This window comes from Lactuca serriola, chromosome 3, assembly GCF_051521515.1.
Source record: "Lactuca serriola cultivar US96UC23 chromosome 3, Lser_US96UC23_V15, whole genome shotgun sequence".
In the NCBI taxonomy this organism is placed as follows: Eukaryota; Viridiplantae; Streptophyta; class Magnoliopsida; order Asterales; family Asteraceae; genus Lactuca; species Lactuca serriola.
Genome location: NC_136410.1, coordinates 15,078,194 through 15,222,372, shown reverse-complemented (window position 1 = coordinate 15,222,372; position 144,179 = coordinate 15,078,194). Strand labels below are relative to the sequence as shown.

General features: G+C 38.0%; 1 protein-coding gene across 1 annotated transcript; it reads left to right on the top strand.

Moving 5' to 3' along the window:
- Positions 1–76,712: 76,712 nt before the first annotated feature.
- LOC145095047 (uncharacterized) lies at positions 76,713–77,645 on the top strand. Its single transcript, XM_079032989.1, has 2 exons — positions 76,713–77,304; positions 77,413–77,645. The coding sequence occupies exons 1-2, from the start codon at positions 76,713–76,715 to the stop codon at positions 77,643–77,645; spliced, it is 825 nt and encodes a 274-aa protein (XP_078889115.1).
- The last annotated feature ends 66,534 nt before the right edge of the window (positions 77,646–144,179 follow it).

Sequence of the window (144,179 nt, the reverse complement as noted above, 5' to 3'; positions counted from 1 at the left end):
AATATAGGTAGAGAAAACCTGTGTTTAAAATACTGCTGTAACTAGCTTCGAAATAAAACATACAACACGAGAGATAATTTGAGAAAAGATTTAAACAAGTAAAAATGTTTTGTAAAACCATTTATAGTATTATCCTTGGTAAAACAGCGGACAGTGTAATAAATCCTTGTGCATGCGGGTTATCAATCACATATGATTGATATGATAATTGGCATGTTTTAACTTGTATTCCCCCCATAAAAGCATGTAAAAACATTTAAAAGGTTAATTTAAGGGTATGAACTCACCTGTTGTAAGTGGATCGGGTGGAGGTGACGGTTGGGTGATCGATGTCAAATAAAGACTTGAACACACTTAGTTACCTATTAACATATGATGACATATGTTTACATACAATTAGTAAATATAATACTAATTAAACACCTATACGCATCTTAAAGTGCGGAAAACACTTTGCTCAAGTGTTAGGAGTGTCCCGGGTAACATCTAAGGGAGTGTATGGCTTAGATAGGGAGTTTACTCTTCAAGAGTAAACTCTTTATAGAGTTCACAGCCCTAAGACCAACTCCCCATGAGTTTACGGCGGTAAACTCATGGGTGGTGTGTTCTTGGATGCTAAAAGGTCTTATATCACTTGTGGAATTATGCTAGGCTCAAATCTAGGACTTATAAAGGGTTTAAGGCCTTAAATGCACCATTTTAGGGAGTTTACGGCCCTAAACAAGGATTTTATGGCCATAAGCTCCTATATGCTCATTCCTTTTGTGTTTTGAGGTCTTAAATGGTAGGAAATAAAGTTCTATGCATTTTTCCAAGTGAAATGAAGAAGTTAGGGCATCATTTGGGCACTCTTTGGGAGTTTACGGCCCATGGACCAATCCTAGGGGGGTTTACGGCCGTAAAATCCTAAGTCCAATCTTTCCTTAATGTTTAAAGCCCCAACTTCAATTGTGGTTAATTCTAGACATTTTTCCAGGCCATAGGGGGTGTTTGAGGGCATTTCTAACACCTTTATAGGTGTTCACGGCCTATGAAGAGGGATTTACGGTCCAAGAGTGTTCTTGGTCCGTAAACTAATGTTTACTCTCCGAAATGCAAGGTCTTAGTGTTCTAAGCTCGAAGGTGGAAGTCCACAAGTCATATCTAAGCCCTAGGGGTAGTTTAGAGGGGTTTTGGGGCTTAAAAACCCCACTTAAGGGTGTTCACGGTCCAAGTGTGTTCTTGGGCCATAAACACATAATTTTTCCCATATTTGATGTCTTAAACACGAATTTGCATGTTAACTAAACTACACAACAAGTTAGGATAGATTACTTACAAGTTTGGGGCTCGAAACGGGCGTTTTGGATCGAAAACGGGTTGTAGAGAGAGTGAAAAGAGTGTGAATGGAGTCCACTCCCCCTTATATAGGGTTTGAGCTTGGGGCTCAGTGGAAATCTACCCGATACTGCCGTTAAACGGGGCTTTTGGTCGCACCCGATTAAATGGTCGTATTTTGACTTGGTTGAAATTAAAACTTTTCAAGGGATTAATGAGGGTGTTTCTAATTTGTTTCAACCCTTAATAATTCATTTAAAAAGTCCCAAATTAATTAACCAGTCCAAAGGTTAACAGACAGTTTAATAAAGCGAGGCTTATTAACGGAAGGAGGGGTCAAAAATGACGGGATAAATTTTGGGTTGTCACACTTCACTACTGTGGAGCTTACTACGATGACCTGGGAGAGGTTCACCATGATGTTTCAAGATGAGTATGTTTCCCCTGTGATAGACACACGAGTGGTTGTGGAGAGGCCGATTTCAGTTGATGATGTACCGATAGTGTGAGAGTTCCCGTACGCTTTCCCCTCGGAGTTGTCGGGTGTGCCTCCCGAGAGGCAGGTGGAGTTTCGTATCGGTTTAGTCCCGGGAGCGGAGCCTATTGCCAAGGCGCCTTATCGCCTTGCGTCGCCAGAGATGCAGGAGTTATCCTCGCAGCTTCAGGAGCTACTAGGGAAGCGGTTGATTTGACCGAGTAGCTCGTCGTGGGGAGCGCCGATCCTTTTTTTCAAGAAAAATGATGGTTCATACCGGATGTGCATTGATTACCAGGAGTTGAACAAGTTGACGGTCAAGAACCGTTATCCATTATCGAGGATCGATGATCTGTTCGATCAGTTGCAGGGAGCGTCTTGGTTCTCCAAGATAGATTTGAGATCTGGATATCATCAGATGAGGGTGCGGGATGAAGATATCCAGAAGACGACATTCAGGACTCGTTATGGGCATTACGAGTTTGTGGTGATGCCTTTCGGGCTCACCAGTGCACTGGTAGTGTTCATGGATCTCATGAACAGGGTGTGCATGCCGATTTTGGATCGGTCGGTGATCGTTTTCATCGACGATATTCTAGTATATTCGAGATCTGATGAGTTTTATACAAACAATCCTATGTGTGCATGCAACCCTAATTGGATCTATGTTCTCACTATTAGACATACAACTTTATGAACAAAAAAGACACCTGGGATACTCCTATGATTTTTTGAAATTCACAAAGGAGAATAGAATACATACCTTTTGTTGTTATATAGCAATAACAACTAGTTCCTTGAATTTCCTTAGCTCTTGCAAGAAAGTACCACAAGTGTAGTACCTCTAATGGCTCACAAACACACTTTGGGTGAGAGGATGAATATGAGAGAGAGGAAGGGAGGCAAGAGGCTCTAAAATTCGACCCTAATAGGGTTTCTCCAAGGGGTTAGCCGAATTTAGTGCCTTAGGGTGCTATTTATACTTAAGCCTAACTAGGGTTTCAAGGTGGAAACCCTAATCCCTTAGCTTAGGGCCTAAGCAAGTCCATGAACTCCTTTCCTTAAGCCTTTGGACGAAAATCCTAGATCCTTCTAGGATTTTCGTTCAAGCCTTAACAAAGGTTATCCAATAGCCCAAACTCTCAACTATCAAATAATTACAAAACAGCCCCTGTACTTTTAATTAATTCCTATAATCACGAAATTAATTCCTAATTAATTTCTGATTAAATACTAATTAATAATATGATTCCAAATTAATATATTATTCATATAATATATTAACAAATCATATTTATACTCCAATTTACTATTCTTAACAATAAACTAGCCTCTCTCCTCAACAATCATCCTGTCTAGTCACTAGTGTAAAGGCAACCCAAAAGGACCATGCTCACAATCGGGTCAAGTACATACGAAAATAGTTATGGACTTAGACACTAATCCAACGGTCTCCCACTTGGATAAGTCTAATAACTATTCTGTGTAAGACTTCAGAACCAGATAAGCAATCGTAGCTTTCAACAGCCGCTGTCAACTCTGATCGTATCAGAAGCGTGTCCTTCAGATAAGGGATCATATATTCCTCCATTCTTGATATCTCATAGACGTGAGACATGGATTCAAATCATTCTCTCAGTCTATGTGTTGTTTCCCGATTTCCGATTTATGACGACTGACAACAGACTACAATTGAACACATCAAATTAGTCCCGACTTGGCCAAGCGCTTAGGGTGTCATCACTAAATCATCAAGGGGCCCACAAATATCTCTTTTATCCCACTTTGGAAAAAGGAACGGATAAACTTCGACTCAATGTTTGCTTGTACTCACTCATCGAATCACACACAACAATAAGTTTTATAACACCAAGTTACTGGTGCGTTTACTTATCATCAATGTGCAACTGACCAGCAAATAACAACTCACACGTCTCGGTTTCAAGAATATACAATATTATCGACTCACAATCACTCGTGATAAATCCATGAAGCGATTTTGTGAACATGGGTTTAATCCAATACTCTAATCTTATTAAAGCACTCATGAACTCTGCAGCAAACTTGTGCTATGTCTAAACTCTTCAAACAATCTACAGACTCTTCATGACAGTCTTCCTTTGTACCTAATTCCAACGTATGACCGACTGTGGAAGTTCAAATAACCCAGTTATTCTGGAAGTCAAAACATGCAAAGAGAAACACAATGATAATACTTAATCCTATATGACCCCAAACTTGTGGGTATAAATAAAACGCTTTTATTTAATCACCATATTGATTACTCATTATTCATTGTTTAATGTTTCAGATAATCAACTTTGTAACTCGAATTATAACCATAATTGTCCCATGCTCCAAGCATGCACACTTTGGTTTCCTATGGTCCATACTTTGTGAAATAGATCAATTGAAAAACTTTTCCAATGAAAATCATTTCACAATCCCCAATCCTTATAATTAGTGTAAGAATACCAAATTCTTGCCACTTTTAGAATATGTCAGATTCTAATATTTTATGCAATGATCTTTTCGTGAAGTCATGGCACAAAAGTCACAATCACTCGGCCAATGAAATCACAAGGTACTCTATCAGAAATTGTTACAAAACAATCCTATAGATGTGAAGTCTCTCACTCAAAGTACATTCCTTTGAACATCCTTTTGCATAAAATTTTCTAATCTAGACATAAATTTTTAATTTCCAATTCCTAATTATGGAAACATTTCCATATTTTCCATATGACAACTCATTCTAAATAGAATCTTATCTATTCATAATAATGTTGATATGGTCCATCCAATACTATACTTCCAACTACTCACAAGCAACCAATCCTCAGCGAACATTGGATCGTCCTTTGATAGCTGTTTAATTATTTTAGTCAAAACCGGTTCTAGTCCCTTTTCCCTCTTAATGCCCTTGGCATTTGGAAAAATTTTAGAACGATCAAATATTATAACATATGCAATTGTTCCTATATCCGAAGCATATGGGACATGATGCATAATGTCTCTCATAAAGACATGATATTTTATCAGTCTTCTACCATAATATTTTATTTTATATGTCATGTTCTCACAATTCAAACTATGAAGAGGGATACCGTAATCATAATCAAAATTTTAGAATGCACTATGTATCCCTGGCTAAATTTCTTAACATTCCATAATCTAAGCCTTTAGATTTGAAATGAAGCATAATATTCTCTCCCTTAATTATAGCAAAACAACTTTTCAACCCTTACGACTTTGCAAAGTATAACTCTTGTTTTCTATAATTAGTATTGTTAACTTGCAATACTTACCATGATAATCATGCTCCCACTAACATGATGATTATTTCCTTATTGGCATAACTCTTATGCTCCCACTAGCTTTGACATGTATTTAGAAAACAACTGAACTTCTAGAAAACAATGCTTATTGAATTCCTTAAGTTCATATTTCTAATACCAGATGCTTTGATAATCCTTTATCTAAGCTTCTTAAACTCATACACCTTTTCTTAGAAAGCTTACATGTGTGTCTAAACAAATTCAGAACTTATGTTACTAAGTCCCAAATGTTCAGACTAATTGTCAAATCTCACAATTCGAACTAGGATGCCGTAATCATAATCGAATTTGAGAATACAATTTACACAACTGCTATCTCCTTAAAATCTCTCTTAGTGAAAGCATTTCCTTACAATCATTTTAATGAAGGAGGGAAACCTTATGACACTTAGATTTTATGATGTAGGCATTCCTATCCATGTAAATTTGTCATAACAACAATCATAAGACAATGTTTGTGACAAATCCATCTCATATGGACAGAACTTGTTCAATCTCAATTTCCTGCCTCATGACAGCACGAGTGCCCACCATTGCTTCCAGGTTGTTAAGCATCTCACCCTTACTTATCAATGTACTTTCCATTGATCAAGGTGCTTGCCTTTATGCGTTCAAATGAGAACTCATAGAACTCACACACATAGTTAACTCAAATGGAATGGCACAGAAACTAGAGTATGTCAGTCACGATAGGTTATAAACCTCATGTCGTACGCTAGTGATGATCAACTAGGTTTATTCTTGAATTTGTTCCTGAAACTTTTCAAGACATTTAAGACTCCCACTGACTCCTTGACATATAAGGCTCTCTTGTCAAGAAAATTTTATTGATAAACAAATATTCAAGAGTTAGTGTAGCTTTTATCAAGACATCACAACCTACCAATTTCAAATGTGCAAGAATAAGAAAACTTTTTCAAATTCCACATTTGATGAGTGTTATAAACCTACTTAAAGACTTTTCACTCAAGTCACAATCTTGACTCTAAGACTTGATATTGGAACAAATTACGATTGACTTCTTGATTTAACCATTTCTACAATTCTCGATTCCTCTTCTTAGACATACATATGTACTAAGACTCACTTAGAGGACCAATTGAGAAATAGTTCTTAATCATTAAGACTTATCATAAAACATAATAAAAGGTACTCTCCCTTCTTCTTAGAATAGAGAAACTTTTATCTTTCTGCCTACTTGATTCTTCTTTATTCGTACTGCTATTTATTGAAACTCTTTCAATCAACTCATAATCACACTTAATCTTATAAGTAGAATCATATTTACTAAACCTTAGTAAATCATGATGAATATCTTTGTTACTCTTGTGGTGGACTTAATCAACACACAACCTTGTGTACTCGATCTCCTAGTCCTTCACATGACACTTTGTCAACGAATTTGTCTAATTTCCAAACATGAAATTTCTCATTCATCATGCAACCAAGTTGTATGATTCCAAGTTTCTGTCCAATTGAAATTTGGGCGATGAGAAACTCTCCCTATTTGGTAAATTCTCGATATTTCCACAAATAACATAATTAAGAATCAAATCCAGTATTGCTAATAATAGAAACATTCAAACATCAATTCTTCATACATGCCATTGCAAGGATAAATAAATAATATAAAATCAAAATTTATTTTATTGCGGAAAAATTTATCCTTACAATGCAATTCAATTGAAAAACTACGTTATTACATTTTCCTTAGCAATCTATTCTAACTTCAAGTAGTGGCTCAAGAATCTATCTTAGAGCAATGCGATCGAAATCCATTTCTTCACGATTAGATTCAACTCACTTCTTCCCTTAAGCTTCCTCTCTTTTCTTCGATCCTACAAAACATCAAAATGTAATCTTATCACATCATGTATTAAGAATCTAGAATAGGACCTTAAAAGAGTTAGTTAATGGATTTTACCTGAAGTAGAGTCATATGTCTTGACTCTCCCATCTCTTAGATCTCTCAGGTAAATAGAGCAGCTTCGTCTCCAATGCCCCTTCTTTTGGCAATAAAAGCAAATGGACTCTTTTGGAATGGCACATGGAACTATCTCAAAGTTTACCTTTTTCTGGATTTCCAATGTCACCATTTTTAATTTCCATTGTAGTTTCGGAGTTTGATTCACCAGACAAATTTGCTTGACTAGCACACCAAATCATTGCTGATTCAGCAGCTATAAGCAAATAGGTGAGATCAATTAGGGTCACGTCATGATCCATCATATAGTACTCTCTAACGCACTCACTATATGATTCAGGAAGCGACAGAAGAACCCAATCAACAGCCAACTCATCTGAAATCTCGACACCCAACATCCTTAACCTATCAATGTGTGACTTCATCTCTAAGACATGTGTACACACAAGTTTCCCATCTTCGTGTTTACTTGCCAAAAGGGCTTGAGTGATCTTGATCTTTTCAAGCCTTCGTACTTGTGGGTTAGGGAGAATAATTGGAGGAGGTGGAGGTAGTGAAGCATGATCTCTTGTTCCTCGATCATATCGTGGAATATCATCTTCATGTGGAAAGCTTGTTCCACGGGATTTGGGAAGACCATAGTTGTCATACTTTGACATCTACAAAACGGGAGAAAAAAAAAATTCAAGTTAGTTGATTGATTGAGTCCTTAATAAATCACCCAAATGAGATATTAAGGCTAAGACCCAACACAATATTCCACAACTTGGGAGAGGGATGCCGTAACCCAAATTGTAGAACATTTGAAGGTAAGTGAATGATGATTCACTAATTTTCCACCGTGAAAAACGAAAAAAAGTTAGGTTTTAAATGTATTGAAAAATTCCTAGATCCTTTGAGATTCATTGAACTTTGCAAAGGCATGTTTAAATCTCGATATGCCCCTCGATTTGTGACTGGGATGCCGAGGATCACAAAACAGGGTGTGAATAACCATGCAAACTTACATGGTGCCCACAATGTTACAGCAACTTATTCGATGTGCCGGTTAGCCACTCACGCTCCACCGAACTATGAAAAACATTGAGTCACCCTTTGCTACCTTTGCTTAGAACCATTTAGTGTGTCTGTTAACCACACACGCTCCACTAACGTCTTCGCAAGGGCACAAAGTGTAATTTCATGGAATTGCATCAATTCACTTTTGCCTAAAGTAACTAAGATTGAGAATTTTCAAAAAACATTTAGTTACTTTATACTTCATTATACTTTTTGTAACGACCGAAAAATACAACCAATTCAAAAAGGTTTTCAATATAAAACATTTAACGTGTTCCTAGAATCACAGCACTATAAAATCATGAGGAGCGCTACGATCACGCCTTCGCCTAGCCACGATCTCCTAAAGAACCTGAAAACATAAAACCACAACTGTAAGCCCGAAAGCTTAGTGAGATACCCAAAATACCAACCACATATACGCCCTTCCAGGCCACGACCTTCCGGTCTAAAACATATTGCCTTCCGGCCCATGACATATTGCCTTCCGGCCCATAACGTATTGCCTTCCGACCCATAACATAACAGCATACATAGCATAACAGAACATAGAACAACCACGCATATCGGGTCAAACTCCAGTCCAAGCAACCGAGTGCACATAACATATAATCATATAACCGTTCACAGTCAGCAAATCGATCAAACAGATCACATAACATATGAACACCCTAACCAGGATACCGACCTAGCCGATCACTAGCATAACATAACCCTACGACTCAGCCAACATACTAATTACGCACATACGCCTTTCCAGGCCATGACCTTCCGGTCTGCATCACAATGCCTTCCGGCCCACAAGATATAATGCCTTCCGGCCAACAACATATAATGCCTTCCGGCCCACAACATCTAATGCCTTCCGGCCTATATCCCGCAATATCATAACAACAGACAACTACCCGGATTTCCATCCGATAAAGGGTCGGCCTTGGTGCCTTAAACCCGTTGATATATTGAGGATAACTCACCTCGAAACCGCCGACTGAACAGATAACCCAAGCTGCTCCGATCACTGATACGATCTCCACCACTGGACAACCACCGATGCACTGAACTCAAGACAATAATCAACAATTACCACAATGCCCCTGGAAACCACTGGTCAACCCTTGGTCAAAGACAAGGTCAAAGTCAACCCCTGACTGACTCTACTCGCCGAGTCAACCCGATGACTCGCCGAGTCCCCATACTCAGAACTTCCTTCAATCCGCGACCTAACTCGCCGAGTCACCCCGAGACTCGTCGAGATCAACAATTCTGAGTCCACTCGCACACAACTCACCGAGTCATCCCTTGACTCACCGATTCTCGACTCGACCAGAACATATTGGGACTCTTCGACAAGACTCGCCGCGTCCAAGAACAGACTCGCCGAGTTCTAGGCTATCTTCAACCTACTCGCCGAGTTGTTTATACAACTCGTCGAGTTCCAGGCCATCTTCATCCAACTCGCCGAGTTGTTCTTCCAACTCGTCGAGTTCCAGCTCATCTTCAAGCAACTCGTCGAGTACACCCATGTGACTCGCCGAGTACCATCGGTCTGAATCCATACAGAAGCATTCCAGACCATGCAATTGATCCAAAACATAGATCTAACCTCCTACAACTCATCCATCACGTAAAGTGGCAAAATTTACGTGAATCCAAGGAGATCTATGCATTTTGCACATTAGGGCTAAGGTTTGGGACATGATAGCTTCATCCAACACTCAACACAGGGACTTTCATGCATTCCAACTCTTCTCCATTCCAGATCTGAGGTAGCAACCTCAGATCTAACCTCTAAACTCCAATACATCCAAAGATGTGATCTCTAATATTCCCAAAAATGATGCATCTAAGAAATAACAGCTCAAAAACAAGATATTACCTCAAAAGAACGCCCCAACTGCAATGAAACTTGAATCCAAGCAAAGCCCCTTGCTCCAAGCCTCTCCTTCTCTAAGATCTCTTCAACAATCACCTCCCCAAGCTCTAATTTGCTCAACAATGGTGCTTCTCCATGATTTTAGGGTTTCTGAGACTCAAAGGGGGAATAAAGAGGCTGGTAGGAAAACATAATGTCCCTTATATAGGGCTCAACCTCGAGAATTAGGGTTTTCTCCACTCAGCGCCTACTCGTCGAGTCCACCTTATTGACTCACCGAGTCGGCTACTTAACACGCGACCAAATCGCGACTCTACTCGCCGAGTCCATCCATGGACTCGCCGAGTCACTCTTTCCCAATTTACTCTTTTAGCCATTCCACTCTATTCTTGATATTTCAGGATGTTACAATTCTCCCCCACTTAAATTAGGCTTCGTCCTCGAAGCAATTCAATTCCAAAGATACTCCCACAACGCGCCACCTGGCCTTAACCGGGCCAAGTCCCTCAAGGCATACCCATCGAAACTCAAACACACTTCCTCTTTCCTTACGGTGTCCTGACCACCGTCTCGAGCCGGGCACCGACTGTACCCTCTGATAATCACACTCAACAACCGAGAATTACCCATGAAGCATCACTGTCCCAAATCTCAACAATCACTCGTCCCATAAGGGCTAGAAAGCCATGAACCATCGGATCCCCGATCCGAATCCCACTCTATCCATTCCGTGACGACGGAAAGACCCATTCTCGATCTCAGAGCAACTCCCACGAGTTCTCCTCTTGCAATCACATACATATGCTGAACTTGCGCCAACACCCTCATGTTGGGAAAACCGATATACTGATGATATCCTCCAACATACCCCAGGATGAATCACTAATACATATCCAATACCATGATCAGAATCACACTGAGAGCCCAAGACTCTCTCCCTGCATCCCTTCCGATTCTCTTGGCTCTTCATTTGCGGAAATCCCTCTCGCGCTGTCAGCAGACATCTCATCACGCTGTCATTCCATACCCCCATCGCAATCTCGCTGCTCAAGGATCACCGTCAGACCACTCCGACCATAACTCTACACTGCCGCTTTCACTTCCGTGAATGTGATCTTCCTCTCGGAGCTACACTCCTCTCCCTCTTTCCTTACCAAGGAAATCCACTTGGCTGCCTTGTCACCACTACAAGTGCCACAGTGCTCACCTAACGCTGCACCACCCCTTTATAGCGTAACCGCCATCCATGCAACACATATGCCCTGAATCTGCTCGCAAGGACTCTCGAGTCCATGCACCATCTCTACCAATCAAGATCAATACCCGGGGCCAGACCTTCTCGTGCTAACACATCACAACATAACCAATCCATTTCCTCGGACCGATCCGATAATACCTGCAGAGTCTTCAGCATGACTAGACCATCTCACCAGGTCTTCAGTCTGGCTGAACCGGCCTCCCGAGCCTCTGGTCTGACTGATTCGCCTTCCGGCCGCCAGTCTCTCCGGACCGCTCAAACAGCACTCATCATTCCGAGCCATCACTCCAGGAATCCTCCCATGCATACTGTTCTTGCCCCTAAGGGTTCCGAACTCTATCTCCAACATGCATACTCAATCCCGGCCCGATCCCAGGCCCTCTACACTTAAATGCCCCAGGTCTGTAATCCGCCCCGAATGCCTGCTACTCACCCATACCAGCCCGCTCTCGGCTGAATGAAATACCTCCGAAATCCCGAGCAGCTAAACAGCCTCTCAAGTCCATCGATCATCCGGAGAATTCTCCGATTCTCCCCCACTTGGGCACTAACTATCAACCACCGGTCGCCATCACCGACCTCCCATAACAACTCTTTCACAAAGAAACACTTACACGCGGACTGCTTCCCACAAGCATAAAGAACCTCAACGAGATCTCACATCAACACCGATCAACCTGCTCGAAGGAAACTCAATCTGCATCTAACCACTCCTCAGAAAGCAGATGCTACCCGGCCTGAACCCCAATGCCGGGTTGCCACTAATAACCCTCATGAATGATAACCAACGGAATTCTCAAAACAATAACCCATAACCAAAACCACAACCCGCCAAAATGACGAATACCGCATCGAAAACCACACAAAGATACCAACACAAAACAATACACCACAATAATCACAAGATAACAAGACATCAAGAAAGAAACATACTCGCAGCTTCATCCGGCACTGCCCTGACCTCCTCTGCTACAAGCTGAAAAGCACGACCCTGAGCCCTTGGGGGCTCTGCTCCGCCCTAACTTCCACCTATGATCCTCAAAGTGGCCGGTGCTGGAGCCTGCACCGGTCCCGCAGCAAGCTGTGGACAGTTGACCCTCAAATGTCCCGCCTGATGACAATGATGACAAATCCTCAAATCCCGAATTGGCGCTGACTGCCGACAATCCCTCGCATAGTGCCCCTCCTTTCCGCACTTGCACCACCGGACCAACAAACTCCGGCGTGACCCTTTCCACACTTCCCACAAGTGTGATTACCCTGCTCTCCTACCCTGGAATTGACGGTCTTGGACCGTTTCGGCGCCGGCTGCAACTGCACCGGAGCCTGCCTCAACTAACGCAATCGCAATTCAATCTCTAACTCACGCCGCCTGGCGGCCTCCTGCAATTCCAACAAGGTCTCGCACCTCTACGTGGACACCCACTGCCTGATATCCCTCTAGAGCATACTTAGATATCGGGACATCTGAGCCTGCTCCGAAGCATACTCAGGGCAAAACATCGCCCTCTCAGTGAACATTCTGGTGATCTCCGTCACCGACTCTGAACCCTGCTTCAGCTCAAGGAACTCCTGAGCCAATCTCTCCCTCTCAACTTGCGGAACATAACGAGTGCTGAACATTTCTCTAAACTGATCCTACGAAACCGCATCCCTCTGGGCATCCGAATATGACCCCGTGGTCAATCTCCACCAATCCTTCGCCCCAAGCCTCAACAGGTTCAGAGCACACCTCACCCTCTGATCAGCAGGGCATGAACACGTGGAGAAACACCCCTCCACATCTGATAACCACCTCATAGCAACAATCAGGTCCTGACTCCATCGAATGTGGGAGGCTTCGCATTATCGAAGTCCCGATACTGAAAACCCCGACTAGCTCCTCCCCCTGCCGCTGCTACAGCCGCTATAGCCGCCGCGACAGCCGTCTCTGCGAGAGCCGCATAGCGCTCATCAAAATACTCAACCATGGCAGTCTTGATCGACCCAAACAACTCCGGCAACTTAGCCCGGAACAAATCAGCAATCTCGTCACGCAGGATCTCACGAATCCTCGCATCCAACTCACTCGTGCTCATCTGACCGATAACCTCGGGCGGCACCGATCCGCCCGGAACTCCCTCTCCAGCTCCCGATCCTGATCCGGATCCACTCTCATCATGCCTCGGAATCTCCATACTGAAAAACACCACACAAAATCTCAGACTCTTCCCACCACCCTGGGATCCAACTCTCTCAACCCAACCCTAGAGATCATGGTTTCCCTGATACGTGTATGGGTCCTGTGCTTTCAGTAGTACGGGCCCATACTACCTTCCACATCTACCCATATTTGTATAAAGTACTACCACAACGCCCTAGAGAACATGCATAACAACGCTCAACCCTCACCACTAGAGGAACACTAAAAATCTCCCATAAGGAACCCTAGGCTACAGGCATCACAAATCAGGCAACATATCATGAAATCCTGAAGATCCCTGGCCTAACTCTAGCATGCTGTTCTATCAAAGCTCAATAAAACAAACGTCATGAATGGTAATTTGGGGTTACTTACTGGCTCCGGCTGATCGTACCTCCGCATCCTCCTTTTACTTAATTTAAAAACCATTTTAATTTCTCTTTTAAAACCTTCCTCAATTTGAGACTGGAGTCACACGAGTGTTCCTCCACTTCACTCAAACCAAGGCTCTGATACCAACTTGTAACGACCGAAAAATACAACCAATTTTAAATTTTTCAAAACATCTCGATTTCATTAAAATCTTTACAAAAAGGTTTTCAATATAAAACATTTAACGTGTTCCCAGAATCACAGCACTATAAAATCATGAGGAGCGGTACGATCACGCCTTCGCCTAGCCACGATCTTCTGAAGAACCTGAAAATATAAAACCACAACTGTAAGCCCGAAAGCTTAGTGAGATACCCAAAATACCAACCACATATACGCCCTTCCAGGCCACGACCTTCCGGTCCAAAACATATTGCCTTCCGGCCCATGACATATTGCCTTCCGGCCCATAACGTATTGCCTTCCGGCCCATAACATAACAACATACGTAGCATAACAGAACATAGAACAGCCATGCATATCGGGTCAAACTCCAGTCCAAGCAACCGAGTGCACATAACATATAATCATATAACCGTTCACAGTCAGCAAATCGATCAAACAGATCACATAACATATGAACACCCTAACCAGGATACCGACCTAGCCGATCACTAGCATAACATCACACTACGACTCAGCCAACATACTAATTACGCACATACGCCTTTCCAGACCATGACCTTCCGGTCCACATCACAATGCCTTCCGGCCCACAACATATAATGCCTTCCGGCCAACAACATATAATGCCTTCCGGCCCACAACATCTAATGCCTTCCGGCCCATAACATAATGCCTTCCGGCCCATATCCCGCAATATCATAACAACAGACAACTACCCGGATTTCCATCCGATAAAGGGTTGGCCTTGGTGCCTTAAACCCGTTGATATAGTGAGGATAACTCACCTCGAAACCGCCGACTGAACAGATAACCCAAGCTGCTCCGATCACTGATACGATCTCCACCACTGGACAACCACCGATGCACTGAACTCAAAACAATAATCAACAATTACCACAATGCCCCTGGAAACCACTGGTCAACCCTTGGTCAAAGACAAGGTCAAAGTCAACCCCTGACTGACTCTACTCGCCGAGTCAACCCGATGACTCGCCGAGTCCCCATACTCAGAACTTCCTTCAATCCGCGACCTAACTCGCCGAGTCACCCCGAGACTCGTCGAGATCAACAATTCTGAGTCCACTCGCACACAACTCACCGAGTCATCCCTTGACTCATCGATTCTGAACTCGACCAGAACATATTGGGAATCTTCGACAAGACTCGTCGCGTCCAAGAACAGACTCGCCGAGTTCAAGGCTATCTTCAACCTACTCGCCGAGTTGTTCATACAACTCGTCGAGTTCCAGGCCATCTTCATCCAACTCGCCGAGTTGTTCTTCCAACTCGTCGAGTTCCAGCTCATCTTCAAGCAACTCGTCGAGTACACCCATGTGACTCGCCGAGTACCACTGGTCTGAATCCATACAGAAGCATTCCAGACCATGCAATTGATCCAAAACATAGATCTAGCCTCCTACAACTCATCCATCACGTAAAGTGGCAAACTTTACGTGAATCCAAGGAGATCTATGCATTTTGCACATTAGGGCTAAGGTTTGGGACATGATAGCTTCATCCAACGCTCAACACAGGGACTTTCATGCATTCCAACTCTTCTCTATTCTAGATCTGAGGTAGCAACCTCAGATCTAACCTCTAAACTCCAATACATCCAAAGATGTGATCTCTAATATTCCCAAAAATGATGCATCTAAGAAAAAGAAGCTCAAAAACGAGATATTACCTCAAAAGAACACCCCAACTGCAATGAAACTTGAATCCAAGCAAAGCCCCTTGCTCCAAGCCTCTCCTTCTCTAAGATCTCTTCAACAATCACCTCCCCAAGCTCTAATTTGCTCAACAATGGTGCTTCTCCATGATTTTAGGGTTTCTGAGACTCAAGGGGGGAATAAAGAGGTTGGTAGGAAAACATAATGTCCCTTATATAGGGCTCAACCCCGAGAATTAGGGTTTTCTCCACTCAGCGCCTACTCGTCGAGTCCACCTCATTGACTCGCCGAGTCGGCTACTTAACACGCGACCAAATCGCGACTCTACTCGCCGAGTCCATCCATGGACTCGCCGAGTCACTCTTTCCCAATTTACTCTTTTAGCCCTTCCACTCTACTCTTGATATTTCGGGATATTACACTTTTAATGGAAAGGGTTTGCCCTATCCTACCCGTTCGGCTAACAACCCTCCACCAATCAAGGAAGCGGTGGGTGATAGTGGACACCCATTAAACGACCATTTTATAGGCCATAACCTTATACCCCCTTATAGATCGACTTCGTGAATGAGGCCTACCAACGGTAAGACTAGCAGTTTAAGATATACATATATAATATTAGACTTTTAATGTTATATATAGTATAAGGGTGTATTTTACGCTTTTAAAATACTAGGTGATTTAATTTAATAAATTACACTTTTAATTTGATTAGATATAAACCATATGATTATGGATTTATTAACTCCCTTTTAATTAACTTAACAAAACCATAAGGGTGTAATTTGAACTTTTTCCAAAACTACGGGTTTTAGAATTTAGACTTTCAAAATTAAACCTTTTAATCAAACAATTTAAATTCCAAAACTTGAGGGCAAGTTTTGAAACATTTCAAAACAAATTAGGTTTTAATTTTATTCAAAATTTTCGAAAATCCAACCCTTAAATTTTAAAATTTTAAATATTAAAACATTGATTTAATAATTATCCAAAAGTAAACAATTAATTTTAATTATTAAATCTTGTAGGATTATCTATTAAATTAAACAATTAATTTAATCTAATCCCATATCCCCTAAGATTTGAAAATTTATGGAATGAGATAATACATAAGATCTTTAATTATCTATATAAGGAATCAAGGATAATAACAAGATATGACATTATCCAAATCCCTAAAATTTGGGAATCCTATCTAGGGACAAGGCAAATTTCGGAATTCTAGGGTTAGACAACCCTAAAATCAAAATCTTGGGGCCTAAGGAAAAGGTTTAGGAAACCCTACCAAAAATTTCGAAATCTAGGGATTAGAAACCCTAATTTCGAAAATCAAGCCTCCATGGTTTATTAGCCATAAACCCTAATTGTCATATTCATACACTTGTATCAAATCTAATTGAAAACAAAAACCAATGGATCTGATACCACTGATGGGTTTTATACAAACAATCCTATGTGTGCATGGGACCCTAACTGGATCTATGTTCTCACTATTAGGCATACAACTTTATGAACACAAAAGAATCCTGGGATACTCCTATGATTTTTCAAAATCCACAAGGGAGAATAGAATACATACCTTTTTTTTGTTATATAGCAATAACAACTAGTTCCATGAATTTCCTTAGCTCTTGAAAGCAAGTACCACAAGTGTAGTACCTCTAATGGCTCACAAACACACTTTGGGTGAGAGGATGAATATGAGAGAGAGAGAGGAAGGGAGGTAAGTGGCTCTAAAATTCGACCCTAATAGGGTTTCTCCAAGGGGTTAACCGAATTTAGTGCCTTAGGGTGCTATTTATACTTAAGGCTAACTAGGGTTTCAAGGTGGAAACCCTAATCCCTTAGCTTAGGGCCTAAGCAAGTCCATGAACTCCTTTCCTTAAGCCCTTGGACGAAAACTCCTAGATCTTTCTAGGATTTTCGTTCAAGCCTTAATAAAGGTGATCCAATAGCCCAAAGTCTCAACTATCAAATAATTACAAAACAGCCCCTATACTTTTAATTAATTCCTTTAATCCCGAAATTAATTCCTAATTAATTTATGATTAAATAATAATTAATAATATGATTCCAAATTAATATATTATTCATATAATAGATTAACAAATCATATTTATACTCCAATTTATTATTTTTAACAATAAACCAGCCTCTCGCCTCAACAATTATCTGGTCTAGTTACCAGTGTGAAGGCAACCCAAAAGGACCATGATCACAATCGGGTCAAGTACATACCAAAATAGTTATGGACTTAGACACTAATCCAAAATTCTAGAGAGCAACATGAGGAACATATGAGAGAGATTCTCGGAGTATTGAGGTCGGAGAGGCTTTTCACCAAATTCTCCAAGTGTGATTTCTGGTTAAGAGAGGTCTAGTTCTTGGGACACCTCATTAACCAGAATAGGATCTTGGTCGATCCGACCAAGATTGAGGCGGTTATGAGATGGGAGGTGCCGAAATCCCCCACCGAGATCAGGAGTTTTCTGGGATTGGCCGGCTACTATCGGAGATTTATCATAGATTTCTCCAAGATTGTCGTTCCTCTCACTAGGTTGACCTGGAAGGGCGTGACTTTTAGTTGGGGTCCAGAGTAGCAGGCCTCCTTTGAGACACTTCGCCAAAGATTATGCGAAGCCCTGGTGTTAGCACTTCCGGAGGGGATGGAGGATTTTGTGGTGTATTGTGACGCATCAATATCGGGGTTGGGTGTGGTGCTGATGCAGAGAAGGCACGTGATAGCGTATGCATCGAGGAAGCCGAAGCCTCATGAGATGAGGTATCCCACCCACGATCTGGAGTTGGGGAAAGTGGTGTTCGCCCTCAAGATTTGGCGTCACTATTTGTATGGGGTTCAGTCTACCATATACACGGACCACAAGAGCTTTAAGTATTTGATGGATCAGCCCAACCTGAATATGTGCCAGAGGAGATGGTTGGATGTGGTAAAGGATTACGATTGTGAGATCCAGTACCACTCTGGAAAGGCTAACGTTTTAGCCGATGCCTTGAGCCGTACGGCGGAGAGTGCCTCGATACGAGACGTTTGTATGAGGTTGACAATGATGACTCTGGTGTTGGACACCATTCGGGAGGCCCAGGCAGAGGCTGTGAGGTCGGAGAACCGCAAGAGAGAGCGGGTTATCGGGCAAGTATCTGAGTTCGTTACCGATAGCCGAGGGCTTGTGAGCTTTCAGGGTCGGGTTTGGGTTCCGTTTACGGGTGGGGCATGTACCATTCTGATGGAGGAGGCACACAGGTCGAGGTTCTCGATCCATCCCGGGGCCACTAAGATGTATTTGGACCTGAAAAGAGACTATTGGTGGCCCTGTATGAAGAGGGATGTTGCGTGGTTCGTTGAGAGGTGCTTGACCTGTTGTAGGGTCAAGGCCGAGCACCAACGTCCGCACAGCAAGTTGCAGCCACTTGAGGTTCCCAGTGGAAGTGCGAACTGATTTCTATGGACTTTATCATCAAATTGCCAATGACCGCGAGGGGTGTCGATACAATTTGGGTGATCGTTGACCGTGTGACGAAGAGCGCTCATTTCCTTGTTACCAATGAGAGCTCTTCTGCAGAGAGGTTGGCAGAGTTGTATGTGTGGGAGTGGTATCACGAAATGGAGTACCGATCTCGATTGTGTCAGATCAAGATGTACGTTTCACTTCCGGATTCTGGAAGAAATTTCATGAGGAGTTGGGTACGAGGTTGCATTTCAGCACCGCATACTATCCACAAACGGACGGACGGAGTGAGCGGGCGATTCAGACGCTCGAGGACATGCTTTGAGCATGTGTGTTGGACTTTAGAGGAAGTTGGGACATGTACCTACCATTAGTTGAGTTTTCCTATAACAATAGCCACCATTCGAGTATTGGTATACCTCCCTTCGAGTTGTTGTATGGGAGGAGGTGTCGGACTCCCATCTACTGGGGAGAGGTAGGGCAGCTAGTGATGGGTAGCACTGAGATAGTGCTTCAGATGACTGAGCAGATACAGCAGGTCAGACAGAGGTTGTTAACAGCTTAGAGTCGCCAGAAGAGTTATGCGGATAGGCGACGGTCCGAGCTCGAGTTCCAGATGGGAGACATCGTACTCTTGAAGGTATCTCCTTGGAAAGGAGTGATCCGATTCTGGAAGAGGGGCAAGTTGGGACCCCGGTATATTGGTCCTTTCAGGGTGACCGCTAGAGTGAGCAAGGTAGCGCACCGTTTGGATCTACCTGCGGAGTTGAGCCAGATACATGATACCTTCCACGTGTCTCAGTTGAGGAAGTGCATTGCCGACGAGACAACAGTGGTACCGCTAGAGGACATTCAGGTGGATGCGAGCGTGAATTATCTTGAGAGGCCAATCGCGATTGTGGATCGAAAGATCAAGGTTCTGAGGAACAAGGAGGTGCCCCTAGTTCAGGTCTAGTGGCAACATGGGAGAGGATGCGAGCTAACTTGGGAGCCGGAGTCAAAGATGCGGGAGCAGCATCCAGAGTTGTTTACGACACGAGACTTCGAGGGCGAAGTCTGGTTCTAGTGGGGGAGAATTGTAACATCCCGAAATTCAGGTTTATCTATTTAACCCTTCTTCCTTTCCAAGTTGTCAAGTTTACCCCAAAAGGAAAATTGTGTCTTTGAGTACACCGGGCGTACTGAAGAGTACACTACGTGTACTCATGCGCTTACAATGGACGCGGACCCGGTTGGGTACGCTGGGCGTACCCAAGGTTACGCCGGGCGTAACCGGCCCAGATGCAAACCCTTAATTATGGCTTGTGCACTATAAAAGGAATGATAAGGCCTTTACCCCAGCCACCATACTTCACTGAGTGAAATCCTAACAGAGCAAAACCCCGTTATAAGCTTGTGTGTGTGTTCTTAAGCTTGAAAGTTCCATTTCAGGGTGGTGAAGGAGAAGAGGAGGCCATTTTAGGAGCTAGAAGTTAATTGACAAGAGTAGATCCGAGTTCTTCAGAGGTTGGAGCTTCTTTTAGAGGTGAAAAGATCAAAGCTTTCCTTTTCATTTTTGATTTGTGCTTCATGGACCAATTTTTAGGGTTTTTAGTCCCAAGGTGGAGACTTTATGAGCAAATGGTCTCCATAAGCTTAGATCTGCCATCTTTCATAGTAATATGAGTTGTACGTTCATAAAAATCAAATATTGGACATGAATATTAAGTCATGCATGAGTTATTGGCTTAATGAGGAAAGAGGAAAGGTGTTTGGAGTGATTGGTGCCTTTACATCCATGCAAAGGCTTAAAGGTTTCAACTTTATGGATTAGGTGACCTTAGAAAAGTCAGATCTGGAGTTTGAGTATATGTCTTAACCGTTTATGACCAAAAATCCATGAATGCATGAAACTGAGACTTACGTTGGGTGTAAATCTTAGTACGTGCAGCGTAAGGGTCTGACATCCCAATTCTGGATCGTCGGAGTACGTCTCGCGTACAAGGGCTGGTACGCACCGCGTACTGGCCCTGTTGACTTTCTTTGACTTTTAGGGTTTTAGTCAACATTTAGACTTTTGGGTCAAGGAGGGGTAAAATGGCCTTTTACCCTTCTGTGGGATTGTAGAAAGGGATTTCATCTAGCCTTTGAGAGCCATTATTTAGTTAAGAATTTTGTGTATGTGATTAGGCGGGGGCTAGATCAGTATATTCGTGTGTGAGATTATCCGAGTTACCCGAGGTGAGTCTTCTCTTTATACTTTACCTAGAGTGGTAATTACGTGTGACCGGAAGGTCTTATGTACTATGAGTAGAATGCGATATATGTTGTTATATGATATGTATGTGCTATGTTATATTACGAGTATTGTATGGACCGGAAGGTCATTATGATATGGACCGGAAGGTCAATAGTGTATGGACCGGAAGGTTAAGATGATGAGGACCGGAAGGTCATTACGGGTAGAGTTGGAAGGTCTACCAGGGTTGGGACCGAAGTCCTCTGAAACACTTGGACCGGAAGGTCCCATAGAGTTATGGCCTTGTGTGGCGTATGTGTTGTATGTGGTATTTTGGGGGAACTCGGTAAGCATTTATTCTTATAGTGTGATGTGTTATGTGTTTCAGGTACTAGCGAGGACCGTGGGAAGGCGCCGGCATGATCCGTACACACTGGCAGAGGATTTTATCTTATGATCTTGGGATATGTGTTATTATGATGACAATTGTTGAATATGAGATTTGTGAACATTGAATGAGTTTTGTGTTGTTTGAAGAATTTTAAAAGAAAATTTGTTTTAAGTTTTTACGCTGTTACATAATCCTCTGTTTAAACTATGTTTGCATCAAATGATTTCATTTTTGAATTGTTTTCTGCTTTAATTATGGGCTAAAAAATCATAACTTCTGTTTAGGATAGATGACTTTATGAATATGGTTTGATTTTATGACTGGATTAATTTAATTTGGTACTTCTATTTTATTAATCTTGTTAAAGAACCTTATGTATTAATTGCAACTATTTTCTGTTAATTAAGCAGCATATTAAGTTGCATGAACATCTCTTAATTGCTAATCTCATATGATTTGTGTGAAAACATTGTTATATGCCTAGGAATAGCGAACATGAAACTAGGGTTAATTAGAAAATAGGTAAATTAATGTGTGAGCTTGTGTGATGAACCATCAACAAGAGGTTAGTTGAATTAGTAATTTCATTAGCTACTACAAGTCTTACTTAACCCGAATCAATAAACGAGAAAATCTACTAGTTTAATCACTTGATCACTGCTTAAATTGATTTGTTTTCTTAGGATTAGTAATAGCGAACGTGAACCTAATCACACTAATTGGTAGCCAATGCTAATTAATCCATTGCACTTTTAATAAAATCAACATTAGGAATAAATGATTCAAAACCTAAACATAAGTCTTTTCCATTATTGAATTTAGTTGATTTTTGTTTGCTTAATTGTTAGTTGCTTAGTTGAGTATTAGTTAAGTACTTAAGTTTCTAGTCTTGCAAAACTAGAGAAACCCCTTTCTTTTATTGCTTGTTTTTAAATAATATTAGTAATTACCTTAATTGTCGTTCCCTGTGTTCGATACCCTGCTTGCTAAACTATACCACTAATCGACATGTACACTGCCTTTTGTGTGTCTAGTATATAATAAAAAGTAGGATTAAAACTAGTGTATTCCAGACACATCAGGCGACGCTACTGATATTATTGATGAGAGGCTGCACGAGCTCATTGCAGTCGAGGTTACCAAGGGTATCCTTGACGCTACCCCAGTCATTTTTGGGACGGTAAAGGAGGGCATTATGGAGATCATGGAGGAGAGGCTTAGATCATTCAGGGCGGAGATTGATGCGGGCCAGATTGGGGCCTGAAGTCCCTCATTCCGGGAGTTCAAGGCATGTGGGGCGCCAGAGATTTCGGGGTCAAGGACCTCATTGTTAGCCGACGCTGGGTGGTGGATATCAAGAATACCCAATGCACGAGTTCTTGCCCTGATGCGGCAAAGGTTGGGTTTGCTTCTTGCATGCTGAGAGATAGGGCCCGAGATTGGTGGGTCGAGGTTAAAAGCCATGTGGGACCAGCCGGGGTGGCTGATATGACATGGGCCGAGTTTGTTCGGTGATTTGATTCGGAGTTTGCACCACCTATTAAGGTGCAACAACTAGTAAGGGAGTTTCATGACTTGCATCAGACCACCGAGACTGTAGCGGAGATTATCGCCAAGTTTCGTGAACGAGCTTTGTTGATCCTGCAGTATGCTACCGATGAGGAGATGAGGCGGGCCCAATATCATTCCATTCTGAGGGATGATATTCGGGAGTTTGTGATCTTTACGGAGTGCAAAACCCTGAATGAGATGGTGGAGAAGGCCCGTGAGCGGGAGATGGAGTTAGACTTCCGCACGAAGTAAAAGCCTAAGCAGGCCCAGGCAACCGTAGGTTAGGCTAAAAAGCCAAAGACCTCAGATTCATCTAGTCGAGGCCAGTAGGTCCGGTGTGCCAAGTGTGGGAGGTCACAGGGAGGAGCATGTAGGGGACATGGAACGATATGTTATACCTGTGGTCAGTCGGGCCACGTTATCACAGAGTGACCTAAGAAGGGCTTGATATGTTCTCACTACAACCAGACCGGCCACAAGCGCGCCGATTGTCCGAAGTTGCAGGGAGGGGGAGGATCAGTGGTGGTGCCTCGACAGTGAAGAGCCGCACATTTCAGCTGACTATTGAGGAGGCTCGGGCAGCGCCAGACATCGTGGCTGGTACGTGTCTACTATTCTCTGTTCTTAATATTCTTATGACTTATGTATATTTATGCTTGTATAGGGATATTTTTAGTCAATAGTATGTCTGCTCATGTCTTGTTTCATTCGGGTGCCACCTGATCGTTTGTGTCACTTGCGCTTAGCAAGAAGTTCCAGGACGCACCGGGAACTTTGGATTCCCCGCTCGAGGTGGATATTGCAAACGAACGCACCGTTAGTGATGCGAGGGTATATCAGGGTTGTGTCTTCAATGTGTTGTGTGAGAGGTTCCGTGTTGATCTAATTCCGATACCGTTGCGAGGGTTGAAAGTGATTGTTGGGATGGACTGTTTGGGGGCCAACGGGGCCATGATTGATTGTGAGCGCCAGTTGGTAAGGGTTCGAACCCCAAGTGGGGGAGAAGTGGTTATTCATGGTGAGAAGGCCTCACAACGACCGACCCTCTGTTCGGCTCCGATTCTAGTATTACCTGAGGGATTGGATGATTTAGTGGTGTACTGTGACATATAGATTTCAGAGTTAGGTGTGGTACTGATGCAGAGGGGGCACATGATTGCTTACGCCTTGAGGCAATTGAAGCTTCACGAGGTGAATTACCCCACTCATGACCTGGAACTGGGGGCAGTGATGTTTGCCCTCAAGATTTGGAGGCACTATTTGTATGGAGTGCGGTTCACCATTTGTACTGATCACAAGAGTTTAAAGTATTTGATGGATCAGAAGAACCTCAACAAGCGATAGAGGAGGTGGTTGGATGTGCTGAAGGATTATGATTGTGAGATCCTATACCATCTAGGGAAGGCCAATGTGGTGGCCGATGCATTGAGTCGCAAGGCGGCAGGGTCCCCGATTAGGGATATTTGTATGAGGATGACGGTGATTTCCCCTTTGCTGGATATGATTAAAGAGGCCCAGGTCGAGGGAGCAAAGAAAGAGATTTGGAAGATAGAGAAAATATGGGGACAGTATCCTTTTTTTGTTAAGGATAGTCGCGCCCTTTTGATGCAGTGTGGCCAAGTATGGGTACTAGTGACAAGGGGAGTGAGGCAGAGGCTATTACAGGAGGCGCACAAGTCCAAGTTCTCTATACACCCATGGGCTACGAAAATGTATAAGGATTTGAGACTGAGTTATTGGTGGCCCTGCATGAAGCGAGAGATCGTCTGGTTCGTGGAACGCTGCTTGACCTACAGGAAGGTCAAGGCCGAGCATCAACGATTGTTACAAAGGGTATCTAAACGGAATGAAATAGCTTATACATTTATATACATAAGCAATTATATATAAGTAAAATTTAAACGACATTCAGACAAATAACCGATACTATAGGCCCACATGATTAGTTGTTATGCACACTAATTATACACATATATGTGTCATTATATGCTTAATAGGATCCATTTGTGTTCAAGACGTCACTTGGCATTCTCAACATCCTATATCAATTCATCAGTTGAATCACCCTCCAAAAGGTGAGTTCATACCCCCCGTATTTTCATAGTTTTTACTGTTTTAAGGGGGTATATATATATATATATATATATATATATATATATATATATATATATGATTTCTGGGGAAAAATATAAGTTTATAAAATCATTTAATATTTTGAAATACATTTGGTGGCTTGATGTCATTTTAACATAATCTTTGAAACTAATTGATTTGATGATAACTGAAATTCATTTTGATAAGATATTTTGAAAATATTTATTTATAACACAAAATCTTTGTGTTAAACTTGTATCCCCCCCCTTAAAACAGTAAAAACTATGAAAATACGGGGGTATGAACTCACCTTTTGGAGGGTGATTCAACTGATGAACTGATCATGTAAGGTAAATAACCTTAGGTGTTAGGAAACACTTGAGATGAAGTGTTACAATCACATGTGATTGAAAGAAAGGAGTTCACAGCCACACTATAAGTGTTTACGGCCATAGAGGTGTCTATGCCCACACACATGAAGTGTTTACGGCCGAGACTTTTTCTCATGAAGGGTTTACGGCCACCTCAAGATCTTATGAAGGATTCACGTCCATGGGTAAAGGATTCACAACCGTGAACTCTTGAATATCCTGCATTCGGGTGTTTGTTTATTGGTTGGAATCAAGTGTTTCCAATGTATAACAAGATGATAGAAGAGTTACTCACATTTTAGAAGTCTTTAGGGAGTTTATGGCCCAAGAACAAGTGTGTGTTCTTGGTGTTCTTAGTGTAAAGGATGATGATTTGAAGATCTAAACCAAAAGTGTTGAATTCATGGATGAAATCAAAGAGTTTCTTGTAAATAAGAAGGATATCAAGTGAATACGGTAGAATCACTTACGATTTTGAAGAGAAAGGAGAGTGTTATTGATGATACATGAGAGATTTTTGAGAGTTCTAGACTTGAAGATGTGAGAAATGAAGAATAATGAAGGAACACCATACTTATGAAGAGGAGTTCACAGCCATCATGTGTTCACGACCGTAAACTCTTTGTGAAGGTGTTTCCGACTCAATTGAAACTCAATGATCTCAAGTTAATACTTCCTAACACACAATCCTTGAGTGTACTAGGCTTAGCACTCTCAAACAGACCCTTAACAAAGCTATAATTTACCATAAATAAGTCTGACTTTTGATTGAATTGATTGGCTTTACAAGATAGAAAAATAACGGGATGTTACATTATCCCTCCGTTAGATAGACTTTCGTCTCGAAATTTGGATTAAAGAAATACATAAAGACTAGGGAAAAAGATGTGGATACTTCTGTTGCATTTGATCCTCCCGCTCCCAGGTGAATTCAGGTCCCCATTTTGCATTCCAATGAACCTTCACTATCGGCATACGGCTTTGTTTGGTTCTCTTTAGTTCCCTGTCTAAAATCTCTACCGGTTCTTCCTAGAAGTTAAGATTCTCGTTTATCTCGATTTCATCGAGTGGGAGAATAAGAGTCTTGTCCGATAAGTACTTTTTCAAGTTAGAGACGTGGAAGACGGGATGTATGTTACTTAGTTCTTGGGGTGGTCGGAATTTGTAAGCTACTGGACCGATTCTAGAAAGAATCTCGAATGGTCCTATGTACCTTGGATTCAGCTTGCCACACTTTCCAAAGCGTATCATGCCCTTACAGGGTGAGACCTTCAACAAGACGCGGTGACTAACCTGGAATTCCAAAGGTTTTCTCCTTTTGTCAGCGTAGCTTTTTTGTCTATCTCTGGAAGCTTTAAGTCGCTCCCGAATTTGTACAATTTTCTCCGTAGTTTCACGAATGATTTCTGGACCAGTGAGAGTACTTTTAGGAATTTGACCTCTAGCTAGCTACGTGTCTCCCACTTCAGCCCAGCATAGATGTGATCTACACTTGCTGCCATAGAGGACAAGGAGCAACCTTTATGCTAGTGTGATAACTATTGCTGTAAGAGAATTCGACTAAGGGTAAATTCATATCCCATGCCTTTCCAAAGTCTATCACGCAAGCTCGTAACATATATTCTAGAGTTTAAATCATCCTCTCACTTTGTCCGTCCGTTTGTGGATGGTAAGCTGTGCTCATGTCCATCCTAGTTCCCAGAGAGTTTTGTAAGGACTGCCAGAAACGAGAGGTGAATCTACTATTTCGGTCTAAAATAATAGATATTGGCACACCATGCAGTTTAACAATCTCCTTGAGGTATGTTCTTGTTAGTTTCTCCATCTTGTCGGTTTCTTTTATTGGTAAGAAGTGTGCGGATTTGGTTAATTTATCGACGATTACCCAAATAGTATCATAACCACCCTGTGTCTTGGGTAACTTAGTTATAAAATCCATCACAATTCGCTCCCACTTCCATTCAGGGATTTCAGGTTGTTGCAATAAACCTGAAGGTTTCTGGCACTCTACCTTAACTTTGGCACAAGTAAGGCACTTTCCCACAAAAGTAGCGATTTCGGCCTTCATGTTAGGTCACCAGTAAAGTTTCTTGAGGTCCAGATACATCTTGTATGAACCTGGATGAATGGAGTATTGAGTTTTGTGTGCTTTGTTCATATCCACGTCTCTGTAACCACCGAACTTTGATGTCCAGATCTGGTTCATGAATCAATAGACTCCATCATCCCTGACTTCGAAGTTCTTATCCATTCCTCTCAGGGTTTCACCAGCTCCATTTTTGGGTTTTAAGGCCTCCAGTTGAGCCTCTATGATATGTGTGTATAGATGTGAATGTATTGTTATGGTCAACGACTTTACTCGACGTCCCGAGGATTCTTTTCTGCTAAGGGTGTCAGCTACTATGTTAGCTTTACCACGGTGATAAAGAATCTCACATTCGTAGTCGTTCAGTAGCTGCACCCACCAACATTGTCTCATGTTCAGCTCTTTTTAATCGAATATATGCTGGAGACTTTTATGGTCCATGAATATTGTGCATTCCGTGCCATATAAATAATATCTCAAGATCTTCAGAGCAAATACCACTGCTCCTAGATCAAGGTCATGTGTTGTATAGTTGACCTCATGTGTCTTAATCTGTCTTGAGGCATAGGATATAACCTTTCCTCTTTGCATAAGAACACACCCAAGCCCTTGATTAGAAGCATCACAGTATACTACAAAATCCTTTGTCAATTCAGGAAGAAATAGGATCGGTGCATAGAATAGAGCTCGCTTCAGTGTTTGGAACATTGTTTCTTGTTTCTCTCCCCAGCTAAAGGTTACACCCTTTTTGCGTCAGGGTGGTAAGAGGTTTAGCAATTCGGGAGAAATTCTGGATGAATCTGCGATAGTAGCCCGCAAGACCTAAGAATTGACGGATTTCTGTAGGTGTTTTAGGAGCAGACCAATTCTCAATTACCTTTATTTTGGAAGGGTCCACGTGTATTCCGTATGAAATGACCACGTGACCTAGGAAATCAACCTTCCTGATCCAAAAATCGCACTTTGAGAACTTCGCATAGAGTTTCTATATTGTCAGTATTTGAAGACTTGACGAAGATGTTGGCCATGCTCCTCTTCACTTCTTGAGTAGATAAGGATGTCGTCAATGAACACTACGACGAATTTGTCCAGGAATGGATGACACACTTTGTTCATTAGGTCCATGAACACTGTTGGTGCATTCGTCAATCTGAATGGCATCACTACAAACTCGTAATGACCATAACGAGTTCTGAACGCGGGTTTGGGAATGTCCTCCTCCAAAATCCGTAACTGGTGATACTCGGATCTTATGTCTATTTTCAAGAAGTAGCTCGCACCTTCAATTTGGTCGAACAGATCATCAATGCGAGGCAGAGGATAACGATTCTTGATGGTAATTTTATTCAGTTCGCGGTAGTCTATGCACATACAGAATGATCCGTCCTTCTTCTTCGCGAACAAAATTGGTGCTCCCCACGGTGAGAAGCTTGGTCTTATGAAACCCTTGATAAGGAGTTTGTTCAGCTAGCTGGATAATTCCTGCATTTCAGAAGGTGCAAGACGATAAGGGGATTTGGCTACAGGGGTAGCCACAGGGATTAAGTCGATTCTGAATTCGACTTGTCGTTCGGGAGGCACTCCTGGAAGGTCTTCGGGAAAGATGTCGGGAAAGTTGTAGACCTCATGAATGCTCACGATGTCTTTCACTTCTTTCTCTTTGTCTACCACATGAGCTAATAAAGCACAATACTCCTTGCGAAGGTACTTTTGTGCCTTGATGCAAGAAATGATATGAAGGTTCATTCCGGGTTTATCGCCGTAGATAATAAGAATTTCGTTCGTTGGCAAGTTCGGGCGAATAGCTCTTTCATAGCATAGGATATCAGCAAGGTTAGGGAACAACCAATCCATACATATTATGACGTCGAAGCTTTTAATAGAGACCGACATAAGGTCTATTGGGAAAGAAAACTTATTCAAGGTAAGGGCACATCCTATGAGTATATCGTTAGTGGATTCGGATTTCCCGTTAACCATCTCGAGTGTGAAAGTTTCATTTTGTGGTTGAGATTTTTGATTTAGCAGGTTTTTGAAATTATGGCTCACAAAGCTCCTCTCAGCACCACAATCAAATAAAATGCATGCATAAGTATTCTTGAGAAGAAACGTACCCGTGACCACCGCATGATCTGCCACGGCTTCTTCGTGACCCATTGCTAGAATTCTCCCAACTCCACCGCCATTTCCAGCTTTCGGACAATCACTTTTGAAATGCCAAACGTCACTGCATCCATAGCACGCTTGACCTACTCCAGCAGCAGGTACTTTGTTGGTCGGTTGGGGTGGTGATTTACAGAATCAAGCAGTATTCCCTTTTCTGTTGCAGTTACGACACTGCATTTCCCGACAATTTCCATTGTGGTGAAAATTGTACTTGTTGGATTTGGGGGAAATTACCAGCATAAGGTGTAGCTGGTGCAGGGTTAGCAGGAACACCAACAGGTATAGTAGTAGCATTGACCGCCACTAATTGTTGCTTCTTTGAGGGTTCCTAAGAAGATTTTCCCTTCCTCTTATTCCAACCTTTGTTGTTGTTGTTGTTGTTGTTGTTGTTGTTGTTGTTTCCCTTGAGTTGTTCTGGGGTAGAAACCATAGAGTTTTGACGAGCTCCATGGTCAATGAGAGACTGTGCCAGTTCTTTGGCACTGTCAAAGGTAACAGGCCTGGAAGCTATGTCACCTACCTGAATCTGGGGTGACAACCCCCAAATATACCTCTCTATCTTTTTGCTCTCTAAAGCAACCATTTCTGGAAAAAGTATCGCTAAGTCACATAATCGATTTGTATAGGTTGTTATGTCCAAACCAACCATAGTAAGACCCCATAGCTCTTGCTTGAGCTTCTGAATTTCCCCTCGCGGTCAGTATTTCCGCATCAGCATGGTCTTTAAGTTCTCCCAACTTATAGAATTTTCCACTAGTAGAGTCAGTGACTTAACATGGTTGTTCCACCATGTTAGGGTTCTATCAGCAAAGGTAAGAGCAGCGAATTTGACATTGATGCTCTCCGGACAGGAGCAGATTTCGAAAATTGCCTCTGTCTTCTCAATCCATTGTCTTAACGACATCACTCCTCCAATCCCATTAAAGGTCCTGGGTTTGGCATTCGAGAATTTCGTATAGTTACACTCTCGTGAGTGCCCGTGACTCTCTCCATGGTTAGATGGATGCACAACAACTCCTGATACACTTGCACCAGGGTGTTTATATGAGACATAGCAGCTGCAACAGTTGTCGTGACCGCCGCCTGAAACATGGCAACGTCAAATTGAGGAGGTGGTGGAGGTGGTTTTGGCATTTCATTAACAGGGTTACGCCTTCAGTTTCTCCGAGGAGGCATCTTTCACCTTAAGAATTATAAGATGAAAAGAAAATAAGATATCAAGAATGAACATGCACATGATATCTCTGAACTAAAACACTTAGTTCTATATGAATCTTGTAGGGAATTGGAAATAGAAGTCTACTGCAAGTACAACTTGCGACAGTATAATATGAAATTGAGTGGTTATTTTCAAAGAGTATGAAAATGCATGTCGATTATAATGGTATATTGAGTACATAGAGTTTGGAAAACATGACCTTATACAGGTCTACGATACACCACATTACTGGAAAAACATCGACATCAAAACGACCTACCGAAAATGAAATTTTCGCGGTCGTACTGAAAGACACAAAAAATAACGCTAAAACATATCTGCAGACTTAACTATAATCAAAAGAATAAACAGAGCGTGAGTATAGTATAATCTATTTCTTAAACCAAAAGAATGGATGAGAAGAGCATCTCCTACTGGCGACGAAAACCACTAGGACGAACCCTTAATTCGGCCAGCTGACGCTCCACATCAAGAAGGTGTCATTCATACACTGCCTAGTGTGCTCTGAGCTCTATGACTTCAGCTTGAGTTACAGCTAGCTCTTGCTGCACAGCCTCATTGTCTCTCATAGCTCTCCCATGAGCAAAATCAAGATTGTGAATACGATCTGTATTGGCGTTCATGTCCGCATCAAGCCCCACGGTTTGTTGAATGTCTATCATTCCTAGTTCAATATTTTGAGCCACTCGACGAATCAATATGGGAAGAATTCTATATACAGTGCCTCCCTCACTTAGGTTGTAGAAGCTTCGGTCTCTGTTGTAGGTTAAGGGTTGACCCTGCTCTCATCTCCAACTACCCAAGTTCTCAACCCACGAAGTCGTCGGGCCTTGGAAGTTTTGTCGTGGATTAGGATTCTGGGCAACCGGTGGTGGATTGTAGGCTTTTGATTCGGAATCAGAATTTTTAGGAATTTTTTTTGCAAAATCATCATATAAGGGAATTTCATGATTCTCTTCTAGCTCATCCTCGAGCCATCCTCCATTTTCCTACTTGGGAAAGTATGGGTCTCTGGGTAGATGAAATCCAGCCATTGATATCTAATCGAGAATAGGTATAAGAGATATAGAATATAATTAGTAACGATAGATCGCAAATACAAGTTTCTACGAGAGAAACTTACAGTTAACAAGTAATGTATTCTATATGACTTGTTCTAGATATTACTATAACTACAAAGTGTATACTAATTATATATAACTTGGGTATAATCGACCTTTGATTAAATGATCTTGCTCTAAACCCATAACAAAAAAAGGAACATGAAATGAAGCTGGATCACATATTCTAAGTCTATATAACTTTAATTATATATAATTGTAATATACCCTTAATATTTATAGTTTTACCCACAATGGTTCGTTTGTTTTCATATATTCGATACTAGTATATAGTGCCTAAAATACTCTTTATAATATTTTAAATTTTATGTTATTTTCTTGAGTTCTACTGTATATGTATAGTTGGTAAGTTTTAGACATGTCCCAACACTACCGTCATTCCCAAACACATATTGTTCATATCTCAAACCAATATAGTTGATCAGGCTATATTGATCACAGATATGATTACATAACTGTCTAGGTTTGATTGCGGTGTCCAACATCCAAATACTTTTAAGTTGTTATGACTGTGATATTGTACTTGTAAGTATGAGTGTTAGTATACTTCTTGTAAAAATACTAAAATTTTAAAAAGTATACTTGTAATCATAGCTCTCTGCCCCAATGTATTTATAGTTTGTATATCTTTTATGGATTGATATATTGAGTTCATTACAAACAATGCTCTGATACCAATCTGTCACACCCCCAAACCAGACGACGGAAATGTCCGGGGTAGATGACTTCATTTGTAGTAGCACAACACATGCATCATAGTAATCAAAGTACAAACAACCATTGTATTTAAAAAGTATAAGTATTTACATGTGTTCAGTCACTGTATATTGAAACCAAAATAGTTATACAAAAGAAGAAGACATGACTCAAAATAGCTCCATCTTCTCAAAAGCCCAGGGAGTACCTGTCTACTGATTCCCTGAGAATACAAGTAATTTGAAAAGAGAATATCAACATAAAGTTGAGTGAGTGCATAAGTATTTATGTTTGAAAGTATGTTTTGAGTTTCTTGAATATGTAAACTGTTCCAGAAAATCCTATATTTTCTGTTGTATATGAAAAGTAATTTTAATCTCATAAAACCATACTATTTGCAAAACAATGTTCTGTATTTGTATTCCTTTATGTAAAACTTGTAACTGTGAGTATGCCTGGTTCCCCTAGCTGTTATTGTAAACTGTAACGTAATACTATAATTCTATCTTGTAAACTAGTACTTTGAAAATGTACTTGTGTTTAGTTAATTATGCACTAACGTACTGTTAATATCTTTTTAATGAGTTGTTATAACCATACCGAGACTAGATGGCCTGACCCAACGCTTTGAAGGCGTAAAAAATTGTTGGTAACAACTGTCATTCGTAGGCGTGTATACATGACTGTATCTAGCAGTCTGGGCGCGGGGTTGTCAATCCCAATATATATCTATACACACATTGTTTCGATCCCCCAACTGGAGATTCTAGTTATAATGTCAGGACTTTAACTATGTTGTTTAAATGAATTAAACAACTTGAATCAAATGACTCATAAAAAGGATATAGACATTACATGTATAATAGTTATGAAAGCCCACTCATTCTAAAATGAATGATTGATAATAAGCCCCTGAATTAGTATATGAAAGATGTATACTCTTGTTTTAGTTTTGAATCAAACCCTTTTTCTTGTAAAACAGTGTACTTTAGTATACTTGAATCGTGAATTAATGTTCTATGAATTATAAATTATACCTATTATAATTTATATGTATTTTCTGAATTCATACTAAGTGTTCATGAATGCAACCCTTCGCTCAACATGTTACAAAGGGTATCTAAACTGAATGAAATAGCTTATATATTTATATACATATGCAATTATATATAAGTAAAATATAAACGAAATTCAGACAAATAACAGATACTATAGGCCCACATCCAAACAAGGAAAAGGAACCAAAGTGAGTTATCAGTCCTAAGCCTCTTAAACCTTATTCATATATATATATATATATATATATATATATATATATATATATATATATATATATATATATGATTTATGGGGAAAATATAAGTTTATAAAATCATCTAAAAGAGTTTAATATTTTGAAATACATTTGGTGACTTGATGTCATTTTAACATAATCTTTGAAACTAATTGATTTGATGATAACTGAAATTCATTTCGATAAGATATTTTGAAACCATTTGTTTATAACACAAAATCCTTGTGTTAAACTTGTATCCCCCCCCCCCCCCCCCCTAAAATAGTAAAAACCAATGTTGTAAAAATCCCGATTAGGTCCCGATTAATCTCTGATTAATCGCTAGGCGCTACTCGACCAATTAGACAGCGCCTAGCGATTAATCCATGCATACAAAAAGACTGAAACAGTAGAACCTGATGAAATGTTAACACTTTGAAGAAGTTATATCTCAATAGAAACTATTTGAGGTATGATTAATGTTGTATTTATCATATTAACCTATTTCGTTATGATATTAGTGGTATTTATGAACTTTTATATGATATTAGTCCTATTTAATTTTTTTAAAATCTAACAAATTAACAATTAATGGTCCCCGATTAATATCCGCCTAACCGATTAATCCCTTAACCCCAGTCCACCGACTAGCTAACGTCGAGCGATTTTTACAACCTTGGTAAAAACTATGAAAATATGGGGGTATGAACTCACCTTTTGGAGGGTGATTCAATTGATGAATTGATATAGGATGTTAAGAATGCCAAGTGACGTCTTGAACACAAATGGATCCTATTAAGCATATAATGACACACACACACACATATATATATATATATATATATATATATATATATATGTATGTATAATTAGTGTGTATAACAACTAATCATGTGAGGTAAACAACCTTAGGTGTTAGGAAACACTTGAGATGAAGTGTTACAATCACATGTGATTGAAAGAATGGAGTTCATAGCCACACTATAAGTGTTTATGACCATAGAGGTGTTTCCGGCCACACACATGATGTGTTTACGGCCAAGACTTGTTCTCATGAAGGGTTTACGGCCACCTCAACATCTTATGAAGGGTTCACGACCGTGAACTCTTGAAGATCATGCATTTGGGTGTTTTTTTGTTGGTTGGAATCAAGTGTTTCTAATGTATAACAGGATGATAGAATAGTTACTCACGTTTAGGAAGTCTTCAGGGAGTTTACGGCCGAAGAACAAGGGTGTGTTCTTGGTGTTCTTGGTGTAAAGGATGATGATTTGAATATCTAAACCAAAATTGTTGAATTCATGGATAAAATCAAAGAGTTTCTTGTAAATAAGAAGGATATCAAGTGAATATGGTAAAATCACTTACGGTCTTGAAGAGAAAGGAGAGTGTTCTTGATGATACTTGAGAGATTTTTGAGAGTTCTAGACTTAAAGATGTGAGAAATGAAGAATAATGAAGGAACACCACACTTATGAAGAGGAGTTCACGGCCATCATGGGTTCACGGCCGTAAACCCTAGCTTGCGGCCATGAACTCTTTGTGAAGATGTTTCCGGCTCAATTTCAACTCAATGATCTCAAGTTAATACTTCCTAACACACAATCCTTGAGTGTACTAGGCTTATAACTCTCAAACAGACCCTTAACAAAGCTATAAGTTAACAGAAACAAGTCTGACTTTTGATTGAATTGATTGGCTTTACAAGATAGAAAAATAATGGGATGTTACAGAGGGTGACTGCTTACGACCCCCTTTTTATAGTTTTTATATATTTATGGGTGAATACATGTGCTCACTATTTCATTTTGTGCAAAAGAAAACCATTTCGTTTATATATACTAGTTGTTTTAACAAAACTATGATATAAAGAAACTAGTTATAAACTTGATATATGCATATGTTATGTTGTTAAAATGAAACAACTAGTCAGAATAACTGTAAGTCCCACAATAAAGAACCAACTAGTGATCAAACAACATGAACAAGCTAAATGATAAATCAAGAAAGAGAATAGGCTAGATCAATCCAAATGCACATGATTTTCTATTGAATCAATCGTCAGGTACAAAGGATATTACACATAGCTATGACCGAAAACAGCTAACCCAAAATCGGTCTTCTAAGTCTCCTATTTATAGGGAGCACAAACAACAAACTAATTTACAACCGAAAACACCAAGGGATCGAAAACATAACGTTTTTGGTCTACCCCACCGAAAACTCAATTAAATCCCTAAAGACAAGAGGAAATGCCTATAAAACATATATGCCTAGCACAAACCAACAAATTAGGTCCTAACAATCTCCCCCTTGGTTTGATGCTAGCATGAATTCAAGGATTGTTAACGATCAGCACATCAGATTTCCCCATGGCGCTTGTCCACATCCTCTTGTTGATTATCTCAGTGACCATACTGATGAAATCTTTGGCATCAGTCTCAAAAGATCATCCTTGACCATGATTTGATGTTTTGCCAAAGTACGGATGTCACGTTCACTGAACTGTAAGAGATCCTACGCTTCAACAAGATGAAAGACACCAGTAGGGAGTTTGATAACTGCATTGGCTGTGACCTCATCATAAACCTAATATTGCATATTGTGCAAAGACCCATCAAGAAACTACTGAACAATAGGAATTTTTTGCATTTTCTTGGTAGGAGGCCACATCACATTTTTATGGTTCGGTTGGTTTTGGGATCATTTACACCTTTGAATCTCTTCAAAAAACAATCTACGGTCTTCATCCTCTTTACTTGGTTCTCCAAAAAAATCTTGAAATCAGTCCCTCGAGGGTTATTCGATGGGTTATGGAAAGGAGCCTCAACAAGTTCAGTAAGATCTACTTTCATCCAAGAAGAAATATCATTCTTGTGCTCATAGATAGTACTTTAAATCGTGAAATCCCCACATCGTAATTCCCGACCGGTCTCCATACTTGTCTTTGAACTACTTTTTCCCAAGCTCAGTCACACTCAATTGGGGCTGATCTCCACAAAACTTTTTATCAGAATTTTTCATGAAGATCAATTTCCCTTTTCTTTGAGTAGAGGCTTCCTTCTGATCTCGCTTCAATATGACTCTGGGATCAGAATTGAAAGGTTCATTTTCAGATCGGTCAACGATTCGTTTTGTACTGGTATGGCGCGAAACATCTTATGGAACTTGGGCAGAAATGCTAGGGGAAGCATCTTCTTTATTAGGCTCACTGACGGATGTTTTGAATTTGTCACCAAATTCACTAATTAGCTTATTCTTCAAATCAAAGTATTCGGCAGTGAGAGCGCCGAGATTGTGCTGCAAATCAGAATTTTTTATTGACTTTTGATAGTTTTCCTTTTCGAGCTCAGAGACTCTAATGTCTAGAGTTTCAATTAAAACGTCCTTCTCAATAAGCTTCTGATTTAAGATCCTGATTTCTTCCTTTAGGCCAACAGTTTCTAGATTTTCATTAGTGGAGCTCCCTGCACCTATAGATATGCCTTTTCCCTTGGATGCAGGGTCAACACCTTCTTGGGCTAAAAACCTAGCCAGCCATTCGGAAGTGGCATCATGAGCAGGTTGGGGTGCTAAGGAGCCACTTGGAGATGAAGAGCTTCAGGCTTCAAAGGATGTATGAATAACATTGGGCCCCTCATGCAACACTTGGCTATCAACATGAGTTGGTTGGATTGGTGTAACGGTCGCAGTTGATTGTTGAACAGGCTGATATTGTTCCCTAATGAGCACTCCTGGCCTTGAATCTACTCGTCTTCTTTTATGTGGTGGCTGGGAGGCTTAAGACTCTTCCAGATCACGACTTGATGGAATGATGGTTGGAGAAGCAACTGCTCGGGGAGGAATCCTCGTAGTTGAATCCAAATTAGCAATAATGTCTACCATCTGATCATGTGTTTGAAGTGGAAGCTTGAGAATATTAGTGTCTCCCTCAGTCTCAGTTGGGGAATTCATCACATCATTAACATTATCAAAGAACGAACAGAGGTCATCATTACTCGGCTTGAAATAAAAGAAGAAATATTCATCATAAAAACCTAGTGCATCACCCCTTTGATTCATCCCAACTCCTTCATCATCATCATTATCAACATCATCATCATCATCATCAACCATATTAGGCACAGACATATGTTCCTCTGCAACAATTGCTACAGGAGGAACAATTTCATCTTCAGGCTTAGAGACTGTAACATCTTCATCTTCATCATCTAAAAGATCTTCTGGTTTAGAAGCATCTTCTATCTCAACAATTTTCCCAAACTTCACCAAAGGATTCTTTCCTTTAAACACAACCTTTGAACCCTTGCGATTCTGCTTCATCAGTCCAAAAGTGTTTGGACCCAAGGATTTCAAATCCAAAGTATCACCTTTTTTTTAATTTATTAAAAACACTTGTCCAATAATCAAAGAAAGTCACACCAAAAACTGATTACAGCCAAAAATGGATTGCAGCCGAAAATGGATTTCGACCGAAAACTGATTACAACCGAAAATGGATTTTTGGACGAAAACTTATTACAGCCGAAAATAAATTTCATCCAAAAACTAACAAGAACGCTCCACCGAAAACGCCCATATCTCATAGAAAATGACGACTTCAAATAGATTTTCGATCCTTTTTGCCTTGAATCCTCGACGAAGAGCAACAACAACAGCAACAACGAATAATTTGTAATAAGAAGCTGAAAAAGTTTCCGATCAAAGCTTGAAATTAGTCCAAATCAGCCAAAACAAGCTTGATCATAGTTGACACTAGATTGGATCTGATACCAATTGTAAGTCCCACAGCAAAGAACCAACTAGTGATCAAACAATATGAACAAGCTAAATGACAAATCAAGAAAGAGAAGAGGTGAGATCAATCCAAATGCACACAATTTTCTATTGAATTAATCGTTAGGTACAAAGGATATTACACACAGCTATGACCGAAAACAGTTAACCCAAAATCGGTCTTCTACGTCTCCTATTTATAGGGAACACAAACAGCAAACTAGTTTACAACTGAAAACGCCAAGGGACCGAAAATGGAACATTTTCGATCTACCCCACCGAAAACTCAATTAAAGCCCTAAAGACAAGAGGAAATGCCTATAAAACATATATGCCTATCACAAACCAACAAATTAGGTCCTAACAATACCACATGTTATCTTACTACAAAATGCTATGATTTTATGTGAAAAGTGTGTGTCATAAATCACATTTCATAAAAGTTACCACATTCGTAGTATTCAAACTTATATCATTCATTTATATATAATGTTAATTATATATATATATATATATATATATATATATATATATATATATAATTTATAAACATTGTAACTCAAAAATTATACATGTACTTGTGTATACTACTATGAGATTTACTACTTATTCAAGCGAGAACCGTACACTTTCACGTATATACTTATCAAACTGTAACACCCTGTTCTGGATTATTTTGTGATTTAAGGCCCATGGGCCTTAATCCAAGTATGAGAAGGTTTTGAGGCGTTGAAAGAGAAAGGTTATGCCCTTTTGGGATGTGGGTGAGCTAGGTTGTGTGATAAAAGAGTTCGGTTTGTGCTTTAGAGCCCAAATTTATTGTTAAGGCGCTGGTTCAGGCTTTTCATGAATTTTGGATCTGAGTTCGAGAGGGATTCAGGAGGAATAAAATTGATAGAAGTGTAGGGCATCTCGTTAGCTTTCCGGGATATAAGGATCGTCGGAAACGGACTTATAACGAAGAAGTTATGGCCTTCAGAAGTTTTGTGGTTTCAGGCTTAGCCGAGTACCCTGGGCGTAATTTAGAGTACGTTGGGCTTACTAACCAGGGAGGGTCGCGAATGTTCTTCAGAATACGTTGGGCGTACCATATGAACGTTGGGCGTACGCCAAACAGACCTGAACGCTATTTTAGGGTCTTGGACCCTATTTAAGGTCCTTATCTCATAACCTAACCCCAATACCTTCAGCCTCCATCCCTCTAAACCCTAGAAATCGACCCTAAGCCTCCATCCCTCTAAACCCTAGAAATCGACCCTAAGCCTCCATTTGAGTGATTCTTGAGCATTTTGGTGATTTAGTGAGTTTTTGGTGCATATTGTGGAAGAAGGAGTTTCTTGAGGAAGCATTGCTTGGCTTGGAGCTTGTGGATCCAAGCCCTAATCATGTTCATCTAGCTCCAAAAAGCATAAAGTTTGAATCTTGGTGGTTTTCTCATATGGATCTAGTGGGGTGATGACTTATTATGTTTGGCCTTTGAAGAAGAATGAGCTTTGAAAGAGAATAGCTTGAGCATCTAGCTTTTGGATCTATGATCTACTCTTGTTGGTGCATCGTCCAGAGGAATCAAGTATGAAACTTGCTTATTGTTGTACTAATTTTGTTTTGGGTCCATTTTTGGGGTTTTTGGTCCCAAAGATTGAAGCTTTATGAGTTTTTAAGCTCCCTAGCCTAATATGTGTCCCTTTAAGCGTTTCTAGTGGAAAGGATTCATAAAAATGAGTCCTTGGATGTTGGAATCAAACCATGCATGAGATATGAGAATTTTGGGTAGTAAAGAGTGAGAGTTTTTGTGTTTGGGACTTGATCAGCCATGCAAAGGCTTAAAGTCACGAGATTTATTGAGTGTGAGCCTTTATGGAATCTAGATCTAAGAGTATAGCTATGATCTTAACTGATTAAGACCAAAAGAGTTGAAAAAGTAAATATGGGGTACGCTGAGCATAAATCTAGTACGCCCTGCGTACTAGGTTGGTGTCCGTGATCAGGATTCGTGTACGATGTAGTACGTTGAGCGTACCAAGGGAGGTACGCCCCACGTAACCCCACTGTGGACTTTTTGGGCTAAGTCTTATATTGGGCCTGGAGTTTGGGCTTGTTGTGCTAGAGATTTGGACCAGAGGAATATGTATATGTGCCTTGGGCCCTTGAGTTGGGCTTGCCACTTGGACTTGAGTGTTGGGCCTTGGTAGAGTCCATTTATTATTGGGCCTTGGTGGGCCCAATGGGTTTTGGGGTTATTTATAGATATGGCTTAGAGGTAGAGGTTGGTGCGCAACGGCGACATTTGTAGGAGTCGTTCATCATTCGAGGTGAGTCTTCTCACTATACATTACCTAGAGCGGTAGCTATGAGCAGACCAGAGGGTCTTATGTGCTATGTGTTAATGAAGATTATGTGTATTGTGATATATGTATGCTATATGATATAGACCGGACTGAAGGGTCCAATGATATAGACCGGACCGAAGGGTCCAACGATATAGACCGGACCGGAGGGTCCAACGATATAGACCGGGCCGGAGGGCCCAACGATACGGTACTGGAGGGTACCGCTGAGACACACCGACCGAAGGGTCATGTTGTAGCCTCGAGTGGCGTATGTGTTGTATGTGGTAATTTGGGGAAGTCACTAAGCTTCGTGCTTACCGGGTTATTTGTTATGTGTTTCAGGTTCTTATCAGGATCACGGGAAGGCGGCGACTCGATTGTACACCAGAGAAAAGAGTCATGAATGGGGATCCTGGATTTTGATAATGTTTTGAAAACTTTGTGGACTATTAAATGGTGTTTATTTAAAATGACATGTGTTTTATGAAATTAAAAATGAAAAATTTGTTTGAAAATTTACGGTGTTACAAGTTGGTATCAGAACCTTGGTTTGAGGGATTCGGATACACCTTCGGGTATGTATGGACTCAAACTGAGGTTTTGAGAAAAGTTTTCAAAAGGAACGTTTTTTCTAAAAATGAGTAAGAGAATTTTAAGAGAAAGAGGAAACGAGCAGTGTGTACAATCAGCCAGCGCCCGAATGGTGATTTCCCAAAATACCCTTACGTTGTGTGTTATGAATGATATGTGATATGTTATGCATGCTACAGATTAGGCTAGGTACTTCATATTTTAGGGCTAGAGTGGCCTGATTTGTGTTGCCTTAGCGTAGGAGTTACTGTTATCTGTGATTGCTTTTGAGTATATGCGGAGTATGAGTATCCAGCATGAATCCTTTTTAGAGAGGGATCCGAGTAGAGGAGTAATCTAGGAGAGATACCTAGATGAGCAATTGAGGAGCCTACTGAGAAGATAGTCGGATACCCGCAAGGGGTGGAGTTGCTTGAGCTCGGTGATATATTTTGAGTACGAGTGTAACAAGCGGAGTTGTAACCTAGAGTGGTGATATGTGTTGATAGAGATTATTAGATGCCCGAATGCTGCTTGCTTCGTGCTTTGTGGAACTCTCGATGATGGGAGTCAGCTACTAAGTGAATATGATGATATTCAGGATGTAGACGGCTGGCATCTTTAGGAGTTCTTCAGCAGCTGATGGCAGAAAAGTATGAGCACCTAGGAAGAGCCTATGGGTGACCGTGGTCAGATGAGTGCGCTGACAGGGTAGAGCTTTTCGCTACGGAGCGAACACATGTAACGGGATGGACAAACGATACAGTTGAGCAGATACTTAGGAAATCTGGGATGGTCCGTGTGGAAAGTATGGGTAGATGTGGCGGGTAGTATGGGCCCGTATTACTGAAAGTAGAGGACCCATACTTGATGCAGGGAGTATTCTGGAGATTTTAAGTAGCATATTAAGAGGTGAAGTCATGGTTCAAGTACCATGACTGGTAGCAGATTGAGAAGTGATGTCACGGTTCAAGTACCATGCTTTGTAGCGGATTGAGAAGAGATGACGTGGCTTGAGCACCATGATTTATATCAGACCGAGAGGTGGCCACATGGTTCGAGTACCATGACCGTGGTGGGTGGTTAGTGTTACCGGTTCTACCAGTTATTCTGTTATGTTTGGTTATACTGGGATCATATATGAAAGGGTATGGGGCCAGAGGGCCAATTTGAATGAATTTCGATGGACCATACCTTGAGAGGGAAATCGAGTTAGTTCCCGAGGAATTTTTGGTGAGATGTCTTTTGGAGTCGCAAGACTCAAGGATAAGTAGAGGTGGTGTTTTTTTGAGGATTGCAGTCTGAGCTGAGCAGTCGGACGATAGCAGAGATGCCACTTTCTGTGACCAGAGTCGTGCTATTTTCTATGAGAAGCAGGAGGGATATTGAGCTTCCAGTTTCAGAGTTGGAGGTAGACGCGCTGGGGTAGCAAGGGGTTGTGATCTTTTCACCAGAGTATTTGGGCAGTATGTTTGCTGCGAGGTATTATTATCCCATGAAAGATTCATTAGTGGGACTAAGATGGATAAGAACAAAGAGGTGCGTTATTGAGGGTGATGTATTATATTTTTGGCAGTTCCCGATGGCTAAGAGGAGTATATCGGGGCGGTGGCCCCCGTGTTCTACGTTGTGTATCGACAATGAGAGTGAGGTCTATTGCTTTTATGAGTATTTCCGATTGGGGGAAATGGGTCAAGGAGTCAGAGATGAGGTGTGTGATTGTGCATCATTTCTGGATCGAGAGTCAGATCTAATTCGAAGCAGTGGGGTACCCGACGGTGTGTCGGTTTGAGGCTTCGAGCTGAATAGAGGCAGTCACGCTGGGAGGATTCTGAGAGTTTTGGTCAAAGTTGGGATATGTGGAGTTTCTTGGTTTCCATCGGGAAGATCATTAAAGCGATTATGTGACACATTCCAAGAGTCAAGTGTGATATACCTGGTGAAACAGTCTATGGAATAGATTGTTGGTATACCAATTGGTGATGGTTCGAACCCTAAGTGGGGAGAACTGGGTATTCTGTTGAGAGGATCAGCAATCCGTTAAAGTGCGGTTATAGGATTGATTATGAAGATTTGCAGTGCGAACACATGAAACCTGGGTATTTGGTGAAAGAGGTGAGGTTCGATGCAAGATGATGTATGTGTATGTGCTTACGAAAGGGTAGGTGAATCCACGGCGGTTGGTCGTTGGTCAGAGAATTTATTATGGCTAGGGATTTTTCGTGTTTGCAAATGTTGAGTTCGAGGAGATTGGGTCGATGAGTTTAGGGTGCAATAGCTGAGATTTGCGGGTATAGGTATAGATTGTGATCTATACTTCAGGAGCGGCAGCAGTGGATTTGTCAACCAATTTCAGAGTCGGAATGAGTAGTTTTGCTTGGGTGGTGATCAGTAGAGGATGCCGCTTCGGAATTTAGTCAATGTGTTTTCAGTCAGTGATATTTCCTCCATGTTTCAATGTATGAGATGGGTTTATTTCGAGTTTCCGAGTGCTTGAGTGGAAGAGGGTATCAGGGTACTAAGGGGAACCGAAGTACTCAGTATTCAGCGAGAGAGTGTCGTGATACTGCGGGGAGCCGCAATATTCGCTGGTTAGCGAGAGAGTGTGGTGATACTACGGGGAGCCGTAGTATCTACCATCCAGCAAGATGATGTGGCGATACTGCGGGGAGCCGTAGTATTTTCCAAGCAGTGAGGGAACATTATGAAATTGTGGGGAGCCATAACTTTAACTGGTCAGTGAGAGAGCGTTGTGGAACTGTGGGGAGCCGTAGTTTTCACTAGCCAGAGCATGACGCATAGGAGTTCCTAGGCTTGGGTAGCCTTATCAGTGAGTCTATGGGAATCTGGTAGATAGCACATGGGCGAGACTGGGGTCTCCCTAATGGTCAGGAGTCGTTGTATTCTGAGTTAAGGTGTGGTTATCGCATTCAGAAGGAATTGGATGTAGTGATGTACGCGAAAGTTGCGAGACATGGGTTATGAGTTGAGAGCTTCATTGGGATGAGTGATTCCAATTTCGCGTCGAGCCAGGATATTGAGTTTGATTTGGCTCTAGTGGTGTAATGTGAAGGCAAGATGAGATTTCGAGCTTAGAGGTGGGTTCCTTTTGAGGGGTATTGTGTGTCATCTGATGTTTTAGACCTGTGTGGTTGAGTTCGTTTGTATGGGACGGAACGCGAAATGTATGAAGCTAATGAGTAGTAGACGACAGGGGTCGAGGGTGAGACGATTTCAGTTGGGATTGTAGTATTCACTTGGGGTAAAGCGAACTTTGTGACTTGTGTGTCATGATGGGCCGAGATAGTTATTGTGAGAAGGAAGCCGATAATTCGTTTTATTGGGTGTGCAGTGGGTAGCTCTTGAAGGTCCAACTGTCGAGTCGGGAGTTGACCTGGTGTTCAGTGTCGGATGGAACATTTGAGAGGAACTGGGGCTTATGATTCAGGGTGCTAGAGGATCGTTCCGATCCAGCTTGACCGCTTTCTTATGTCTGGGGATAGAGTTTTGAGAATCATTCCTTTAGAAGAGTTATGATAGTTGTTCAGGTAGTGGGTCCTTAGTGGGATATGACCTTTCCATCCCTTTTGAGTTGCGACCGGGATCGATTAGAGAATCAGAATTCGTAGAGTATTCTTAGAGTATGTTATTCAATGAGAGATTAACATGATGATATTGCAAGGGTGGTTTGGCAGGGAGACAGACCAGTAGAGTTTTCAAGTTCTGGAGAGGCGGATCGAGTACCGCAGCGGCAAAAGGGTCTGTCCTTCTTCTGGGTCAAGAGTACCTGTTGGGTTTAGGTGTTTTTGGAAGAGATTGTTGTATGATATGGGGTTCTTTTGATGGTGCTTCTTGAATCATTGGGTTCAGGAGGAATAAAGTTGATAGAAGTGTAGGGCTTGTCGTTAGCTTTCCGTGGATATAAGGATCGTCAGAAACTGACTTATAACGAAGAAGTTATGGCCTTCAAAAGTTTTGTGGTTTAAGGCTTAGCCAAATACGTTGGGCGTAATTTAGAGTAGGTTGGGTATACTTAGTACGCTGGGCGTAATTTGGAGTACGCTGGGCATATTGATTAGGGAGGGTCGCAAATGTTCTTCAAAGTACGCTGATCGTACCATATGAACGTTGGGCGTACGCCAAACAGACCTGAACGCTATTTTAGGGTCTTGGACCCTATTTAAGGTCCTTATCTCATAACCTAAACCTAATACCTTCAACCTCCATCCCTCTAAACCCTAGAAATCGACCCTAAGCCTCCATTTGAGTGATTCTTGAGCATTTTGGTGATTTAGTGAGTTTTTGGTGCATATTGTGGAAGAAGGAGTTTCTTGAGGAAGCATTGCTTGGCTTGGAGCTTGTGGATCCAAGCCCTAATCATGTTGATCTAGCTCCATAAAGCATAAAGTTTGAATCCTGGTGGTTTTCTCATATGGATATAGTATGGTGATGACTTATTATGTTTGGCCTTTGAAGAAGAAGGAGCTTTGAAAGAGAATAGCTTGAGTATCTAGCTTTTGGATCTATGATCTACTCTTTTTGGTGCCTCGTCCAGAGGAATCAAGTATGAAACTTGCTTATTGTTGTACTAGTTTTCTTTTGGGTCCATTTTTGGGGTTTTTGGTCCCAAAGATTGAAGCTTTATGAGTTGTTAAGCTCCATAGCCTAATATGTGTCCCTTTAAGCGTTTCTAGTGGAAAGGATTCATGAAAAATGAGTCCTTGGATGTTGGAATCAAACCATGCATGAGATATGAGAATTTTGGGTAGTAAAGAGTGAGAGTTTTTGTGTTTGGGACTTGATCAGCCATGCAAAGGCTAAAAGTCACGAGCTTTATTGAATGTGAGCCTTTATGGAATCCATATTTAAGAGTATAGCTATGGTCTTAACTGATTAAGACCAAAAGAGTTGAAAAAGTAAATATGGGCGTACGTTGAGCGTAAATCTAGTACGACCCGCGTACTAGGTTGGTGTCCCTGATCAGGATTCGTGTATGATGGGGTACGCTGAGCGTACCAAGGGAGGTATGCCCCGCGTAACCCCACTATGGACTTTTTGGGCTAAGTCTTATATTGGGCCTTATGTGTTGGGCCTAGAGTTTAGGATTGTTGTGATAGAGATTTGGACCAGAGGAATATGTATATGTGCCTTGGGCCCTTGAGTTAGGCTTGCCTCTTGGACTTGAGAGTTGGGCCTCGGTAGAGTCCATTTATTATTGGGCCTTGGAGGGCCCAGTAGTTTTTGGGGTTATTTATGGACTAGTTAGTGGACTACCTTTAAACCTAGAGAATGAGGGTTGGGACTTAGATCCTAATTTGAGATCATTGTAGATATGGCTCAGAGGTAGAGGCTGGTGCGCAACGGTGACATTTTTAGGAACTGTTCATCATTCGAGGTGAGTCTTCTCACTAGACATTATGTAGAGTGGTAGCTATGAGCAGACCGGAGGGTCTTATGTGCTATGTGTTAATTGAGATTATGTGTATTGTGATATATGTATGCTATATGATATAGACCGGAATGAAGGATCCAACGATATAGACCGGACCGGAGGGTCCAATGATATAGACCGGGCCGGAAGGCCCAACGATACGAGACTGGAGGGTCCCGTTGAGACACACCGACCGAAGGGTCACGCTGTAGCCTCGAGTGGCGTATGTGTTGTATGTGGTAATTTGGGGAACTCACTAAGCTTCGTGCTTACCGGGTTATGTGTTATGTGTTTCAGGTTCTTATCAGGATCGTGGGAAGGCGGCGGCTCGATGGTACACACCAGAGAAAAGAGTCATGAATGGGGATCCTGGATTTTGATAATGTTTTGAAAACTTTTTGGACTATTAAATGGTGTTTATTTAAAATGACATGTGTTTTATGAAATTAAAAATGAAAAATTTGTTTGAAAATTTACGATGTTACACAAACATACTCAGCTTTTATAGTAAATCTTTATTCAACACAAATCTTTTCACGAAGTGACTTATCCTTGTATTGGTTAGGTCTTTTCACTCTCGATCCTTACACCTTGGGTACTTATCCATGTACAAAATAAGTTGGGTTATTCGCGTACATTAGTTAATGGCTTTTATAATGAGACGCTATTCATTACCTAAGTATAAACATTTAGTATACTCACACGACTATAATCGCTAATCCTCATAGCGAGATACATATTTATAGATCTATATGGGTTGACACGCCCACCTTTGGTTGCTACCTACAACCTCAACGAATCAATCGAAGTGGGTGATAAATATCTTAGGTTGATTCCACAACGTCAAATGAAGCATTTTAAGGGGTACATCTACTCACATAAATCATTTATAGGAGTCACTATTAAACATTAACTTGATCTCTCTGTCTCTTACTCTCTCTCTCTCTCTCTCCCTCTCTCTCGAGAAACTACAAATTCGGTTTCTCTATTTGCAAAACAATTATAAGTATGGTTTTACTTATGAAAAAAAACGTTTTGGTTTTCAAAGTTTCCCTAAAGGATCTTTACAAACTCATTCATAAGTAGGGTTTTACTTACAAAGAAAATATTTTTTGGTCATTTTAAAAGTACCACTACTTCTTCTAGCAGAAAACCTGTAACTCTCACCAACCTTGTGTTTACCCTCAAAACTACATGTATTATCAGGAAATCACTAAACGAGCATTTCAAACGATGGAATAGTCTTGGATTCCAGTCGACCTATCTTTCTCATTTTGGTTATATCTACCTAGCTGTTTAAGACAATTCATATAGTCTGTTATTATTTGTAAGAACATTATATTAAAAATTCAAGATGGAATGCAACTACTATTTTGTTATTGTTTTACTTGTGTTATATTCCCAATCACATGTGATCCAAGAACTAAGTCACACAACCTGACATGCTCCCCTGCCTCGGTCGGTGGTGTGATATGACTTGTGGTCAATGGTAGTCACTTACGCCACCACGTCGCGATGATCTACTTGTTGCGCTATGAGGCAAAACTACATTTCCTTTCTCTTAAGACGGGAGGGACTATGTCTAAATCCTTATCATCGTTCACCGTGTCTTGGTGAGCTATATATCTTGCCACAATACTTAGGAATTAGCAAAGTGTATTGCTAATTTCATTCTAGCTTTGGGGACAACTTTTGTCCTAACTTCTAACCCTCATAACCTCTTAATTTCTAACCATATTTCTATTATCCTTATATCCACGTGAAGGTGGGAACATACGCTAAAACTCTGTTAAGTCATTTCTCACTGACTTAATATTGTTCTTAATCTATTAAGTTACAAACTTGGCCTAAAAACATAAAAATACCCATTTAAACTTGTGGACAAAATGCATCTTCTCATGCATTCTTTCTTTTGGACTTACTCATCTAATATCCTCTTAGTGACTTAAACTTATTTTGGCTAACTTCATGAAGTCACAACTTCATTATCTAACCAAATTCTCATTAATGACTATTTTTCCCTTTTGGTCATTTGTTGACTAAAAGTTAACTCTCTCTCTAAGTTTCAAGTTCTTTCGAAATCCTTAGCCACATATCCCTCTAGAACGTAGTTGACGACCAATCCGACGATTCCTCAAATGCCTTAGAAGGACCTCGTTGGAAAGGATGGCTTTATCTTGCAAATTATCCACCAATTAGTTCGAATGAGACAACTTCATTGGTTTTGTTATATTAGCCGAAAGAAAAAGCCAAACTGATGTCTTTCAGTATAACATATTTGGTTGCAGTCAATGTCTTTGATAAAATTAAATGTTGAAGACATTCAGTAATAATTTAAGGTGCAAAAGAATAATGTGATGAATCGAGATCAGTTAATTAAGTTCTTGATAGAACAACCAAAGTCGGAATTAAAGTAACAACAATCTCAGTGAATGAAATTTAATCATGGATGTTAGAACTTTCCAAGGATGATTGATTTGTGACATCCCCAAAATCACGGCCAGAAAAGACCGATTTCATTTATGCTTTTTAAAATAATTTCAGAGTAAATCCTTTTGATTTAAAAGAGTTGCGGAATTTGTTCCCAAAAACAAAATATGATAAAATAATATTTATCAAAGAATTTCATCAAGAGATGCGTTTTCATTATATAATCAAAACTCGGGATGTCATGTTCCGATACAGACCATAAAGCATAAACGATAACATTACAAGTCATTCAACAAATATATACATATACAGACTTGTAAACAAAGCAACTTGATGATTCATCCATCTTATGCCCTCGCGCCACTACCTGTAATACGAATAAACTGAGTGGGTCAGGCTTGGCAGCCTGGTGAGCATATAGGGTTTTCAACCCACAATAAATAATTATATTTAATTTCACCAACCAACAATAACCCGATTACCCATTCCCGTTATCCTCACTTTATGTCCCTAAAACAACATCTATCTCAAGGGACCTAATCTAGGATTTTCATCGGGACGGACATTACTGCTAAAGGGTTTCCTCAACAATAGATATCCTAAAGGCAACCATGAGGGGGATAGAGTACACCGGTGAACACATCGTTCACAACACCTATAGGTTATGAACCTGCTAGCGTTCCACATGACTGTCTAGAAAGAGTCTGTGGTCATTATCCATACTCCGCTAAATAACTAGATCAACAACAACAACATCAAGGCCTCTCATCTGTTTATCACACATCAACTATCTTCCCATGTTCTACCCAACATATTAGTAGATAAAAATATATATATTTTTATACATAGTTTAAAACCTGTATAACATTCTCATTCAATACATATTCCAAACAACAGATGAGACACATACACATAACATATATTTCATAGAGAATAAATCATATCTATGAGATAGAAGAAAGTGAATATACATTCACACATATAACAACAAAATATACACATAACACGTATTTCGTATAAAATACTTCATAGTTATGCATTAGAAGAAAGTAACTACACACTCACTTGATCAGAAGATGATCGGACAGCACTACGGCTCTAAGAGTAGTATTCTTCGGTGAAACCGGGATCACTTCACACACCGGGCTTCTCGCGGGCAGAGCTTCGGCTCGGAAACTCTTTTCTTCTCGGGATCTTCGAGCTTCGGGACTTGCTTCGGGTCTCGGGATGAACACCGGGGCTTCGGGGGGTTAAAATATGGCTTAGAGAGAGTATCGAGAGTGGGAGAGAAGAGATGGAGCAATCAAAATCGGCTGCCCCTTGAATTCTGTTTATAGGGCAAAAATTCCAGGCTCACCTCGTGAGTTTTTAATTCTCACCTCGTGAGTTTTGCAATTCTCACCTCGTGAGCTCGATATGTCATTACGTTTGTCATGGCCACTTTCCCTTGAAGACGTACATCAACTACTCACCAAGTGTGTTTTGCAATTCTCACCTCGTGAGTTCTGAGACCACCTTGGGTTTCGCACACCGAACTTCAGAAATTCATAACTTTCGCATACGAGCTCCATTTTTGACGTTGTTTATATCCACGCATAGGTGAGATTATGTTCTACAACTCTCGTTTAGAATTCATTGGCTAATTTTGACTTTAATTTTAATATATTATTAATATATTATTTTTAATAGGCCGAGAGAGGTAAACTCCGTTCGAAATTCATAACTCCTTCATCTGAACTCCGTTTTCGTCTGTCTTTTTATCGTTTCACTACTATCGATGAGATCTTCAATTCTCGTTTAGATTGTTTCAACCAACAATCACTCGATCTCAAATCGAGGATTCGAGATGCATACTGCTAAGTCGAAACTTCGGAAAATCATAACTTCCTCATACGAAGTCAGATTTGGGCGTTCTTTTTATGTACGCTCTCGGTTTAATGAACCCTACGACTTTCCTTTAGATCAGTAAGGCTAGATATCACTCTAATGTAAATTTCACTTTTTACGTCATTCAGCGTTGCCGGTTTCGTCGCGAAACTTCGACAGATCATAACTTCTTCGTTATAACTCGGATTTCGACATTCTTTATATATTCGGAAACCTCGTTTCAACTACCACAACATTATACATAGATATCAGCTTTATCTAACATTTTATTTTGATGCTTATTTTTATTCTTAATTACATTAAGACACATAATTAAGCACAAAACACATAATACTCAAATAATACACTTCTATTATATCAAAACGGGTTACAAAGGTTAACCTAGACTATTGCATCAACATTAATGACAAGCCCAAAAACACAAGCGTTACATGATTGCACAAATATTTGAAAACAAAGAGAGATTTGGTAGTAATGGGGCGTTAAAAGTGATAAAGTTCGAATGAGGATATGTAAAATGGTTAACATCATAAAAATCATCAAGTTTTCAGGGTTTTGTCGGTTTTGCCCAAAGTTGAAATTTATGTCCGTTTTTACCCAAACATTTTTGAAAAAATGTTTGGTTTTACCCTTTTACCGGTGATAACAGGTTTTCCAGGTTGCCATTATATTAAATTCGCAAAAAAACCCCTTAAGTGTACCATATTTTTTGCGTTTTTACCTTTAAGTTTATATATTTTTTTTTACAGTTTTACCCTAAGTATATTTTTTTGATAATATACATATTCATGCAGAAAAATCGTATTTATATACGAAAAACGATTTAATTAAATATTGTATTTATATTTTTTTAATGTTATATATATATATATATATATATATATATATATATATATAATACCATTTAAAAAGATAAATAATACTTTTAGAATTATGAATATGTGTTTTATAGATATAGTTTTTAGAAGTATAAATACATATGTTTACATTTTTATATATTAATATGTATCTATACTTCTAAAAATATATTTATACTTTAAAAAACATATATCAAAATATATATTTACACTTCTAAAAATATATGTATATATTTATATAAACATGTTTATGAATGAACAAGTTTTTTTATTGATATGTATATTTTTAAATACATAAAAATACGTATTTGTAATTCTAAAAACATATTAATTTGTATTTTTTACATCTTAAATGGTTTATCCAAAAAAAAACTCACACACACACACACACGCACATATATATATATATATATATATATATATATATATATATATATATATATATATATATATATATATATATATATAGAATTAACATTAAAAAAATGTAAAAACAATATTTAGTTAAATTTTTTTCGTTTATAAATATGATTTTTCTGCTTGAATACGTAAGATATGAAAAAAAAAATACATAGGGTAAAAGTGGAAAAAAAATATAAACTTAAGGGTAAAAGCATAAAAAAAACTGTAAACTTAAGGGTTTTTTTGCGAAGTTAATATAATGGTAACCTGTTATCACCGGTAAAAGCGTAAAACCGAACATTTTTTGGAAAATGTTAGGGTAAAAACGGACATAAAATTCAACTTTTGGTAAAACCGATAAAACCCTGAAAACTTGAAGGTTTTTATGACATTAGCCCTATATAAAATGGTTTCATAAATATTTGAATCAGGTGGTAATCCATTGCTGATAGGTAAAATATCACTTGCATTTAATTTCCATCTATCAAACACCGAAAAAAATGCAATTTACTTTAGCCGTAGGAACCATCTGCATGAAAAAATAAAAAATTGGACTAAAATTACATATTAAAATAAACCACATGTACTATAACTGTTATTTACCCAAAAATAAATCATCCAACTAGTGGTGCAACTAACAATTAAAATGAAGTAACAATTTAAGTGGTGCATATAAAATGAGTCACTCGTATTTATACCCGTATGGGACAATATATAGTCAATAGATTTTACATCCACATATTCACATGAGTAGTCTAAATCAAAATCTCGATTCCAAATCCATTAAATCCTTCAAACAAACCCCAGCCTTCCTTTTTTTCTTATAAATTTTGAAACAATAAATTCCTGATGATTATGGGGGACCCAAGACCACGATCTTTCAATTTTGAAAAAAAACTCCTCCATCACGTAATTGAAATGTGGTTTCAAGTTTAATTGTTCTGATGAATTTTTTTTCTAACAACAAAAGATTTTATTAAAAAACTAACAAGAAGTTAGAAGCAACGTATTACAACAAAATAGAAGTTAATTAGTTAAATCAAGGTTATAAAGTTAAGAACTCCAATCAAGCTTAACTTTACTACATCTATTATTGGAAATCTAAAAACACCATATATACAGCATCATAAAAAAAGAAGGGTTCTCATAAGGATACTCGTTCCAAAGACAATGAAATTTCTAGAACTCCAAAGTCATCAAAACCACTGCATCAAAACCTTACGTTGAATTACCTCAACGCAACGGAGCCGGACAAAGAAATAAGCGAATGAATAGAAAATTGTTCGGGAATTTAAACATCCCAACAAATAGCAACTGTCTCCATACATCAGTCAACTCACTACGACCTACAAAGATGTGATCAATAATCACTATAACTTTATGACAAACAGGACATAAAATCATCTCCACTTCAATGCCTCAATAAGAAAGTCCCTGGTAGGAATACTCTCAAACTTGATCCTTCAAATAAGAATATTTAACTTAACGAGAATCCAATTATTCCACCTAGTTTCCATACCATTCATATGAAGCACATCAAGCACCACCATCAGTAACAGCACGAGCCGAAAAAACAAAGAACATGTTAGAGACATCATAATCTATCACATCTAAACTCTAACTGAAATTTCAGCAACACCAAAAAAACATCTTTCTACTCAATACTACTCTTAGGTAACAGTTTACCTATCTAAGGTTATGTGGGCCTCACCCTAAAGAAATACGACTAACAAATATTGTTTTGTATCCTTAAAATGTGACAATATATTTTTAGGGTTATAAGTATATTTATAAGAAATATCATAACTAGAAAATGATCAGTTGAAATTTAAATTCTTTAAAATACACACTTTCCGTCTTGAATTTCATATGCTTTAAATTTAAAATGGCATTTAAAATATATATATTACTTAAACAACAAAAGGAATATATATATAATAATAAATAGGTATGAGACTCATGTATTACATGACTTTATTTAAAAGAAAAAATTAAATATAAAATTCTAAACATTTGAGAAGTTTGAATTTATAAGAAAAATGAAAAAACTATTGAATTATAAAAAGTAAAGTGCTTTTTTTTTTCTAAACTGTAACAAACAATTTAGATAAATAAATAAAGTAAATTAATGAAGCTTTAATTTAGTAATTTTGAAATTAAAAGAAAATTTTATTAAGGAAATTAATATGCATTTATTATTGTATTTAAATACTATGTAGAATTAATAAAATAGAAAAACCATAAAATAACATGTGGATTAAAAATTAATTCAAAATAACCATACAATGACGTTTAGCAAAATTGAATAAGAATGTAACAAGCCAAAAAAAAAATATTTGTTTATTAGACTAGACGATTTTATATTCACTTCAAATTATCCATATTAGTACTATAAAATATAATTAGAATCCTTTGTTAAAAACAAATTTTATTTTTATTAATTGAAGGTCTAAACTTGATCCCTTCGCTCTTCAAAATGTATTTCCATAAATAATATTGTGACATTTTTTAGCATATAAATTAACGTAATCGCAAACAAAATCTTGAAATGTATACAAGGTCCATGTTATTAATTAGGTGTGAAACTCGTGTATTATACGGGTTGATTAAAAAAATTTATATATGAAGATATAAACTTTAAACATTTTTTAAAGAAAACATCAAATATCAAAATGTAAACATTAAGTATTTTTTTTTTAAAAATAAAATTTTACAATATATATACAAACAAAATGATGAATAAATAAATAATTCAATTTATATTAATAAAACAAACTACAGAAAAATTATTATATTTTGACCATGTAACATTTTTTTTAGTTTGTCAATAAAGAGCAACAAAGTTTGATTTTTTTATATAGATCATTTTGCCTAAAATGACAAATGAAACATTAAAAGAAACATGTCAATTTTGAATTATATGTATTAAAGGAAACATATTAGAATTTGAAAATATAAGAAACAAATTAATGACATATTAATTACTTTCTATAGCCTAAAAATTAGATAGTTATTTAAGAAAATCAAAAATTACCACAAAATGACAAGTGAAAATTAATTTCTAAGAATTAACCACAAAATTACATATGTCCAAATGCATAAGAAATTGACAAGTGAAAAAAAGTTCTTTATTTATTAGAAAGGATTTATGTAATTATTTCAATAAAAAAGAAGTTAATTCTTATTAAACTAGTAAAGGTTCCCCCGCTTTGCGGGGGTTGGAAGCCTTCAGTTGATTTCAAACAAATAACATTCCTTAATTTACACAAAGGGCACAATTGTCATTTTACATTTTTCATTTCATTTCCTTTAATAGTTTGTAAGGAAAAAATATACTGAAAAAGTTAAAACCTCATAAATGAATAACTGAAAACATTAGCTGATGCAATTTCCACCTCAATCCTAGCAGCTTCTTCAGTCTCCTTTGATAACAGGAAGGCGTCCGTATACTCATCCTAACCGGTTAACAACAGTAAATTAATTACACATCATAACCATCTCTTAATTGCACAATTCCAGAAATGGCCCTATCACTTGAACCAATGATCACTAACCTGGAAGCCTTTCAATTATATACAACCTTGTAGATGAGTTCCAAGAAACATCTTCTGTCCTCTCCCCTAAACCCCCATCTTCATGATCAAACTTGTTAGAGAAAGTGCTACTACTAAAAACACTTGTAAATTTGGAACAAACTTCCGACCACTATATAATCAAAGAATCAAATAGAATAACTATGATTGAATTGAATACCTTTTGTTTAATGATGGTGTTCTTGTTCGTGATGTAGATGCTTCTTTTTTTTTCTGTGGAAAAAAATAAAATAAATAAGAATAATCTTACTCAGGAATATAATGAAAATCCCTTGCTCCGCGAGGGACGGAAATTACTTTTCTTTTGTCAAGTATATTTACTTGGGGTTTTTTTTTACCTCTAACCTGCAAAAAAAAAGGAAACAAATTTTGGGTTGCCTTTTTACCCTCAAATTTTATTTTTTTCATTCAAGTTATTTATGCAGGGAAAATGCAGATGTACATAGGGTTTTATTTTCTACAAAAAAAAGTATTCATTATCATTTGGATAAAATTACCTTTTTACCCTTACATTATATTTTTTCATTACAACTTATTATTCCAAACTTTGTCAATATATATAATTGCTAAATTTGAAATTCTTTTTTTTCAATATATATATATATATATATACAAAGCGGGTAATTTGGTCAAAATTATTATACATATTAATTTCTATACTATCTAGTCAAGAATGAATACCTCCACACGTACCCATGAAAACGCATTGCTAAAATGAGAACATAAATAGTAACCTGAATGAACACAACCTAATAGAATTGTGGACAAAGTAACAACATTGTAGTTAACATTTGGATTTTGCACCATGTCAGAACACAATATCTGAGTGTTTTTTTGTAGAGAATCCATTTTGAGCACAAAATGCAATTATTAACGCCTTCCTACTCAAAGTTACCTGACCATAATTGGCATAAGAACCCACCAGAGTATTAGAATGCTTAATATCTATATTTTATGCAAAGCCCTTTTTGACGACCCCATGGAGTGATCTGAATGATTAACGTAACAGGTCAGTTGTATTACTTAAATAAAGGAAAATACATTGTATTTTCTTAAATTAATGTAAGTCGTACCTCTGATAGATTAAATAAATTAAAGTAGATCTTTTAGAGACCATTTTGCATATTCTTTCTTTGTAATTTAAGTTTTATTAAATTATAAAACTTGAAAACAATACCTGTTGACATCGAGAATGTGGGTGTTACGATCCACAATAAGAGAAACCCACAAAAATCTTGTTAACAGTAAATTATAATGGCATGAATTATAATAGATACAAACCTGCTACCTTCTTTATCATCTTTAAGGGTTTGTAGTTCCCCTCACCCCCTATCACTTAAAGCGCATTCTAATAAATTTCATGAATTCCATGACATCAATATATATACCAACAAGTTAAGTGACATTAAGATATGGGAAAATTTTGAAAGGCTACTCATTTGAAGTTTCCCTCAACTTTTATATGCTTGATATTAACAGAGTTCCACTCTCAGTTTCTCCACCTGACCAACTGCCCATAAAAACAGAAATATTCAAGAAAACGCATTTCAACAAACACTTTGTCTTCATCTTTTTCAAGAATCTAAACCTAGTTTAACATTAAGTGTAACAGCCCGGAATCTCAGGTATTGTTAAATTATGTTTTTGGGGTGATTTAAGAGGGGACTCGGCGAGTTGGAGCCTAGACTCGCCGAGTAGGATCGCAGACTTGGTCGCGGGTTCGCGACTGGACTCGACGAGTCGGATGGACTCGGCGAGTCTACGCTGTTTAGCGAAAACCCTAACCGTTCAGGTTTGGGTCGTATATAATGCACTTATAGGCCGTCATTGTCCGTCTTTAGTCGACTGAGAAGAACCCTAAACGGCTGTGGGCATCTAGAGCAAGATTTAAGGATATTAGGGTTTTGAAGAAATTGTTGTGCAAGGAGGAGAAGAGTTTTGGCTAAAGGAACAGCAAGGGATTCGAGTCCTGCGGGTTGGAGACACAGAGAGGGCATATTTCAGGTAATATTTCGGATTCCTTTCTGTTATGTTGATGTATGCATGGATTTAGGGTTTATGGAACCCATTTGGTGATTAGATGAATTAGTACCTTGTTACCCAACGACTATAATCCTGTATTAGGACCTTTAGAGGTCCAGAAGGTCCCATGCTTGTGTATTTCGGGACGAAACTTATCTCAGGAAGCAGTTTGATCGACTGCATGGCGTGGACTCGCCGAGTCCGATGAACAGACTCGGCGAGTAGCTTGGAGATTGTCTGGAACTCGTCGAGCTGTTCTTCAGACTCGGCGAGTGGAGTCGGGGTGGCCCTGCGATTCTTCCACAAGGATCTCGTCGAGTCAAGAGGGATACTCGACGAGTAGAAAGGGAACATCAGGGGAAGTCGGGGAGGACGTCTAGACTCGCCGAGTCGCCATGGCACTCGCCGAGTCCGGTCGAGTTGACCGTTAACCGTTGATCGTTGACCGTTGACCAGAGTTGACCTAAGTCTGTCTCGTTAGGGATAGTCACACTTATAAGATATAAGTGTTAATGAGAGATATGTGATGTTATAGGGAGGTTGTAGCTCGTCGGATTGTGCACGAGTGACTTCAGGATTTGCTAGCTTTCAGCATTTACGAGGTGAGTCTTCTCACTATACTGTACCCGAAAGGGTTTGACTGTGTGACCGGAAGGTCAGATATGATATGTGATATGTATGCTATATGTGGTAAGTTATTTGTTATATGTGCTATGTATCTCATGGGCCGGAAGGCGATTATATTATGGGCCGGAAGGCAATATGTTATGGGCCGGAAGGCGATATGTTGTGTGATGGACCGGAAGGTCGGCGTGGGTAGGACCGGAAGGTTTACCCAGCAGGGACGGAAGTCCCCTGAGACACATGGACCGGAAGGTCAGGGCCTGGAAAGGCGTATGTGCGTAAGTTGTATATTGGGGAACTCACTAAGCATTTATGCTTATAGTTGTTTATGTATGTGTTTCAGGTACTAGCGAGGACCGTGGGAAGGCGCCGGCGTGATCGATACACACTGGAGAATGTTTTTATGATCTTGGGATTTTGACTATTTGTATTTGATAGAATACTTAAACTCTTTATGCCTTGTTTTGAATAGAAATACTTTATTTTTAAAAATGAAAATTTTGTTTGAAAATTTGAGTTGTTACAATTGGTATCAGAGCCTTGGTTTGAGGGATTCGGGTGCACCTTCGGGAGTAACTGAACTCAAACCGAGGATTTGAGGAAAACTTTTTAAATAAAGGCATAAACTTTTGTAAATAGTTGTGTGGTAAGCAAGAAAGAAGCAGTGTGTACGATCAGTCAGCGCCCGAACGGTAAAGATCCCCAAAATACCTTACAATGTTATATGATATGAATTGTTATGCATGCTAGAAAACTAGGTATTCATGATAGGACTAGAGTGGCCTGATTTGTGATGCCTTAGTCTAGGGAAGTTGCCGATATGAGATGCTTTGCTAGTATGCGGGTAGATAGTGCATATCAGAAGTAGAGTACTCACTATCCGGGGTTTGGGGAGGAAGACTTGGGATGAATGCTGATGCGGTGTGGTCGGTAGTATTGGGCCCGTACTACCGAAGACACCGGGTCAGTGGGAGACCCAAGTACGAATCCCTGGATATCGGAGACTGAGTAGGGTTGCGTTATCGAGTGCAAATACACTCGATGGAGTCTCTGATAGTTTTATGTTGTATTTCAGAGACATCATGGTTAGACCACGCCACGGAGCGAGTACGAGCGGTGTGAGTGACGAGGAGATTCGTCAGATGATTCACGAGGAGGTAGCGGCGGCGATCCGGGCTGAGATCCCGGAGATGTTTGGGTCTATTAAGACCACTCTGATGGAGACATTCGATAAGCGGTACGCCGCATTGACTGAGGCTGCAACCGCTGCAGCTACCGCAGCTGTGGCCGCTGCTAGGCCACAGGGGGTGACTCGTTGCTGTTCCGAGAGTTCAGCAATACGAAGCCACCGGAGTTCGATGGGACGCAGGATCCGATTGCTGCGATGAGGTGGATCGCGGACATAGAGGGGTGCTTCTACACTTGTTCATGCCCGGAGCACCTGAGGGTACGGTTCGCTTTGAACCAGCTCCGTCTGGGAGCGAAGGACTGGTGGAACTTCGTGACGGCGAACTTCACTTTGGCAGAGACTACAGCGGTGACATGGGAGGGGTTTACTGCCATGTTCAGGGATGAGTACGTTCCCCCGGTGGAGCGGGAACGATTGGTTCAGGAGTTCTTAACCCTCAAGCAGGGTACAGATTCGTTGGCGACGATCACGCGGAAGTTTCATGAGAGGGCGATGTTTTGCCCCGAGCTGGTGTCCACAGAGCAGGCTCGGATGAGCCGGTACTTGGGTGTCTTGAAGAGGGATATCCGGGAGTTTGTGTTAAACTCCACTTACCATACTTTTGCTGAGCTTCAGGCGAATGCCAGGAAGCGCGAGATCGAGTTGGAGACCCAGGCCAGGGAGGAGGCCGAGTCTCAGCGGGTGGACCGGCGACCGGCTCAGTCCCAGCCGGCAGCCAAGCGGATAAGGTCCGCCGATTCGAGGACAGGAGGTTTGAAGGGTCGCACTTGCGGGAAGTGCGGCAAGAGTCATGATGGGGTATGTCGATCTGGTGCTTGCTACAAGTGTGGCAAGGAGGGGCACATTGCTAGGGAGTGCCCCAAGGGATTTACGGTTTGCTTTCATTGCAACCAGACTGGCCATAGGAAGGCCGAGTGCCCTCAGCTTCTTCAGGGATCTGCACATGCTACCGGAGCTACTGCGACTCGACCGGTGAAGGCCGAGGCCCCGAGGGCTCGGGGAAGAGCCTTTCAGCTAACTGCGGAGGAGGTCCGCGCTGCGCCCGATGTCGTGGCAGGTATGTTGTAATTCATGTATTTATTTTAATGTCGAGATGTTATGCTTATGTTATTATATGCGTAGGTACTTTCCTTGTGAACTCTGTGCCTGCCTTAGTGTTATTTGACTCGGGTGCGAGTAGGTCCTTTGTGTCCTTAGCCTTTGGTCAGCATATCAACGCTAGTCGTGAGTCGTTGAGTCGACCTTTGAGAGTTTCTATAGCTGATGAGAAAGTGATCTGTGCCACGGAGGTTCTTCGGGAATGTGTGCTAGAGATTTTCGGGGTTGAATTCCCGATTGACCTGATTCCTATTGCGATGGGTGATGTCTGTGTCATCGTCGGCATGGACTGGTTGAGCCGTTTCGGCGCTGTCATCGACTGTGAGCGTCAGTTGGTGACTATACGAGACCATAGCGGGGGAGTTCTTTCGGTGTACGGCGAGGGTACCCGTTCGGGATCAGCTTTTTGTTCGGCCGCTAGGGAGAGGCAGTGTCTACAGCAAGGATGTAAGGGTTTTGTGGCGTATGTGATGGATACGCGGGAGGTTTCCGAGAGACCGAAGTCAGTTGAGGAGGTCCCTGTGGTGCGTGAGTTTCCAGATGTTTTTCCCGAGGAGCTGCCAGGAATACCTCCTGTGAGGCAAGTGGAGTTTGGTATCGGCTTGGTTCCGGGAGCCGCACCTATTGCTAAGGTGCCTTATCGTCTTGCACCTCCAGAGATGCAAGAGTTGTCCTCGCAGCTCCAGGAGTTGCTGGGGAAGGGATTCATTCGGCCGAGCAGCTCGCCGTGGGGAGCACCTATTCTATTCGTCAAGAAGAAGGATGGTTCACACCGGATGTGCATTGATTACCGGGAGTTGAACAAGTTGACGGTCAGAAACCGTTACCCGTTACCGAGGATCGATGATTTATTCGATCAGTTGCAGGGAGCGTCTTGGTTTTCCAAGATCGATCTGAGGTCAGGGTACCATCAGGTGAGGGTGCGGGATGGGGATGTCCAGAAGACAGCGTTTAGGACGCGATATGGGCATTATGAGTTTGTGGTGATGCCTTTCGGGCTCACCAATGCCCCGGCTGTGTTCATGGATCTCATGAACAGGGTATGTAGGCCGATGTTGGATCGATCAGTGATTGTATTTATCGACGACATTCTGGTGTATTCTAGATCTAGAGAGCAGCATGAGGAGCATTTGAGGGAGGTCCTCGAGGTATTGAGGTCGGAGAAGCTTTATGCAAAGTTCTCCAAATGTGACTTCTGGCTGCGGGAGGTCCAATTTCTAGGACATGTTGTCAATCAGAAAGGGATATTGGTCGATCCGGCCAAGGTTGAGGCGGTGATGAGTTGGGAGGTGCCGAAGTCACCTTCTGAGATCAGGAGCTTCCTTGGGTTGGCAGGGTATTATCGGAGATTCATCAAGGATTTCTCCAAGATCGCAGTGCCACTCACCAGATTGACCCGGAAGGGTGTTGCATTCTCATGGGGGCCCGAGCAGCAGACCTCCTTTGAGACACTTCGCCAGAGGTTGTGCGAAGCCCCGGTATTAGCTCTCCCAGAAGGGATGGAAGATTTTGTGGTATATTGCGACGCATCGATTTCGGGACTGGGTGCAATGTTGATGCAGAGGGGTCATGTGATAGCGTATGCGTCGAGGCAGCTGAAGCCTCATGAGGCGAGATATCCCACGCATGATTTAGAGTTGGGGGCAGTAGTATTCGCTCTCAAGATTTGGCATCACTACCTGTATGGGGTTCGATGTACAATATATACGGACCATAAGAGCTTGAAGTATTTGATGGATCAGCCCAACCTAAATATGCGTCAGAGGAGGTGGTTGGATGTGGTCAAGGATTATGATTGTGAGATCCTGTACCACCCAGGTAAGGCTAATGTGGTAGCCGACGCGTTGAGCCGCAAGGCGGAGAGCACTCCATTACGAGATGTATGCTTGAGACTGACTGTGATGACTCCTGTATTGGATGCTATTCGTGGGGCACAGGCCGAAGCTGTGCGACCGGAAATGCAGAAGAAAGAGCGGGTTGTGGGGTTAATTTCAGAGTTCGTTAAGGATGGGCGAGGGCTTATGACGTTTTAGGGTCGGATTTGGGTACCGTTTGTGGGCGGTACGCGTATTACTTTGATGGAAGAGGCTCATAGATCGAAATTCTCGATCCATCCCGGTGCTACGAAGATGTATTTGGACTTGAGGAAAGAGTATTGGTGGCCCTGTATGAAGAGGGACGTTGCATGGTTCGTTGAGAGGTGCTTGACCTGCCGTAGGGTTAAGGCCGAGCACCAGAGACCGCACGGCAAGTTACAGCCATTGGAGATCCCCGAGTGGAAGTGGGAACAAATCACTATGGATTTCATCACCAAATTGCCAAGGACTGCCAGGGGAGTTGATGCAATTTGGGTGATTGTGGATAGGTTGACGAAGAGTGCACACTTCCTTGCCATCAGTGAGAGTTCTTCAGCGGAGAAGTTGGCGGAGATATATGTGAGAGAGGTAGTAGCTCGGCATGGGGTACCGATCTCGATTGTTTCAGACCGTGATGTGCGTTTCACTTCCAGGTTCTGGAAGAAATTTCATGAGGAGTTGGGTACTAAATTACATTTTAGTACCGCATACCATCCCCAGACAGACGGTCAGAGCGAACGGACGATTCAGACGCTGGAGGACATGCTCCGGGCGTGTGTGTTAGACTTCGGGGGTAGTTGGGATGCGTATTTACCATTGGCAGAGTTTTCCTACAACAACAGCCATCATTCGAGCATTGGTATGCCACCTTTTGAGCTGTTGTATGGTAGAAGATGTCGGACCCCCATTTGCTGGGGAGAGGTGGGACAGAGAGTGATGGGCAGCACGGAGATCGTGCTTCAGACGACAGAGCAGATTCAGCAAGTTAGGCAGAGGTTATTGACTGCCCAGAGCCGACAGAAGAGTTATGCAGACAGGCGCCGATCCGAGCTTGAATTTCAGGTCGATGACTTCGTTCTCCTGAAGGTCTCCCCTTGGAAAGGAGTGATTCGATTCAGGAAGAGGGGCAAGTTGGGGCCCCGGTATATTGGGCCATTTCGTGTGATTGCAAGGATAGGCCGGGTAGCCTATCGGTTGGAGTTGCCAGCGGAGTTGGGACAGATCCACGACACTTTTCATGTGTCGCAATTGAGGAAGTGCATAGCCGATGAGTCGGCAGTGGTTCCATTGGAGGATATTCAGGTGGATGCGAGCCTGAATTATGCCGAGAGACCAGTGGCCATCAGGGATCGGAAGATCAAGGTTATGAGAAACAAGGAAGTACCTCTGGTGTTGGTTCAGTGGCAACACCGTAAGGGGTCGGAAATGACTTGGGAGCCGGAACGTGAGATGCGGGAGCAGCATCCGGAACTATTTTCAGAGTGAGACTTCGAGGGCGAAGTCTAATCCAAGTGGGGGAGAATTGTAACAGCCCGGAATCTCAGGTATTGTTAAATTATGTTTTTGGGGTGATTTAAGAGGGGACTCGGCGAGTTGGAGCCTAGACTCGCCGAGTAGGATCGCAGACTTGGTCGCGGGTTCGCGACTGGACTCGACGAGTCCGATATGGACTCGGCGAGTCTACGCTGTTTAGCGAAAACCCTAACCGTTCAGGTTTGGGTCGTATATAATGCACTTATAGGCCGTCATTGTCCGTCTTTAGTCGACTGAGAAGAACCCTAAACGGCTGTGGGCATCTAGAGCAAGATTTAAGGATATTAGGGTTTTGAAGAAATTGTTGTGCAAGGAGGAGAAGAGTTTTGGCTAAAGGAACAACAAGGGATTCGAGTCCTGCGGGTTGGAGACACAGAGAGGGCATATTTCAGGTAATATTTCGGATTCCTTTCTGTTATGTTGATGTATGCATGGATTTAGGGTTTATGGAACCCATTTGGTGATTAGATGAATTAGTACCTTGTTACCCAACGACTATAATCCTGTATTAGGACCTTTAGAGGTCCAGAAGGTCCCATGCTTGTGTATTTCGGGACGAAACTTATCTCAGGAAGCAGTTTGATCGACTGCATGGCGTGGACTCGCCGAGTCCGATGAACAGACTCGGCGAGTAGCTTGGAGATTGTCTGGAACTCGTCGAGCTGTTCTTCAGACTCGGCGAGTGGAGTCGGGGTGGCCCTGCGATTCTTCCACAAGGATCTCGTCGAGTCAAGAGGGATACTCGACGAGTAGAAAGGGAACATCAGGGGAAGTCGGGGAGGACGTCTAGACTCGCCGAGTCGCCATGGCACTCGCCGAGTCCGGTCGAGTTGACCGTTGACCGTTGACCGTTGACCGTTGACCGTTGACCAGAGTTGACCTAAGTCTGTCTCGTTAGGGATAGTCACACTTATAAGATATAAGTGTTAATGAGAGATATGTGATGTTATAGGGAGGTTGTAGCTCGTCGGATTGTGCACGAGTGACTTCAGGATTTGCTAGCTTTCAGCATTTACGAGGTGAGTCTTCTCACTATACTGTACCCGAAAGGGTTTGACTGTGTGACCGGAAGGTCAGATATGATATGTGATATGTATGCTATATGTGGTAAGTTATTTGTTATATGTGCTATGTATGTCATGGGCCGGAAGGCGATTATATTATGGGCCGGAAGGCAATATGTTATGGGCCGGAAGGCGATATGTTGTGTGATGGACCGGAAGGTCGGCGTGGGTAGGACCGGAAGGTTTACCCAGCAGGGACGGAAGTCCCCTGAGACACATGGACCGGAAGGTCAGGGCCTGGAAAGGCATATGTGCGTAAGTTGTATATTGGGGAACTCACTAAGCATTTATGCTTATAGTTGTTTATGTATGTGTTTCAGGTACTAGCGAGGACCGTGGGAAGGCGCCGGCGTGATCGATACACACTGGAGAATGTTTTTATGATCTTGGGATTTTGACTATTTGTATTTGATAGAATACTTAAACTCTTTATGCCTTGTTTTGAATAGAAATACTTTATTTTTAAAAATGAAAAATTTGTTTGAAAATTTGAGTTGTTACATTAAGTTTCAATGATCTTTTGAAAGATCTCATAAGTTTTTTTTGTTATTTGCATCGAACACCGGCTCCACAATCTCTATACAATCAACATCATCAACAACTTTCACCGGTATACTGAAAAAAATAATTGTTGAAGTTTTAGTAGAAAACATATTGGAATTAGAAAAGTAACAGTACACTTAAAAGAAAGAGGTAATGAAAAATCACCGAGATTTCATTGTTCAAACTTAAAGTATTTTGATGGGAAAATTATAATCAATGAAATAGAAGGGAAGTCGTACCAGTAGTTTGGTGAGAAGATGAAGGTTAAACCCTAGATCACACTTCGTTTCTCTCTTCGATGGGAAGATAACGACGTAGAAGAAACTCCGGTCCTTCATATTATTTCCTTGTTCTTCGGTGTGCTGAGCTGGCCGAGATAACTAAAAATATCCAGTACCTCCGCCTAGGGCGGTGGTGGTTGCGAGCAGTTAAGAAATGTTGTATACGGCTCTCCTTCTTCTTCTTCTTCAGCAATGTTAGACAGAGGAATAAGATATGTGAGGGATGCATTGTGGTGTATTGGGACCTGGTAGAATGGTGATATATCCAAAGACGCAGGCGGAAGTAAAAGGAAGAAAAAGGAGAGTCGATTGAAAAATCCATGGCGATGGTTATGCCCGGTGGAAAAGGAGGTCGGATATTTGGATGAATGGTATTGGACGGATCTGAACAATTTGGAATAAACGAATGATGATTTTTGCCAAAAAACCATCGAATTAACTGTAGCTAAGATAGGAGAAATTTAATATATATATATATATATATATATATATATATATATATATATATATATATATATATATATATATATATATATATATATATATATATATATATATATATATATATATAGGGCTAGGTTATAATGTGGATGAACAACTATTGTGTGGACGTGTGGATAATGCTATTTTATGAAAATTACTAAGAGAATATATTGTTTAGTAATGTGAATACGTTCAATCTCACAGAACTATTGTTATTTTAATGGATTCTCACCAATTCTAATACATTTTTGTTCTCATCATTGTTTTATTTATTTATTTTAATTCTTATAGAATACGACTCAATAAACATCCTGATAACATTCTGACAGAATAAGAATAATTAAAAAAATTGTATAATAACCTTATAGACGATTTAATTAGTGAAAATGCTTAATAATTAAAATAATTATATAAGATTGAACGTATTTATATTATCAAACAACATATTTTATATGCAATTCTCACAGAATAGTATTATCCATACGTCTACACAATAGATGTCAATCCACATTTGAACATAGCGCTCTCTCTTTCTCTCTCTCTCTCTCTCTCTCTCTCTCTTTATATATATATATATATATATATATATATATATATATATATATATATATATATATATATATATAAAAGTATAAAACTACTTTTTATTATATTTATTTTAAATAAATGCAAAGACATGAAATTGGTGTCATGATTCATCCAATTAGGGAAGCAAAAAAGACATGAAAGAAATCTTTAATTCTATTTATAGGGTTGGTGTCCATTTCAACAAATATAAATCCACCTCCACTATGCCTACTTCTTTATTGCGCAATATCCAATACCTTTTTAAAATTTTATTTTTTTAATGTTTCCATTATATATATGAAAAAATAAGCCTAAAAAATAAAATACCAATGTTCTAAAACTTAAATTCTTTACACGGAAAAGTTGGTGACCGGCTGAGTTTCTACGGTTATTGATTAGACAATAATGGAAAAACTTTTTTCCTTCAAATTGTTTGATCTAATATGCATGATGTATCTTTTATACCTACAACTAGGCGAATGTCTGCGCGTTGCGCAGAAACACCTATATAGTTGAAATCTTTACAAATATATGTTTTCTTCTTAAATATAACAATAACGTTGTTGTTAAATTTAATATAATAATTTTTATACTAAATTCCTATAATATATTGATTATTTTCAATTATATGAAAATATATACATCTATTATAACTTCGTGATTTCAATCGTTTGAATGACTTCTACCCACGAGTTATACATGAATAAAATTAAATATAATATATGGTTTAATGTTGTTTATAGTTGTTGTTATTGTTAATTAATTTTAATTTTTTTTCTTAATATTTTAATTTCTATCATTATAATTATTTAAAACATCAAATGTTATTTTTTGATTTTAAATTTAACAATATAATCATTTATATAGAGTTATTTTTAACTATAGTTATTGTAATTTATTTTAAGCTACTTATTTGAAAACTTTTAACGATTATAAAAATACATTTAAAAAATATTTTAGTTAAAATGAGGTTACAATTTAGTTTTTTTTTTATCACTATAATTTTTCACTTTTAACTTTTTACAAACTATTTTTTGGTTTTCTTAGTGGAACTGAAATTTATATTTAAGTTGACATTGTAATGCGCAGAAACACCTATATAGTTGAAGTCTTTACAAATATATGTTTTTTTTTTAAATATAACAATAACGTTGTTGTTAAATTTGATATAATAATTCGTATACTAAATTAATTTAATATATTGATTATTTTGAATTATATAATAATATACACATCTATTATAACTTTATAATCTCAATTGTTTGAATGACTTCCACCTGCGAGTTACATATGAATAAAATTAAATATAATTTAAGGTTTAATATTATTTATAGTTGTTGTTATAGTTAAATAATTTTTTAAAATTTATTTGCTTAATGTTTTAATTTCTATCATTATAACTATTTAAAACATCAAACATTATTTTTTTATTTTAAAGGTAACAATATAATCATTTATATAGAGTTATTTTTAAATATTGTTATTGTAAGTTATATTAAATCACTTATATGAAAACTTTTAACGATTATAAAAATATCATTAGGATATATTTTAGTTAAATTGAGATTACAATTTTGTTTTTGCATTTATCACTATAATTTATCACTTTTAACTATTTACAAAATATTCTTTAGTTTTTTAAGTGGAACTGAAATTTATATTTAAGTTGACATTGTAATGTTATATTTATGTTCACAATTTAAGTATTTTGTCCAAATTGTTCAAAAGTTGTTGCTTTAAATTGATAATGGTTTACATTTAACATCATAATAAATGTAATAAATTAAGTATAATATGTTAAAAGTTAAAGACATAACTTTATATGTAAAAGTAAAGATATTAATTTAAAATTGAAATTTAGTTTATTTATGATTACACTTTAGGTTTGGTATTTATTTAACCTTATTAACCAATTTATAATAATTATTAGAAAGACACTACAATTTATCACTTTTAACTATTTACAAAATATTCTTTGGATTGTTTATGTTAAACTAAAATTTATATTTACGTTGATCCTGTAATGTTATATTTAAATTAATAATCTAAATATTTTATACAAATTGTTCTAAAATTGTATCTTTAAAATGATAATGGTTTACATTCAACAATATATATTAAAACTAATAAATTAAATATAATATGTTATAAGTTAAAAAACATAACTTTATTAGTAGAAGTAAATATCTTATTTTAATATTGAAATTTAGTTTATATATGATTACATTTTAGGTTTGATATTTATTTAACCTAATTAAATGCTTCCTTTATAAGTATATAATGATGTGTTAAGCGTGTTATTAAATGTGGTAAATTTTAACATGATCAATTATTAATTGATAAGTTACGGAGAAATTGTGTAATCAAAACCACTATGCTATTCTATAGAAGATAACCACAAAAATTTGTATTTATGTAAAATTATCATTTTGTTCAGTAAATTGGTATATCATTCGACCCCGTAATATGGTCTCCATATAAATAACATTTTGAACCCATTTCAGACTTCATTTCACACTCACTAATTTCGGACTTCATTCGAGACTATATTTCAGACACCAATCAAATTGAAACAATTTCTTCTTCTAGCAATAAAAAGTGTCATTTTTTATATGTAAGTTTCGATTTCTTTATAGTTATCTCTTTAATTTGGGTTATATGTTAAAAAGTAGATAATATATGCAATTATATAGATATTGTTTGTGTTTCTTCGGTTGTTAGTGGTTTTTAGGCTATTGTAGGATTACATATAATTATTTGTGTACACTAGATCAACAAAATTTAAAAACATTATAATTCAGACTTTTCCGAAACACGTCCAGAATGCATAGAACGCGTCTTAAATGCATAGAACATGTCTGGAATGCGTAGAACACGCCAGGAATGTTGGTCCGGAATTTGGTCCCGGAATCTGCTGATACGGAATTGTGTTCCAGAATCTCCTCCGGAACATATATTTAGGTCTGGAACATATAACAAATGGCTAATTAATGATTCTTTTGATTGTAGCATGACAGAACATACGAAACGGTTGTGACTACTGTTGGAATAGGTGTCCAATGTCATAACTAAATTGGTCAAAATCAAAACTGAATTGGTATAACTTTATATAATAAAAGTAAATTCATTTCTGGTTTGCCCTCCACAACTATAAATAGTTATAAATGACTTTAGAAGAGAGATAAAATGATTTGTTAATTTATTATATGAATAATAAATTAATTAGAAATAATTGGAATTAACTAATTATTAATCTGAATTAATCTGAAGTTAATTCGGGATTAATTAGAATTAACTAAAGGTGCAATGTTATGATTGTTCGTAATTGAACAAGAAAGAGTTTTAGGGTTTCTAGAAGCCCCTTGATAGCTGATAAAGATAAATGTCGTGAATAGATTAAATCTGAATATTTAATTATTCAAATCACGGTTTATCCAACAGATCCACCAACTATAAATATCACCCCTTGGCATCATATTTTCGTGGCTAGCCTTCCCTGAAGGATGAAATCCGAATTTCATCTTCATATCCTCTCTCCTTTTGATTTCTAATTTTTTAGGGTATTAGGTGTGAGTCATTAGAGACGTTCACACTATTGGCGTTAGCTTTCCATGAGGCATTAAAGATCAAAGGAATAAGTATATGTGATTATACTTAAAGCCATGTTACTAATATGATTCATAGTTTCCTATGAGTACATTAGTTTAGTTTTTGATAGTATGTTGCTATAATGAGAAAATGTCATAGATCTATAGGTTGCATGTGTCCACAAATAGTTTTGTGTATTCCATTGTGTTGTTTATTGTTTTAATGTTACCTAGGAAAACCATCAGAGGTATCAGAGACTAGGATTTTTTCATTATTCGTGCATTGGTGAAGAACTAAAAAATTTGAAAACCGGGAGAATACCTACTGAATCGCAGGCGCGTCATGCCCCTCTGGATGGCGCAGCGCGCCCTGCCCTCCATCAACTCTCGTGTTTTATTGCCTTTTTCGATTAGGTAGGATAATTACTAGATCTTAATTATTATTTTAATTACTTAAAATTTGAACTTTTAACCTAGTTAATTAGTCAAATACTATGTTTGAAAATGAAGGCATAGAATTAATATTATTTGATTAATTGTTTAATTCTTAAAATATTTAATATAATTATTTAAATATTTAATTAAAAAATAATTACTAAATCTTATATGGTTTAAATATTAATTAATTAAAAGTTAGTTAAGTTAATAAGATTTAAACCTTATTTTTTAAAAAGTTTAAAATAAATACATATATTTATAAGAGTATATAATAGTATATGAATAAGAATAATAAGTCCTCAGTCAAATCAAGAGTAAGCCTCATTCATGAATTTGTATTATAAGAGAGATATAGGGAAACAACCTATAAAATGATCTTTAAATGATTGTCCTTTTCACTAACCTTTTCTTTGTGTGGTGGATTGTCGTTAGCTGAAAGGGTGTTGACATGACGTAAATCTCATTAAAAGTATAACATAAAGTACTAAAACATAAACAACCTCCACTCTAGTTAAACAACCTCCATTCTAGTTAATTTAAGAAAAAAGTGAAGTTGTATGCTAATCCATGAAAACGGCAACATGTGGAACAACCCGTTATTTTCAAATCTATAAAAAGTCAACAAAAGTCAACCAATGTCAACAAAAGTCAAAGTTGCTAAATAAAAGTTAAATTATCTGATTTGAAATTATTAAGGCTAAATTAATAATTTAATTAATAGATATAAACCCTTTATTAGAAAAGTGTTGCAAAAATTGAAAATGAAAGCCAAACCGAGAACCCTCGCAACTGCATTCTTCTCGGACCGAAATCACCATGAAAACCATATTGTACTCCACCGAAAACATGCAAAGTTGCCTTATTCCTCGGACAACAAACATCTTAGACCGAAATAAGCTTCAACCGCCATTCTCTTGACTGCAAACCCTCCTCGGTGGGTTAACCCTTTTTGGCCGAAACCCTCTTTTCCTCGGGTGGAGTTCCTAATCGAAAACCCTACATATCTAGATATTATTCACTTAAACCGTCTATCTTCTCATCATATATAAGGCACATTCGAACATATATCACACTTTTTCACCACCATAACCGAAATTTCCTAATCTTCTCTCAAGATTTCCTTTCATTTCCAAGATCAAAAGCCAACTTCAAGAAGTATTTTTCTTCCATTCTCTTACAAGTTTTGGTAAGTTTTACTCATAAAACTAGTGTTATTCAACACACATAATACTTGTATCATTTTAATCACACATTATTATGTATTTAAAATCATTAGGATACGGCTATCGTCACGTGTTCTGAATCGAAATTTACCGTTTTCTATTTCGTTAGGAAAACCGTTATCACACAAAATGCGAGTTCATACCCCTACATTTTCATGATTTTTCACTGTTTTAAGGGTGGGTGGGGGGGGGGGGGGGGGAATACAAGTGTAACACAAGAAAATTTGTGTTAATATCTAAATGTTTTCAATATTTATTTAACCGTTTCCATTGTTAAAAATATATATTTATATAGGTATAAATTATATAATTAAGGTTCAATAGGCTAAGAATTGATAATTTAGCTTCATTTTTTGTTCCTTATTTGGTTGTAGGTTTGGGGTAGAATTATTTATTCGACTGTCTATGTAATCATAATTATATAAATATTATATTTATATAAGTATAAAATGATTTTAAACTTGTTAAACAAAAATATAATTTTTGCAAACTATTTTAGTACTATTGGAACATAAAACATTGAATATCACTAAACAACCGTATCACAGATTTTACAATCTAAACTTGCCGAATCATTAACAATATAAAGTTTCCATTTCAGTAAAACACAAACATATAAACTATAGTAGCAATAGTTTATGGAACTTACATGTTACTTTTCAAAGTTCAGATTAAAATACGGAAAACAAACATATAAACTATAATAGGTATAGTCTATGGATCATATATACTACTTTACATATTCAGAATAACTTACGGATAACGAACATATAAACTATATTAAATATAGTTTATGAGATTTACTTACAGTTTATCCATTACAAGGTAACTTTTCATTATTCTACACGAAACCGTCAATATAGCATTTGTGAGATACACTTCACGTACTTATCTAAGTACCAACCAAGTCTTCAAATTATAACCAGAGTCTCCTGGAGGGAGAGTGTGACACTTGTGTATAGATCTATCAAGGACTGGCAATCCCACACCTAAGCTGCTTGCAACAGCTAGGCCGACAGGCTTAAGGTGACAAATGTCGTACCGATTGCGACGCTTGAAGAACGTCGTGTTCAGGCCATCTTAGGTCATCAAGCATGGTTATAATAACTCACAATTTGGTATTGAACAATACGATTTGTATATGTATAAGTAAACAAATTCACATAGTTTTATTTATTAATAAAGCTATAATATAGTATTTTACAAATATAGCCGGTAAAACCATACATCTACAAATACATAGTTTTCATATAGGTACGAGTACCAAATACTATTCCAGTATAGAGAAAACCTACTTTTCATGGTTTTATGTGAACTAAAACTACATTTTACTATCTCGGTGTACAATAACATTTACACGTTTTGGATTTCAACATAATACAACAAAAAATATAGGATTTTATGGGAAAACATACTTACATTTTCAAAGAACAAATATCAGATTTCAATTACAAACATGCTTATGAACTCACCACTTAATTGTTGACACTCTTTTCAAAACTACTTGTATTCTCAGGAAATTAGTAGACAGATATATCCACGAGTTTTTGAGAAGACGAAGCTTCATAGACTCGTGTCTTATAACTTTTGATATACATTTTGGTGTCATATATACAATGACTTGAACACATATGTAAAAACTTATATTTTATCAATACATGGTTGTTGTACTTTGATTACTATTACGCAATTGTTGTGATACTGTACATGACGTCCTCCGCCCCGCATGTTTCTTCCGTTCTTGTTTGGGGGTGTGACAGATTAGTATCAGAGCATCGTTTATAGTGAACTAACTATAGCAGACCATAAAAGATATACAACTATAAACACAATGGGGCAGAAACGCTCTGACTAAAAGTATACTTTTAAAATTTAAGTATTTATAAGAAGTATACTAACATGCATACATACAAGAAACAATATCATAGTGAGAACTACACAAAAGTATTTAGATGTTGGACACTACAATTAAACCTAAACAATTATGTAATGATATCTGGGATAAATATAGCCTGATCAACTATATTTATTTGAGATACGACCAACATGTGTTTGGGAGTGATAGTGGTGTTGCAATAAGTCTAAAACTTACCAAAGCAATATACCAAAAGAACTTTAGAACCAAACATAAAGTTCAAATACTATAGGAGTATTTTATGACACTATAACACCGAAACAACAAGATTCAAGAAGGTTATTGTCACTAGAAACAAACATATAAAAACAGAGGATCATTACCCGTAAGTCTATAATTACTAAGTGTATACATAATAGTTATATATAATCAAGGTTTTATAGACTTATAATTTGTGATTTAGATTCATTTCCTGTTCCTTGTTTGGTTGTGGACTTAGAGTAGGATCACTTATTCGAAGGTTTATTTAGTCTCGCTTATATATGATTCGTATACACTATGTGATTATAGAAAGACCTAGTATGGATTACATTATACAAATTTATTAGAATTGATATCATAAATTTCTTAAATTGAAATTGCGATTGTTTACTTATATTAGTAAGCCCCTGTTGTAAATCGCAAAACACTATGAAAGTCAGGATATGATGCGTTTGGAACTAATATATATCTTGTTCAATATCAATATGACTCTTATAGAGGACTTATCATCATTTCCTCTTTATATCATATAGAAAAAGATGCCACCACATAAATCAAATAGTCGTTTCAACAACAATCCACCAATTCCACCACCACCACCACCTCCACAGTATGATGATGCTATCTTTCAAGCAACAGTAACCGCCGCCGTGGCTACTGCCATGACGCAAATTAAAGCCAGTGGTACTAATGAAGCTGACAGTGGTGCCCATAACTTTAATCATGGGGAAATTCTTGGACACCCTAGGGAGTGTTCATATAAAGACTTGACGAATGAAAAACCCAAATACTTTGATGGCACCAGAGGTGTCATTACCCTGACACGCTGGTTCGAGAAAACCGAATCAGTGTTTGAAGTATGTGCTTGCCTGAAGCAAGCAAATAAAGTTTGTAGCATGAACCTTCTTAGATAGAGCTCTATCCTGGTGGAATGGACATGTCAAGTCGTTATCTCTCCCAGTCGCCAATGCCATGGGATGGGAAGACTTAAAAGTTTTGATGTTGGCAGAATATTGTCCCAGAGGCGAAATACAAAAATTAGAGCAGGAACTCTGGAGTTTGACGATGAAGGACTCTGATATTGCTGCTTATACTGCCAGATTCAGTGACCTGGCTCTTCTGTGTCCTAGAATGGTCACCCCGAAGAGTAAGAAGGTAGAAAGATACATCTGGGGGTTAACTCCGCCGACTCAAGGAAGTGTCATTGCCGCTAATCCACTTACATTCGAAAGTTCCAAGCGTCTGGCTAAGACACTTATAGATCATGGAGCTCGTTAAGACTCCATACCAGCCGTTTCTGAAAAGCCCAAAGAAGGAGGCAGTAAAAAGTTATGGAATAAAAGAAAGGGGCAATCGTCACAAGAGTCCTCAAAGAAGCAACAAAATGTGGTAGTTCATACTGCTATTGCTCCTGCTGCAATTCCTGCTTCTATCCCTACCACTGTTTCTGATACTCCAACAACCCCGAGTCGATATACTGGAACTTTTCCAAAGTGTAATAGATGCAAATTCCATCACATGGGAGTTTTAGAGAAATGCACTATAGAAACCGCAACAGAAAGGGGCATACTGCCCGTTTCTGTAAAGCCACAACACAAACCATCTCTCAAGTCCCCGTTGCGGGAGTAATTCAATTTTGCTATGAGTGTGGTGAAATCGGGCATTTCAAGAGAGACTACCCAAAGACAACAAATGTTGACGGTGTGGGGAGCATTTTGGCAATTTGCCACGAAGAAGCGATGACAGATCCTACCGTGGTGATTGCTACGTTTCTTCTCAACAATTCTTACGCTTGCATTCTTTTTTATAGTGGTGCAGAGAAAAGCTTCATAAGCCATAAATTTAAACATCTACTAAAACAAAATCTCCAAACATTAAAACATACATTCACAGTAGAGACGGCAAATGGAAAGACCAAGAACACAAATGACATATACATAGGATGCACACTTACTCTGAACAACCATTCATTTCAAATTGACCTTATGCCAGTCTCAATTAAAAGATTTGACATTATCATCGACATGGATTGGTTAAGTCTTCACCGTGCTGATATCCTATGTTATGAAAAAGCCATTCATCTTAATCTGCCAAGTAATGAATCTCTCGTTATCTATGGCGACAAACCCGGTGCGAATCTTCAAATCATTTCTTGCATCAAGGCCCAGAAGTATCTTCGCAAAGATTATTGTGCCTTCTTAGCTCACGTGGTTGATAAGACACAAGAAGTGAAAACCATCAATGATATCTTTGAAGTCTGTGATTTCCTTGATATCTTCCCCGAAGATCTCTTAGAAGTTCCTCCTGAACGCCAAGTCGAATGTCGAATCGACTTGATTCCCGGAGCTACCCCCGTAGCCAAATCCCCGTATGGTCTTGCACCATCAGAGATGCAGGAACTATCTAGCCAGATAAACAACCTACTCAGCAAATGATTCATTAGACCAAGCTTCTCACCCTGGGGAGCACCGGTCATATTCGTGAAGAAGAATGATGGATCGTTCCGAATGTGCATAGACTACCACGAACTAAACAAGCTTACCGTTAAGAACCGATACCCTCTACCACGGATAGACGACCTCTTCGTTCAACTTCAAGGGGCAAGTTTCTTCTTCAAGATTGACCTGAGATCAGAATACATCCAGTTACGAGTCCAGGAGGCTGATATTCCAAAGACCGCTTTTAGAACTCGCTACGGTCACTACGAATTTGTAGTGATGCCCTTTGGTCTAAAGAATGCACCCGTAGTATTCATGGACTTGATGAATCGTGTGTGTCAACCTTACTTAGACAAGTTTTTATACTTTTAATCGATGATATACTAGTCTATTCTCGAAGTAAGAAAGAACATAATCAACACTTACGACAAGTCTTGGAAACTTTAAGGGCATAGAAATTGTATGTGAAGTTCTCGAAGTGCGAATTTTGGATTCGAAAGGTGGAATTCCTAGGTCATGTAGTCAGCAAGGAAGGGATACATGTCGATCCCTCCAAGTTCAAGGCTATCGAAAATTGGGCGACCCCACGAACCCCAACAGAGATTCGTTAGTTTTTAGGTCTCGCTGGCTATTATAGAAGGTTCATCCAAAACTTCTCAAAGATCGCGAAGCCACTCACCACCCTGACTCAGAAGGGTGTAACCCTCAACTGGGAGGAGAAACAAGAAATTGATTTCTAAACTCTAAAGTAAGCCCTCTGCAGCGCACCGATCTTGTCCCTCCTAGAAGGGACGGAAGATTTTGTAGTTTACTATGATGCGTCCAAGAAAGGGCTAGGTAAGGTTCTGATGCAGCGAGGAAAGGATATATCCTATGGCTCGAGACAGATTAAGAACCACGAAGTCAAGTATACCACACACGACCTCGAACAGGGAGCAGTGGTTTTTGCTCTAAAGATCTGGAGGCATTACCTGTATGCTACGAAATGCGTAGTCTTTATTGATCACAAAAGCCTCCAGCACATATTCGATAAGAAGGAACTTAACATGAGACAGCGACGATGGGTGGAACTACACAATGATTGCGAATGCGAGATTCGTTATCATCACGACAAGGCCAATGTAGTAGCAGCTGCCCTTAGTCGAAAAGAGTACTCGAGCCGCCGAGTAAAGTCTCTAACTATGACTATCCCATTCCCACCTATCCACACCGATCAAGGAGGCTCAGTTGGAAGCTTTGAAATCCGAAAACATGATAGGTGAAGCCCTAAGAAGAATGGAAAAGAACTTGGAAGTCAAGGGTGATGGATCTCGTTATCTCATGAATCGGATTTGGACACCGAAGTTTAGTGGGTACAGAGATGTGGTCATGAATGAATCCCGTAAAACTCCATACTCTATTCACCCAGTTTCAAAAAAGATGTATCTGGACCTTAAGAAACTTTATTGGTGGCCAAACATGAAAGCTAAAATTGTTATCTATGTGGGCAAGTGTCTAACTTACGCCAAAGTCAAGGTAGAATATCAAAAGGCTACGGGTTTACTACAAGAACCAGAAATACCCAAATGGAAGTGGGAGTGGATAACTATGGATTTCATAACCAAGTTACTCAGGACAACGGGTGGTCATGACTCCATTTGGGTGATCGTCGACAGATTAACCAAATCCGCACACTCCCTGCCAATAAAAGAAATTGATAAAATGGAGAAGTTAACAAGGACGTAAATTAAAGAGATAGTACGATTGCATGGTGTGTCAATATCCATTATCCCTGACCGAGATAGTAGATTTACCTCACAGTTTTGGCAATCGTTGCAAAAGTAATTGGGAACCAATCTTGACATGAGTACAGCGTACCATCCTCAGACTGATGGGCAAAGCGAGAGAACCATACAAACACTGGAAGACATGTTGAGAGCTTGTGTGATAGATTTTAGTAAAGCTTGGGATACCCATTTACCACTAGTCGAATTGTCGTACAACAATAGCTATCACATTAGCGTCAAATTTGCTCCCTTTGAAGCCCTCTATGGCCACAAGTGTAGAGCTCCTATGTGTTGGGCTGAAGTAGGTGATACGCAACTAGCCAAGAACCAAGTACCTGACAGTACTCTAACCGGTCCCGACATCATTCGAGAAACCACAAAAAAGATTGTACAAATTCGGGAATGATTAAAAGCTTCTAGAGACAGACGGAAGAGTTATGCGAACAAACGACAAAAAGCCTTGGAATTCCAGGTTGGTGATCGCGTCTTGTTAAAGGTCTCACCCTGGAAAGGAATGATATGTTTCGGCAAACGGGGGAAAATAAATCCAAGGTACAACGGACCATTCGAGATGCTTGCTATAATTGGTCTGGTTGCTTATAAACTCAAACTGCCGCATGAACTGAGTAACATTCATCCCACTTTTCACGTCTCTAATCTCAAGGAGTGTCTGTCTGACGAGACTCTTGTAATCCCACTCGATGAAATCGAGTTAAACGAGAGTCTACACTTCGTAGAAGAACCGGTGGAAGTCATGGATAAGGAAATCAAAAGAACAAAACAAAGTCGTATACCAATAGTAAAGGTTCGTTGGAATGCCAAGCGGGGACCTGAATTCACTTGGGAACGGGAAGATCAAATAAAACAAAAGTATCCACATCTTTTCCCTAGTTCATGAGTACCACTTTAGAAACAATTTTGGGATGAAATTCCCTCTAACGGGGGGGATAATGTAACAACCCGTTATTTTCAAATCTATAAAAAGTCAACAAAAGTTAACCAAGGTCAACAAAAGGAAAAGTTGCTAAATAAAAGTTAAATTTGTTGATTTGCAATTTATTAAAGCTAAATTAATTATTTAATTAATAGATATAAACCCTTTATTAGAAAAGTGTTGCAAAAAGTAAAAATGAAAGCCAAACCGAGAACCCTCACAACTTCATTCTTTTCGGACCGAAATCACCACCGAAAACCATATTGTACTCCACCGAAAACATGCAAAGTTGCCTTATTCCTCGGACGACAAACGTCTTAGACCGAAATAAGCTTCAACCGCCATTCTCTTGACCACAAACCCTCCTCGGTGGGTTAACCCTTTTTGGCCGAAACCCTCTTTTCCTCGGGTGGAGTTCCTAATCGAAAACCCTACATATCTAGATATTATTCACTTCAACCTTCTATCTTCTCTTCATATATAAGGAACATTCGAACATATATCACACTTTTTCACCACCAGAATCAACATTTTCCTCATCTTCTCTCAAGATTTCCTTTCATTTCCAAGATCAAAAAGCAACTTCAAGAAGTATTCTTCTTCCATTCTCTTACATGTTTTGGTAAGTTTTACTCATAAAACTTGTGTTATTCAACACACATAATACTTGTATCATCTTAATCACACATTATTATGTATTTAAAATCATTAGGATATGGCTATCGTCATGTGCTTTAAATCGATGTTTATCATTTTCTACTCTGTTAGCAAAACCGTTATCACACAAAAGGTGAGTTCATACCCCTACATTTTCATAATTTTCACTGTTTTTGGAGGGGAATACAAATGTAACACAAGAAAATTTGTGTTAATATATAAATGTTTTCAATATTTATCTAACCGCTGCCGTTGTTAAAAATATATATTTATATATGGATAAATTATATAATTAAGGTTTAATAGGCTTAGAATTGATAATTTAGCTTCCTTTCCTGTTCCTTGTTTGGTTGTGGGCTTGTGGTAGAATTATTTATTCGACTGTCAATTTAATCATGATTATATAAATATTATTTTTATATAAGTATACAATGATTTTAAACTTGTTAAACAAAAATATAATTTTTGCAAACTATTTTAGTACCGTTGGAACATAAAACATTGAATTTCACTAAACAACCGTATCACAGATTTTACAATCTAAACTTGCCGAATCATTAACAATATAAAGGTTTTCATTTCAGTAAAACACAAACATATAAACTATAATAGGTATAGTTTATGGAACTTACATGTTACTTTTCAAAGTTCAGTTTACAGTATGGAAAACAAACATATCAACTATAATAGGTATAGTCTATGAATCATATATACTACTTTACATATTCAGAATAACTTACGGATAACGAACATATAAACTATATTAAATATAGTTTATGAGATTTACTTACAGTTTATCCATTACAAGGTAACTTTTCATTATTCTACACGAAACCGTCAATATAGCATTTGTGAGACACACTTCACGTACCTATCTAAGTACCAACCAAGTCCTAAAATTATAAACAGAGTCTCCTGGAGGGAGAGTATGACGCTTGTGTATAGATCTATACGGGACTGACAATTCTGCACCTGAGCTGCTTGCAACAGCTAGGCCGATATGTCTGAGGTGAAAAATGTCGTACCGATTGCGACGCCGGTAAAACCATACATTTACAAATACATACTTTTCATATATGTACGAATACCAAATACTATTCCAGTATAGAGAAAACCTACTTTTCACGGTTTAATGTGAACTAAAACTACATTTTACTATCTCGGTGTACAATAACATTTACACGTTTTGGATTTCAACATAATACAATAGAAAATATAGGATTTTCTGGGAAAACATACTTACATTTTCAAGGAACAAATATCATATTTCAATTACAAACATGCTTATGAACTCACCAACTTAATTGTTGATACTCTTTTCAAAACTACTTGTATTCTCAGAAAATTAGAAGACAGGTACATCCACGAGTTTTTGAGAAGACAGAGCTTTATAGACTCATGTCTTTTAACTTTTGATATACAATTTGGTGTTATATATACAATGACTTGAAAACATATGTAAAAACTTATATTTTATCAATACATGGTTGTTGTACTTTGATTACTATTATTCAATTTTTGTGATACTGTACATGACGTCCTCCGACCGGAATGTTGCCACTATTACGGTTTGGAGACGTGATAGCGTGAGATCATAAATGAGAACGAGGGTGTCACGTGGGTTTGCACCATTATTCACATCTTTTTGTGATCCTCTGTATCCAAGTCACAAATGTAAGAGCATAATCTAAGATTAACACGCCACTGATAGTTTAACGAATCTCAAGAGATCTAGGAGTTTCATTATGATTGAATCGGTAAAGTGCTTTACCAACCTAAAATAGATTCATGATGTGATTACTGAAGGGTTATGAGCACTCTAAAAACCTTATGGTCCACATGCAACCGTAGATGCTTTTGATCTATGTTTTCTCTAATTATACATGCAATTTGATTTTTCAAAGCATACACCCTAACTAGCATACAGTTTGACAATTGAACAAAATAACTAGTTAGATAACTTAGCTCTTAGTAGGACTTGTAGTTCTTGGCCTTCAAAAGCTTTAGCACCTCAAATGTGATGTCTCTAATGTGTCACAAACACCAAGTGAAAAAGGAGGCTTGAGAGAATAAGTTGCTTAGCACAAAATCAATTCACACTCTCCAAGAATGTATGTGGCCACCAATTTTGGCTCTAGGGGGTTCCATTTATAGTGTGACAAGTGATAGGGTTACATCCATGCAAACCCTAATGCACCATGACTCTTCATATTACTTAGGCTCCATGGTTTAAACCTCCACGGACTATCCATGTTGGGTTAGCCCATCCTAAATAACCATGGATCATTGGCCCACATTATAAAAATCATTGATTTACCAAATCATTCCCCGTATATTTAATTAGTCTCTTTTGATCACTAAATTAATTCCAAATTAATTCTTGATCAATACTAATTAAATAATATGATTTCATATTAATATATTATACTTGTAATATATTAACAAATCAAAAATAATCTTATTCTCAAAAGTCCATCCTATAAAGTTGCATTGGTGGAGGCAACCTAAAAGGACCATGCTACTCTCGGGTCAAGTACATACCAATTATAGGTATGAGCTTAAACACCTAATCCAACAGTCTTCCACTTGGATAAGTATAATAACTATAACTACAAGTATGACTTAAAACACCGACTAGAAATCGTAGCTCTTAAAAGCCGTTCTCGAACTCTGACCCAGTCAGTGACGTGTCCTTGAGATAAGGGATCATATAATCCTCTGTTCTTCAAGATATCAGTCGGGCAAATGCATGGAACAATGCCATACTTATTGTCTAGCAGTTTGATTCTCGATTTCCGATTTCTTTGACAGAGAACTTAATTGAACACACCAATTTAGTCCGACTGAGACCGACACGTAAGTCAAAACAAAATCATCGTCGGGCCCAAGATATCACTTTTAATCCTCCAAGAATTAAAAGGAATAGATAAACTTCGACATTATATGCTTGTACAAAATATTCATCAAATCATACACAACAGTGTGTTCTATAACATCAAGTTACTCATGTGTTTTCGCACTATCAAGTACAACCAACTCATAGTCAACAATTCATATATCTTGGTTTGAAGACTTATACGATATTATCGTCTCACGATCACTCATGATAAATTACATGAAGTGATTCAGAAGAGCGTGGGTTTAATCCAATACTCAAACCTTATGAGCACCCGTGAATGTTGTAGCAAACTTTTTCTATGTCTAATACACTTCAGACAATCTACAAGCCAAATTCATGATAGCCTTGCCTCAACACCTACTTCCCAAGTATGATCAAGTGGACAGTTTGAATAATATAATTACTTTGGAAGTCAAAACATGCAAAATGAAACAATAGTAAACAATTGACACAAGATAGTAACTTTACTCATAATAAAACACCTGTTATTTAATCATCAAATGTCAATTACATTTTAGCTATTACAAGTTTCTAAAAAGCTATTTAATCATTAAAGCTAATATCATCCTTCAGCCTAATACTCCTCGAATGCTGCAAATGCTTAATCCTACTCAGTCCCTTCGTGAGGGGATATGTTGGGTTCTCATCTGATGATACCCTCTTTACCAAGAGGAGTCCTTCTTCCACCCGATGTCTTATGAAGTGATATTTCCTGTCGATGTGCCTGGATCTGCCATGATCCCTTGGTTCCTTGGTTAAGGCAACCGCACCCTCATTATCACAGTAAATCTCCATAGGCTCCTTTACAGTTGGTACAACTCCAAGGTCTCCGATGAAGCTCTTCAGCCATGTCTCCTCATTCGATACTTCGCTTGCTGCTATGTACTCCAATTCGCACGTTGAATCAACTACAATATCATGTTTGGAACTTTTCCAAGTTATCGCTCCTCCACTCAGGGTAAAAAACCCAGCCCGAAAAAGAGCGGAAATTATCTCTGTCGGTCTGAAAGCTGGCGTCACTATACCCTGTGACTCTTAAGTCATCACTCCCACCAAGAGTAAGGACCTAGTCCTTAGTCCTACATAGGTAATTAAGAATATTCTTTACCATAGTCCATTGATCTTTACCAGGATTCCCTTGATATTTGCTTACCATGCTCAAAGCAAAGGCCACATCAGGGCGAGTGCAAGTCATGGCATACATGATTGAGCCAACTGCGGAAGCATATGGTACTCGACTCTGATTCTTACTCAATTTGGTATTGCCATGGATGGGTAAGTCAATCATAGCATCCATGCTGAACCGTTTCAACACCTTTTCCAAGTAGATACTTTAACTAAGTCCAATTAGTCTTTTACTCTTGTTTCACAATATCCTTATCCCTAGGATGTAAGCAGCTTCTCCAAGGTCCTTCATAGCAAAGCACCTCCCAAGCCAAGACTTAACCTCCTGTAAGGTTGGAATGTCATTTCCTATGAGTAGAATGTCATCTACATACAACACCAGAAAGCTAATTGTACTCCCACTAGCCTTGATATACACACAGGACTCATCCTCACTTCTCGAAAATCCAAACTGTTTAACTTTCTCATTGAAACAAAGATTCCATCTGCGGGATGCTTGTTTCAATCCATAAATGGATTTCGCAAGCTTACACACTCTATTAGGGTACTTTGCATTGACAAAACCCTTTGGCTGACTCATGTAAACATCTTTAGCCAACTTCCCATTAAGGAAAGTGCTTTTGACATAAATTTTCCATATTTCATAGTCATGAAATGCAATTATGGCTAGCATAACCCATGTAGATTTAATCTTCACTACTGATGAGAAGGTCTCATCATAGTCAACTCCATGAGTTTGAGTAAAGCCCTTCACAACCAGTCACGCCTTATATGTATGTACTTTCCCATCCATGTCGGTCTTCTTCTTGAAGTTCCATTTGCATCTGACTGTCTTACGACCCGGTACATTGTCAACCAAGTTCCAAACTTGATTGTTATACATGAACTGAATCTTGTTGTCCATAGCCTCTTTCCACTTTGCAGACTCGGGGCCTACCATGGCTTCCTTGTAATTGTTAGGTTCATCCAAATTTACCAGTGTGTTATCACTGATAAATGTATCACCCTCACATGTTATATGGAAGCCATATAACACAGGTGGAACACTAACTCTACTAGAGCGCCTCAGAGTTACGGATTCGTCAATTGGCTCAACAACAATTTCCTCCTCAGGTTGATCGTTAGTGTTTGATGTTCTTTCACCGCTTGACTCTTGAAGCTCTTCTTGGTCAATTTGCCTCCCACTGTCTCCTTGGCCTACGAGTTCTCTCTCGCGAAAGACTCCTCTCCTCACAACGAAGACAACATTGTCACCCAGTCTGTAGAAGAGATATCAAAAGGATTTTTGTAGGTAGCCAATGAAAATACATTGCTCACTATGAGGTCCGAGCTTGTCGTGAGTCTCGCATCTCACGAAAGCCTCGCTAACCCAAACCTTGATGCCTGCTAACGAGGGAACCTTCTTTGTCCACATCTCGTGAGGTGTGTCGGCAACCTTCTTAGTTTGGACTAGATTAAGGATATGGGCGGCAATCTCTAAGGCATACCCCCAGAATGAGATAGGTAACGAAGATCAACTGATGATGGAACGAACCATGTCCAACAAGGTTCGATTGCGCCTGTCAGGCACACCATTAAGTTATGGTGTCCAAGGTGGCATTAATTATGAAACAATCCCACATTCCTTAAGATAGTCTTGGAGCTCGATACTAAGATACACACCCCCCCGATCGGACTGGAGCATCTTTATCTTCCTGCCCAGTTAATTCTCCACTTCTTGTTTAAACTCTTTGAATCTTTCAAAGGTTTCTACTTATGATTGATTAAGTAGATATAGCCATATCTACTGTAATCATCAATAAAAGTCACATAGAAGCGGTTAGCATCCCTTGTGTCCGCTTCTGAAAGGTCCACACACATCGGTGTGTATGAGATCCAACAAACCTTCACCCCTTTCACAAATATTAGTGAAGGGTGACTTGGTCATCTTTCCAATCAAACAAGATTCATAAGTGTCATCCGACCTTCAGTCGAATGATTCCAAGACCCCAACCTTTTGGAGTTGGCCTATGTTCTTCTTGCTGACATGTCCAAGACGACAATACCACAAGCATGCCTTATCCAAACTATTGGAAGAATCAGTGTGCAACAAATTATTTCCTAAGTTGTCTACAACCATCACAGTTTCATATACACCATTACAAGGCAATGCTTTATGTTGGGCTTATAGTGTTGCGTCATGGGCTCGGTCCTTAGCCCAGTTTTGGTTGCCGGTTTGGGCCTTTCTAACCATGCATGTTTTACTCTAGGGTTTAGTATTTAAGCTGCATGCATGCAGTCTTTGTGATTAACTCTTTTATTATTCTTCTCATTGAGTTTTGTAAACCCTAGCTCGCCTCTATAGTGTAAGTTCTTCATCGAGCTCTGCTGAGGCGTGACTATATTTGAATCATAAGCATAACATTGATTCCATACTGTGTTCATGATATTATTGTGTTTGGTTTGTTTAATCTTCATCTTTTTACCTGTGAAAGATCTAATCGATTTGAGATTTATTCTCTTCAATTTGTATCAAAGCAGGAGACTGTGTAATTCATACACATCTCTTCCGTCGAAGAAGTTATTAGGGTTTTATTCCGCATTGATTGATATTAATTGAGCCGTCATTCCATATTGACGTATGTCATTAATCGTCGATCTTACTCTAATTGATAAAATTACAAGTCTGGTCTTAAAACAGGTAATCGATCAAACACCATCACAATGTCCATGGATGATTCTCAAACCAATCCAATCAACATCTCTAACAGCATTGGTTCAACAACAAGGATTCCAATCTTGTATACTCAAGATTATGAAGTTTGGACGCATCACTTTGAAGATTATGTGATCGGATCGGAAGATAGTGGGTACTTGATCTGGGAAGCTATCACTGTTGGCCCATTCGCTCACTCAAGCACCTCAAAGATTGTCAAAACTCAGAAGGAGTACAATCAGCTTGTGAACGATGTAAAAGATATTCCTCAAGACGAGAAGGAAAAGTTTCAATGCAACATCAAGGCCTTAAGGATGATTAGGTTTGCTTTGCAGTCAAATACGTTCCGTTTGGTGAGTTCTTGCGCTACTGCTAAAGAGATATGGGACAGGCTAAAAGAATTGTATTCTACTAATGGAGATCTGGAACATTCGATTCAAACTCTTTTTCTTTCTGAATTTGGTGATTTCAAACAGAAGCCCGAAGAGAAACTGGTTTAGGCTTTTGATCGTTTTAATCATCTCTTAAGTAAGATGATAAAGCATGGGATCGAAAGGAAGGTTATTGACAGAAGGTTACATTCATGAACGATCTAAGACATGAATTGATGGTTGTAGTATCCACTGTTAAAGCACATGAACAGTTTAAATCGTATTCTCTAGCAAAACTGGTGGGAATCTTGAAATCCCATGAAAGTGCACTGTCTAAGGAAACGAATGTGGTTTCTAGTTTGGGTTCGTTAGCCCTTGTTTCTAAAGGGAAAAGTTCTGTTGAATAAGAAGAGGAATTGGATCTTGCTGACTATGATCTAACCGGTGAAGAGTATGCTATGATGATGTCCAATCCTAGAAAGTTCATTAAAAGAAAGTTCCCAGCCAACAAGAACCGAAACTGGCAGGGAAGTTATAGCTTTGAAAAGGTGAAGGAGGAACTGAAGATAGGTTTGAAGTCAGAAGAGTCCAAGAAAGAGGTGAAAGTTGGTAGAGACTTAGGATTTGATTGCCATTACTGTGGAGGCAAGAATCACTTTGCCAAAGACTGTATGCTGAGAAAGAAAGCAGAAAAGATAGATGAGGATGATGAGGAAGCGAGCCTCCTGAGATGACTGGAGGAAATCAAGAAAAGAAAGTCAGCTACTAACAATAAAACTATGAATGCTTTGATTGTACAGGACACAGGCAACCGTGATGAATTCAGTGGTGTGGAAGTATGGTCCAAGGATTCAGAGGATGAAGAAGTAAGAAAACCCACTCATGGCAAGGCATTGCTGGTGAAAGAAGAACCTGCTGCAGGAAGGTGTTTAATGGTGACCGAAGGTGTATCTCAGATGAGAGGATATATAACTAATGGTGGGATAGAAGGCGAGAAGGAGCGAGAGGACAGGTGTTTTGCTGCGAAACCTATTAGTGCACAAATCAACGAATGTGATGAGTTGATCAAGAAGGTACAAAATATTCTTGCTTCTCTGAATATACCTGTTACTAACTTTGACAAGGAATTGAATAGCTTAAAATCTAAATTTTCAAGTATAAGTAGCAGTCTTACCCAAACCCGTGTCACAAACTCTAACCTGACTGATCAAATTAGTAGGATATCGTCGAAGAGTGAGGAAAGGAGGATGTGGATTGAGCAGAAGGAGAAAGAGTTGATTAGGTCTAAGGATGAATCAATTTATTTGCAACGAGACAATCTTAAACTTTTAAAACACCGAAATGTTTTTTGTTTGATTGCTAAAAGACTTTATTTTAATATCACTCAATTACATCTCGATTGTGAAATAGGAAAGAAGATACATCGCATGAAGTTGATGCTGAAGCTTACAACTGTGAAAATGTTGTATCTTATGATGAGGTCTCACCTGCATACAAAATTGGTCTTGACAAAATTGAGTCCTACATAAAGTCCAAAGACCATAAGGACATGCTCAAAAATCTATTAGATGAGAATGATAGTTTGAAGTTAAGAACCGAAACCATACAGAAATTTGACTTATTGAATGCCAAATTAAGTTCAGAAAATAAAATTGATGTTGAAAATGCATCTGAACTTAATGAGGATGATGATCTGAGTGAAATCTCTGTAGAGGATTTGGTGGACTGTTCAGAATTTGTCAAAAGCGAACCTGAAACTCGCAAAATTCTGATTTCTGAAAATTCTGTTGAGTTCGCTCGCTCATCACCAAACAAGACCAACATTCTCAAAGCAAAAGTTGTTGTGTATCAAAAGGTACAAACCACTCAAAATCAAGTCTACACAGTTCCAGGAGTCACTCCACAACAAACCGCAGAACTGACTACTATGGTGGAAGAAGATAATGCAGCTGGATGTGATGAGTCTTTTTGGTCAACACCAATAGACAACGCTGATGAGACAAAAGGCCTATCTCAGAAGACCTCATGGAGAGTGAAAGGTAGATACATGCCATAACCATTAAATGAGCCTGCAAGATCTGATGTGCCAAGCACAAGTGGCACCAAAACATCATTGGGAGAATCGGTGCAAACTACCAGTGAAACATCTTCAACAAAGAGCGAAAACTATGCTCGTGCTTCAAAGAAAAAGGCTAACATCCACAAAAATCCAAAACAGGTGGTAGATCAAAAACACCAACGAAATCTAAGATACAAGAAGAATCTCTCAGAAAGAAAACAGTTTTGGAGCTCACAAAGTCCTCACTATTTCAGGAGTGAAAGGAAGCATAAGTCACAAGAGGAATCAATGAACCGAAAGGATAGTTTCGGTCCCTCAAATGAAAGGAACCGAAAGGGTAGTTTTGGTCCCTCGACTGAAAGGAACCGACAGGAGAGTTTCGGCCCTCAGAACACCATCAACCGAAAGAAGAGCTTCGGTCCTCAGAACAGTATCAACCGAAAGAACGGTTTCGGTCCGCAGAACAACATCAACCGAAAGAATGATTTCGGTCCTTAGAACAACATAAGCAATCGAAAGAATGGGTTCGATCCAAAGGTCAATCAGAAGAACAAAAGTGAAGAGTGTTCACGTTCTCAAACAAGACAGTCTAATAATCAACGGACCAAGAACTTTTCTAAATCTTATTCTTCCAATTCTTATTCTAATTCTTATCCTTCAAAGGACTTGAAAGGAAAAGGAAAGCTCTTTCAAGAAGACAACAAGTGCCCAAAAGACATCCAAAAGAGAGCTGACGTCAAAATCTCAAAACCTACGTCTCATGAACCTAAGCCAACCAAAATTAAAGTTTTCACTATAAAAAGAAAAGATGAAACAACTTCGATTAAACGTACTTATTTGGTTGATATCTCTCTTACTATTCCCTGTCCTGTAAAAGGCTCACAAGGACCCAAGAAACTTTGGGTTGCTAAATCTGCTTAATATTTTGCAGGTTATACGTGATGAGCAGTTTGATGAAGAATGGTATATTGATAGTGGCTGCTCGCGTCACATGATAGGAAGGAAGGAAGAACTGAGGGAGTTTCAGTCTCTCAAGGATGGTGGAATTATGAAGTACGACAACAACTCATATGGAGCTATCAAAGGCTATGGAATGATTACGAATGGTGATTTCTTAATAAGAAAGGTCACATATGTTGAAGGACTACAACACAACCTTATCAGCGTATCACAACTGGTAGTTAGAACTAGATTGAAGGTATCGTTTGATGATGAAGGCTCAGAAATAGTCGAGAAGAAGTCCAATAACATTCTGCTGAAATCGAAGCGAAAGGGGGAAATGTACCCTTTAAACCTCAACCCAATTCGACGTAAACCAACAGTTTGCTTACTCACGAAGGCTCACTCAGATGAAAGCTGGTTATAGCATCGAAGACGCTCTCATCTTGATTTCAAGGATATCAACAAGCTGGTTTTAGGAGATCATGTTCGGGGACTTCCCGTTCTCAAATTTGACAAAGAACATCTATGCGCAGCCTGTGAAATGGGAAGGCAAAGTAGACAAAGTCACCCCTCTGTTATCAATACAAAAGTGATAGAACCATTGGAGCTATTGCACATCGATCTGTGTGGTCCCTCTTCCATTGAAAGCATTGGTGGAAACTAGTATATTCTGGTTATAGTGGACGATTTCTCTCGATTCACATGGGTGTTCTTCTTGAAGCAAAAATATGAGGCTACTCCAAAGCTCAAGCTCTTCATAAAACGGGTAGAAATTCAACTGAGGAAAGTTGTTCGTAACGTAAGACGCGACAACGGCTTGGAATTCAAGAACAAAGATTTTGAAGATTTTCTTGTTGAGAAGGGAACGACTCATAATTTCTTATCCCCATATACTCCACAGCAGAATGGTATCGTTGAATGGCGAAACCGAACTCTGTGTGAAGCAGCTCGAACGATGTTATGCTTCGCATCCTTGCCTTTATATTTTTGGGCTGATGCAATTGCTGCTGCTTGTTATACTTAGAACATATCATATCTAAACAAACGATTCTCTATCACTCCTTACGAGATCTTGTACAATCGCAAACCGAATGTGAAATTCTTCCGTGTGTTCGGTTCAAGATGCTTCGTCTTCAACTCTAAAGAGAATCGAAACAAGTTTGATGCTAAGGCTGATGAAGGAATATTCTTAGGTTACTCCTTGAATTCTAAGGCATATAGAGTTCTAAACAAGCGCTCTAAGAAGATTGAAGAAACATACTATGTCACTTTTGACGATAGCTATGTTAAGAAGATGAAGACTACCGAAGGTGCAATGCAGGAAATCTTTCCAAAGACTAGTCAAGTTACAGCTTCTATTTCAAATCATTTCGAGAAATATATGCTTCTTTTTGATGAGCCTCAAACGGAAATTGATTCTGAACCAACGGCGAAAGACAACAAGGTTGATAGTCTAAAGCAAATCATTGACGATGTTGCTCAAAAGATGGCTGCTGATCAACCTAAAGCAACCGAGAGGCCAGACACAAGAAAACCTTTGAATGACCGTCCTTATGTCCAGGGGAGGGTCCATCTCTACAGCACGATCAAGGTTCTTCATTCCAGGAGGAGAATTCAACGTCACAATCATCAAGCTCTACTGAAATTCCAAACGAAGGAGAAGATACTAATCTAGATTTTGAACAAGTATCATCCTTCGAGGGGGAGAACACCAATGTCAATGATGATGACATACTCTCAGAGTTGGAAGAAGAAATCAATGTAGAATTGGATCCCTCTTGTGATCCAAATTACCCACCTCTTATTAAATGGACCAAAGATCATCCACAAAGTCAAATCATTGGGGAATCTTCAGAAAAGGTGTTAACTCGATCACAGATCAAAGCGAAACAAGCTGCACTCTTTTCTCAAGTAGAGTTTTGCATGTTCAACTCCTTTGTTTCCAAAGTTGAACCGAAGACTTTTAATTCAGCACTTGATCATTCTGACTGGGTTCAATCCATGCATGATGAGTTGAATGAGTTTGAAAGAAACAAAGTATGGCGCCTTATACCAACTCCAAAGGATGCTTCGGTTGTCGGTCTCAAATGGGTATTCAGAAATAAGATGGATAAGGAGGGGAACGTGATTCGTAACAAAGCTCGGTTGGTTGTGAAGGGCTACTGTCAGGAAGAAGGTATCCATTATGAAGAGACATTCGCTCCTGTTGCAAGATTAGAGTCCGTTTGTATCTTTCTTGCCTATGTTGCACACATAAACTTTGAAGTCTATCAGATGGACGTCAAGTGTGCCTTTCTCAATGAAGAACTTGAAGAAACTGTGTACGTTGAGCAACCTCCAGGCTTCGTGAACGAGAAGTATCCAAATCACTGTTACACACTTGACAAAGCGGTATATGGCCTAAAGCAGGCTCCCTCGGCATGGTATGAAACTCTAACTCGATTCTTAAAAATGTCTAAATTCAAACAAGGTTCGGTTGACCCAACCTTCTTTCGTAAGAGAGAGGGCAACCACCTTATGATAGTCCAAATCTATGTTGATGACATCATTTTCGGCTCCACGAATCCCAGCTTAACAACTGAATTCAGGAAGTTGATGGAAACTAAATTTGAGATGAGCTCAATGGGTCCAATTAATTTTTTCCTTGGCTTAAACATTAGACAGGGACCCAAAGGCATTTTTATCAATCAGGAGGCATACACCAAGACACTGCTAGCTAAGTTTGGTATGATGGGAGACTCTAAAGTTAAAGTTCCAATGGCTTTTAGGACAAAGCTTACACCCTCGTTGGAGAAGCCAGCTGCTGACATGACGCTTTATCGTCAAATGATTGGGTCTCTAATGTATCTCATAGCTAGTAGACCTGACATCATGTTTTCAGTCTGTTATTGTGCCAGATTCCAAGCTAACCCACGCGAACCTCATTTGCAAGCTGTGAAAAACATCTTTCGCTATCTGAAGCGAACCTCCTCTCTCCGTCTGTGGTATCCAGCCAACTCAGGATTCTTTGTCCAAGCGTTCTCAGACGCTGACTTAGGTGGTTGTGGATTAGATCGTAAAAGCACCACTGGAGGATGCCAATTTCTCGACGGTAAATTGGTTACCTGGCAATCAAAGAAACAAACTTGTGTTTCTCTCTCCACTGCTGAAGCTGAATACATCGCTGCAGCATCATGCACATCTCAAGTTATATGGATACAAAGTCAGCTTAGAGATTACGGGCTGAACATGAAGAAAATCCCACTATATTGCGACTCTGAAAGTGCAATTAGGATTTGTCACAATCTAGTGCAACACTTGAAGACTAAACATATAGCACTGAGGTATCACTTCATCAAAGATCACGTGGAAGATGGCAATGTGGAAATTCACTTCGTAAGAACAACTGATCAACTGGCAAATATATTCACTAAGGCTTTACCTGAAGCAAGCTTCAACAAGATTTTGCAAGGCCTAGGAATGATGGAAACGGAATCAGTACCAAATCGCCTTCGCTTTAATAAATGTAAGAAGCTAAATAGAGCGAATCGAAATGAACCGAACGTTCGGTCTATTTCGGGTTCGGGCCTTCTGAACTTGTTCGCTTCTTTTTCTTATCAAGGCATTTTGATTGTATTCCATTGTACACTCTTTTAAATACTTCTTTTTATATTCATAAAATCCAAAAAAAAAAAATCTTTTTCGTTCAATTGAACAAGTTTCACAAAATACAAAAATATTTTTCGTTTTAATCTAATAATTTATTTTGCATAAGTGTTACTCTCGATGATGAAGATCTAGAAGGTATAATTTCTTTTCTATACACTTTCTACGTGTCCCTAGAATCATGCTGCTGCATGTTGACTAAAGCCTCGACATATTTTGCGTGAAGCGTTAATAACATGATGCATACAAATCATGTTTTCCCAAGCTAGGTTGTTATATTCATTCTAATCATGAGCTACCTTACTCTACTCATATTGAGCTTAGAGGTTTTTTGCTTAGTCCTTCTTTTATAGCAGGGGTACATTTGTATCTTATACCACCTCTATCATTTTTCTTCATCACACTTCATCTCACCAATATAACCCTTGAGACTCTCAGCATTTACCACTGAGGTTTATAGTTATAAAAAAATCTATGTTAATGATCTTAGTTTCGTGTCACTACGTACTAAGTGAAACCCACCATTCAACACCATTAATGAATTGACGGTACATGATCACTATGTTACAAATTTTAAAAGAAATCTCTTTTTATTTTGAGTGATTCTTCTAAAAATTTCTATTACCAAGAATTTTTCTTCCCCAAGGATCCAGTTAATTTTTTTTTTGGGATTTCTCACCTATCCAACAGTCAATAAATATCTTCCATACCTACTTGTTCAATAGATCACATTGATCTCACAAGTACTTCGTTCAGTTTCGGTCTTATATCAAGTATCGAAATCATGAATTGAAGCGAAAGCCACCCTTTATAAGCTTTAATTAAAAAGATGCCTTTCAATACTTCTTAACAAGTTATTGACCGTTATTTAATGGGAAACCACACAAGCTCTTTAAAGTCTCTCTTGACTTTGAAGGAAGAGATTCGTGCCCAGAATCAATTGCTTTATGTCTCCACAAGACATCACCACTAGCCACAAAATGTTTGCTTTATTTCTTTATCTTTTACACTCTATGCACGAAAATCTTTGATTTTCCAAAATCTGGTTCTATTAATGATGTTCTACTTGTTCCAGTTTCGTTTCTTCAAGTATTCCAATGCTCGATAAAGTTAAAAGGCAATGACGGTTCATGTGAAATATGGGATGACGTTTGGGATAAAGTTAAAGCTGAGTCAACAGTTATCCAATCGTTTTGACGATTTGAAATAGCACTTTTTATGGAATGGCATGTAAAAAGGAACCGTCCTTTCTCTTTCCTGCGTTATCATCGGGTATGACAACTGTTCACTCCGTCACATCAGGCATGGTTCCAAATTAATCCAAGATATCAGCCGGATTTTTCTCTCTCCTACTAGTACGTATAAAAGGATCTGGCATGCTCCACTTTACCCTTTTATCACTTACATACTCTCTCAAAGTCAAAGAGCGATTTCTCTCACTGTTCACCTTCTTCCTCTCAAAGCTTCAACAATGGAAGACTCTTCTTCAGTTCACAACACATCTGTTCACCAAACCCTACTCACCATTAAACCTCAACAAAACCTGATCATCGATCTTACTCCTTTCATCTATGAACCCTACATGTTGTATGTCGTCGAGTGTCTTAAATAATCGCCTCTTGTCGACGCTCTGTCAAAAGTCGAAATTGTTCCCATGTCCTGCCTCTAACTCATCTATTAAACTGCCTACTAAGACAATGTTACTGAGAGAATTCACTTTGAAATCCACAATGAGAAAAATTATATCTCCAAGAACCGCTTATGTGCCCTAATTTGTCTCTCTCAAGAACCAACTTTGGTAAACCCTGAGTCGATCACTACTGGTCAATTGTTCTCAATGTTCTATCAAATGGGGTACACTGAAACCCTAGCCACCATTACAAAGTTCAAGAACTCCTAGCTTCCTCCTCAATGGAATGGCCTCTTCACTCTACTGTTCAAAGAACTCTCTGAGCGAAGCGCTGGCTCAGATGGAGCAAGCAAGTCATTTATGACTGTGCTTTATGGTCTATATCACGGGATAGATTTGGACTATTGGTCCATCATCTGGAAACAACTGGTTCAAAGCTTGTATTCTACCTCAATACACTCAGTGATCTCGTGTGGCAGGTATTGGTCCATCATCACTAAGTGGAAAATGGATCGTCTTCACGTTCCAATCATGGCTGATTCTCTTCTCTCCTCCATCGCCACCTTTCACACCACCAAGATAATCATCGCTGATCCCACAAAGTACTCTTTCATTGGATCAATCCCTGACACAATGCTTTCCTGCGTGTCTCAAGCAAGCAATGTTCTGCAACAATACAGGAAGATTCCTTCTTCGGGTCCAAGGGAGCTCACGCCAGCCATGGTTCGCTCCATTGAAGAGGCTGACAAGCAGCCAAGAGGGGAAAGAAAACTGAGACTCAGAAGGAGACGAAGGTTACAAAACCAACCAAGGGGCAAACCCATAAGAAGCGAAAGTCAGACAAGGATGCTCTGTCACAGCCTCAACCGAAGAAGCAGAAAAAGCCTGCTCGGAGACTCATACTCCAATCTTCAAGCGATTCAGACTCAGAGTATGTTCCTCCTAAACACAAATCTGCTGCCCCTTCAGAATCTGAAAGCGACAGCTCTGATGATGAGGCTTCGGGTCGTGGTAATACCCTGCCTCGCTCGCCTACCCCAGAAATACCAGTTCGCTCCCAACCTCCTTCTCCTCCACCTATTTCTATCCCAATATCCATTCCTCCAATATTTCCTATCCCTACCTCTCAACCATCAACCACTGTTCCCATCCCTGATCCAATCTTCACCAACACTACCACTACCACCACTACTACAGGGGCTCATTCTACAGCTCCCACTCCACCTATTACAACCGAACCACCAGTAACAACCGAACCTCTTACCACTACAAAACCCTTATCACCTACCCCATCCACTGACACCACCCCAGTTTTTGGTGGTGAGGACTTGGAATTTGATTCCACTTATTTCAGTCCTTACCGTGTACAAAATGATGAACACGAAGATGTACCTGTCACCAAGCATCATCTCAAAGCAGTCAACGACAAACTTGATCAACTGCTTTCCTCCTCTTCCACTGGGCTTATTCAGATGCTGCTCTCAAGGCATTGTTCTCCTTTGTTGTCCAAGAGCATAATGCCTCCCTCACTGCTGCAGCTAAGGCTATAGACGCCTCCACTTCCCAATGCCAGAAAGACTCCCTTGCAGTTGAGGCTTCCACGAAGGAATGCAAAGAAGCGACCACAAAAGTCGATAAACTAATTTCTAAAGCTCATCTGTTTCTAGATTCTTTTCAAGCGGCTGCTCAGAAGAACTCTCAGACCGTGAACGCTTTGGTTGATAGTCTTCAGCGTTCTCCTCAAGCTGAGAGATCCAATCTTGAAGCTGCTCGTCAAGCAATCGAAGCAGCCAATGTCACTCTGCACGATAATGTCAATGATTGATTGACTCAACTGGAGGTAGAGTTGGCTATGGAAATCGCATCATGGATGAACTGGACAAACAAACCTCTCAGCTGAAGATGCAGAATCTCAAACTTCGCACTGCAACAGCTGAACTCAACGATTTGAAATTTGAGAGGGAGGTTATTCGAAGCTCAGTTGGCGACGTTCACTCCATTTTGCTTCACCTTCTTGATGCCCATGACCCAATCATCACCATTACCATCCGAAGGCACTTGGCTGAGAAACTCAGACCTGCACTGGACATCCTTATGCGTATCGAGGGTGTGTCGGTGACTGGTGTCCAACCGAAACAAGGGGGAGAGAAGGTAGCAAAAACTCAACCTCCTCCTGAACCGAAACCAACTGTTGAACCAAAGGATAATGAAGCTTCGGTCAGTAAAAGAGACAAAAGAAAAAGAAGATCGGTGAAGATGACACTGATAACGAAGATGATGTTTTTGAAAAAGATCCCGAAAAGCCTTATCAGAAAACAAAATCTACTGATAAAGAGCTTGAAGAAAGGGTCAAGAAGCAAACGGTTGACCTAGAGAAGAAGCAAAAAGTGAAGGATCTTATGGACAAGATGAAGTCCATTTTTCCAGAATGGACTATTGACTCGCTTCAAAGAAGCACCATAGACGAACCAAGTGTTCTTTGGCTCGAACCAGTTATGTCTTTTGGGCTTGAAAACTCCAAGGATTCACAGTTTGACATGCCAATCACTCGAAAGGCATTCATCTTTCACTGCTTCAACTCAACTGCTGCTATCCCTTCTCAAGACCTAAAGGTGGATCGAGATCTGTTGGAGTTCTACCTGGAGTTCGCTCAACCCCAGTACTTGACCTGGAGTTCGCAGAAGATCACAATTGTCAAGGTTCTAAAGCCCTACTCAGCCTAGAATTTTCTCAATGTCAAGTTCAAAGTGACTCGAGGCTCTGAAGGCTCGGTTCATAACTTCACCCAGGCTGATCGGCCAAACCTCAATCCCCACGACTGGATACTCCTCAACAATATCTTGCTGTCAGATCCACAGGAGTATCAGCCGATCATTGACCATGTCAAGCGAATGCTTATATGCTACATTCACAAAGTAGCGAAAATGGACCAAGAGATCGCCTCTGCCATTCACAAGCGAACCACAATCAAAACGATGGGCAGAGCAGGCTATGTCAATACAATGGTCAAGGGTAAAATCGACTCAAAGTATCATACAATTATGTTTATTAGGGGCGAAGGTCAGAAATGTCTATTCACTCTTGTTGACAAACACCACTTCTCAACTGCTTGCTTGGAGCATATTTTGGAGATTATTCAGAGGTGTAGTCAGAACACTACAGCCGACAAGAAGATGTTTACTGATATGCTGAGATGGTACATTCAATTTTGGCAGACACTTCTTGCCATCATCCCTCGGTTGTTCAAGGCTATGAAGACTGTGAAGCCTACTCAAAGGAAATGATCTCTCGCCTCATTTGACACAAAGGGGGAGATAGCGTCATGGGCTCGGTCCTTAGCCTAATTTTGGTTGCCGGTTTGGGCCTGTCCAACCGTGCATGTTTTATTCTAGGGTTTAGTATTTAAGTTGCATGCATGCAGTCTTTGTGATTAACGCTTTTATTATTCTTCTCATTGAGTTTTGTAAACCCTAGCTGGCCTCTACAGTGGAAGTTCTTCATCGAGCTCTGCTGAGGCGTGACTATATTTGAATCATAAGCATAACGTTGATTCCATACTATGTTCATAATATTATCGTGTTTGATTTGTTTAATCTTCGTCTTTTTACCTGTGAAAGATCTAATCGATCTGAGATTTATTCTCTTCACTTTAAAATTAAAACACCATTATAAAAAGCATTAATAGCATCAATTTCATTATCAAATGAAAAACTAAAACCTTATTTGTATAAACAATGAAAGGAAATAATATTTCTCTCCATATCAGACGAGTAGCAACAATTATTCAAATCTAATTCTAGCCCACTACTAAGCAATAAAGAATAAACTCCAATCTTGGTGACAGGTGAAACCTTCTTATTCCCCATGATCAAGTTCATCTTCTCGTGCTCTACATCCTTACTTCTTTTTAGTCCCTGCAAATCAGAACAAATGTGAAATCCACAACCTTTATCAAGGACCCAAGAACAAGAATGTGATGAGTTATTGGATAGAATAGTATAAATACCTGCATGGGTGGCCTTAACCTTCCTATCTTTGATATCCTACATGTATTTTGGGCAGCTTTGCTTCCAGTGCCCTTTTTCATGACAATAGAAACACTTTGCTTCCTTAGGAATGGTAGAGGGAGCAGCGGAACCACCTTTGGTTCCACTTGAAGATGATCCATCAAGAGACTTTCCCTTGTGGCTCTTAGAGGGAGCCTTTCTCTTCTTCTCTTTTCCTATGTCCAATTGCCAAGACAGGGGTAATAGCAGTAGGAATATAAACAACAGATTTACCTTTGAGACTACCTTCAGTAATCCTCAAAAGGCCTTGAAGCTTGCTAAGAGTGACCTCCTCTTTGTTCATATGATAGGTCATACGAAACTTGTCATAACATGGAGGTAAAGAGTGTAGAATGATATTTATGGCCAACTCTTCATCAAAGTTCACATTCAACTTCAGCAAGCGGTCCACAAACCTTTGCATTTTTTGCAAGTGGGCCGTGATGGGTTCTCCATCCTTCATCTTTTTTGTTATCATGGAGGCGATGATTTCATACCTCTCTTGACAAGCACTCTGATGGTATGTTTCCATCAGGTCTTGGTGCATCTCAAAAGGGTAGAAGTCCTCATAGGACTTTTAGAGTTCAGCTATCATAGTGGCCAACATGATATAAGACACCTTGGTGGCATCCTTCTCATAAGTCCTAAACTCAGCTATCTCCTCAGGAGAAACAGAAGACTCGTCAATTTCCTTGAGCTCTTTGTCGAGGACATATTCCTTGTCCTCGTAACGAGTAACCATCCTGATGTTCCTAATCCAATCATTAAAGTTGAAACCATCAAAGATAACTCTCTCACACAAGTTTTTTAGGGAGAAAGAACCAGTAGCGTTTGGGCCAGAAGCAGTGTTGGAAGACATCTGAAAAAGAAAGACATAGTTTAGATTAGATAAAAGTCCTTAATATAACACCCAAATAAATATTAAGGCTAGGACCCAACACAATATTTAACAATTTGGAAAAGGGACGCCGTAATCCAATTGCAAAATATTTGAAGGTAGGTAAATGAAAATTTACCAATTTCCACTATGAAAAAAAAAATTGGTTATTAAGTTTTAATTGGATTGATATTCCTAGATTCCTTTGAGATTCATTGAACTTTTCAATGGCATGTTTAAATCTCGATGATGCTCTTAAAGTTTGTGACTGGAATACCGAGGATCATAAACAAGGTGGGAATAACAATGCAAATATCCTCGGTACACTCGATGTCATTTATCACCTAATCAATGAGCCGCTTAACCACACACACTTCATTAATCTATGACAAACATCAATCTACTCTTTACCACCCTTACTAGTCCAAGTTAGTGTGTCAGTTAACCACACATGCTCCACTAATGACTTGGCAAGGTGCAAAGTGAAATTTCATTGATGAGCATCAATTTCACATTTTCCTAAAGTAACTAAGATTGGGAATTTAATAAAACATTTAGTTACTTTATAATTATCATTATACTTTTAACGAGAATTAATGTCCTATCATACTCGTTCGGCTAACGACCCTCTACCAGTCAAGTAAGTGGTGGGTGAGAGTGGACACTCATTAAACCACCATTTTATAGGCAGTAACCTTATACCCCCTTGTAGACCGACTTCATGAATGAGGCCTAATAATGGTAAAACTGACTTGTCTTATATATATATATATATATATATATATATATATATATATATATATATGTATATAATTATTAAACATTTAATATTATAATAGTATAAGGGTCGAATTTTAAACTTTTAAAATTCTAAGGTTTGGAATTAAAGTATTCATAAGTGTGACTTTACAAATTCCAGAACAAGGGGCAAGTTTTTGAAACTCTTCAAAACTTTTCATTTCCATAACTTATGAGTTTAATGACTTTTAAAAGTGAGACTTTTCATTTTCCGTAACTTGAGGAAAAGTTATGGATTTCATTAAAGGCATTTAGATCAATATTTTAAATTACAAAATAATCAAATAATTTATCTATGATCTAGTTAAACTCATAAGTCAAGATAATTCATATCAACAATTTGCAAGAAATTATCCTAATCATATAAACTAATACAAATCTTGATATTTTGATAATTATCTTTTAATTGGATGAGCATGATTACTACCATATCAAGAAAACAGATTTTATGTTTGAAAAAACAGTTTGTGGTAATGATCATAATCTAATTCTGGCCAAAAACTCAAAAATCTGCAACCAAAGCCATAAACTCGGCGAAGGCATGAACCTGACTTGTCGAGTTGATCTTTTACTAAGTGGACTCGGCGAGTTCATCAGTCAGAAGCCAAAAAATTGATTTTTTCAATTTGAAAAATTAATAAGCATCAAGTATAATGGATAACAATCCTAGGCTCTGATACCACTGAAGGGTTATGAACACTCTAACAAAACTTATGATGCACATGCAACCCTAGATGTTTTGGATCTATGTTTTCTCTAATTATACATGCAATTTGATTTTCCAAAGCATACATCCTAACTAGCATACAATTTGACAATTGAACAAAATAACTAGTTAGATAACTTACCTCTTAGTAGGAATTGTAGTTATTGGCCTTCAAAAGCTTTAGCACCTCAAATGTGATGCCTCTAATGTGTCACAAACACCAAGTGCAAAAGGAGGTTCCATTTATAGTGAGACAAGAATGTATGTGGCCACCAATTTTGGGTTTAGGGGGTTCCATTTATAATGAGACAAGTGCTAGGGTTACATACATGCAAACTCTAATGCACCATGACTCTTCAAAAGTCCATCCTATCAAGTTGAATTAGTGAAGGCAACCCAAAAGGACCATGCTACTCTCGGGTCAAGTACATACCAATTATAGTTATGGGCTTAGACACCTAATCCAACAATTACAACATTCCTCTTCATATTACATATAAAAAATATTGATCCTAGCCTTAATTTAAAATTGGTCTAATAATTAAGGATTGAATCTACTTTAAACTTTATCTCTTAGGTTAGATGGAAATCCTATCCCACCTCCTTACACATGTTCGAATTTTGGGTCTCTTTATTCTCCATCAGGAATAACTCATTTGCTATGGAATCTTTCTTGGCTGAAAAATGGGAAAGATTTCCTAGATGAACATATCCCTCAAATCAATAATGCATCAACTTTGAAGAAGTCATTTTCCCATAAACATGTAGATTTTTCAAATAAGGTCTCTTGCATCATTATGTATATGTCCTCGTTGTTCCAAAGGATCTTTTGTGACTATGTGAACATATGAAATGAATTACCTGTTAAGTGAAATGTTTCACCAAAAGGCAAGGCAAGAGTGATTTGAAAAACATCAAAAGTTCCTATATAAGATCCAGTTTTGGGATGTTTCTAATTTTGGGTTAGCGGACAGCAATATGATAGAATAAGGGTCTTGGGCTTCAAGGGAATAGTTTTTAGACCCTATTGGATGTTGATAATGTTGGTTAAGTGACTTAAGCCCTCGAATTATGCTTTGGAGCCGAAGGGTAAAATGGGAAAAGTGATATTTCAGACTTCTTGCATGAATTAATGAATTTTGTTTGGTATGTTTTAATTCAAAAGTAATTCGATATCTTTGTGGGGATTGTCAATACCTTCATATGCATATAAATATCATTGAAAATGGAGTTAGAACAAAGAAGTTATGGTTGTTTGAAGTTAGAATAGATATGGGGAAAAACCTGTCACCATGGCATGTTGAGGAGTTAACCACGCAGTGGAGAGCTGTGCAAGCAAAGCCTATTAAATTAGGGTTTGGTTCATATTTAAAGGCTTCAACCAGTTGTTTTAGGTCAATTGCAGCATCCATTGCATCAAGTACCCCTCTTATAGAAAATCCTAGCCTCCCCTCTTTTACTAAGCACCCACTCTCTACTCTCATCCATTTTTATAGTGTTCTTGTGGCTTTTGAGTATGTTTTTCTTCAAAGACTTGGTTTTGGATTTTTCTCACTATACTATGTAATACCGTATATATGCTTTGTATATTATAATGTTGATATGAAGTCGTGATCTATTAGACATGTAGATTTGTTATGATTACCTATGTTTGCTTGTTATTAATTATTTGTATATATCGACATATTGTGGTTGGGTTGAGGCGGTCCAGTTGTGTGCTGAAGGCCAAAAGGCCCAAGTGGTCCATTTCAGACTGTATGCCCAAGGGGAACAGGTCGGCTTGGATGTTGTAGGCTCTGGTGGCGGTCCTTCCTTGTGTTGTAAGCCTTGTGTGCATGCATTGTATGTGTATTGTTGTGTGAGGCATTTTGGGGAACTCACTAAGATTTGTATTAAAGTTGTGGATTAAATGTTTTTCAGATATTTTAATAGTTCATAGGAAGGATAATGCATGACTATACACATTCATCAGCACTTTAATGATTTGAGACTCCATGACACTTTTCTTTATAACTACGATTTTGAAGTACGGTTTAAAAATAAAGGATTTAGTCTTGAATATGTCTTGTGGAAATATGCATTTAAAAATGATAAAAATATTCTAAAAATTGAGACATTAAATCCTAATTACATGCAAGCTAAAGGAGAGACTTTTGTATGTACTCAATGATAGTTACATAGATAAACACAAGAATCTAATTGTTGCCCTTGATAAGAGTCATGTCATTGGATTATGATAATTTCAACTTTATTTATCATATGAATAGTATAGAGAAGAAATTGACCGAATCCTTAAACCTCCTCCAAATTGTGGAAACCATAAAGGAATTATATTTCTTATCCAGTTCTCGTTTTCGCCTTTCTACATGTTGGCAGAAAGAAAAGGAAACATTCAAATCCAAAATGGAAAGGAACGGTTTCGGTCGAAACTTCCCATTATGAGGGAATGGAAGTCGTGTGTCCTCTATTCCACACAACCGTGATTCAAAAGAGGCAAGTTGAAATAATTCAATGACAAGTATCATAGGAAACAAAGTTTCCTTAAGTACTTGAAAAAACTTGGAGATGGTAATGTTGAAATTTTTTGACTCTACATCATGTACTTAAATAATCGAACTCCATAATACTTCCAGTTCATGGATCCTTGATGCATTATGTGGTAATCATATTTGTATGGAGTTGAAGGATCTATAGCAAAGAAAGAAGCTTTAAGCATCGAGAGAAAAACCTAATCCTTGGAATAGACGAGCGTCGCTTGTCTTGATGACCATGGATTTCGAGCTTGTGCTTAGTAGTTGAGTTAAAAAAGATCGAGTTACTTGGTATTACTCTTTGGAAATGTATAGAAACCTAATTTCATTTTATACGTTGTATAAACTTGAATTTTTAATTTTGATTTTGACAATGAAAATGTAATATTCTATTTTATAAAGATGATGGTTTTATAACAAAAAAATCTTCTTGCGATTGGCATTCATAAAATTGTAGTTTATGTTTCTAATAATAGCAATGTTAACTTAAATATTGATTCCTCTAATAGTTTAGATAATAACACATTGTGGCATAATCCACTTGTCCACATAAGTTAAATCGCATCACCAAGCTCCAATTGGACCAGGCTTGGAATCATTCAACTTTGGGTTGGATGATGTATGCAAGTCTTGTTTGTTGGAAAGAAGAATTAATCACCATTCACATGGACATGTAATGTGTGTGGACCCTTCAAATCCACCACAAGGGACGATAAACACTTCTACATAATATTTAGACGAAACAACAAAATTAGTCCTTGTGGTTTGAAAAAAAATGTGGATAGGATCCAAAAAGTTTTGGACTTGCAACACTGGTCCAAAATCACAAACTTTCTGTGGATTTATTCCTGAACAAATTAAAATGAATCTTTTTCCAAAGATGAAATCCACCACAAAGAAGAAAGACATAACACGACCATCATTGTTCATCAGAAGAGAAATATATCTTTACCAGAGGCACACCATCGAAAATGATTTGGTTGTAACACCATTGGAAATTTAAATTGTTTTGTATCCCCACTAGAAATCCAAATTTGTTTGTAACACCACCGATTTGGTCGTAGCACCATCAGAGCCTCAAAATGGAGATTTAGTGAAATAAGTTATAATAAATTTTTGTATACATGTTTCATCTTCTCACACAAGCATTTCGTCGAACAACTTAAGGGAAAATTCAGCCAAAGAAGTTGATTTTGTTTTTTCTTGACTCAAAACCTGAACAAGCACATACTAAAGAAAATCTATCAACAAAATTGAAAATAAAAAACCCAGCAATCAAAAATCACAAATCAAAAGTCACAAATCGAAAATCAAATCTCTCAGTTTGGATGATAACGATGAACAAACAACCGATGTTCATCTTGTTCAATCGATTCATCCTAATCACACAAACAACAGTGTGGTTAGGGAGAAAGAGAGGCAGAATAAGAGAAAACCTGGAGCTATTGGAGATTAGCCTACCACTCTTTATCTTATTCTTCCTCACGTTCCATCTGTCCAAAGTCGATCCCGCAATTACCTTTGTTCATTTCCATCTTCTTCATCTTGGAGGTTCCAGTTGCTTAGGTGTGCGCCTTGCCGGAAATCACAGAAGATAAACAGAAAGGAATGCCCGTCGAGAAATAAAGAGATAACAATGCCTAGGTGTATGATTGGAGATAGGGGTGTGATGGAATTTAATTTTGTTTTAATATTTAACAAAAATAGAAACATAAATGAAAAAAAATAAAAATTATTTTAAGGGAATATTAGTAATTTTAATTGGGGTTTGGACCAAATACACATAAAATCAAGTTTGATAGGGATCAAATCCATGGAAAGTTTGTGATTTTGGACCAGTGGTACAAGTAGGAAACTTTTTCGACTTTATCCACAGTTTTTGCAAACCAGAGGGACCAAATTTGCAGTTCAATCTAATATTTACTGATAGTTTAAGTAGATATGATTATGTTTATATGACCAAGCATAAGTCTGACGTTTTAAATAGCTCAAAAGTATCAAAACAAACTAAAGAATCAATTTGGAAGGAATATAAAATCGTTTCCGGTCCAAAAGGAAAGGAGAATGCATTAGTATCGTGTTTTACGATCACCTTAGAGATTATGGAATGGTTTTCATAACCTGCTTCTCCAGGGACACCATAAATTAATGGTGTTGCTAAAAGAAAGATCGAATGTTATATGGGTCGATCTATGATGTCTCATGCTTCACTACCAATAACATTTTTGGGGAATATACACTTGGAATTGTAGATCATGTTTGAACCTTGTACCTGACTAAGCAGGTTTGTAGATACCTCATGAAATGTTGACTTGGAAAGTTACCCAACATTTAGGTATGATGTTTTGAGGTCTTTCGTTAGACGAGAAACCAACGACCAACTTAAATCGAGATATGAGAAGTGTTACATTGTCGGGTATTCACTAAAGACTTTTGATATTTGTTTTAAAGACCCATGAGAATGGGGTGCTTATAACTCAAAAGGAGTGTTCCTTGAAAGATGAATATATACACAACAAGAAGTCAGTGGGTATCATGTTAGCCTTGAAGAAATTTAATGTATGACCGAAAATGAACCTATAGTTAGAACTAGCTCTCAACTTGAGGTTGAAATCTAGTTGAGTCAAATGACGTTGCCTTACCTCTTAGCAAATTTAGTAGAGTTAGTGCACCTCCCAAGTTTTATGAATTTCATTTAACTATAGATGGTGACACATTGGTTAGTGATAAACCACTGATTAGTTTGGATAAGATAATAACTACTAAGAAGCAATGGTAGGAGATGAGACTGTCAATGAGAAGGGTGTAAGGATAGCAAAATTCAATCAATGATGGATAAGCAAGTTTGAAATTGGTTGATCTAAAGCCTAGTCTTATGACAGTGGGTTGCAATTAGGTCTTCAATATGAAGATTAACATGGATAGGAATGTACACATTTCCAAGGATAGTGTGGTGGAAAAGGGTTTCTTTCAGACTCAAGAAATTGCTTATGAGGAAACATTATGACTCCCTAAATTTCAACCCAAAATTTTCAAATAAAACATTAAGTGTTAATTCAAATCACAACTACAAGATCTTAAAACATTTATCAAAGTATCATTAACAGTTATCATGTTCACAAGTCCCCCATTAATGCGATGCAGTCGAGTCGTGCCCATCCTTTAATATAAGAAAACCTGAAACATGTAAACCACAAATCGTAAGCACAAAGAGTTCCCCAAAATACCACACATAGCACACCACAAATAAATAGTCATGGGTTATCAGCAACCTTAGAGACTACCTGAAGTCTCTATTGGCAAACAGCACGCTCAGTGGGTTATCAGCAACCCTGGATACAACCCGAACTCTCAGTAGGAAAATAGCACGCCCGGCGGGTTATCAACAACCCTGGAAAGTACCCGAAGTCTCAGTATATAATAACACATATCACAGTAACAACATGAAATACCCAGCTGGTTAGCATATATATATATATATATATATATATATATATATATATATATATATATATATATATATATATATATATATATATATATATATAAACACAGCCTCATACAAACATGCATGAGTCATAAAGACAGCTAGCATCCTATGTACACAATTTAGTGAGCCGACACTGGTGCCTTCGACTCACAGGAATAAGGAGGCAACTCACCCAAATTGAAGAACTCTGAAACACTACGATATGATCCCTTTTCTACGTTGCTTGCACCCGCGAATCCACTCACTCCAGAACCAGATAAAATCTTAATTAATAGCCCAAAATCCTCAAGTTTGACCCATGGTCAAACTTGGTCAAAAAGTCAATGGTCAACGGAAGTCAAATTCAACAAATCAAACTTCAGGTTGAGTACACCTAGAGTACTCATCCCGTATGCATGGCGTACTCACCATCCAGAAACAGGGTCACATACAAGTATGTGCAGTGTACTCATAGTTATGTCCAATGTACTCAGCCAAATGGCACTTTCCCACAAGGGATTAATGTCTTAAGTCCTTTCATCCGAAGCTAAGATCTAGACCCATAACATCATTCTAAGTCATAAATTTCCCACCTTTATGGATTTCCATGTCTAAAAAAGGTCCAAAAGCTAAAACCCTAACTTATTAATCCATTAAGACATCATAACTCTTGCATGGATAGGATAGAAGGACCAATATCACATTTTATGGATCCTAAAAGCTCCATAGTGGATACAGTTTCCAACTTTATCCACTAGAACGGTACAAACCACCAAGATCTAGACTTTAAGTATCAAAAGGACCAAAAGTTCATCTTTTTCAACTTAATCCACTAAGTCCAAGTCTCCAACCTTCAGATCTGAATCACAATGATGTTTATATGGATAAAGTGTCCGAATTTATCCATAACAAGGTCATAAACTTTCAAGATCTAAACTTTATGCACTAAAATGACCAAAAGCTCATAACATCCAAAACTAGCTAGATCTAACAAATGCATCATCAAGATTAAAACTTCATACCTATAGAAGAGAGATCAAGGTGAACAAAGTTCGGATCTACAAGCTCCAATGAAAAAAACACTTATCTAATGAGCTTCTTCTTCTCCAAGATGCACCAAGAACACCTCAAAAAACTCAAAAACACCTTCTTTTGTTCAAAAGGCTCAAACTAAGGTTAGGGTTTTTATGGGAGGGCGTTGGAGAGGCGGAGGCTGAAAATGGAATGGGTTTAGGGAAGTTAAGGAGCTTAAATAGATCTCAAACTACGAAAATTGGGTTTGGGCACTGATCACATACGCCCGGCGTACTTCCCCCATACGCCCAACGTACGCGGCTTAACCCAAAACCGTCCGAACTTCAAACACTCATAACTTCTTCGTTTCAACTCCGATTTCAATGATCTTTATATCCACAGAAAGGTATTGAGGATCTCTACAACCCTATCTTATTATTTTTGACTTAAAACACATCGAACTAAAATTCATAATTCATAAAAGAAGTCTGAAACACCATTTTCCCATTTTACCCCTTGACTCCAAAGCACAAACAGAACTATTGGATCCTATATCTACATTACCCACCTACAAATGGGTCTAAAAATCTCTTTCTTCAAAGCTCGAAGCCTTATGATACTTGATTTTTGGGTCACGTCTCCGAATTGTGAAACGACTCGAAACAGGGTATTACAAACATTCTCACCAATAGCTAACAAAATATCGATTTGGGTATTTGTTGACATTGTTGCCTTCTTTGATTATAAGATATGGTAAAGTGGATGCATGACACATCATAAAAGGATTTAAATGTGTAAGCTTGATAAGTTTATCTAAGGAATTAAACAAGCATCGTGTAGAAAGAATATGTGCTTCTGTGATAAGAGTCGAAGAGTATTCTCTTACTAGAAGTCTGGATGAGTCTTGATTAAATGTCAAAGCTAGTGGGAGTGTCATTGTCTTCCTGGTGTTGGATATTGATGACAATACTATTCATATGAAATAATTTCCCTAAGTTGTAAAGTGTAAAAGCTCAGGAGTTATTTCTCTATGATGGACATGAGGAAGCGACATTGATACTTGATCTTCAAATCTAAAAGTATAAATATAAATGTATAGTATGAACCAGTCAAAGCACATATATGAATAATGTGTTGAAAGGCTTCAACATGAAAAATTCGAAGAAAAGGATTGTTCCTATGCATCATAGTCGGGAGTTAAGTGAATCTCAAATTCCTTAGTGTTAGTCATGAAAATGATTGGATTAATCAATTTCCATATGCTTTGGATATGGGATTGGTCACATATGTTCTGACTTGTGCTTGTTCTGATGTCTCAGATGCCTTGAACACCATGAGTGTGTATCCGAAATTTTCACGACCGAACCAGTAGACAACTGTCAAGGGTATTATTGTTGGGTTTTGAGCATTCTAACACTCCTATGGTGTACATGCAACCCTATAAACCTTGGATCTATGTTTTTTCTATTATACATGAAAATAAGAACTTTCCAAGGCTTTAATCCTAACTAGCATATTATGATGTTCTTAATATACAAAGTACTAGTTAGAGGACATACCTTTTGATGTAGCTTGATGTCTTCAAGCTTTAAGAGCTTAGCCCCAATAGTGTGGAAGCATCAAGTGGAATCACAAATCACCAAGACACCTTGGAAGACTTTAGAGAATATGAATACTTGGTTCTCTCTTAGTGAAATCGGCTAGCCCTCTTAGTGTATCCACACTAGTGCCTATTTCACCAACCAAGGACATCTTTATATAGTATGGAGGATTAGGGTTAAACCCTAATACCCATGACCTTTCATTTTCTAGGATCCATGGGTTAAACACTCCATGGAATATCCATGAAAGCTTAGCCCAACCTAAATGAACTTGGCCCATTCCATATATATAAGAGTCCATATTTAATTAGTTCCTTTTGATCACTTAATTAATTATAAATTAATTCTTGATCAATACTAATTAAATAATATGATTCCATATTAATATATTAGAACTTATAATATATTAATATTAATCATAAACATACTATTCTCAAAAGATTATCCATATAAATTGTGTCGGTGAAGTGCAACCCAAATGGACCATGCCGGGTCGGGTCAAGTACATAACAAATATAGTTATGGATTTAGACATTAATCCAACAGTCTCCCACTTCGATAAGTCTAAAACTATTATTGCGTATGACTTCAAACCTAACTGGCAATCGTAGCTCTTAAAGCCGCTGTCGAACTCTGATCTTGTCAACGAACTTGTCCATTAGATAAGGGATCATATATTCCTCCATTCTAGATATCATATGGACTGAGACATGGATTAAAATCATTCTCTCTGTCCATTTGTTGTTTCCTGATTTCCGATTTATGACGACTGACTGATTGAACAAATCAAATCAGTCCTGGCCCGGCCGAGCACTTCCATTTGTCATCATCAAATCATCGAGGGTCCCACAGATATCACTTTTACCCCGAAGGTAAAAGGAATGGATAAACTTCGACTCATATGGCTTGTTCTACTACTTGTTGAATCATACACAAAGGCACGTTTTATAGCACCGAGTTACCAAATGCGTTTTCGTGCAATCAATATACAAACAACTCATAGTAACAACTCATATCTCTAGGTTTGAAGAATATAAGATATTATCATCTCATGATCACTCGTGATAAAATCCATGAAGTGATTCCAATGAGCACGGGTTGAATCCAATACTCAGAACTTATGAGCACTCATGAGTGTTGTAGCCCTTTGTCCAACACCTTAGACCTCTACAAGCCAACCCATGACAGTCTTAATTCATATCTACTTCCAACATATGACCGACTGTGGATGGTTTGAATAACTTAGTCATTCTGGAAGAATAACCTAGTTTATTCGGGAAGTCAAAACATGCAAAATGAAACACAAGAATAATTGAATCCAATATGGTATCAAAACCTATGAACATAAATAAAACACCTTTTATTTATCACCATATGATTACACATTATTCATGTATACTGTTTCAGCTATCAACTTTATTCTTGAATTTAAAACAATAGTAGTCCCATGCTCCAAGCATGTACACTATGTTTTCTAAACACTAGTCATGCCACACACCAAGTATGCATACTATGTTTGTCTATGATCTTTAATTTGTGATATAACTCAATTGAACATAACTCCAATGATTCTCTTTTCACACCCCCAAATCCTTACTGCAAATGCAAGAATTCCAAATTCATGCCATTTACTGAAATCTGTTAGATTCTAAACTTATATGCATTGATCCTCTTGTAATGATTATGCACAAAGTTAGAAAGACTTGACAACAATCATTACAGAGTATTCCAAAGGAGATCAGCTCCTTGGAAACATCCTTCTTGCATTAAGTTTCCTAATCTTACACAGATTGAATAATTTCTAACTTTGAAACATTTCCATATTCCATTTTGACTATCACTTCTGAACAGGAGTTGCCTCCTTACAGATTATGTCAATATGGTCCTTTAAAAATTATCACTATACTTCCAACTGTCCTTGAGCAACCAATCTTTGGTAAACCTTAGATTGTCCTCGACAACTGTTTAATCCTTTTTAGTCACATCCAGTTCTAAACCTTTTCACTTCTTAATGCCCCAGGCATTAGGAAAATTTTAGAATGGATGAATATAGCACATGTAATCGATCCTATATCCGAAGCATATGGGACACGATTCATGATGTCTCACATAAAGACTAAACCAGTCTTTTGCTATAACATTTCCATTTCAATTTGCCAAGTTCTCATAATTCAGATTATGAATAGGGATGCCGTAATCATAATCGAATTTTAGAACGCAAATAATGGACCCATGTACAGAATTTCCTTATGTTGAGCCATTCCAACATGAAATTTATATATATATCCTTGACTAAATGATTAAAACCTCACAATCTAAGCTTATAGATTTGAGATGAAGTATAATTTCCTCTCCCTTAATTATAGCAAAACAACTCTTTCCCAATTGAAACCTTTTGTTTTCTATAATTAACATTGCTAACTTGCAATACTTTATCATAATTATCATGCTCCCACTAACATGATGATTATTAGCATAACACTTATGCTCCCACTAGCTTTGACATGTATTCAGAAATCAGCTGACTTTCTTACCAAAGTTCAGATTTCTGATACTAGATTGATAAAACTTTATCAAAATCATACACCTTCCCTTAGATAGCACACTTGTGTGTCTAAACAATTATGAAGAGGGATGCCGTAATCATAATGGTTAGACCTTTTTGCCACTTCTCACAAGTCCAGGTTAGTGTGCCGGTAAACCACACACGCTCCACTAACGACTTTGAGAATGCAAATATCACAATTTCTATCTAGCTAAAATCTACTTAGTGAAAGTGTTTCCTCACCATCATTTTCATGAATCGGAGAGAAACCTTATGACACTTAGATTTAATGGTGTATGTGTTCTTATCCATGTGAATTGTCAAAACCATAGACACAAGACAAGGATAATGACAAATACAAACTCATATGGACTGAACTCAATCTTAATTTCTTCCCACCTGGCAGCTCAAGGGCCTGCCATTGCTTCCAAGTAGTTGTGCAACAAATTGAGAACTCTAAGAACTCATATGCAAAGCCAACTTTAACTGGAATGGGCACAGAATATGTCAACACGATAGGTTATAAACCTCAAGTTGTGTGCTAGTGAAGAACTTCAGGTTTATTCTTGATTAGTTCTTGAGACTTTCAAGACCTTTAAGACTCCCACTGTCCTCTTGACATATAACACGCCCTTGTCAAACATCCAAGAGATAGTGCGGATTCTAATCAAGACAAACACTTCACACAATTGGCCTTAGTTGGTCTTTGTTTTATCCAAAACATCACAACTTACCAATTTCAAATGTACAAGAGTTTTAAACCTTCTTTAAGACATGTCACTCAAGTTAAAATCTTAGAGCATAACTCTAAGAATTGTTTTTGGAACGAAGTATGAATCATCTTCTTGATTTAACCACTTCAACAATTCAAGTTCCTCTTCTTAGCTATAAGAAGGCTCTTAGAGAATGAATTGTCTCTAAATCATTAAGATGATCACAAAATTGATACGAAAGTACTCTCTCCCATCTTTTCAGATTTGAGAAACTTTTATCCTTCTACCTAATTTGATTCTTCTTATTCGCTATGCCATACATTGGAACCTTTTCCAATGTCTCAGAATTACACTTAAGCTTGTAAGTATAACCATATTTACTGAGCTATAGTAAATTATGACGAATAATCTTATCGATCTTTTGTGGTGGACTTAATCAGTGCACAAGACTGTGTACTCGATCCCTTAGTCCTTCACTTGACTCACACATCCATGTGAACAAGTAATTAGTCTTAATTTTCCAATACTTGAAAGTTCTCATTCATCATGCTATACAACTTGCATGATTCCAAGTTCCGGTCCAATTGAAACTTGGGTGATGAGAATCTTTCCTTATTTGGTAAATTTAGACATTACCACAAATGAAAGAATCAATTTCATACTTCCACTCTTGCTATTAATGGAATCTTATAAGCAACAAAAATTTCCACAGATGCCATTGTAAGGATATTTTAAAATAAATAAAATAAAAAATTTTCCTTTTATTTTAAAAACTTTGCGGAAGAACTTGTCCTTACAATCCATATGAAAACTTGTTGTTATCTATTCCTAAGCAATATCTCATAACTCCTAAGAAGTAGCTCAAGAATCCGATCTTCAAACTATGCGATAGAAATCCATCTACGCCATCAGATTCAACATATTCTTTCTTTAAGTTTCTTCACTTTTCTTTGATTCTTAAAACATCACCATGTGACCCAGTCACATCATGTATCAGGAATCTCAGAATAGAAAATTAGCAAAGTTAGATAGTGGAATTTACCTGAAGTAGAGTCAAACTTATTGACTTTAACATCCTTAGGTAAATTTGGCAGCTTCGCAACCAATGCCCCTTCCTTTGGCAATATAAACATATGGACCCTTTGATAATGGTACAAGGGACTATCACAGACTTAGCTTTTCTCTTTACCATTTGGTCAACCGAGTTGACTATGGCCGATCCCTTTACCATTGGGAAGAGAATGCTTTTCTGGATTTCCTGTGTCACTATTGTCAATGTCCATCAAGTTTTAAGGAAGTTGATCTTAACAAATAGATAAGATCATTAAGGGTCTTGTCATAGTCTGTTTCATAGGTGTCCCAAAGGAACTCACTATGTGACTTAGAAAGTGATTGAACCACCAACTTTCTCAAGAATTTGACACCCAACTCTCCCGGCTTGTCAATATGTGACTACATCTCCAAGATGTGATCACACCTAGACCTTGCCTTGCCAATAGGGCTTGAGTGACCTTGAACTTGTGGGTTAAGGAGAATAATTGGAGGAGGTGAAAGAAGTATGATTTCCATGGGACATCATCTTCATTTAGGAAAGCTTGTTTCAAGAGATTTAGGAAGATCATAAATGTCTAAACTAGACATCTTTTGGGAGATATTCAAGATAGTTGATCTTAAGTCCTTAATATAACACCCAATATGAAATATTAAGGCTAGGACCCAACAAACTATTTTATAACTTAGAAGAGGGATGCCGTAATCCAAGCTATAAAATATTTGAAGGTAGGTGAATGACGATTCACCAATTTCCACCAAGATAAACGAAATGTATTATTAGGTTTTAATTGGTTTTGAAACTCCTAGATCTATTGAGATTCATTGAACTGTTCAATGGCATGTTTCAATCTCGAGTGTGCCCTTCAGGTTTTGTGACTGGGATGCCGAGGATCACAAAACAAGGTGTGAAGTAACCATGCAAATTACTTGGTACCCTTAAGTGTTTACCCCTCAGTCGATGTGTCGGTTAACCACACACGCTCCACCGATACTATGATAAACATTAAGTTACCCTTTGCCTACCTTGTTAAATACGAGTTAGTGTGCCGGTTAACCACACACGCTCCACTAACCGACTTAAACAAAGTGCAAAGTGTAATTTAATGGATTAGCACCTTATTCACATTTTCCTAAGTAACTAAGATTGGGTATTTATAAGTGTTTAGTTACTTAGTATTTATCATTAATACTTTTAATGAAGGGAGAATTATAGTCCTGTCAAACCCGTTCGGCTAACGACCCTCCACCAGTCAAGCAAGCGGTGGGTGAGAGTGGACACCCATTAAGTTGCCATTTTATAGGCAACAACCTTATACCCACCTTATAGACCGGCTTCGTGAATGAGGCGTACTAGCGGTAAGACTGACTTTACTCTAATATATATATATATATATATATATATATATATATATATATATATATATATATATATATATATATATATATATATATATATATATATATTATTAACTTATAATATTATAAAGTATAAGGGTTGAATTTTAACTCTTTAAAATTCTAAGGGCTAAATTGGAATTAAAGTATTCATAAGAGAAAACTTTACAAATTCCAAAACTTGAGGACAAGTTTTGAAACTATTCAAAACTAATTAATTCCATAACTTTTGTGTTTAAAGTGGTTTTAATCCAAAAACTCTTCAAGTTCCATAACTTGAGGACAAGTTATGGAAGACTTTAAACTAATAAAAGAATTAACTTTTTCTTTATTTTATAACTTATGGAATTAATTAAGGTTACACTTTTTTTTTAATTTATTATTTAATGAAGAGACTCTTGGTCCTCCATAACTTGAGGACAAATTATGGAGTCATAACACCATTTAATTAGAACTAGACTCTTCATTTTTGTAACCTTTGCCAACTTTTATGAGTTTTAAGATTCATAAATGTGACTTATAAGGTACATAAACACATTTTATGAACTTCTTTTAGATTAATTTGGATTAAAACCAACTATCACATAATTTTATTCATTAATCTAAATTCACTCATAAAACAAGGTAACACAAAAAACTTTTGGTGATCCATAACTTATTCTTAAGTTATGGAATCCTTTAAAACATTAACACCAAATTTTGTAACTCCATAAAAACTTTGAATCAATTTTTTTTTAAAACCTTTTCATATCCATAACTTATGGAGGTTTCAAAAAATAAAACTCTTTAGATCAAACTTTTAAAACTAATAAAATAATCATATCATTTTATCTTTTATTAAATTTGACCTAATTCAACTTATAAAGCAAATTATTCAAAATTTACAAATAATTAGTTTTTCACAAGAACAAGTAATTATCTTAAAATTTGACTAACTTCATGTTTTTTTTCTTTTTTTTTCAACTTTGAAAATAAAATATTTGCATCAATATAACAGAAAACAACCCGTGGCTCTGATACCACTGTTGGGTTTTGAGCATTCTAACACTCCTATGGTGTACATGCAACCCTATAAACCTTGGATCTATGTTTTTTCTATTATACATGCAAATAAGAACTTTCCAAGGATTTAATCCTAACTAGCATATTATGATGTTCTTAATATACAAAGTACTAGTTAGAGGACATACCTTTTGATGTAGCTTGATGTCTTCAAGCTTTAAGAGCTTAGCCCCAATAGTGTGGAAGCCTCAAGTGGAATCACAAATCACCAAGACACCTTGGAAGACTTTAGAGAATATGAATACTTGGTTCTCTCTTAGTGAAATCGGCTAGCCCTCTTAGTGTATCCACACTAGTGCCTATTTCACCAACCAAGGACATCTTTATATAGTATGGAGGATTAGGGTTAAACCCTAATACCCATGACCTTTCATTTTCTAGGATCCATGGGTTAAACACTCCATGGAATATCCATGAAAGCTTAGCCCAACCTAAATGAACTTGGCCCATTCCATATATATAAGAGTCCATATTTAATTAGTTCCTTTTGATCACTTAATTAATTATAAATTAATTCTTGATCAATACTAATTAAATAATATGATTCCATATTAATATATTAGAACTTATAATATATTAATATTAATCATAAACATACTATTCTCAAAAGATTATCCATATAAATTGTGTCGGTGAAGTGCAACCCAAATGGACCATGCCGGGTCGGGTCAAGTACATACCAAATATAGTTATGGACTTAGACATTATTTCAACAATTATGAGGTAGTTAAAAGATACCAAGGACTGGTTGCTTGTAGACCGAAGAGAATGTAATTAAGAAGAGCCATAGTAACATAGATTTTTAGGGATGAAACTGAGTTGTAGTCTAAATGTATATTCATTTTGAAGTGTAGTCAGTAACATGAAATGTTTCATGTGGGAGATGGTGGTAGAATTAACAATATGACTCAGATTACATTAGTGGAAATGAAGTATCCAAGGAGTGTACCCAGACTATAAAACTTCATAGTTGACCTTGGAGTTGTTTTGAGTAACAAATTACCAATAGATATATTCTATGAAGGTGCAGTCACGTGAACTAATGTTCATTTAGATCACAGAAGGCCAATGCATAGAAGGAGGAAATTCTACGATGTCCAAGAAAAAGTTGAGGATGGAGATCTAGTTCTGAGGTGAATATTTTTTGATGATTTGTTCATGATAGTAATGACCAAAGGAAACCATGATATGCATGTTAAGTTCATAGGCATGAGAAATGATAAAAAGTTTAGTTGTTAAGTCTATTACCCCGAAACATTTATATAATCAATAAATTTGTAACTGTTATGGTGATTAAATAATTGGGAGTTATTTATATTCAATAGTATGATACCATAGACAATTAGTTTATTATTGTGTTTCGTTTTGCATACTAATTCCCGAGTGATTAATTTCCTCAAAACTCAACAGTCGGTCATACTTTTGGGAATAAGTAATGATTAAAGATTGTACTGGAGTATTAGTAGAATATTTATGGTGATTGGGGATTGCATGAAAAATTACTTCTACACTTAAGAGTTCTTAAAAGGAAATTTTAAGTATTAGATAAACCCGCTCACTTATAAATTACTTCATGGATTCAATCACAAGTAATTCTAAGAGGATAATATGCATAAGTTGTAGTTTACAGATCTGTTGTGCATTAGTATTACATAAATGCAACCGTAAATGGATGTTACAAAATATATTCCCATGAATGGCTTGATGAGTAATATTATGATTATGGATTCGAAGTTTATTTTTTCCTTTTGCCTTAACGGAAAAAGTGATATGTTTGGTCCCTTCGGTGATTTGATGTTGACATTCATGTGTTAGGACTAGCCCAAACTAAATCGATGTGTTCAATTTGTAGTATGAATTTAGTCTTCATAAATCAAAAATCAGCAAATGGAATCTTAGACTATGAGATTGATTTCTATCCATGTCTCATGTCCATATGATATCTTGTAGAACAAAGTAATAGTTGATCACTTATTGAAGGGCCAAAGTTTGATTATATCAGAGTTCGATGGTGGTTGTGGAAAGCACACTTTGCTGGTTATTCAAACTCTATATTATCAATTTTAGTGGATGGCTTGTCCAAGTGGGAGATTGTTGGAATAGGTGTCCAAAATCATAACTAAATTGGTCAAAGTCAAAACTAAAATGGTATAACTTTATGGAATAAAAGTAAAGCCCTTTTGGGTTGCCCTCAATAGCTAGAAATAGTTGAAATAACTTTATGAGAGCGATAAAATGATTTGTTAATTTATTATATGATTAAAAAATAATTATAAATAACTGGAAGTAATTAATTATTAATCATAATTAATATGGAATTAATTTAATATTAATTAGAATTAATTAGAAGTGGAAGGGCTAAATGTGATTGTTCATATTGAGCAAAAAGGCGTTCAGGGTTTCTGGATGCCTACTTATAGTTTACAAGGATAACTACCTTGAATATATTAAATCTAAATATTTAATTATTCAAATCAGTGTTTATCCAGCATATCTACTAGTTATAAATATCACCCCCTTGACATCATATTTTCGTGGCTAGCCTTCCAAGAAGGAGGAAATCTGAATTTTATCTTCCAATCCTCTCTCCTTTAGGCACTAGCTTTCCATGAGCCTTTGAAGATCAAAGGAATAAGTATATGGGATTACACTTTAAGTTATGTTACTAATCTGATTCATAGTTTCTTATAAGTATATTGGATCAATTTTTGATAGAATGTTTCTATAATGAGAAAATTCCTTAGATCTCTAGGTTGCATGTGCCCACAATTAGTTTTTTGTGTTTGGGTCGAAGTCTTGTTGAAAAGAGTCGAAGTGTGTTTACTGTATTTCGTATGTAATGTATTTACTAATTCATTTTCATGTTTGAAGCGTAACTCTTAGACTTAGTATTTTTTGTACTCTCATTTTCCTAAAAATAGGTACTGAACATAGAGTTAGATAACAAGTTTTCCCTGAATTTTGTCTACTTTTGTACTATTGTTCATTTGAGAGTAATAAGAGCTGAAACCAGATTCTATTCACATTCAGTGTTCTTAATAGATCTTTTGCTTGTTTAACTCTGATTATATTCGATTTCTCATTTCCATTCCACTTCAATTGGAATCAAAGCACTGTTGAAAACGACCTGACCATGAATTTATATGTTTTTCAAACACAAAAATCAACACGAAAATGGGTTGTAAAATTTGAAAAGGAAAAAGAAGTTTTTAAACAAGAAATTATTGAGACACCTCAAGTTGTGAAACTTAATTCACAAGAATTTAAAACACTTGTTGAAAAATTTTCAAAAGAAAAAGGAGTTTCAAAAAGAAAAGCACGAAAAGCAATTTTTTGGCAAGTAGTGTTAAACAAAAAACAAACATTCGAATCAACAACGAAAAAGAAAAATCTCACTCTATCAAAATCCAAAGTTTTGTCTGATTCACGAGAATGAAAAATCAACAATTTTTCAAATGTAAACTCATCAATGAGTTCTCAAACAACAAATCATCAAGAGACGTTTTTCAAAAGAAAACCACCAAATACTTCTTTTCATTATGCAACAAATGTGACAACCACATTTCCTTCAACTAAGCATAAAAGTGATACAAATTGAAAGGTTGAAAATGTTTGAAAGATTGTCAACTCTCAAAATCTTAAAACAACTCACAACCTTGGTAATGTCAGAAAATCTGACAATGTTCAAAAATCAACTCATTCTAACATGAATGTCAAATTCACTCCACAAAAACCAAATTTTCCAAATCCGTATGTTCAAAAAGAAACAAAGGTTTCATACTCAAAAGGTACTTCGGACGTGAAATCAATCAACCATTGGCTTGAAGGACAAGGGAAAAAGTTTCAAGTAGGAAAGTTTTCTCAACAACAGATTCGATATGCTTATGAAGAGTATTTGAATGAATCTTCAACACAAAGTTCATCATCTCAAGATTCGAATATTCCAGTTCAGAGATGGCAACCAATCAACAAAGTTACACGAATTGAGAAGCCTGAGGTGGAATCAAATGAAAGTCCAAAACTATCGAAAAATTATGTTTCAATATCTTTAACTGATGATGTTGACTTAATTGATAGTGTAAAAACAAAAGTTCGAACTTGGGCTTTGAGTTCGAAATTTCATTCTTTGTTTCAGGCTAATAACCAAGGACCCAAAAAGCCTTGGGTACCTAAATTCTTTAATTAAATGCAGGTATTGTGTGACGAGCAATATGATGAAAAATGGTATATTGATAGTGGTTGCTCTCGTCACATGACTGGAAGAAAAGAGAATTTAAGAGATTCTCGAAGTCTTGAAAATGCTGGAGTGGTGAAGTTTGGAAATAATCATAAATTTCAAGTTAAAGGTTGTGACACCCCGAAAATTTTATCTTGTACACTTATTCATGTCAATCAAGTTCAGACTCGTTTTTGGCTATCATCTTGCATTGTTTGGAGTCAATTAGAGTGTTCTAAGCCTAGTACCTTCAAAGTTAGGGATTAGAAATAAGCCCCACAAGTTCAATACTTCAAAATTTGGCCAAACACTCCAACTTAAGGAGTGTACGGTCGTACACCCCCTTCTGGCCGTACACTCTCATGCATACATGAGAGTGTTAGCCTCCTTTCATCTCTTTTCACACTCATAAGGCCAAAAATCACTTCTCTCTCAAGTATCATGCGACTTTGCCTTCAAATCTTCAAGTTGTAAGTGTTTTCTTCCATCTAATTGATGATTCATTACTCTATCTAGTAAAGATCTACCATTTCATCCATGAAACTACTCATTTTGTTTAGATCTTCAAGTGTTCATTAAGAACACCAAGAACACCTACTAAGTTTTGGGGCCACAAACAAACCATTTGGCCATACACCCCTCCATTTGGTGCTTAAAGGCCTTAAAACCCATGTTCTAGGCTAGCACTTGATCAAGAACACTTAGAGAATGAAAGATAGAACTTTGGAATACAATTTTGACTATTTTTACATAATCAACAAGGATGTACGGCCGTACACTCCTTGTATGGCCGTACACACCCTTTTTAGGGTCCAAAATGGCATTTAACTTTCAATAAGGTTAAATATTGGTCAAGACACACCCCCTAGATGTTCGATTAGTGTCTAAGTCCATAACTATTTTGGTATGTACTTAACCCGATGGTGCATGGTCCTTTTGGGTTGCCTTCACCAAAGCAACTTGATAGGATGAATTATGGAGAGAAAGGATTAAATATGATTTATTAATATGTTATGAGAATAATATATTAAAGGAAAAATCATATTGTTTAATTAATATTAGTCAATAATTAATTGGTAATTAGTTTTGTGACTAAAAGAGATTAATTAAACTTAAGGGACTGAAATTGTAATTATAAGATAATTGCAATTTGGTCCATGGATTGCCTTTTATTATAAGGTGGACGAATTCTATGAAGGAAGCCCATATGAAGTCGTCCAAGGCTTTAAGAAAGGGCTCCATGGGTTGCTTAGGGCTTAAGCAACCAAATTAGGGTTTCCTTGTTAGATAACCCTAATAGCCTCACTATATATAGAACCCTTAAGGCTCAAAAACGTGGGGAACATCTTTTCTAGGGTTAGAACACATTTTGGGCAGCCTCCATCTTCTCTCCTCTTCATCCTCTTGCTTATGGTGTTTGTGAACCATTAGAGGAGTGACACTTGTGACTCTAAGCCTTCCAAAGTCAATTCAAGGAGGAATTGGGATTGTTATTGCTACATAACAATCAAGGTAATATCATAAACCTAATTATATGTTAATATGATTATTTGAATGCTAGAATTAGGGTTTATAGTCTTGGATTCAAATCATGTACAATAGAGAAACCTAGATCCAAGCATTAGGGTTTGCATGAGCACATAGGATGTTTTATGACCAAAACCCATCAGTGGTATCAGAGCCTTGATTGGTTTCTATTGTATTGATGCTTGATATGTTTGAAAATTTCGAATTTTGTGTTTTTGGAGGCTGGACTCGCCGGGTCCATAGATGAACTCGCCGAGTCCAAGGTGACTCAACGAGTCCATGCCTGACTCGGCGAGTCGGCTCGTCAGATTGAGGGTATTCCGGGATTTCTTGCTGTTTTTGCTTGTGGATAGTTACCTTATCATGTTAGATAAATATTAATCCGATTATATGATATATTTGACTATAATTTTGATCTAATTGAAGATATTTATCAATTAATAAGATAATTGTTTCCTTATGTGATAATTGATTAATTATTTTGAGTAAATTGATAAATTGTTTTGCAAGAAATCTTTAAATAAATCAAATATGGATAATTATGTGATTAATTGTTAATTTAGATTATTTGTTATTTGATCCTTGTTGTTATGAAAAGTTTCATATTTTGCCCTTTAGGTTTTATAGTTTAAATTTGAACCCAAAAGTTTTGTTGTTTTGAAATTTAAATAGTTGAAACCCTAATGTTTTGAAAAAGGTTTCAAAACTTGCCCTCAAGTTTTGGAATTTAAATTTTGATTAAATGGTTTAATTTTGATGTATATTTAAATTCTAAACCCTAATGTGTTGAAATGTTTCAAAACTTGCCCTCAAGTTTTGGAATTTAAAAGTTGATTAAAAGTTTAATTAGGAATGTTAAATTCTAAAACTCTAGTATTGTTTTGAAAAGGTTCAAATCACACCCTTATGGCTTTATTAATTAATTAAGGTGTATAATTAAAAGAGGTTTAATAAATCCATAAAAGTTTAAATTTACAATTTAATTGAAATAAAAGTATAATTGTTTAATTGAACCACCTAATATTTTAAAAGTGTAAAATATACCCCATATATATATATATATATATATATATATATATATATATATATATATATATATAACATTAAAAGTCTAACATTGTATATATGTATGAGTAAAAGTCAGTCTTACCGTTAGTAGGCCTCATTCACGAAGCTAGTCTATAAGGGGTGTTTAAGGAAATTGCCTATAAAATGGCGATTGAATGGGTATCCACTCTTACCCACCGCACTCTTGACTAGTGGAGGGTCGTTAGCCGAACGGGTAGGATAGGACAAAACCTTCCATTAAAAGTATAATGAATTTCTAAAGTAACTAAATGTTTTTCAAAATTCCCAATCTTAGTTACTTAGGCAAAAGTGAATTGATGCAATTCCATGAAATTACACTTTGTGCCCTTGCGAAGACGTTAGTGGAGCGTGTGTGGTTAGCCGACACACTAAATGGTTCTAAGCAAAGGTAGCAAAGGGTGACTCAATGTTTGTCATAGTTCGGTGGAGCGTGTGTGGTTTACCGGCACATCGAATAGGTGACTGTAACATGTGAGGGCACCATGTAAGTTTGCATGGTTATTCACACTCGCTTTGTGATCCTCAGCATCCCAGTCACAAACAAGAGGGGCATATCGAGATTTAAACATGCCATTGAAAGTTCAATGAATCTCAAAGGATCTAGGAGTTTTCATAAGATTTAAAACTTAAATTTCTTTTTCATTTTTCGTGGTGGAAATTAGTGAATCGTCATTCACTTACCTTCAAATATTCTGCAATTAGGGTTACGGCATCCCTCTCCCGAGTTGTAGAATATTGTGTTGGGTCCTAGCCTTAGTATCTCATTTGGGTGATTTACTAAGGACTCAATCAATCAACTAACTTGAATTCGTTTTCTCCCGTTTTGTAGATGTCAAAGTTTGACAACTATGGTCTTCTCAAATCCCGTGGAACAAGCGTTCCACATGAAGATGATATTCCATGATTCGATCGAGGAACAAGAGATCATACTTCACTTCCTCCTCCTCCTCCAATTATTCTCCCTAACCCACAAGATCAAAGGCTTGAAAAGTTCAAGATCATTCAAGCCCTCTTGGCAAGTAAACATAAAGAAGGAAAGTTGGTGTGTGCACACATCCTAGGGATGAAGTCACACATTTATATGTTAAGAATGTTGGGATCCGTTGTCTGTGAGGAGATGACTGTTGATTGGGTTCTTCAGTCACTTCCTAACTCATATAGTGAGTTCGTAAGAGAGTACTATATGATGAACCGCGACGTGACCCTTATAGATCTCACCAATATGCTTATTGCTGCTGAATCAGCAATGGTTTAGCGCAATAGAAAAGCAAAGTTGATTGGTGAATCTGCCTTCAAGACCTCTATGGATATAGACAATGGCGACGAAAGACATGCTATGATCGAAAAGTTTGATCATAAGAGAGGCAATGTCTGAAGTAGTTCCATGTCCTGTTCCAAAAGAGTCGATTTGTTTTTATTGCCAAGAGAAGGGGCATTGGAGACGAAGCTGTCCTATTTACCTAAGAGATCTAAGAGATGGGAGAGTCGAAACGTATGGCTCTGATTTAGGAAAAATCCATTAACTAACTCTTTTAAGCTTCATTCTAGATTCCAAATACATAATGTAATAAGATTGCAATTGATGTTTTGAAGGATCGAAGAAAAGAAAGGAAGCTTAAGTAAAGAAGTGAGTAGAATTTAACCGTGAAGGAATGGATTTCGATCGCATTTCTCGAAGATTAGATTCTTGAGCTACTACTTAGAATTAGAATTAGATTGCTAAGAAAAATGTATTAGCATAAGTTTTTCAATGAGTTGCATTGTAAGGACAAATTTTTCCGCAATAAAATAAATTTTGATTTTAAATTTTATTTATTTATCCTTACAATGGCGTGTATGAAAAATTGATGTTAAAATGGTTCTATTATTAGAAATAATGGATTTGGTTCTTATTATGTCATTTATGGAAAGTCGAAAATTTACCAAATAGGGAGAGTTTATCATCGCCCAAGTTTCAATTGGACAGAAACTTGGAATCATGCAACTTGGTTGCACGATGAATGAGAAATTTTTTATTTGGAAATTAGACTAATTCATTGACAAAGTGTCAAGTGAAGGACTAGGAGATCGAGTACACAAAGTTGCGTATTGATCAAGTCCACCATAAGAGTAACAAAGATATTCGTCATGATTTACTAAAGGTTTAGTTAATATGATTATACTTACAAGATTAAGTGTAATTCTGAATTGGTTGAAAAAAAAAGTTTTAAATCAATAGCAGAACGAATAAGAAGAATCAAGTAGGCAGAAAGATAAAAGTTTCTCCATTCTAAGAAGAAGGGAGAGTAGCTATTATGCTTTATGATAGGTCTTAATGATTAAGAACCATATCTCAATTGATCCTCTAAGTAAGTCTTAGTACAATTGTATGTCTAAGAAGAGGAATCAAAGATTGAAGAAATGGTTAAATCAAAAAGTCAATCATACTTCGTTCCAATAACAAGTCTTAAAGTTAAGATTGTGACATTGAGTGAAAAGTATTAAGAAGGTTTATAACATTCATCAAATGTGGAAAGTTGTGATGTCTTGGATAAGACAAAGACCAACTAGTACCAATTTATGAAGAGTTTTAATAAAAGCTACACTAACTCTTGAATATTTGTTTGTCAAGAAATGTTTTGACAAGAGAATCGTATATGTCAAGGAGTCAGTGGGAGTCTTAATAGTCTTGAAAGGTTTCAAGAACAAATCAAATAAACCTTATCGATCATCACTAGCACACGAGTTGAGGACATTATTTTGTTTCTGTGCCAATCCAATCGAGTTAATTATGCATGTGAGTCCTATGAGTTCTCATTTAAATGCATAAAAGGCAAGGACCTTGTTCAATGGAAAGTACATTGATAAGAAAAGGTGAGCTGCTTAACTACGTGGAAGACATGGTGGGCAGCTGTGCTACCATAAAGGCAAGAAATCAAGATTAAGAAAATTCGGTCCATATGAGTTTGAATTTGTCGTAAAATTTAGTTTTGACAAATTCACATGGATAGGAACACATACACCGTTTAAATCTAAGTGTCATAAGATTTCCTCCTTCATGAAAATGATTGTGAGGAAATGCTTTCACTAAGAGAGATTTTAAGAAGATAGTGATTGTAAAACTGCATTCTCGAATTCGATTATGGTTACGGTATCCCTTTCCATAATTTGAATTGTGAGGTTTGGCAATTGTTTACACACACAAATGAACTATCTAAGGCAAAGGTGTCTAAGTTCAAGAAGCCTTGATAAAAGATTATCAAAGCATTAAGTATTAGAAACATGGACTTAAGAAATTCAATAAGCATTGTTTTTTCTGAAAGTTAAGATGTTTATGAATACATGTCGAAGCTAGTGGGAGCATAAGTTTTATGTTTTATAATAATCATCATGATAGTGGGAGCATAAATGTTATGATTGTATGATTATTAAGGAACGTATTGCAAGTTGGCAATATTAATTATAGAAAACAAGAGTTATACCTTGCAAAGTCGTAAGGGTTGTAAAGTTGTTTTGCTATAATTAAGGGAGAGAATATTATGCTTCATTTCAAATCTAAAGGTTTAGGTTGAGAAATGTCAATAAATTTAGTCAAAGGTACATAGTGTGTTCTTAAAATTTTCGATTATGATTACGACATTCCTCTTCACAATTCGATTTTTTGAGAACATAGCAAATAAAACATTATGCGTCGTGTCCCATACGCTTCGGGTATAGGATCGATTGCAAATGCTTTAATGTTTGACCATTCTAAAATTTTCCAAATGTCTAGCGCATTTAGAGGGAAAAAGGACTAGAATTTGTTTTGACTAAAATAATTAAACAACTATCAAAGGACAATCCAAAGTTCGACGAGGATTGGTCGCTTGTGAGTAGTTGAAAGTATAGTATTGGAAAATATGGAAATGTTTCCGTATTGGATGGACCATATCGACATTATTATGAATAGACAAGATTCTATTAAGAATAAGTTGTCATATGGAAGATATGGAAACGTGTCCACATATTGGGAATTGAATATTGAAAATCTGTGTCTAGATTAGAAACCTTTATGCAAAAGGATGTTCAAAGGAATGTACTTTGAGTGAGAGACATCATATCTAAGGAATTGTCTTGTAACAATCTCCGATAGAGGACTTTGTAATATCATTGGCAATAGTCTTTGTGACTTTGTGCAGTGAAATTACGAAAGGATCATTGCATAAAATGTTAGAATCTAGCATATTCTATAAGTACCAAGAATTTGATATTCTTTCACTTATGGAAAAAGGATTTGGAGTTGTGAAGTGAGAATGATTGGAAATGTGTTCAATGTGATCTATTTCACAAAGTAAGAACCATAGGTAAACATTGTGTGCATGCTAGGAGCATGGGACAAGTGTTGTTATTCAAGTAAGAAGTTGATTACCCGAAACGACAAATAATGAGTAATCGATATGGTGATAAATAAAAGGTGTTTTTATTTATACTCAAAGGTTTGAGGCCATATGGGATTAGTATTATTCTTGTGTTTCACATTTGCATGTTTTGACTTCCAGAATAATTGAGTTTATTAAGAATAATCGAATTATTCAAACGGGCCACAGTCATTCATATGTTGGAAGTAGATATGAATGAAGACTGTCGTGAATTGGTGTGTGGAATGTCTAGAAAAGTATTAGACATAAGCAAATGTTTGCTGCAACGTTCATGAGTGCTTACGAATATGATTTGAGCATTGGATTAAACCCACGCTCACTTGGATCACTCCATGGATTGTATCACGAGTGATTGGTGAGACGATAACATCTTATATTCTTGAAACCGAGATGTGTGAGTGTATCTTGCAAATCGATTGCACATTGATAATATGTAAACGCACTAGTAACTTGGTGTTATAAAACATATTGTTGTGTGTGATTTGGTTAGTGAGTGCAAGCAAGCATTGTATCAAATTTTATCCGTTCATTTTATTCAAAGTAGGATAAAAGCGATATCTTTGGGCCCCTCGATGGTTTAGTGATGACAAACGTAAATGCCCGGCCGGGCTAGGGCTAATTTGATTTGTTCAATTAGTCAGTCATCATAAATCGTGAATCGAGATATAGTACAAAGAGAATGATTTGAAATCATTTCTCATATGATATCTAGAATGGAGGAATATATGATCCCTTATCTAAGGACACGCGTATCTGATAGGATCAGAGTTGACAGCGGCTTTGGAAAGCTACGATTGCAGATCAGGATCTGAAGTCATACGCAGAATAGTTGTTAGACTTATCCAAGTGGGAGACTCTTGGATTAGTGTCTAGGTCCATACCTATTATGGTATGTACTTGACCCGATAGTGCATGGTCCTTTTGGGTTGCCTTCACCAAAGCAACTTGATAGGATGAATTATGGAGAGAAAGGATTAAATATGATTTATTAATATGTTATGAGAATAATATATTAAAGGAGAAATCATATTGTTTAATTAATATTAGTCAATAATTAATTGGTAATTAGTTTTGTGACTAAAAGAGATTAACTAAACTTAAGGGACTGGAATTGTAATTATAAGATAATTGCAATTTGGGCCATGGATTGCCTTTTATTATAAGGTGGACGAATTCTATGGGGGAAGCCCATATGAAGTCGTCCAAGGCTTTAAGAAATGGCTCCATGGGTTGCTTAGGGCTTAAGCAACCAAATTAGGGTTTCCTTGTTAGATAACCCTAATAGCCTCACTATATATAGAACCCTTAAGGCTCAAAAACGTGGGGAACATATTTTCTAGGGTTAGAACACGTTTTGGGCAGCCTCCATCTTCTCTCCTCTTCATCCTCTTGCTTATGGTGTTTGTGAACCATTAGAGGAGTGACACTTGTGACTCTAAGCCTTCCAAAGTCAATTCAAGGAGGAATTGGGATTGTTATTGCTACATAACAATCAAGGTAATATCATAAACCTAATTATATGTTAATATGATTATTTGAATGCTAGAATTAGGGTTTATAGTCTTGGATTCAAAGCATGTACAATAGAGAAACCTAGATCCAAGCATTAGGGTTTGCATGAGCACATAGGATGTTTTATGACCAAAACCCATCACTAGATGCTTAAGAGGACTTTAAAACACAAAATGGCATGTCTCACCATAAGTGTACGGCCGTACACTCACTTGGGTCGTACACTCTGGCCTTACACCCCCATGAGACACAATATTCTGGCCTTACACTCCTATGTGTGGCCATACACCCATTATATGCAACCCTTTGTACTTATAGCACTTGAATCAAAGTGTTTTCTATAACCTAGGGTATCCTTACTTATATAATTAGTTGTTCAAACACTAATTGTATACATATATGTGTCATTATATGATAAAAAGGATCCATGTGTGTGCTCAAGTCTTCACTTGGCATTTAACATCCTATATCACTTGTTCATCCAAACCACTCACTACAGATGATTTCATACCCCTTAATATACCTTTTAAATGATTTTAAATGATTTTATGGGGGGGGGGGGGGGGAATACAAGTTGAAACATTATAGTTATTATATAAATCACATGTGATTAATAACTATCAAACAAATGGATTTACTATACTTTTAACTGTTTTTATCAAAGAAAGTACTTCAAAATGTTTATCGAACTCTTTTACATACTAAACTCTTTATCAAACTTGTTCTTATATGCCAAACCTTTTCTTTTAACTCTTTTAAACTTATATATTGTCAAAACCATGTCAAATGCATATATATTTATATAAGTAAGGTTGGAAGGACTTAGGACTGATAACTCCCTTTATTTCTTGTTCCTTGTTTGGTTGTGGACTTAGAGTACCCTGTTGTTTGTCTGAGTGTCGTTTGAACCTTAGTTATATATTATGTATGTATGTATAGATATAAAAGCTTTTATCTTAGTTCAACACACTCAGTTATACAAACAACTCTACTAGTAAAATATAATAGGTATAGTTTAGGAAGTCACAACTCACTAGTTCTAGTTCAATGAAACATACAAAGAGTCAGTTCATACATGAGACAATACATACTATAAAGAGAAACAGATAGAGAATACTATAACGAGAAACAATACATACTATAAAGAGAAACAGATAGAGAATATTATAACGAGAAACAATACTTACTATAAAGAGAAACAGATAGAGAATACTATAACAAGAAACAATACATACTATACACTATACAAGAGAACATACTATGATGAGAAACAAAGAGAACATACTACATACTAGACAGGGAGAACATACACTGCACTAGTACATACAATACATATACAAGAATACTATAACATAAATGTGAGTCACCACTTCGGGGCATGGCAACACTGCTATGGCTTGTTTTGTAACTAGAGTCTCCTGGAAAGAGACCATGAATTTGTGTATAGATCTATACGGGACTGACCGTCCTGCACCTTGCTTCTAGCTACAGTGGGCCCTACAGGTCTACGGGTGACGAATGTCATTCCATTTTGACGTCCTCGAGCATCGTGTTTTACTAGTTGATCAAGTATGGTTACAATCATATCACATTCTACCTTAATTAACAATCGGTATAAAGTAGTTAGTACAACAGTAGTTACTATAATACAACACTACAGTACTTTATTATTTTCCCATTGCATTCACATTATGATCTTCTCACATAAACGGTAATGTATAAACTATATTTTGCTAATTATAGTCACAATTGAGAAAAATACACACTTATACAAGAAACAAACATACATAACATTTGATGCCTTGGTAGAAGGCAACTTTTAGTAGAAAATATAGGATTTTCTAGGAGATAAAAACATTTACTACAACTTTTACAAACTTATACATCAAACTCTTACAAATATTTTCATATAAACAATGACACTAAAATGCTTATGAACTCACCAGCTTTAAAGCTGATAAACTCTTTCAAAATAACTTGTATTCTCAGGTCATCGGTAGACAAGTACCGATGCCAACTTTTGAGAAGATGGAGCACATTCAAGACTCATATCTTATTTTGATTTATATTTTTGGTGTCTTATAACTATACAGAACACACTTGTATTAAATTATATTATTAATGCAATGGATGATGTTGTTGCTTGTTTACTATTATGCCTTGTTGTGATACTGTACATGACGTCCTCCGCCCCAGAACGTTTCCGCCGTTCCGGTTTTGGGATGTGACAAAGGTTATGGAAAAGTAACAAATGGTCAATTCACAGTAAATCGAGTTGCATATGTGGAAGGACTTCAACATAATTTGATAAGTGTTTCGCAGCTTGTTGTGGGCACTGGGAATCAAGTTGTGTTTAATGAAGAAGGAAGCATAATATACAAAGTTGAAACAAATGAAATATTGTTAAAGTCGAAACAATATGGAGATATGTTCACGCTTGATATCAAACCAATTGTGGGCAAACCATCTGTTTGTCTACTTTCGAAAGCTTCAAATGAAGTTAGCTGGTTATGGCATAGGCGTTTATCACATCTTAATTTTCAAAACTTGAATAAGCTGGTTACAAAAGACTTAATTTGTGGTTTACCTGTGTTGAAATTTGACAATGCTACTCTTTGTGAAGCTTGCGAACAACGAAAACAACATCGTAAAGGACATCCAATCGTCAAAGATTCGAAAATTGTTGAACCGTTGGAACTTCTTCACATTGATCTTTGTGGACCATCAACTATTGACACACTCAACAAGAAACGATACATTTTGGTTATTGTTGATGATTTTTCACGATTCACTTGGGTATATTTTCTCAAGTTAAAATCTAAAGTTGCTTAAACAATGATCAAATTTATCAAGAAAATAGAGATGAGTCTGAAAAAGAATGTTCAAAGAATCAAAAGTGATAATGGGTCTGTGTTTAAGAATAACGTGTTGGATTCGTTTTTAATGGAAAAAGGGATTTCGCATAATTTCTCATCACCATATACACCACAACAAAATGGTGTTGTTGAAAAAAGAAATAGGTCATTATGCGAAGCAGCAAGAACAATGTTGACATATGCGAATCTTCCTCAGTACCTTTAGGCCGAAGCTATATCAACAGCATGCTTTACTTAGAATCGATCATTTATTCTTAGAAGATTTAATGTCACTCCATATGAAATAATAAACAATCGAAAACCTAATGTCAAATTCTTCCATGTTTTTGGTTGCAGGTGCTTCATTATGAATCTCAAAGATAATCTTTCAAAATTTCAAGTTAAAGCTGATGAAGGAATATTTCTGGGATATTCGAACAATTCAGTTGCATATAGAGTGTTAAAAAAAAGAACACGAAAAATTAAAGAAATGTTTAATCTTAATTTTGATAACTATTATGTCAAACAAGTGGACAGACAGTTTCAACAAAAACCAATTCTTAATGAATCAAATAATCAAACTGAAGATGATAATTCAATCGATTTTGATTACGATATAATTTTTTGGTGTCCCAGACAGGGCGGTTGATGCTGAAGTTAATGATGTTGATAATCAAATACCCGAATCCTCGAAACATACTAAAGCTTCAACTTCGAATACTGTTACAAATGGCGTAAGAATGCTAGATGATCGTTTGGAAGGGGAGCATACGAATATACCTTCAGGTGTTGAGGGGGAGCATCCTTTCAAATTTTGTATCTCGCTGTGTTGTTTATTATTCTAATTTAACCTATAAATCCCATCACCTACAACCTATAGGACAGAACTCGACCGGGAAATCATGGCTTGTCTACAACAGATACCACTTTATGTGGCCATGTTTAGGTCACCATGTGTTAGTGATTATGTTAACATGTCGATAGGTGTCGAATGTCACCATTTATTCTATCACCATCTTATGTGCAAGAAATATACTACTTTTCATCTAATTGACCTACTTGAGCTTCTATTTCTGGAAAGGTTCTAAAAGGCGTGAGGTGTGGCATGGCAGCAAGGCCAAGCCTCAAGCTTTACGAGCCATTATGTTTTTCAAGGCATGATGTAAGGCGGTGATTTTCTATTAATTTATAATTATTTTACCACATAAATATAGATTTATATCAAACATAACCAGTTTTTAGAAGTGTAATATCAACAACTAATAATAAAAAATTAACAAAATATACAATACTTGTATGTCCGATCAGAAAAGGCATAACAAAGAGAAAAAAGCATGCCTCAAACGAAAAAACCCACGTCATAACGCGCTATGGAATGGCATATCATACCTTACCACACGTCACGCCTAACAGTAACGTCATGAGGCTTTTCGTAAAGGCAGAGTTGCGCCTCATGCCATGGCACGCCTCACTGATTTCTGGTACACAAATATCGGGTTTTCTTAGACATGAAAGCTTTATGTCTTATTACCAGCTTGCAGTTTAGGGGCTATTTTCTCCCTAGTTCTAACGATGCGTAATTTATACAATATGTATTTCCATTTTTCTTGCCTTCTCGTTCAGTGACAATGGCTAACATTATGCATGTGTTCAATGACTTACTTCATCAATTAGATGATGCAGATGATGTAAGAGTCTCCCTTCTAACAATTGGTAATAACAGGCCAAAGTTCATCGGTCAAAACCACCGCGTACATGACTACAGAAAGGACCTATTGTGTAGTATTCCTTGTTCTTGTATTCAATTGAAGTCATTATACCTAAAATTACATGTAGAATACCTTACAATTTCTCAAAGTTTATAGTCGCTAACAATTGGAAAACAATTCACATAATCAGTATTGATTAATGCCCTAAAAATAAAAATTTCACCTTAAGTATATCTAAGAGCTATAGATAAGAAATTTGATTAGATTATATTCTCCTGATTTCGTGGATATAAAGAATGTCCAAAATGGAGATTGTATGAGGAAGTTATGCATTTGTTAAGTTATAAAATCAGTATTCATCTGATTTTCCTAAAATGAACTTTACACTGCTTCATTTGAAATAGCTACGAACCTCGTAAATTGTTTTTAGCACGTTTTTTGAACTTAGCCTATGGTATATTACTTTATTTCATTTTTGAGACATTTTTAATCTAGAGCAAAATCGAATTCGAAAATCTGTTGAATCTGAAACTATTAATTGTGAAACTTTAATTGTCATTTCAAGGAGTTTCGTGTATTGGAATTGAAATCCGTTTGCATTTTTGGAACCACCATGACCGGGAAAATAAGTAGACACTTCCAGAAAAATTTTATGAGACGATATGATGGCACAAGAATCGAGAAGTGAGATTTACATCACCAAAACTACATTGCACTTGATTGTTTCCTAAAATATCTACTAAAAAGTCAAAAGAAGACTTTTCGGATGATCAACCATGCGTCAAATTGAAGCTACCCTCTTCCTTATAGTTTATTACTCCACTTATCACTCACATTTGCTTTCTCACATCCCTCCCTCCCATTTCATGATTGCCCACCAAAGAAGAAGGAGAACCGGCAGCTGTTACCAACCTAGACAACCCTCCTCTGACCATAACAACCCCCACCTATTGAGTTACTTACGATCCACCACCAATATCTTCTTTTTTTCTTTTAGATTGGAAAAGAAGAAACAACGAGGAGCTACCAGAGCATCCCCTCTCACTACCTCTCGCCGACAGTCGCTAATCGCCGCCTCCACCTCCATTTTTCCTTCCTCAAGCAACCCAAGCATATCCTCCATTATCGACGTTGTTGGTGCTTTACTCCTCTCGGACTGTTGCGAGCAACTAAGGCTTGGAAGCCGATTGGGGATCGCCGGTTTCATCGATAGATCCTCCAATGATGACCCTCCTCGCTACTTTCATTCGTTGTCTTTTTCTTCCTGATCAGTCAAGGATCGTTAAACCGGATCCCAGCCCTCTCGTTTGAACCATACAGCCAAATCAGCCACTCTATTTTTGTACAAAATAAAAAACAGCCCCTTATTTGTATATTTTAATCAAATCAGCCATCCATTCATTTTACAAGCCATCCCTTTTAATTTAAATCATTACATAAATAATCCCTTTTGATTTAAATCATTACGAAAATGGTCCCTTTAGTTGAAAATACTACAAAACAGATCCGGAAGTGTTTCCAAGTTCAAGAATGGTTATTTTGTGGTTTCTCACGACAAGCCTCACAAAACGAACCTAGATCGAGATCACGCATCAATGGTGAGTTTCTACGGCTCCTCTTTTATGCATTTCATATTTGGGGGAGAATGTATGTGTGTTTATCAAAGTCTTGATGTTTTACAAGTTATGATACATAAAAAGGCATTATACTTTGTTATTGGTTAAAAGTTGTGAATAGCAATCTAAAATGTGATAAATCACCAATAAATCTATTAAGTTAAAGTACATTGTTAAAAGAAGATATCCTTATACATTAAGTGAAATATGAATATAAATACTAAGAAAATTCACAAAATTATAAGTAGATTGCTATAATGATGCAAATATATTTGATAATTTATAAAGATTATGATATTTGTCACGTATAAGTTTGAAAATGTTAAAAATATATAAAATATATTATATATAATCAAGAATGTTATTCAAAATATTTAGGTATAAAAAGAAGGGACATTACTTTAAACGGTTGAAAAATTGATGAGATTAAATCTCTTTAAGATCGAAAAATTGATGAGATTAAATCTCTTTAAGATCGATAAGATTCTTAACAAGTAACACAAGAACACAAAGTAAATAAGAAAACAAGACGAATCAAACTGATGTCGAATGATTAATAAGCCACAACCTCAGAAGAACTCTATGAAGAATTGCTACTGTAGAGGTGTGGTAGGGTTACAATAAAGATATATACGACTACCAATATACGGTGCATGCATGCACTATATATATATATATATATATATATATATATATATATATATATATATATATGCATATAACCCTAATAAATGATGGTTGGACAGGCCCAAGCCAAATACAAAAAGGACTAAACAAAAAGCCCAAAGACGCAATCTTCTATACCCAAAAATCTCCCCCTTTGTGTCTATTAAGGCGAGAGAAATCCACTCATGTGCTTGTTTTGTCTTCTTCACTGTCTTGAACAGCTTCGGTATGTGTCACACCCCCAAACCGGAACGGCAGAAACGTTCGGGGGCGGATGACTTCATGTGGTAGCATCACAAATGAATACATAGTAAAGAAAGCAATACAACCATCATATATATACTTGAAAGTTTACATTGTTTTAAAAAGTACATGTTCAAAACCAATTACAATATGATGCCAAAATATGAAGTTAAACTGACGACACAGCGTCCCTTCTTCAAAAGCTGTTTAATACCTGTAATTACTGAATCCTTGGGACATACAAGTAGTTTTGAAAGAGTATATCAGCATTTAAGCTGGTGGGTTTCATAAGTATTAAATGACAATGTTTGTATGAAATGAAATGTTTTGTTTTTATTTGTTTGTTCCTAGAAAATCCCATATTTTCTACTAGCATAAATGTAGCCTTCTATCAAGACAAATGTTTGTTTCTAGAAAATGTATGTACGTATAAAATATCCAATATGTTTGGAAAACCTCATAAATCAATGTATTTTTAATACCCCATGTGAGTTTTATAACCATGCTATTGACTCGGATTGCCTATACACAACGTTCTTTAGGCGTTGGAATGTTCTGACGTTTGTCACCCTAAATGGTGGACTGTAGCTAACAGTCAGGGCGTGGGTTGTCAAGCCCGTATAGATCTATACACAAACACCATGCTCCCCCTCCAAGGGATTCTGGTATATAATACAGGACTTGAAATGTGTACTCAAACGTACGTGAAGTTAATGTCTCACAAAACTTAGTATAAACACAGATTTACGTGTTAAAATGTTCGTTTGTTTTTGTATGTGAAAGTGACTTCTTGAAAATCACGTTTCTAGTATGTAAAAGTTAGTAATGTTCTCGTAAAACTATACATATTATAGCTTTCTAAAAGTGTTTCTCATTTGTTTAGAAATTCCTAGAAAATAAGTCCCTTGTTATGAAAGTATAGATTTTTATAGTGTCTAAGTTGGACACATATACATGAAATCTAAAAGAGAGTGTTTAATTTATACCTATATAACAACATTTTTTTCGTTTCACAAGATATAATGTTATCGTGATATATTTTACATACTAACGTTCCCTATAAAGTTCATAAATCACATAGGATTCTGTTGAATAAAAGTGTATAATAAAATTCTACATAATACACGATAATAATCGGGTGTTTTAGTTATATTCCCCCCCCCCTTGAAAGCATATAAAAGCATTTAGAATATTTAAAAGGGTTAATTAAGGGGTATGAACTCACTTGAAAGATCGAACAAAGGCGAGATGAAAACCGGGCAGAATTTCTTCTTGGGAAAACGGATTTTCTCGGGATTCTCGGGAATCTCGGGAGTACAAACGACCTTCGGGACTTGAGCAAAGTGACTGGGGCTTCGGGTTAGCACGGGCACGAAAAACGAGGCAACAACGCAAGAGAAATGAGAGAGAATGGCCCTTTACTTCGGAACCCTCGCATCCCTTTTATAGGGGGTGGGAACCGCCTCGGTACGCTGGGCGTACGCGTGTGTCACGCATGACCGGATCCTCGACTGCCTCGAAGTTCGGATGGGATGGGTGCTAGCTTCGCATAGGGCGAGACATGGATGATCTGAGGCCTAGGCCTTGAGTACGCTGGGAGTACGAGCTTACGTTGGGCGTAACTCGGCCCTATCTGATGACTCGCCTTCGGATAATACAAAGGTTAAATAATAAAATTTATATTTTATTTATTTAATAAACTTCTAAAATTCATATCTTCTTCATATGAACTCCGTTTTCGATGTTCTTTATATCCACGCGTAGGTGAGACTATGCTCTACAACTTCCGTTTAGATTCCGTCGGCAAATTTTGAAATTATTTTGATTATTTATTTTTAAAAGGTCGCGTTAAGAGAATAATTTCGTTAGAAATTCATAACGTCTTTATCTGACGTCCGTTTTTGCCAGACTTTTTACCGCTGAAATACCATTGTCGAGACCTTCGATTCTCGTTTAGGTCATTCCGGTCAAAAGTCGTTCGATCTCCGATTCGAGTTTTTAGCTGTCTGTCGCTAAGCCGAACTTGGAAAAATCATAACTTCAACATACGAAGTCGGATTTGGGCGTCCTTTTTACGTACGATCACGGTTTAATGACATCAAACATAGCAGGAAATTAAATGGAAACTTTTTGGACATTTTATTTCCGAAGTTAATTTCATTATCACAAAAGTGGTTACAATACTTGACTTTTTAGGTCATTACATAGAGTTGAAATATCGGGTTGTCACATCATCCCCCCGTTAGAGGGAATTTCGTCCCGAAATTTAAAGTAGTAAAGATACTAGTGAATCAGAGAAAAAGATGAGGGTACTTTTGCTTCATCTGATCTTCGCGTTCCCATGTGAATTCAAGTCCTCGTTTGGCGTTCCAACGAACCTTCACGATGGGTATACGACTTTGTTTTGTTTATTTGACCTCTCGGTCCATGATTTCTACTGGTTCTTCCACAAAGTTGAGGCTCTCGTTGATCTCGATCTCGTCGAGTGGAATAACAAGAGTCTCATCGGACAGACGGTTTTTCAAGTTCGAGACATGGAAGGTTGGATGTATGTTACTAAGTTCACGCGGTAGATTAAGCTTGTAAGCCACAGGGCGGATTCTGGCATGAATCTCGAAAGGCCCTACGTATCTTGGATTTAGTTTCCCACGCTTTCCAAAGCGTATTAAGCCCTTCCACGGTAAGACCTTCAATAAAACGTGGTCTCCTACCTGGAATTCCAAAGTTTTCCTCCTTCGGTCAGCGTAGCTTTTCTGTCGGTCTCTAGAGGCTTTCAAGCGTTCACAAATTTGAATGATCTTCTCTGTTGTTTCTCGTATGATTTCCGGACCGGTGAGAGTGCTTTCAGGAACTCTTCCTTTAGCTAACTGGGTGTCGCCAACTTCCGTCCAGCACAGACGGGACCTGCACTTTCGACCATAGAGGGCTTCAAACGGAGCAGCCTTTATGGTATGATAACTATTGTTGTATGAAAATTCGACAAGGGGTAAATGGACATCCCATGCTTTTCCAAAGTCAATCACACAGGCTCTCAGCATATCTTCCAAAGTTTGTATTGTTCTCTCACTTTGCCCGTCTGTTTGTGGGTGGTAGGTTGTACTCATGTCTAGCCTGGTCCCCAGGGAACTTTGTAGTGACTGCCATAATCTTGAAGTGAATCTACTATCTCTATCGGAGATAATGGATATTGGAACACCATGGAGTCGCACTATTTCCCTTAAGTAAGTTCTTGTAAGCTTTTCCATCTTGTCAGTATCCTTGATTGGTAGGAAATGCGCGGATTTGGTCAATCTGTCGACGATGACCCATATGGTATCGAGTCCACCCGTCGTCTTGGGCAACTTGGTTACGAAGTCCATAGTAATCCATTCCCATTTCCATTCCGGTATCTCCGACTGTTGTAGTAATCCTGACGGTTTCTGATACTCGACCTTAACCTTAGCGCAAGTAAGGCATTTACTTACGAAGGTAGCAATTTCTGCTTTCATATTAGGCCACCAGTACAGTTTCTTAAGATCCAGATACATTTTATCTGAACCTGGGTGAACGGAATATCTCGTGTTGTGTGCTTCGGTCATTACTACGTCCCTGAAACCACCATGTTTCGGTGTCCAGATTCGATCCATGAGATAATACGCTCCGCCACCCTTGATTTCTAGATTCTTTTCCATTCCTCTCAGGGATTCACCCGCCACATTTTCAGGTAGTAACGCTTCCAGTTAAGCCTCCTTAATTTTTGTGGATAAGTGGGAATGGATAGTCATAGTCAGAGATTTGACTCTCCGTCCAGTGTATTCTTTTCGTCTGAGGGCGTCAGCTACCACGTTGGCATTTCCAGGATGATAACGAATTTCGCATTCGTAGTCATTGAGTAACTCGACCCATCGTCGTTGTCGCATGTTGAGCTCCTTCTGGTCAAAAATGTGTTGAAGGCTATTGTGATCGGTGAAAATAGTACTCTTTGTTCCGTACAAGTAATGTCTCCAGATCTTCAGAGCAAATACTACTGCTCCTAACTCAAGATCGTGTGTCGTATAGTTCACTTCGTGTGTCTTAAGTTGTCGGGAGGCATAAGCAATAACCTTCCCTCTCTGCATAAGAACACAACCAAGTCCTTGGTTTGATGCATCGCAATACACTACAAAATCTTCTATCCCTTCGGGAAGGGATAGTATCGGTGCGGTGCACAAGGCCTGTTTCAGTGTTTGGAACGCCTTCTCTTGTTTCGCTTCCCAGTCAAAGGCCATGCCTTTCTGTGTTAATGTAGTAAGAGGTTTCACAATGCTAGAGAAGTTCTTTATGAATCTGCGATAGTAGCCAGCGAGACCTAGAAATTGACGAATCTCTGTAGGTGTCTTTGTTGCCGACCAGTTCTCAATGGCCTTAATTATGGAGGGGTCCGCGTGTATCCCCTTCTCGCTAACAACATGGCCCAAAAATTCAACTCTTCGAATCCAAAATTTGCATTTAGAGAACTTCGCATAGAGCTTCTCGGATCACAATGTTTCTAAGACTTTTCGTAGGTGCTGACTATGCTCTTCCTTACTTCGAGAGTAGATAAGTATATCATCGATGAAGACGATGATGAACTGATCTAAGTAAGGATGGCACACCCTATTCATTAGGTCCATAAATATTGTTGGTGCGTTGGTTAATCCGAACGGCATCACTACAAATTCGTAGTGTCCATAACGAGTTCGGAAGGCTGTCTTGGGAATATCCCCCTCTAGTACTCATAATTGGTGATATCCGGATCGTAGATCTATCTTCGAGAAGTAGTTTGCTCCTTGAAGTTGATCAAATAGGTCGTCAATGCGGGGTAGAGGATAACGATTTTTGACAGTAAGTTTGTTTAGTTCTCTGTAGTCGATGCACATGCGGAACGATCCGTCTTTCTTCTTTACAAACAGCACCGGTGCTCCCCAAGGTGAGAAACTTGGTCTAATGAATCCTTTTTGATCGAGTTCGTTAAGTTGACTGGAAAGTTCTTGCATCTCTGCTGGTGCTAGGCGATAAGGCGATTTCGCTACCGGGGTAGCCCCTGGAACTAAGTCGATTCTGAATTCGACTTGGCGTTGTGGTGGTAATCCCGGTAGTTCTTCTGGAAAGATATCGGGAAAGTCGCGTACTTCAGGAATGCTCTTGATGTCTCTTAATTCCTGACCCATATCGACGATGAGCGCAAGAAATGCATGACAGTCCTTCCGCAAACACTTTCGAGCTTGGATGCACGAAATGATGCAAAGGTTTGTACTTGATTTGTCGCCGTAAATCACTAATGTTTTGTCGTTAGGAAGACTAAGACGAACTGTGTTCTCAAAACACATGATGTTGGCGCGAAGAAGACTTAACCAATCCATGTCGACTATGATGTCGAAACTTTTAATTTGGACCGGCATGAGGTTGATTGGGAAAGAATGACCGTCTAAATTTAACGTACAGTCCATGTATATGCAGTTAGTGTTTTCCGTTTTTTCGTTTTCCATCTCTACAGTGAATGATTTTTCTAACTTTCTAGATTTATGTTTAAGTAAGTGAATAAAGTTTTGACTCACGAAGCTTCTCTCCGCTCCACTATCGAATAATATGCATGCATATGAATTATCGAGAAGGAACGTACCAGCAACTACAGTCGGATCAGCTACGGCTTCATCGTGGCCTATAGCCAAAACTCGTCCCACCCCGCCGGTATTTGCTGCCTTTGGGTAGTTTCTCTTGTAGTGGCCCACCTCACCACAACCATAGCAAGTTTGGCCTACACCTGCGCTGGGAACTTGAGTGATCGGCTTCGCGGGATCCTTGCAGAGACGGACAGTGTGTCCCTTTCTGTTGCAGTTGGAGCACTGCATTTCCCGACAAGGTCCATGATGGTGATAAGTGCATTTGGTGCACTTTGGAAGGTTACCCCCATAAGGCATTGTTGGGTAGGTATTTGTAGGAACGGTAGTAGGTACAGTAGCAACATTCAATGAAACCAGTTGTTGTTTCTTTGCGGATTCTTGGGAAGACCCACCCTTCCCTTTATTCCACACTCTCTTCCTGCTATTGTTGTTGTTGTTTCCCTTTTGTGGTTATGGTGTAGCAACCGTTGAGTTCTGATGACCTCCGTAATCAACAAGAGATTGTGCCAGTTCCTTGGCACTTTCAAAAGTGTCAGGTTTTGAAGCT

Excerpts from the sequence above, each read along its gene's own strand:
- LOC145095047 (XM_079032989.1), top strand. The coding sequence starts at position 76,713 with ATGCAAATTCCATCACATGGGAGTTTTAGAGAAATGCACTATAGAAAC. Across the intron at positions 77,305-77,412 it reads CATTCATCTTAATCTGCCAA|CTCACGTGGTTGATAAGACA; the intron begins GTAATGAATCTC and ends GTGCCTTCTTAG.